This window comes from Aegilops tauschii, chromosome 2 (assembly GCF_002575655.3).
Source record: "Aegilops tauschii subsp. strangulata cultivar AL8/78 chromosome 2, Aet v6.0, whole genome shotgun sequence".
Taxonomy (NCBI): Eukaryota; Viridiplantae; Streptophyta; class Magnoliopsida; order Poales; family Poaceae; genus Aegilops; species Aegilops tauschii.
In genome coordinates, this window is record NC_053036.3 from 93871524 (window position 1) to 94015702 (window position 144179).

A 144179-nucleotide genomic window follows, 5' to 3' on the forward strand; every position below is an offset into this window, starting at 1 on the left:
CACAACGTATTGAACGGGCTATCAACATAGTAGGCTTATCTACATGAAAAAGATGACATCACACTCAATGAACAATCATCGGTTTATGAAATGCCCGCTTCTGACCGCCCTGGCCCACCAAAGGTTCCTTTGCTGTGCGCTGCCTGCGTTGGGTCACTGAGCAGGCCATGCACCCAAAGAGCCCACACGTCAGTGGAAGAACGGCGCGGTGTCCTAGGTCAGAGTCGAGGGTGCCACTCGCGGCACGCCAGGCTGAACACGCCTCCGTGCCGCATTCAAACGCCTCCATGAAACCCGCCCGTGTGGAAGCCGAGAAACCCACTCAGGACACATGTCCGTTCATGACCGGGCCGGCGTTAAACGCAACGTCGGCCGAGCTCCTCCCGTCCGCCGTCTATTTAATCTCCTATTTAAACGAGGCCAAACGCCGGCCAAGAATCCCACACCTCCGCCGCTCCCCTATCTCCTCCACCATTTTGTCCACTCTTACAATGGCTTACGAAGAGTAGTTATTCCGCATCCAAGCCGGCTGGGTAGCCCGCCGGATACGAGCTATGCAGCTCACTGATCCACCTCCCTCCCCTCGCCCGACGGAGCCAGTTCCCGCCCCAAGCCGGCGCGCGGTTCAGCAACTTGCCGCTCCAGGCCAGCTCGACAAGGAGCGGCGCACGGGCGTCGTTGCTGCCGTCCACGCCGCCGCCTCGTACCGCGTCTCCCGTTTTTGTGGCCGAGACTCCCATGCCGGCGGCCGCGCCATGCAAGCAGCGACAGAAGCCGGGTGCGCGGAGAGCGACGAGTCGGTGGCTAGCGCCTCTGCGTCCGCCGCCATCATCGAGGAGAAGTAGAACACGGGAGGCCGCCGCCGCTTGGGTCCCATGAAGGCCACCACGGAGGCGACGCCGGCGTACACAGCAGGTGTCTTGCCAGATCCGTTTGTTGCGAGGACCTTCGTCGACCCCGCATGGGCTCCACGGAAGAGGGGAATGTTAGGATGAACTCGAGCCGGTGCCGGCCATGGCGAAGTAGTGGCCGGTGATGAACTCAAACCGGTGCCGGCCACCATCATCTTCGGCACCAGCCAATGATATCGGTTGGGCAGTGGGGAAGCGAGCCGTCCTTTGCGCTGAAGCATATACCTCCGGGGCTCCCGGCAGTCCGGTGATCGTGCTGCCGGACATGAGGAACACAAATCGATCGGCGGACGACCATTTAGGCTAGGTATTATATACCTGTGCTGTCCAGAACTAGCACCGCGTAATTCATTTGAATGTAATGAAATCCGTCATGTTTGTATGAAAATCCGGTATTTTATATGATTTCCATCGTTGTTTATATGAAATATCAGTTTGTCTACGTGTTTGCGTGAATTTCGTCCGGTTGGTTGAGTTGCTGTCATAATGTGTGCGGCTACGGTTGGATGGCGTAATTTGCGGGTCGCCGGTCGGTCTGCGGGCGGCGTTGTGGGACAAAAAAACACAGCTCGTGCGAGCTCGTCTCCAACATGCGCGCTGGAGGATGCATGACAGCATGAGCACCCGAGCCATTCCTCGTTCATCGGTGGCAAAGGCACCGGTGGACAAAAGGGTCGCCAATATTTTGGCTACCCCGGGCAAGATCCAAATAGCCCCTCCCAACAGATTCAAATCCCTCGTTCGCCGTGGAATTTTGCCATGTGTTGTTTTCATGGACTAGCAAGATGCCCGTGCATTGCACGGAACATCAAGATGCATTTTTTTACAAACTCCCGCATGCATGCAAGGGATAATTAATGTCCTCCTTTGCTAGTACCACAAGGCAAACACCATTAATATTGCATCGATTAGTGTTAGTGGCCTTGTATATCTGCAAATTGTAATTTTGATAGTGGCCCCTTGTATATAAAAATGGAGGGAGAAAGATGAGAGATAAGGTGAGGAGGAGTGGGGCGTGGTGGTGACTGGTGGTCGGACTGGGCGGAGGCATGGGGATGGACGGCGCATTATGTCTAGGTTTGTATCTCTCTCACACACACCCACGTAGGTGGGGGACATGCACGAAGAGAAGAGGTGCACGCACGGCGCACGTACTCCCGTCTCTTTCCCAACCACACCCGCGCGGGTACACGGTGGAGCTCATTTCTGTACGAAAAAGGCAGCCCACGTGGTAATTTGGCACGTGTACTGGTTGTCCACTTGGTGGAGGGAGGATCGTCTACCACGGGTGAACAAACAAATTGCGACTTGACGCATTATGTTAAATTAAAAAAAGAGGCAAACCATGTGGGGCCTACCTTAGAGGCAAGGCTCTATACACTGGAGTACTTTTGATGTGTCCCGTCAACTCGCACAACGAGGAGAAGCTTGCTTAGTACGCCGTCTCCCCCGCCCACGGGCGTGGTGGCTCGCAGGATGAGGTGAAGCTTGCTTACGAGTAGTAGTAGTAGTAGTAGTAGTAGTAGTAGTAGTAGTAGTACTACTACTACTACTACTACTACTGTACGCCTTTACGCCCGCTCCCTCGCCCACGCGCGCGGTGGCTCGCAGCACAAGGAGAAAATTTTACTACTCCCTCCGTTTACTCCTTGTCCCTACTACGTACTTTGGTTAGTACTCCCTCCATTTACTTATACAAGGCCACTATAAAAAAAATACATTTTGCATCTATACAAGGCCACAAATAGTAATCGAGACAAAAGTTACTACTCCCTCCTTTCCAGTTTATGGCTCAATTTCAAAATCTCTCCAACCAAGGTAGACGGTGAGTGGTCGAATTAATTTCGTAGTTTGCACAAGTAATTAGTATGCTCGTTTTTCTCAAGAAGTTATGTTTACCGAGCCATTAATTAGAACGAATGCATGAATGACCACTAAATTTCCATGAACTTGTACATGCATTGGTTAGTTTCCTCTTGACACTGCTTGCGTCGGGTGATCTAACGCACCTCGAAATCCAACATGTAATGGTACTACTACTAGTATAGTAGAACTGAGACTTATCAAACGGAAAAACGAATGTTTTTTAGATGAGCCCTATAAACCCTAGTGGGTACGTACTCCGTAAAAACAGATTTTTCCAAAACTAAGTCGCTCCCTTTCATGAATTCTGTAGTATACTCCTCCATCGACGCTCCCTTTCATGAATTCTGTACTTCCTGTCGCCGACATGTGGGACATATAGCAACCGGGTCGACGTGTCAAGCACCAAATAATAGTGCAGAACAGCAGGGGGATGCACCCCACTCGTACCGGCCCAGTAGTAGTAATGAGCAATGAGACGTCAAATCACAATGCCGCACCTTCCCAGACGGACGAAGCAACCATTATTTCACACTTCGGTTCGCCATCATCTCAAACCACGTAGTATTGCTTCTGCCTCAAGAGGGACACGCGCATCGCCTTGGTACATCATGACACGTGGGACCACATGGCAGGCCATGCTCCCCCGCTGATCGCTCGGTAAAATCACCTCATTTTTACTATACTTCCTCCGTATCGGTTTACTACATGGCATGCACGTCGTTCTAGGTTGAGAATTTAACTGGCTATATATGTGATGAACAGTACTCTAGCCTTTTAAAAATGTACACTTTTGTACAGTAGTACTATCGATGGATTGCGCCATGGAGCAAAAATTGAAATTAAAAAAAAGGTGGTACATATAGAGAGCGCTCGTCGCCAAATTATGCATATAGTACTATTAAAAAAGCTAGTACGTGCTTAATTGGGGTGCTAAATTCTATTAAAGAAATACTAGTAGTATGCACATACTGAAGAGTTAAAGTAACGAGAAGAAACATAACATAGTTCTGCTGGGGGCTCAGCACAACACACCCCTGAAATTAAACTATGCAACTAATCCGGTAGACACTGCATTAGAAGTTTAGAACCACCATGAGCAACGACACTGCCACCTTACTCGGAGTCCTCGTCCACGTCCTCGACTTCGTCCTTGTCCCTCTTCCTCTTGGCCGATACTTCTTTGCTTGAACCGCACACTTGGCTGTTGCTCTTCATCCAACCCTTGTAGATATTGAAACAAAGGTAGCCATCCATTGCAGCGTAGTGGATGTGGTCTATATCTAGTACATTCCGCTGCCATGCATGACGATGAAACGTGTAATGAGGTTTCTCCAGTTTACGGTACGAAGGATGAACCATGGCTCCTGCCAGGGTCAGCATTGAAGGCTGGCGAGAGGGCACCAGCCGATTCTTCTGGAGGTCGAAGGGGTTGCCTACAACGAGGCCTATCCGACCCAGGACTTCTTTGTCGTTCTTAAAGTCTACAGTAACGAATTTCACTGTTTTGTCCTTGAGGAAGTTCTTAAAATCCTGGCACTCAACATCGGCATGGCATATGTGGTAGACCAAGCAAACGTTATGTACGCAAACCTGGATCACGGCGGGCTTCTTCCTCTCTTCGTCCTTTAGATCCTTCTCTCGTCCCAGGACTGTGGTGTACTCAACATCTAGCCCAGCGACCCACTCATCATCTGAGTTTTCGAACATGCGTCTGAAGCAAGAAAGGCATCCTTTCATCGTCGCGGAAGAACGGGTGTAGATGACGTCGAACTCATCGCCGGTGGTGGTTCTAACCTTGTACTCACCGCCGATCGTGGAGATTTGGGACGCCATGGATTTGGGAGGAGGGTTAGGATTAGTGGAATTGCCGTAATGTGAATGGACGGGACGACTAGGAGCGAACCGCCGTAGTATTGAAGGACGTGCGGAGACGAGTAGGAGCGAACTGCCAGCGTGCGAACGGCAGGGTAGTGGCTTTCCATTCTCCCATGATACGGGCTTCCGAGAGCCCTTGGATCTGAGATCGAACGGTTGCATGGCGTGATTCTAGACCTATGGGTGAATATCCTATCCTGGAGGGTTATTCTACAAATTTTCAGCAACTTAGCATGCGACCGTTTGATCTCAGATCCAAGGGCTGCCAGCAGCCCATATCATGGTCGCGCCTACCACGACCGTCGTGTCGCTCGCGCGGTCGCGCCCTTGGAGATTTAACACGGTGCGTTAGGCTATCTGATGTTGGCATGTCATACATAGTCATCACTTAGTCACTCATACTACAACAAGGTTGGCTATAAGGTTGGCTATAAGTGTAATTTTTTTTACTCCTCTCTATCTCTTTCTTCGTACTCCCTCCGTCCCATAATATAAGAACGTTTTTGACACTAGTGTAGTGCTAAAAACGTTCTTATATTATGGGACACAGGGAGTACTAGTATTTATTGCATTTGCCAAGGAGTGACCTCTTCCAATGAAATGGTGTTGCTAAGTTTGCTTCATTTAATTAGCTATAGACTCAAAATTGTCTTTTCACCTAGGTACACGCGCTTAGCACTGTTTCTTCCTTGGGTCACCAAACTAGTCTCTCTCTTCTTGATTAACTTGCCACATCAGACTATATGCCTATGTGGCAAGCTTAAGCACCTGTAGGAGCAAGTAAAAGTAAGTACAATAGTGCGCTTTACATGGCATTTTTGCATATGTGGAGGAAAGAGAGGCAAGGAAAAAGTGGAGAAGTGGGCTCTCATGCAAGAGCCAGCCTCTACTACATGGTGGAGCGTTGGGAGAGGCACCTGTATGGAGGTGGTCAGGAATCGGGAGACTCACGCCGGTCGTAGCGCCGCAGTTAAAATGATAATGGCAAGTCAAATCACGGGGCCCCACCTGTCCAGCAGTAACTCGCTGTCAAACCACACAGCCCTACGTTTGCAGCAGCCTACTCCCTCGTCTTCTCGCGTCTCTGTCGAACCGACTAGGCGGAACTGCCCCGCCTACCGCGCAGGAAAAGCCCCGCCCTCGACTTTTAAATACAACTACATCCGCTTAAGAATCCAATGATATACTTTTTGTGACATAGTAACTCATATTTAGTTAGTCAAATGGATGACCTAGAACTACGTGCAGGCCCTATAAACTGAGACGCCTAAAAATAAAAAAACCGAGACGGAGAGGGTAGTTCAGCACGTATCTTTTTAGATCAATATAGTTGGGATTCACTAAGGAGCAAAACCAAGTGGTAGGCTGCTCCTGTCGTGTTGGCGTAGCAACTCAAGCAGGGTCAGTCCGCACACGAAATGGCGACACACTTAACAGGACCCCTTTGGCCGACATGTGGCTCATCCACCGTCTTGTTCCACGTGCGATGCACTAAATTACAGTTCGGAGCAGCGGTTGGAATTGGAGGCACCCCGGTCGTAGCGCCGCAGTAGTAGAAAATGAGCGATGAGGGGTCAAATCACAAAGCCCCACCTTTCCCGCATTAAGTTGGACGGACGAAGCAACCATCATTTCACTCTAGGGCGCAAGAGCATAAAGAAAAGAGAAAACAATGATGCGTGCGGCAGCTACCTAGGGCACCCTAGGGTAGGGGTCTCCACTACAGATCCTTTTTTTTAAAGCGCCTCCACTACAAATCGGCTTCTCCCTCGTCCTCTTGAAGAAAACCGATGATGAGTGCGGCGGTAGGGTTTGTAGGAGTACTACGGCATGCGGGGCCACGTCGTAGTAAACGGGTTCGAGTCGACGCCTTAAATATGTGTGGGCCACTTGGTTTTACGGGAACGAGGCAGCATTTTGGGTTCGGGGACCAGTGGAGATATAGTACGTACAAAAAATTGTGGACGTAGGTTCGACCGAAAGGCAATGATGCATGGGCCCTGCATTTTGATATACCCGGGGCCGCGTGAAATTTGCTACTCTACTCAAAACTAGTAAGGTACACATGTATTGAACGCATGAGATTTCGAAACCAAATTACGAATAAATACACACTATAGCATGTAAAGCTTTGAGTCATATATGCATGATGTAGATGTTCGTTTAGTTCTTATAGGTCATCTCATTCAAAATCAATTAGTTTTATAAAAATGTTAAGATTCATGGGGTTGTGCATTGTAAATCATAAAGTAAAAAACAAATAATGGCAATTCATTTAGAAAAAAAATAATCAATTATGATACAGAAGATTCTAGAACAAAGGAGAAGTGCTTGTGTTTTGAGGTTTGTGCATTATGCTTAAGTTCAACCATGGAGTCTTCTAAATTGTACATGTGGCAGATCTGGTGGAATGTTGATGATATCCAACGGCCAGTAGTGCTCGGATTTGCCTATCTCTGCACTGTCGGGTTAGCTTCATCCAGCGACCATCTTTCAAAGTTATTGGCACACTATATAGTTCTTGTGCCATAGTTGCATGTTTCGGAAAAAAAGCTACTAGTGGGTTCTACTATCTATTTAGGAATAGAAGATGTATACATGGAAGTTGTAGGGAAAGAGATGACATGGAGCATCTCAATTCCTATGAGTAGGGATTGGAAAAGAGATGTCATTTGGTTCACATCATAGGAACTTTTCTATTGAATCTAGAGATGACATGTATCTCAATTCCTATGAGGAGGGATTAGAAAAGAGATGTAATTTGGTTCATATCATAGGAACTTGTCTATTGAATATACGCTAATGTTTATTTTCCTTTGAAATTAAGGGAGTATAGGAATCCATTCATATGAACCAAGTGGCTCTAAAGCTATAGAAATGATATCATGTTTATTTCCTTTGAAATGTCGAGTATATGAATCTATTCCTATGAACCAATTGGCTCTAAAGGAAAAAAATCCTATAAAAATCATATCATATAGAGTTCCTATGATATTCCTCGACACTAAAGGATGCTTGAAATTGCTGCGGGTGATACGATGGTCTTTCTTTGTAGACTCCTCACCCATCTTTATAGTTACCTCTCGAAGATGAATGAAATGATATATACATGGTATTCTACATGTGCAATTTGGTACACGAAAACTCGGTAAATGTTTGCGAGGTTCAAATTTTCAATAAAGCTATATGCACTGCATTTCGGAACGGAGGGAGCATACGGCAGTTGCTAACACTCACGTGGAAGATTTATGTGTAGGAGGAGTGGCTGTTCTGTTAAATGACATGGCAAAACTGACACTGTCGGATGATAATCTAACGGTTCGTACGGCGTTCGTCAGGAAAAGGCTTGTGGCGAACGTTTGTCGGATAATGATTTACGGACACATGCATTGCATTGATACGTGTCCCCCTCTCTCTCACGCACACGCACCCTCACGAGTCACGACTCTCCCGAGTTCTCTCGCAGACTCGCACGTCGCACCCACCGTCTATCTGCAGGTAGACGTCAAGCACATATGTGCTCTTCACACCCTACCCTCAGAACTTCTAAAAAACAAAAGACGGCGCGCACATTTTATTTTAGCTCACACGTCATACACTTATACTATTACTCTTGCGGCGAACGTTCTTTGGGCATAGTATATTGTACTCTCACGAAGAGAAGCGGTGCACGCACGCACTAGTTCTCTCACACCCACTCGCGGGTACATGTAGGAGCGCATTTTTTTGAAGCTGGTACAACAAAATCACTCCACTATATATAAAAGCAGGAGCCTTAGCGCTTGATTTACTAGGGTTCCTCTCGTTCACTCTCTCATGCTCTCCAGATCTAAGCAACACATAGGCGGCCACACTCTCTCTCAGCTCACGGCTGGTCACAAATCCGGCCGGACAACCTCGACCGGGGCAGGGGTGTAGGTGCATCGTTCACGCTGTCGTCGGCGGCGAGGGAGGAGACCAACGGCTGCCCGCGCGTTCCGATCGGCGGCAGTGCCGTTCTCTCCAAGAGAGCGCCGGCTCGGGAGGGCCTCCGACCCCTTCTTCCTCCCTGCGGTATTGTGGCTAAGATGCGGCCTCCCGACGCCATCTTTGCCACATGCCGACGACCCTCAGGTATATATTCCTTCGAAACTTGCCTTGCTCTACTGCCCCAGCTCACTTCGTGTGGATCCTTTTCTACTTCCGTCCGCTGTTCCAAAGCCACCTAGACTTCTACTATTATTAGAAGTAAAGCTAGTTCATACAGTCGACTCAAAGCGTTGGTTCAAACAGGGAAGAAAGTGGGAAAGCTGTAGCATGAATCTAGGACTTGGTTCTAAGAGGAAACGGGGGAAAGTAGTAATATCTGTCACTGTTTAAATAACCGTATTTCGTATTTGCGCAAACAGGGATGTCTGTCTCCGTATCGTTTTCTATCCGCGCAATCAAAAGCACACACCTCAGTTTTAGTACAACTGCGCAAAATGAGATGACTATCCCTCGTTGCCATCGTCTAACCTCCCGTCTTCAAGGTATCCCTACATTGGTACTAGTAACTAAGGTAGAATGACCAACGCAATCTAAAAGAAGCTGATTCGTACGTTTTACTTCCTGATTGCAGTGCAGGGACGAGCAAAAACAACTGCATCCTAGTCCGGAATGCACTTTCTACCAGTTCATCCATGGACCGAGGACTAGCTGGCACGGCTGCACGACGGTTTTTTGGACAGGTGCGCGGACAGGAGGCATTGTGGTCTGCTTATTTCTGCAAATAGCGGTGCTTAAATTTAGTGGAATGCACAAGCATTTCAGCCGGTCAGTACACTGCATGGTTCAGTTCAGCATTCCAGCTGAGACCACAATTATAATTGGTTATTCTGGAATGAGAGAACCTAACCCTGAATGGTGGCAACAAGAAAAAACCAGAGTGAACTCCAGGAAATTTAAGCCAGCCGGGAGGCCCTTTGCTCAGAGAAGCCTTGCTTGTTTTTTCCTGATTTGTAAACCTTCTCACAACTTTGTCTTTTGCTGTGAACTAGTATATGTTTGTTATGTTCTATGAATCATTGAGATGTATAAAATTGCTTAACTTATGCTTTTCAAGTTTTTTATGAAGACGAGTTTAATGTGAGTGTTCCACATGAGCGCTGGACTAGCGTGTGAACGTTTGGAATTTATTACATTGTGGCCTCAATTAACTGCATGAACCACTGTAACAAGATACATAGTTGATTATATGTCAGACAGCAGATTGTTGATTGTTAGCTGGTCGATAGCCTAGTGTTGAAGCGAGCTGAGCAAATGTGTCATGTTTTGCACAACTGCTTACAAGTGGGGTAGCACCAACAGTGTTTACAAGTACTTATGTATACGTCGGCGCACGGTTCTCGAACGAGTGCTCTATTTCATCAAAACACACACTGCTCGTATGATAAACCGTGACAACTTATGTCTTACCATGCCATATTCATGAAAAAACTAGTGAGGACGCATCTATTTCGGCAACAATTACGATGGTTCTCACATGATTCACGGGCACACAAAAGTAGCAGCAGTTCCCATAGACGGATTCAAACAGAGTACTAGCCCCAGAGGGGTCGATAACATGCAAGGTTCGGATAATTAGACACAATCCAAACTACTATTAAACACTAGCTGGGGCAACTATTTCATGCCTCGATCTAATTTGGGCTGGACACAAGACGGACCTTGCCATGAACATCATCGAGGACGTCCCGCAGCAGCTCAATCCTGTGAACCTTCATGAAGACAACCTTGTGGCCTTGCCACTGATAAACTTTTTTGTGGAGGCATGCCACGTCATCTTCCTACGTAAGTTTGACAAGAACAGTATGCCTCACAAACGAAGGAGTAGCTTTGAACTTCTTGTGCTTCAGTACACCCTGGACAACACGCCTGACAACAGTGAGGCTGGAATACAACTCTTCATTGGTATAACCGCAAATGGCTTCCATGATCCAACAGCCTAAGAACTATGTTTTCCCAGTGCGTATATTCAGGTCGTCCGCCTCATAGCGAGTGACATGTACAACCACACAATCCTTGTCTGCATCAGGGCTCTAATTGAAACAGAAACAAATTCTGAATTACTTTTCAGTATAAGAAACACAAGTTATTTAAACCACTATGTATAGCATGGCATCGAAGCTAATAAAATTTTGCATTATTAATCACCACATACTTCCTTTTCTAAAAAAATCACCACATACTTAGATGAAAAACCACAATCGAGATCGGCAAAGAAGGAAATCACCTTGGGCAGCTCAGCGGGGGGGACACATCCTCGAAGGGGGAAAACTGCTCCTGCAGTGCCACGGGGGTTGTAACCTCAAACAGGACGTTGACCATCTCAGTAGTGGCTGTGAGCGTATCTGGGGTCAGCTCGGTGGTTGCCTCCATCTTCTTGGAGCTCTCTGTCTTGTGGGGATCAGCCTCCCGCGTCTGCTCCAATATCGGCAGATCTTTGCCTGGTTCTCCTTGGTCCATCATGAAACTGACGAATACTAGGAGACCACTGAAAGGAAAACACAATCGCAATGACAATGAAACAAAAAAGAGAGTGAGGATCGGTTACTGCTTTGCAAAAGTTCTTCTTTTTCTCTAAACGAAAATATACCAACATCACGGATCCGCTTACCTTCCCTTCGTTCGGAGAGAAGAACAGTGGCAGATGCGAGTGTTGCCTTTCTTGAAGACGGTGAGGGAGAAGGATAGTCCAAGGGAGAAGGGGATTCAGCGAAGAGTGAAATGATGGTTGCTTCGTCCGTCAAACTTAGACTGCGGGGAGGTGGGGTTTTGTGATACGACGGCTCGTTACTGCCGCGCTACGACCGGGGTGACTCTCTGCCTGCATACTGCCTTCTAATTTGGTGGATGGCATTTGGGCCCGCGCGCTGCATGGCCCGCATGTCGGTGAACAAAAGTATAACGGCATTCAGTAGAGGGAGACGTTTCAATGACCTAGGAGGAGCCAGAAGCGGTAGAGTGTCTCCACTGTACTAGTAGTAATTGTTTCTCTGGGCCCAAGACAAAACAGCCCATCCACACTAGTAAATAGTAAAATCAATTCAAAAGCCCATCCACACTGGGTGCTCTTCTTCCTCCTCACTCCCACCCACCTCACGTCAGCTCGCTCCACTCGTACCCCCAAATTCCTCACCTCACTCCTATAGAAAACCCCAGCTCCCCTTCTTCCTCACTCCTACAGAAAACCCCCAGCTCCCCTTCTTCTTCGCTCGCACTACAACTAGGCTCATCATTCGTTACTCTGCTCAAATCCGTGAGCGCGACGCACACCCTCGAGGAAAATGGAGTCGGCTGACCCCAGCGCCAAGAAGATGAGGCTCCCGCCAGCGGCTACGCCTGCTGTAGATCCCGCACCCGGCAGCGCGGGGAGAAGCGGCGACCCCGCCCCCACCGGATCCCAGGAACCCGTAGAATCTCGGGTGGACCGCATCAGCGATCTCCCGGACGCCGTCCTTGGGGAGATCATCTCGCTTCTCCCCACCAAGGATTGCTGCCGCACCCAAGTCCTCTCAATTCGGTGGCGCCCTCTATGGTGCGCCGTGCCCCTTAATCTCGACTGTCGTCAGCTATCTCTCTTCAATAAATTTGAAATCCCCAGAGCCATCATCTCCTCCCACCAGGGCTCCGTTCAAAGCCTCTGCATCCCGTCATGCTACCTGAGCAAGCATACCATGCCCTGCACGGTGGACGCCTGGCTGAAATCCCCTGAATTCACAGAACTACAGCTGTTTGAGTTCTACTATTCCCCTGGAAATCACATACCACATACCGAACGCCATGAACTTGTGCCCTCAGCACCGATGTCCATCTCGCGGTTTTCGTCCTCTCTCCACACCGCCACCTTTGCACTGTGCTACCTACCAGACAATCTGGTACTAAACCTTCAACTCCCATTTCTCAAGAAACTTTCACTTGTGCGGGTTCGTATATCAGAGGCCTCATTGCACAGCATCATCCACTCCAGTTGCCCTGCGCTGGAGTGCTTGGTGCTTGTTTTCACAGTTAGAATCGGTTGTCTCCAAATAAAGTCGCCTAACCTTGTAAGAATTGGAATTTCTTTTGACAGAAGGCAACTCATCATCCAAGATGCCCCTTCACTTCAAAGGTTGATCCTTGATTCTAGTTATTCACCGTTGCAAATAACCGTCCTCTCTGCACCTAAACTGGAGACCTTGGGTGTAATACATGATCTCTGTGCTCATTTCAATATGGTGTTTGGCTCCACAGTTCTTCAGGTACTTTATATTATCATCTACACTTGTAACCATAAGCTGCATTTTAAATTTCTGCGCATAATTTATATATCATCTTGGAGTACACATTTTGTACTAATATTATGTTCTATGCTCAATGAAGAGTTTCTCCATGGATGGCCTATCAATGGTGCTGGATTCTGTCAAGATCTTATATATCCAAATGAATAGTTTTGATCTGAACAAGATTATTGGCTTGCTGCAATTCTTTCCATGTCTGGAGAAGTTGTATATAAAGGTGATAATTTCACGCACATTGGAAGCCCGCATATAGTGTACTAGAATTAACCGTTCAGCTGTTGCTCTTTCGACACTCTTCTTTTAGACCTTAACTGTTTTCAATCTTCATGTCTATTTAGGCAACAGGACGGGGTAACAAAGTTATAACCAATCGGTGGATTCATAAGCATCGGGATTTTCTCACTTCTCATGAGATTCGATTGAAGACAATAACGCTAGAACGATATGTAGCCAACCGTGCAAACACAAGATTTGTCACATTCTTCCTGCTGAATGCGAGGTTACTATTGTCCATCAGGCTTAAGTTTATCAGCGGCATGGTTTTGACGGATGGGTATGTCGAAGAGCAAAAAAAGGAGTTTCAGGTGGGCAAAAGAGCTTCTGAACGTGCCGGGCTTCTATTTACAACATATTGTGGTCATAATCTAGTAAATTTTACGACCCAGGATGTTCATTCTATGGACCTGACCGATCCATTTGACTGTGACTGCCGAAAACAGTGCTGGAGTTAGATGTTGTTACCCTTTTCAATCTGGTTTTTTTTGTAAACCTGATGAACAATTAACCCTCGTGCTTTTGTACAGTTTGTAAGCTGGAGTTAGATGTTCCTGCCCTTTTCAACACGGCTGTGACTGTCATATTTTCTTTGAAACAAGGCAAATGGCTTGCCATTCATTTAATTTAGAGTGAAATATTGTAACAAATCCCAACCAAGGGAAATAACATCACTCTCGCCGGCTGCTTGAGCTCACTGTGCATTACAGAAGCCAAGTGATTAGCCCCCACCAGCACCCACAAACTTATTTCGAACTAGCACATCAAATGGGCTGTAATTTTTCATAGGAAAGGTTGCATGACCGTGACAGATTTGGATTCTGACATTTGGGACCCGCGAGGAAATAGCCTATCCAAGGTGGTGTCGACTTACTAGCCAGTCAACAAACGATTCTGCCTACCAGCCGTTGGTTGACATCCAACATCTGTCGTGTATCTTCTATCTCTTGTCTTCTTCTTCCTCCAGCCGCCCAAACCAAACCACCCCGTCGGCTTCGCCTGCTCCTGCCTCCCATGGCTGGCTGCGCCTCCGCCGCCCTACTGTACGTACCCTCCAACGTTGGCCAGTCCCTCCCTCTATTCCCCCACACATCCTGTTATTCTCCGCCGACGTCAGCCCCAACATGCACCCGCGCCTGAACCAGTCAACCCTCATACTCCCCTCCGCCTGCGACTGGACCGGCGCATCTTCAACGGCTCCTATTCGTTCCGTCCGAGGCCTCGCCGTCGTCCTTCGCCTTGCGGCCTTGGTTCGCTCGCCGTGCGCGGTGCACCGCCCTCTTGCGTTGTCAACGTCGTCAACAACCGAGAGGAACAAGGAGATGACTGTACGTGGAGAGGATGACAGTAGGGACCCACCAGCGTCATTGCAGTACGCAAGCAAGTGCCTCTATAGTACAAGCCCAAAAATATGGTTCCTCCTAATGGTTGGACATCTGGGGCTCACGCCATTGTCAACGTAGTCAATAAACGAGAGAATTACACTACGAGCGGCTGACACCAAGGACCCAGCAAGTCGCGCAGTTTTTTTTGAGGAACAAGCAGTTGTTATTTATACTAGTTTTAGTGACGGATCAGGATAACAACGGGGCTGTGCGGGGACTGTGGCCCATCTAGCCAGGGTTTTATTTATGTTTACCACATCATGAGCCCAGTTGTGTTTTTTTCTTGCTGAAAATGGCTAGCCCAGTTCTATTTTTTTTAAGAAATACCCAAACAAGGCCTACTTGCTTTATCGGCTCTGCTAGGCTGTAAATCTTTCAAGACGAGGAGAGTTTCATTCGGTTTGCCCAGAAATGGGCTGTACATTTTTAAAACACATCAAACCGGGAATTAGTTTCAATTTTTTTTCATTACAAGATCTTAAATTCCATTGATTTTTATGCGTGGACAATTATTTGGATTTTATATTTATATAAATTATTTTTCAAAATAGTTTGAATGTGAATCGATATTTCTGGATTAAAAACAGTTGACCGCACTGAAATATGCAAAATTTCGTATACTTTTTAACCGTGGCCACAATATGGGGTGTAATGCTAACAAAAAGAAGATGGGCTCCAAAAAAATTCTTAAGAATTAGCAAATGGGCTGTACATTATTAGAAATAATGGCAGATGGGTTGTATGCTGTTTTCCACAGATTTGAGGCTGACTTGTGCGCCTACTACAGGTTGACGCGTATGCTTTCATAAAAAAAGGTTGACGCACACGCAACGCCCTGTCAACTTAGTCAACACACGAGAGCAGTGACTGTTGGATGTCCATCCAATGGCTGTCGTGCTTCTTCAATCTTTGCTCTTCATGCTCCAGCCGCTCAAACAAGCGCTGGCGGGACTGCCTGCTCCCTCCTCCCGCGGCCGACTATGCTGCCGCGCAGGCCTCACGGCCCCACCGTACTCCCATCGCTGGCCTAGCCATCCCTCTACTCACCCACACATGCTGTTATTCTCCGGCGACGGCAGACGAACTAGTAAACCCTCGTACTCCTCAGTGTGGGAAACAACTGCCGAGTATTCCCTGGCTCCGTGTCGTTCCCTTCCTAGGCCTCGCCGTCGTCCACCGCCCTGGTGCTCTCGGCGCGGCCTGGTCAACGTGATCAATGAACGACATCCATCGGAAGTGGACTGTACGTGGAGAGGCTGACAGCTGGGTCCACGGCTGCACGCAAGGAAATGCCTCCTTATTACGCACAAAATAATGATTCCTCCACCTGACAGCTAGGACCCACAGGAAGGGCCTCTGTATTTCGCGAAAAAAATGTTCCCCCCGCTGACAGGTCGGACCCATCAGCTATATCTTCGCACGTAAGGAAGTGCCTCCTTATTACGCCCAAAAAAATGAATACCCCCCTGCTAGCTGGGACCCACCATATTGTTGGGCTGACTTGTGGGCCTACTAAGTTGACGGGGACGGAGGGCTTTGTCAACTTAGTCAATACTCCAGTGACCGTATGATGTCCATCCAACGGCCATAGTGCTTCTTCAACCTCTGGTCTTCTTGCTCCAGCCGCCCAAAGCAGCGCCGGTCGTGCCGCCTGCTCCTGCCTCCCGTGGCCGGCTGTGCTACCGCGGAGGCCTCACCGCCCCCATACTACTCCCACCACTGGCCAGGCCATCCCTCCACTCACCCACACCCCCTGTTGTTCTGCGGCGACGACAGCCTCACACCGCAGCCGAACCAGTGAACGCTCGTACTCCTCTCCGCGTGGGCATCCACTGCCGCGTCTTGCCCGGCTCCGCGTCGTCCCCTTCCTAGGCCTCGCCATCGTCCACCGCCGTGGTGCTCTCAGCGCGGCGTCGTCAATGTGGTCAACGACCGACTTCCATCGGAAGAGTACTGTACGTGGAGAGGCTGACGGCTGGGTCCACGGCAGCCGCAAGGAAGTGCCTCCTTATTACGCGGAAAATAATTATTCCTCCACCTGACAGCGGGGACCCACCAGACGGGCCACCAGTATTTTGCAAAAAAAAACCGTTTCCCCTGACTGTTGGGACCCACCGGACGGGCCACCGTATTTCGCGAAAAAACGTTCCCCCCGCTGTCAGCTCGGACCCACCGGAAGTGCCTCCTTATTACGCACAAAAAAATGAATACTCCCCCGGCTAGCTGGGACCCACCTTGGTGGGAGGCTGACTTGTGGGCCTACTAAGTTGACGGGGACGAAGGGCTTTATCAACTTAGTCAATATGAACGATTCTAGCTCCAGTGACCGTACGATGTCCATCCAACGGCCGTAGTGCTTCTTCAACCTCTGGTCTTCTTGCTCCAGCCGCCCAAAGCAGCGCCGGTCGTGCCGCATGCTCCTGCCTCCCGTGGCCGGCTGTGCTGCCGCAGAGGCCTCACCGCCCCCTACTATTCCCACCGCTAGCCAGGCCCTGCGGCGACGGCAGCCTCACACCGCAGCCGAACCAGTGAACCCTCGTACTCCTCTCCGCGCGGGCTTCCACTGTCGCGTCTTCCCCGGCTCCGCGTAGTCCCCTTCCCTCGTTGTCGTCCACCGCCGTGGTGCTCTCCGCGCGGCGTGGTCAACGTGGTCAAGGAATGACTTCCATCGGAAGAGTACTGACAGCTGGGTCCACGGCCACAGCCCAGTTTTTTTGTGATTTGCCAAGTAAGTCGCTTTGTCAGGCCTGTTGGGCTGCAAATCTTTCAAGACGAGGAGAGCTTTCATTCGGCTGGCCGAGAAAATGGCCCATCAGTAATGAGAAATGGGTTGTACATTTTTAAAACACATCGAACCGGCAATTAGTTTCAAATATATTTTTTTCATTTCAAGATTTTAAATTACATTAATTTTTATGCGTGGAGAATTTGTTGGATTTTATATTGATATACATTTATTTTTAAAATCAGTTTGAATGTGAGTCGAAATTTCGGGATTAAAACAGTTCGGACCGCACCGAAATATGCAAAACTTCGTATAATTTTTTAACCGTGGCCACAATATGGGCTGTAATGCTAACAAAAAGAATATGGGCTCCAAAAAAACCTTAAGAATTAGCAAATGGGCTGTAAATTATTAGAAATAATGGCAGATGGGCTGTATGCTGTTTTCCACAGATTTGAGGCTTTCCTAAAAAAAGGTTGACGCACAAGCACTGACTGTTGGATGTCCATCCAACGGCCGTCGTGCTTCTTCAATCTCTGCTCTTCCTGCTCCAGCCGATCAAACAAGCGTCGGCGGGACTGCCTGCTCCCTCCTCCTCGCGGCCGGCTGTGCTGCCGCGCAGGCCTCACCGCCCCACCGTACTCCCATCGCTGGCCTAGCCATCCCTCTACTCACCCACACCTGCTGTTATTCTCCGGCGACGGCAGACGAACCAGTAAACCCTCGTACAGTCGTACTCCCCGCCGCGTGGGAAACAACCGTCGAGTCTTCCCTGCCTCCGTGTCGTCCCCTTCCTAGGCCTCGCCGTCGTCCACCACCGTGGTGCTCTCGGCGCGGCGTGGTCAATGTGGTCAACGACCGACTTCCATCAGAAGAGTATTGTGCGTGGAGACGCTGACAGCTGGGTCCACGGCCGCAACAAGGAAGTGCCTCCTTATTACGCGCAAAATAATTATTCCTCCACCTGACAGCGGGGACCCATCGGACGGGCCACCGTATTTCGCGAAAAAAAACGTTTTCCCCTGACTACTGGGACCCACCAGCTACACCTTCGCACGCAAGGAAGTGCGTCCGGGTAAGAAAACAAAACGATTCGCCCCCCTGACTGCTGGGACCCACCAGCTACATCTTCGCACGCAAGGAAGTGCCTGATAGTCGGGACCCACCTGGTCGAAGCGTACGTAGCGTTGTCATTCTGGTCGCGAACGTGTACGTACATATATACTGGTGGATGTAGAGGCGCGCACATGTCGTAGTAGAGGCGCGCACATGTCGTACTAGAGGCGCGCACGTAGCATGTACACATACATACAGCGGCCAGGGTGCAAGAAAGAAAATACGGCCACGTATGTGTACATACGGGCGGGGTCTCGAACGCCTACTCGCGCATATGTACGGCGAGGGCTCGTCGACATGACTGGGTCGGAACGAAGAAACAGCGTCGTCGTCGTGTTCATGGGGAGGCAACGGAATGCGTCATGTTCATCGGGAGGCAACGGAACGCGTGGGAGCCAACCGGCTGGGTCGGAACAGAATGCGTGGTCGTGTTCATCGGGAGGGCTTGGACGGAACAGGCAATGGAAACGAGGCCTGGCGTACCGCAGAACGGAGGAAACGGCCTTGTGTTTGACCGGCCACGTTCGAAACGGGATCCTGTTCATCGGGAGGGGTCTGGCGTACCGCAAAACAGACGAAACGGACCTCCTACGGTCGAAACGGGGGTCCTGTTGATCGGGAGGGGTGTGGCGTACCGCAAAACGGACGAAACAGACCTCCTACGGTCGAAACGGGGGTCCTGTTGATCGGGAGGGGTGTGGCGTACCGCAAAACGGACGAAACGGACCTCCTACGGTCGAAACAGGGGTCCTGTTCATTGGGAGGGGTGTGGCGTACCGCAAAACGGGACTCCACGGGATACTGTTCATCTCCACCGTCGACCTCCTCCAGCCTCCACGGGCTACCGTCGACCTCCTCCAGCCTCCACGGGCTCCTGTTCATCCAGCCTCCACCGCGCGCTACTCCACCGGCTACTGTTCAACCACCCCTCCACGGGCACCCCTCCACCGTCTACTGTTCATCCAGCCCTCCACACCACGGGGTCCTGTTCAACCACCCCTCCACGGGCACCCCTCCACCGTCTACTGTTCATCCAGCCCTCCACACCACGGGGTCCTGTTCAACCACCACTCCACGGGCACCCCTCCACCGTCTACTGTTCATCCAGCCCTCCACACCACGGGGTCCTGTTCATCCAGAGGCAACGCCACCGCTCACTGTTCATCCAACCCCCCTCCTCCCGCAACGCTCACTGTTCATCCAATCGATCGGCTTCAGTTAGCAGCAGTAGCGAAGGAATCGCTCGATCGGGTTCAGTTAACAGCGATCGATCGATCGCTCAGGTTCAATAACGCGTAGCCTGCAGTGCAATCGCTCGGGTTTAGTTAGAGCCCAACGCCTCGCTCGGGTTCAGTTAGAGCCAACGCCTCGCACACACGCGTGTACGTGTACGAGAGAAACGCGCATCGCTCGGCCCCCGACCTCCCACCGTAACCGGGAACTCCCCGAAATTTTCCTCCCCCTCGCTTCTACCATGGTTTTTTTCATCATGGACGGCCCAAAGAATGTCATGCAGCTGCGTCTCCGGCCCGCCCAGGATGAAAAGCCCATTTTCTGTCATGATTTTTTGTCATAGAAGTAGGAGCCCACCACATCTATGATGATACCGGGTTTTGTAACAATTATCGTCGTAGAAGTGTCATATGTATGACAGAAAAAATTCGTTCGGCCCAAAATGTCATGGATGTGTCTTTTTTTTGTAGTGCAATGAGTATATACCTTGACAAGATTTTGAAGTAGTTCAAAATAGAACAGTCAAAGAAGTAGTTCTTGCCTGTATTGCAAAGTATAAAGTTGAGTAAAGACTCAAAACCCGACCACGGCAGAAAATAGAAAAAAAGAATGAAAGTCTTTCCCTATGCCTTAGTCATAGGTTCTATAAAGTATGCTATGCTGTGTACCAGACGTATTGTGAACCTCACCATGAGTTTGACAAGAGGGTACAATAGTGATCTAGGAGTAGATCACTGAACAGCGGTCAAAATTATCCTTAGTGGAATAAGGATATATTTCTCGGTTATGGAGGTGATAAAGAGTTCGTCGTAAATAGTTATGTCGATGCAAGCTTTTACACCGATCTGGATGACTCTAAGTCTCGATCTAGATACATATTGAAAGTGGGAGCTATTAGCTAGAGTAGCTCTGTGCAGAGCATTATAGACATAGAAATTTGCAAAATACTTACGGATCTGAATGTGACAGACCCGTTGACTAAAATTATCTCACAAGCAAAACATGATCACACCTTAGTACTCTTTGGGTGTTAATCACATAGCGATGTGAACTAGATTATTGACTCTAGTAAACCCTTTGGGTGTTGGTCACATGACGATGTGAACTATGGGTGTTAATCACATGGTGATGTGAACTATTGATGTTAAATCACATGGCGATGTGATCTAGATTATTGACTCTAGTGCAAGTGGGAGACTGAAGCAAATATGCCCTAGAGGCGATAATAAAGTTATTATTTATTTCCTTATTTCAAGATAAATATTTATTATTCATGCTAGAATTGTATTAACCGGAAACATAATACATGTATGAATACATAGACAAACAGAGTGTCACTAGTATGCCTCTACTTGACTAGCTCGTTGATCAAAGATGGTTAAGTTTCCTAGCCATAGACATGAGTTGTCATTTGATTAACGGGATCACATCATTGGGAGAATGATGTGATTGACTTGACCCATTCCGTTAGCTTAGCACACGATCGTTTAGTATTCTGCTATTGCTTTCTTCATGACTTATACATGTTCCTATGACTATGAGATTATGCAACTCCCGTTTACCGGAGGAACACTTTGTGTGCTACCAAACGTCACAACGTAACTGGGTGATTATAAAGGTGCTCTACAGGTGTCTCCGAAGGTGCTTGTTGGGTTGGCGTATTTCGAGATTAGGATTTGTCACTCCGATTGTCGGAGAGGTTTCTCTGGGGCCCACTCGGTAATGCGCATCACTATAAGCCTTGCAAGCATTGCAACTAATGAGTTAGTTGCAGGATGATGTATTACGGAACGAGTAAAGCGACTTGCCGGTAACGAGATTGAACTAGGTATTGAGATACCGATGATCGAATCTCGGGCAAGTAACATACCGATGACAAAGGGAACAACGTATGTTGTTATGAGGTCTGACCGATAAAGATCTTCGTAGAATATGTGGGAGCCAATATGAGCATCCAGGTTCCGCTATTGGTTATTGACCGGAGACGTGTCTCGGTCATGTCTACATAGTTCTCGAACCCGTAGGGTCCGCACGCTTAAAGTTTGATGACGGTTATATTATGAGTTTATATGTTTTGATGTACCGAAGATAGTTCGGAGTCCCGGATGTGATCACGGACATGACGAGGAGTCTCGAAATGGTCGAGACATAAATATTGATATATTGGAAGCCTATATTTGGATATCGGAAGTGTTTCGGGTGAAATCGGGATTTTACCGGAGTACCGGGGGTTACCAGAACCCCCCGGGGGTTTAATGGGCCTACATGGGCCTTAGTGGAGAAGAGGAGGGGCGGCCAGGGCAGGCCACACGCCCCCTCCCCCTCTAGTCCGAATTGGACAAGGAGGGGGGGCGGCGCCCCCCTTTCCTTCCTCTCTCCCTCCTCCTTCCCCCTTCTCCTACTCCAACTAGGAAAGGAGGGAGTCCTACTCCCGGTGGGAGTAGGACTCCTCCTGGCGCACAGCCGGTCGCCTCTCCCTCCCTTGCTCCTTTATATACAGGGGCAGGGGCACCCCATAGAGAACAATTGATCTCTTGATCTCTTAGCCATGTGTGGTGCCCCCTCCACCATAATCCACCTCGATAATATCGTACCGGTGCTTAGGCGAAGCCCTGCGTCGGTAGAACATCATCATCGTCACCACTCCGTCGTGCTGACGAAACTCTCCCTCAAAGCTCGGCTGGATCGGAGTTCGAGGGACGTCATCGAGCTGAACGTGTGCTGAACTCGGAGGTGCCGTGCGTTCGGTACTTGATCGGTTGGACCATGAAGACGTACGACTACATCAACCGCGTTGTGCTAACGCTTCCGCTTTCGGTCTACGAGGGTACGTGGACAACACTCTCCCCTCTCGTTGCTATGCATCACCATGATCCTGTGTGTGCGTAGGAATTTTTTTGAAATTACTACGTTCCCCAACAACGGAGCCCATAGAGTTTTCCTTTGATGCACCAACCTGGAGTCTAGGAAAGAGCATGGCAGCCCACATCGCCATGGGACGCATCGGCGAAGTTTACCACAAGGATCTCAAGGATACTATCTACCAAATATGTGGACGCCGAGACGAGCAATGGGAGATGATCAGCACCAGGAAGGACAGATCCATTGCAGCATTCATCCAGGAGCTAAACCAGCACATTCGACGCCAGGAGAACCAGATGTGCGCAAGCATGATAGATTTGAAGAAGGCAATGACTAGGATCACCGAGCTTGAAGAGGAACTCAAGTCTACACGCGATGGATATGAGGAGGAAATCGCGATACTATTGGAGAAGAATGACGACCTGATAAAGAAGATTGGAGTTTTTATGGGAGACCCCGCGCCTGGAGGAGAAGACGACGATTCCACTTGCCCGGAGAACTACATCATCATCGACGACACCGACTCCGACCCCGACGATAGTGATGATGATTTTAAAGACCAAGCTGGAGCGGACATCATGGAGTCTTCCACCGATCAAAATTTCTAGATGACCACCATATGATTAGTAGTCTTTTCCCATGTATATAGTAGTAGTCTGAGCACTGTAACGTTAGTTCTAGACCAATTGTATGCCCTTGCTTGATTGATTGAGTGATATGATTGTGTTTGTCTCATGTGCATATGGGTAGTCCTTTCTCACTAGACCTCATTCTATTCTAATCTCTCCCCTCTAAACCATCAGATGCCTCCAAGACGTGACACCGGATTTGTCTTCCCACCTGAGATCACCCAGTTGATCCAGCAGCAGAATGCCTTGATGTAGATATTAGTCCAGAACCAAGGCAACAACAACAACTCTCCGCCACCACCACCAGTTGACAACTTAGCCCGTTTTCTGAGGCTGCAGCCGCCGGTGTTTTCCAGTAGCACCGAGGCAATAGTTGCTGATGACTGGCTACGCAAGATTGGAAGGGAGTTGACCACCGCAGGATGCACAGATGCTGAAAAGGTGCGTTTTGCCGCACACCAATTGGATGGACCCGCAGCATCATGGTGGGAGAATTACACAGCCACCTTCCCTATAGCCAATATCACTTGGGATCAGTTTCAGCAAGCATTCCACACAGCCCATGTCTCAACTGGAGCTATGAGCATGAAGAAGCGTGAGTTTCGCAACTTGCGCCAGGGAAATCGTACTGTGGCTCAGTACGTAGAGGAGTTTAGTAAGCTATCCCGTTATGCCCCTGATGATGTGGCCACAGATGCCGCGAAGCAGGAGAAGTTTATGGAAGGGCTGAATGACGAGATGAGCATGCAGTTGATGGTGGCAACATTTGCTAACTACCAGGAGTTGGTAGACAAGGATCTTATGATGGAAGGAAAGCAGCAGCAGATTGAGAGCCGCAAGAGGAAGTATGGGCAAGGAAGGTACAACTCAGGAGCTCAGCAGAAGCCTCGTTTAACCCCGAACTTGGGAGGATTTACCCATAACCATGGAGGCCACACTCACAATGGAGGAAGTTCGCATAACCACAGTGGCCCCAAGAATGGGAATGGGAACGGAGCAAGAAACAATCAGAACCGCTCCAATCTAGCCACACCCGCCAAGAGAGACCTAAGTCACATTACTTGCTTCAAGTGCGGGAAGACTGGACACTATGCCACAGAGTGCCCTGAAGCGAAGAATGGTAATGGTAATGGGAGTGCTGGGAAGAAGCCCAATCCATTCAACAAAGGACAAGTGAACCACGTTAGCGTGGAGGAGGTTGAAGAGCAGCCAGACGCAGTTATCGGTAAGTTTTTGGTTAAGTCTTTTACCGCTCTTGTTCTTTTCGATACTGGTGCATCGCATTCATACATATCAAGGGGATTTGTGGACAAGTTTAAGTTGCCAACCCAAGCCCTTAGGACACCCATGTTAGTAAGTTCACCTGGAGCAGAGTATATGGCTAGCCGATGGTGCGACCGGATACCCTTAACCATTGGTAGCCATGTTTTCCCATCAGACCTAATAATTTTGGAGTCACAAGGATTGGATGTGATATTAGGCATGGACTGGATGTCGAAGTATGGAGGAAGCATTGATTGTGCTAGTAAGTCAATTCTACTCACCACCCCGGAGGGAAAAAGGATCAAGTATGTATCTAGGCATGCGCCTAGGGGGACTCAAGTAAATTCTCTCACGGGAGTTGTTCAGGAGGAAGTGCCTGTTGTGAAGGATTACCCGGACGTGTTTCTAGAGGAATTACCAGGCATGCCACCGGATCGAGACATTGAGTTCTTGATAGAACTGTTGCCAGGCACCGGACCGATATCGAAGAGACCATGCCGGATGCCCGCAAATGATCTGGAGGAGATCAAGAAGCAGATTAAGGAGTTGTTGGAGAAAGGTTACATCCGACGAAGTTCATCACCATGGGGAGCCCCAGTGCTCTTGGTTGAGAAGAAGGATGGATCCTTAAGAATGGTTGTTGATTATCGCGCATTGAATGAAGTGACGATCAAGAACAAGTACCCACTGCCAATGATCAATGATTTGTTTGACCAGCTGCAAGGAGCTAAAGTGTTTTTGAAGATCGATTTGTGATCAGGATACCACCAGCTGAAGATTCGAGAAAAGGATATACCTAAAACAGCATTCACCACAAGGTACGGGTTATATGAGTATACAGTCATGTCATTTGGACTGACTAATGCCGTGCCTATTTCATGAGTATGATGAATAAGGTGTTCATGGAATTCTTGGATAAGTTTGTGCTGGTGTTCATTGATGATATAATGGTATACTCGAAGAATGAAGAGGAGCACAAGGAGCATTTGTGTTTAGTTCTCGAGAAACTCAGGGAACATGAGTTGTATGCCAAGTTTAGCAAATGTGAATTTTGGTTGAAGGAAGTTGGATTCCTTGGACATGTTATATCAGGAGAAGGCATAGCAGTAGAGCCCACCAAGGTTCAGTCAGTCACTGAGTGATTGGCACCCACCTCAGTTAGCGAGATCCGCAGTTTTCTTGGACTCGCGGGATACTATCGGAGATTCATTGAGAATTTTTCCAAGATTGCGAAGCCCATGACGGAATTATTGAAGAAGGATACCAAATTCAAATGGACGGAAGACTGTGAGGCAGGTTTTCAGTAGTTGAAGAAATGTTTGACTACAGCCCCCGTGCTGATTCTGCCGGATATACGTAAGGACTTCCAAGTGTATTGCGATGATTCACGCTTAGGACTTGGAGGTGTACTTATGCAAGACGGAAGAGCTGTTTCGTATGCATCTCGATAGCTTCGACCGCATGAGTTGAATTATGCTACGCATGATTTGGAGTTAGCAGTCGTAGTGCATGCACTCAAGACTTGGAGACATTACCTTATCGAAAACCGGTGTGATGTGTACACGGATCATAAGAGTTTGAAGTACATTTTCACACAGAAGGAGCTAAATCTCAGGCAGAGGAGATGGTTGGAACTTATAAAGGATTATGACATGAAGCTGCACTATCATCCAGGAAAAGCCAATGTCGTAGCAGACGCTTTGAGCCGGAAGAGTTATGCTAATACCCTCGTAAGCGGAGGGATGCCAAAGGAGTTAGCCGAGGATCTCAGGGAACTTCGTTTGGAGATAGTCCCTAGAGGTTTTGTTGCAGCATTGGAAGTTCAGTCTACATTGTTGGGAAAGATTCGAGAAGCTCAGAAGGATGACAAAGAGATTGCAGAGATAAAGGAGAGAATGAGCAAAGGAAAGGCCAAAGGTTTTTGTGAGGATGAACACGACACTTTATGGTTTGAGGACCGTGTTTATGTGCCCAACAACGCAGAGCTCGGGAAGTTGATACTTCAGGAAGCTCATGACTCGCCATACTCGATACACCCCAGAAACACCAAGATGTATTTGGATTTGAAGGACCGTTTCTGGTGGACTAGTATGAAGAAGGATATTGCCGAGTATGTAGCTATATGTGATGTATGTCAGAGAGTAAAGGCAGAACATCAGAAGCCAGCAGGATTATTGCAGCCTATGCCGATACCCGAATGGAAGTGGGACAAGCTTGGCATGGATTTTATCACCGGATTACCCAGGACCTGATCGGGATATGATTCTATCTGGGTAGTAGTGGATCGGTTGACCAAAGTAGCTCAATTTATCCCAATAAAAACCACATATACAAGTGCGAAGTTGGCCAAGATATATATGACCAGGATCGTAGGTCTGCACGGAGTTCCGAGGACCATCGTATCAGATAGAGGAACACAGTTTACTTCAAAGTTTTGGCATCAGCTGCACCAGACTTTGGGAACTAGGCTGGAGTTCAGTACAGCTTTTCACCCGCAGACAGATGGACAGACCGAGAGAGTCAATCAGATTCTGGAGGACACGTTGAGAGCTTGTGCCCTAGATTATGGATCTAGTTGGGACGACAATTTGCCGTACGCGGAGTTCTCATACAACAACAGCTATCAGGCCAGTTTGAAGATGGCACCGTTTGAAGCCCTGTATGGAAGAAGGTGCAGAACACCGTTGATAGGGGATGAGGTTGGAGACCGTCAGTTGTTTGGACCAGATTTGATCAAGGAGTCTGAAGAGAAGGTTAAGTTGATTCGAGACAGACTGAAGGTAGCTCGGTCCAGGCAGAAGAGTTATGCAGATTCGAAACGCAAGGAGGTAACCTATGAAGTCGGAGACCGAGCATATCTTCGCGTATCACCGCTCCAAGGAGTTAAACGTTTTGGAGTTAAGGGAAAGTTAGCCCCGAGATTTGTGGGACCGTACCGTGTTTTGGAGCGTATGGGAGAGGTAGCCTACAAGTTGGAGTTACCTGAAGGACTGTCAGGAGTTCATGATGTGTTTCACGTATCTCAGTTCAAGAAGTGCCATGCAGAGATGGCCGATATACCGCTAAGAGATACAGTGCCCCTGGAAGCAATTCAGTTGGACAGTGATCTGACCTATGAGGAGAAATCAGTCAAGATTCTCCAGTTTACTAGCCGAGTTACACGCAGCAAGGTTATCAAGTTTTGCAAAGTTCAGTGGAGCCACCATACCGAGGATGAAGCCACTTGGAAACGAGAGGATGATTTACGGAAAGACCGCCCACACCTATTTTCTAGCCAACCCGAATCTCGAGGGCAAGATTCATCTTAAGGGGGGTAGGTTTGTAACATCCCAAATTTTCAATTTGGAATGTCATACATAGGTCATACCTGCATATCATATTTTATTGCATTTCGTCTCGCGATCATCGAAATTCTAAGCAACTCAAGGACCCTCGGAGAGAGTTGGGGGATTTCACCGTTTTCATATTTGAATTTTATCAAATATTGGAACAAGGGTCATTAGTTTTAATTATGTTTTCTCTCCGAAAATATTTCATACCAAAATATATGAGAGGGGATAATATGACTTCCCCAAAATAATGAAATATTGGAGAAAAAATATGTAAAACAAATAAACATTTTATTGGATTTTATTGCTATTTTATTTGAATTAGGAAAAATATGCGTTTTTCAAAATTGCATTAGAGTCCTAAATAAATGTTCACCTTGTCTGGTAGATTTTTAGAGGACGAGGAATATTTATTTCAGGATTTTTGGAGTCCGTCTAGTATTTCTTTTCTTCATTTTTCTGCGACACGTTTAAAAAAGAAGAAGAATGTGAACCGCCTTACCGGGCCGTGTCCGGCTAGGACACTTAGCCCGGCCGGCTTTATAAGCCAAGTCCGCGACCCCCGAGGCCCAGCCGCCCGCCCCCGAAACCCTAGCGCCGCCGCCAGTAGCCGCCACCGCCGCGTCCGCGCCGCCGCCTCGCCGCCCCGCCGCGCCGCGCCGCCTCGCCCGCCCGCCGCCGCCGCCGGCCTCGCCGAGGTAGCCGCCGCCGCGCCGTTCGTCGTTTTTTTCTAGAAAACCGTTCGGTTTATTTCGAACCCTAGATATGTTTTTTTAGATCGGTTCGTTAGGTTTTTTCGGTTTAGTTATTTTGCGGACGTTCATCCATACGTTCGTTTTAACGAACGCCATTCACCCGTTAGTCACAGACAGCGAACGTTTTTCGTCAGTTTTTCTTTTTCCAGGGTTTTCCGCGATTATTTTCGATCGCGATTTCTGCCCTAATCTTCGTTCTAGTATAACTTTTCGCTCGTTTATCGGAATCAGGCGATTCAAGCGCCTAGATCTTTGTCTCGAAGTTCTCTTTCTGTTTAACCAACTTGAACAAGATTTTGGTACTGTAAAATTTGACTTTAGTCCAGATTAGTGATCGGATCTTGTTTCATCCGCAGTTTGAGTTTTGTTGCTCCGTTTGATTTGATTCTTTTTGCAAATCGGAGTTCTTAAGTTGAACTTTCTGGTTAGATCTTCTTATTTGAGTTTTACCCGTGCATCTTTGCTTGATTGCTTATGTATGCTATTGTTAATTTGCGATAGAATTCCCGGAGTGCGAAGCGTGCTACTACGAGTCTCTAGGTTTTGCGGATCGTCAGCAAGGCAAGTAACACTTTGATCATATCCCTTTATACCCAGTTTTTATGCATTAGTTACAATCCTCAAACACTGCATGATTAGGATGTGATTAACTTGTGGGTATTGGGAAGTAGTTAATGAGGTAGAACCTATTGCCCTGTTTATTATCAAACCCTTGGGAGTTACTTCTACGTTATGCTTATACTGCTATGCTATGCTCGTAGACGTGATTTGGGTGAGTGAATCCATGACAGATGTGAGATGATTATTTAATGGTTCAACTTAAGGTGGCAACTTTAATACACATCTGGGTGGATTGCTTGTTTGGGCACCTGGAGAATCCAGTGTTGTCCTAGGATATCCCGGAGTACCCGTGTGATAATCCTACGGTCCGCCACCTAGGCTCAAAGGGATCTGAGATATTTCAGGCTAGAAACTTCCGTGTGCAGCCACAAGCTATTATGGGCTCTAGCATAGTGGAGTAAGTTGCATGAACTCTTCCAGTGGTAGGCTAGCAGATGTAGAGGGATGTAGGTTGGTACTGTCTACCCGGGGTTAGAGTTAATGCTTCTGAAAGACTGTGTCTCGGCCATCTGTTTCTCAAACATCATGAAGTGCGAGAAATCTAACGGAGGAGATCGAGTCTTGTGGGGAAAAGTGCGCAAACCTCTACAGAGTGTACAAACTAATCATGGTTAGCCGTGTCCCCGGTTATGGACATCTTGAGTATCTAGTACTTGGATTATCATATGTATCTCATCACTCTAATTTAATTGGTTGGGTTAATGATTACTTTAATTGGGATTGAGTTGGAGGAACCTTCTCAATGATGTTTCAACTACCATGATAGTTAAATAAAATATATTCCTTTATTGTAGGGAAAAATTGGCTTTTCGCAAAACAATATAACCATAGAGCCTTACCACCAGCCAAATATGCATGTAGTGATAGCCTTTATTTATGCATTGCTCTACTGTGTTATATTGCCAGCATATTCCATGTGCTGACCTGTTTTCGGGCTGCAACGTATTATGTTGCAGACTTTTCAGACGACGAGTAAAGGTGCGATAGGTCGTTGTTGTGCATCTCAGGTATGCCGTTGGAGTTGATGGACTCACTTATCTTCCAAGCCTTTCGTTGTTATCATTTTAGATGGCCTTAAGCCATATTTATTGTAATAAGTTCTCTTTTGAGACATTCGATGTAATAAGTGTGTGATTGCTACTCTGTTATAAATCCTTCGAGTACTGTGTGTGTCAGCATTACCGATCCAGGGATGACACGGAAGCACAGAGACTTGACCGTTTGAGGTCGGGTCGCTACAGCTACATCCTGTTACTTTGTTAATCAGCAATATATAGGTAGTTCCATTTTTGCGCGTTGTATGGTGTATTAGTGAATGATAATGTACTCGCCTCTAACACAGTGCTGAGCTTTGGTTCACCATGGAGTCCGCCGGCGAGCAGGCAGCTGCCCTCTGCATCGTTTCGTCATCAGGGAGGACGTCGTCTAGCAGCTTCATCCTCGAGGTACGTCCTGGCGATGTCGACTCGGCTCTCTCCTGCACCTTCTCCTTCCCTGTTTCTCTTACCGCTGCTGTGCTCTTGACATTGTTGTTCCCAACTTAAGCTTCTGCCACTTGGTTCTCAGCATGAGAGGCACAACCTCCGCCACACCAACGAGAAGGACGATGGCATCCATGGGAGATTTGTCGAAGTGACTACTGATGACCTACAGGTCTCAATCTTGATTTCCTTGTAGACTAAAAGCTGAGATGCCATGTCTTTGTGAGATGCCAATGCGATGATAATTTGATGCCTGTAGCAGTTTTTTATTTTCATTGAAATGATTTTATAGATTCTATAGTACCAATTTTCCTTGATTCTGTAGTACCAATTTTCCTAGATAGAGTGTTTTCTGTATGGTTTCAGAAACCCGTCCAGGCCAAAGCATCTGATCATTTTTTTATCAATTCTTTGATTTTTAGCATTTCATTATACATATTTCAGCTTATAGGTTCCCCTTCTCCCTCTTTTTGCATGAGTCTGTTGTATCCATTATAATGTCCTGTTCTAATTTATTCACAATATATTGAAAATGCTAATCTGAAGGCACAACCTTAGTTAAGCTTGAACTTGTTTGCTGAGTATATTGTAAAGCTTTGTCGCACATTCTCTAAATGAATGGTTCCATGCAGCTTCTGGGCGCTCTCGGGTTTGGGGACATCGATGGTGAAATTAGATGGCTATGAAGCTTCTGGCAAATGACAAGTCATGCCTGCTACTGCAGTTCATCGCAGCCTGGCACTAACTCATAAAGGTCGTCGAGTAGGAAGACAGGATGATGCCCATCGACAACAAGTCCATTAAGCTCCATATCTGGAAATGGTATTTACTCTGGTCTGATCTACTATAACAATTACTACCAGCTGCATATGGAATGATGTGGCGCTTGAAATTACTTTGTGGAATGTGAATTTTGAGTCATATAAGGTTTGTCCTGTGATAGACCGTAGTGTCGCATTCAATATTTCTTTATTTCCTATGAAAAAAGTTACATCATAAATGTAACCAAGTATAACAATAAGGAGAGAAATGGGGGCTCTGCTGCCATGTCTTAGAAGTCAGTATCCGCAATCTCTATAATTGGAAGATATACTCTCAGATATAGGCAGTGCCGTCCGCACAAAGAAACATACGCATGGTCTAGGAATATCAAATAAATAATGATAATTAGATCCATGTCTTGGGATGATTTAAACTCTATTTCTTTGATCCCGCGTAGGTAGATTTCTTTAGAAAGACCAAGCATTATACAAATTAGCTTTCTGTCTTTCCACATTATACAATCGTAACAGCCATGCCATCTGAGCTACTCTTACTATGATTAGAGACTTAGCATCTCTTATTTATCACTAAGATTGTTTTTTTTAATTCCTCTCCTGTATTGTTTTCTCAATTGCTTTAAGCAGTTCTCGCTGACCTTACATTTTGTGTTCTTGGGTACTATAGGAAAACCAACGAGTGTTCAGGATTCCGCACAGAACAATTCTTGACGGTCTGCTAGCACACCTTGGGTTATCACAAGCCGAGTATGAGCGTGTTGTTCATGAGGACGACACGATCCGTGTGACCGTCTCTTTCAACACATCTACTATTAACCTTGGGGGCCAATCAGCGACATTTTCTGTGCCAGGGCTTTATTGCACCGACGATGAGGTTGCCGAGGATACCGTTGTGATAAAGGCTATCAGATACATAGAGGATATGACTAACATGGTTGTCAGAGACTTGAACTTTGCTTCGTCCAAACGACATCAGGGTCGTGCCGAGCGCTTCCGGGAGCAGTTAAAGGAGTCAAGGACCAATAACATGATGCTTGCTAGAGGTTGGCTTCATGCCGTGAGATACATGCATTACTTTCTTGTGCACATTAGAAATGCTGGCCGTGGACTACTCTGTTGGAGGTCTTCCTCGCACTATAGAAGACACAAGCATTTTGATAAAAGGTCGTGCTATTAGATGGCGCCTCTTCAAATTCACAACTGCTCCTATACCTATCAAGTTGATTTCGTCTTGCCGTACATATATTGCACATTCAAGATGCTTGGGTGGAGTACTCAATGTGTTCTATGTATCTCACAATTTGTTTGTATCAAGTTCGTGTGAGGAGGTCACTGTGAAGTAAATCGATAAGGCACATGAATTACGCCACTTCTTAGTATGCTTAGTGATTATGGCTTTGTAGTTGACTCTTCTTATGTATCTCGCTTTTGGTACCGAACTTCGTGTTCAATGCCCGTCTTTTGTGGTCGGATGAACGCACCGAGCTTGAGCTTGATCATGTCTTCTAATCTGATGTTGATCTTGAGATCCATTGTGTTTTACTTCTGACGCAATTGAATGCTTCTTTACTTAATTATCATCATGTATAAGTACAAGTGCTATATTTAGGTTCCTACTTACATGTTGTTAGAGCAACTATAGCAGACCCCGCAAAAATACGACCCGCAAAATGCGTTTGCGGGTTCATGAAAATCGCCTTTGCGGGTCAAAAACATACGCGGCCGAGCAGAACCCGTATCTAAACCTGCATAATTTGAAAAAATACTTTCGCGGGAGAAATTGCACAAACATAGTTCATCACATACTGCATTGTTCATCGCATACTACATAGTTCATCAGAAACTACAAGCATAGTTATACTACATACTACGTTAAACTAGCACTAGGGGGTCGGATCTGACGGCCGCGAGGTCGCGGCAAATGGACGACGCCGTGGAGGAGCCGAACGCTCAATCCTCCTCGCTGGAGCTGCAGAGATCGACGTACTTCTCCGACTGCTCCACGCGGATGCGGTGTTGGGGAACGTAGTAATTTCAAAAAAATTCCTACGCACACACAGGATCATGGTGATGCATAGCAACGAGAGGGGAGAGTGTTATCCACGTACCCTCGTAGACCGAAAGCGGAAGCGTTAACACAACGCGGTTGATGTAGTCGTACGTCTTCACGATCTGACCGATCAAGTACCGAACGCACGGCACCTCCGAGTTCAGCACACGTTCCGCTCGATGACGTCACTCGAACTCTGATCCAGCCGAGCTTTGAGGGAGAGTTCCGTCAGCACGACGGCGTGGTGACGATGATGATGTTCTACCGACGCAGGGCTTCGCCTAAGCACCGCTACGATATTATCGAGGTGGATTATGGTGGAGGGGGGCACCGCACACGGCTAAGAGATCAAGAGATCAATTGTTATGTCTAGGGTGCCCCCTGCCCCCGTATATAAAGGAGCAACGGAGGAGGTGCGGCCGGCCAGGAGGAGGCGCGCCACGAGGAGTCCTACTCCCACCGGGAGTAGGACTCCCTCCCTTCCTTGTTGGACTAGGAGAGGAGAGGGAAGGATAGAGGGGGAAAGGAAAGGGGGGCGCCGCCCCCCTCCTTGTCCAATTCGGACTTGGGGGGAGGGGCGCGCGGCTGCCCCTTGGCCGCCTCTCCTCTTCCACCAATTGGGCCCATGAGGCCCAATAGCCTCCGGGGGGTTCCAGTAACCCCCCGGTACTCCGGTATATATCCGATAACCCCCGGAACCATTCCAGTGTCCGAATATAGTCATCCAATATATCAATCTTCATGTCTCGACCATTTCGAGACTCCTCGTCATGTCCGTGATCACATCCGGGACTCCGATTAACCTTCGGTACATCAAAACATATAAACTCATAATATAACTGTCATCGAAACGTTAAGCGTGCGGACCCTACGGGTTCGAGAACTATGTAGACATGACCGAGACACGTCTCCGGTCAATAACCAATAGCGGAACCTGGATGCTCATATTGGCTCCCACATATTCTATGAAGATCTTTATCGGTCAGACCGCATAACAACATACGTTGTTCCCTTTGTCATCGGTATGTTACTTGCCCGAGATTCGATCGTCGGTATCTCAATACCTAGTTCAATCTCGTTACTGGCAAGTCTCTTTACTCGTTCCATAATACATCATCCCACAACTAACTCATTAGTTGCAATGCTTGCAAGGCTTAAGTGATGTGCATTACCGAGAGGGCCCAGAGATACCTCTCCGACAATCGGTGTGACAAATCCTAATCTCGAAATACGCCAACCCAACAAGTACCTTTGGAGACACCTGTAGATCACCTTTATAATCACCCAGTTACGTTGTGACGTTTGGTAGCACACAAAGTGTTCCTCCGGTAAACGGGAGTTGCATAATCTCATAGTCATAGGAACATGTATAAGTCATGAAGAAAGCAATAGCAACATACTAAACGATCGAGTGCTAAGCTAGCGGAATGGGTCAAGTCAATCACATCATTCTCCTAATGATGTGATCCCGTTAATCAAATGACAACTCATGTCTATGGCTAGGAAACATAACCATCTTTGATCAATGAGCTAGTCAAGTAGAGGCATACTAGTGGCACTCTGTTTGTCTATGTATTCACACAAGTATTATGTTTCCGGTTAATACAACTCTAGCATGAATAATAAACATTTATCATGATATAAGGAAATAAATAATAACTTTATTATTGCCTCTAGGGCATATTTCCTTCGGTCTCCCACTTGCACTAGAGTCAATAATCTAGATTACACAGTAATGATTCTAACAACCATGGAGCCTTGGTGCTGATCATGTTTTGCTCGTGAAAGAGGCTTAGTCAACGGGTCTGCAACATTCAGATCCGTATGTATCTTGCAAATTTCTATGTCTCCCACCTGGACTAAATCCCGGATGGAATTGAAGCGTCTCTTGATGTGCTTGGTTCTCTTGTGAAATCTGGATTCCTTCGCCAAGGCAATTGCACCAGTATTGTCACAAAAGATTTTCATTGGACCCGATGCACTAGGTATGACACCTAGATCGGATATGAACTCCTTCATCCAGACTCCTTCATTTGCTGCTTCCGAAGCAGCTATGTACTCCGCTTCACATGTAGATCCTTGCCACGACGCTTTGTTTAGAACTGCACCAACTGACAGCTCCACTGTTCAATGTAAACACGTATCCGGTTTGCGATTTAGAATCGTCCGGATCAGTGTCAAAGCTTGCATCAACGTAACCATTTACGATGAGCTCTTTGTCACCTCCATAAACGAGAAACATATCCTTAGTCCTTTTCAGGTATTTCAGGATGTTCTTGACCGCTGTCCAGTGATCCATTCCTGGATTACTTTGGTACCTCCCTGCTAAACTTATAGCAAGGCACACATCAGGTCTGGTACACAACATTGCATACATGATAGAGCCTATGGCTGAAGCATAGGGAACATCTTTCATCTTCTCTCTATCTTCTACAGTGGTCGGGTATTGAGTCTTACTCAACTTCACACCTTGTAACACAGGCAAGAACCCTTTCTTTGCTTGATCAATTTTGAACTTCTTCAAAACTTTGTCAAGGTATGTGCTTTGTGAAAGTCCAATTAAGCGTCTTGATCTATCTCTATAGATCTTGATGCCCAATATATACGCAGCTTCACTGATGTCTTTCATTGAAAAACTCTTATTCAAGTATCCCTTTATGTTATTCAGAAATTCTATATCATTTCCAATCAGCAATATGTCATCCACATATAATATTAGAAATGCTACAGAGCTCCCACTCACTTTCTTGTAAATACAGGCTTCTCCAAAAGTCTGTACAAAACCAAATGCTTTGATCACACTATCAAAGCGTTTATTCCAACTCCGAGAGGCTTGCATCAGTCCATAGATGGATCGCTGGAGCTTGCATATTTTGTTAGCACTTTTAGGATTGACAAAACCTTCTGGTTGCATCATATACAACTCTTCTTTAATAATTCCATTAAAAAATGCAGTTTTGTTTATCCATTTGCCAGATTTCATAAAATGCGGCAATTGCTAACATGATTCGGACAGACTTAAGCATAGATACGAGTGAGAAACTCTCATCGTAGTCAACACCTTGAACTTGTCGAAAACCTTTTGCGACAATTCTAGCTTTGTAGATAGTAACACTACTATCAGCGTCCGTCTTCCTCTTGAAGATCTATTTAATCTCAATGGCTCGCCGATCATTGGGCAAGTCAATCAAAGTCCATACTTTGTTCTCATACATGGATCCCATCTCAGATTTCATGGCCTCAAGCCATTTTGCGGAATCTGGGCTCATCATCGCTTCCTCATAGTTCGTAGGTTCGTCATGGTCAAGTAACATGACCTCCAGAACAGGATTACCGTACCACTCTGGTGCGAATCTTACTCTGGTTGACCTACGAGGTTCGGTAGTAACTTGATCTGAAGTTTCATGATCATCATCATTAGCTTCCTCATTAATTGGTGTAGGTGTCACAGGAACCGATTTATGTGATGAACTACTTTCCAATAAGGGAGCAAGTACAGTTACCTCATCAAGTTCTACTTTCCTCCCACTCACTTCTTTCGAGAGAAACTCCTTCTCTAGAAAGGATCCATTTTCAGCAACGAATATCTTGCCTTCGGATCTGTGATAGAAGGTGTACCCAACATTTTCTTTTTGGTATCCTATGAAGACGCATTTCTCCGATTTGGGTTTGAGCTTATCAGGTTGAAACTTTTTCACATAAGCATTGCAACCTCAAACTTTAAGAAACGACAGCTTAGGTTTCTTGCCAAACCATAGTTCATACGGTGTCGTCTCAACGGATTTAGATGGTGCCCTATTTAACGTGAATGTAGCTGTCTCTAATGCATAACCCTAAAACGATAGTGGTAGATCGGTAAGAGACATCATAGATCGCACCATATCTAATAAAGTACGGTTACGACGTTCGGACACACCATTACATTGTGGTGTTCCAGGTGGCGTGAGTAGTGAAACTATTTCACATTGTTTTAACTGAAGGCCAAACTCGTAACTCAAATATTTTACCTCTGCGATCATATCGTAGAAACTTTTATTTTTGTTACGATGATTCTCCACTTCACTCTGAAATTCTTTGAACATTTCAAATGTTTCAGACTTGTGTTTCATCAAGTAGATATACCCATATCTGCTCAAATCATCTGTGAATGTCAGAAAATAATGATACCCGCCGCAAGCCTTAATATTCATCGGACCACATACATCAGTATGTATGATTTCCAACAAATCTGTTGTTTGCTCCATTGTTCCGGAGAACGGCGTTTTAGTGATCTTGCCCAAGAGGCATGGTTCGCAAGCATCAAGTGATTCATAATCAAGTGATTCCAAAATCCCATCAGCATGGAGTTTCTTCATGCGCTTTACACCAATATGACCTAAACGGCAGTGCCACAAATAAGTTGCACTATCATTATTAACTTTGCATCTTTTGGCTTCATTATTATGAATATGTGTATCACTACGATCGAGATCCAACAAACCATTTTATTGGGTGTATGACCATAGAAGGTTTTATTCATGTAAACAGAACAACAATTATTCTCTAATTTAAATGAATAATCGTATTGCAACAAACATGATCAAATCATATTCATGCTCAACGCAAACACCAAATAACACTTATTTAGTTTCAACACTAATCCCGAAAGTATAGGGAGTGTGCGATGATGATCATATCAATCATGGAACTACTTCCAACACACATCGTCACCTCGCCTTTTACTAGTTTCTATTTATTCTGCAACTCCCGTTTCGAGTTACTACTCTTAGCAACTGAACCAGTATCAAATGCCGAGGGGTTGCTATAAACACTAGTAAAGTACACATCAATAACATGTATATCCAATATACCTTTGTTCACTTTGCCATCCTTCTTATCCACCAAATACTTGGGGTAGTTCCGCTTCCAGTGACCAGTCCCTTTGCAGTAGAAGCACTTAGTCTCAGGCTTAGGACCAGACTTGGGCTTCTTCACTTGAGCAGCAACTTGCTTGCCGTTCTTCTTGAAGTTCCCCTTCTTCCCTTTGCCCTTTTCTTGAAACCAGTGGTCTCGTCAACCATCAACACTTGATGTTTTTCTTGATTTCTACCTTCGTCGATTTCAGCATCACGAAGAGCTTGGGAATTGTTTCTGTTATCCCTTGCATATTATAGTTCATCACGAAGTTCTACTAACTTGGTGATGGTGACTAGAGAATTCTGTCAATCACTATCTTATCTGGAAGATTAACTCCCACTTTATTCAAGCGATTGTAGTACCCGGACAATCTGAGCACATGCTCACTGCTTGAGCTATTCTCCTCCATCTTTTAGCTGTAGAACTTGTTGGAGACTTCATATCTCTCAACTCGGGTATTTGCTTGAAATATTAACTTCAACTCCTGGAACATCTCATATGCTCCATGACGTTCAAAACGTCATTGAAGTCCCGATTCTAAGCCGTAAAGCATGGCACATTGAACTATCGAGTAGTCATCAGCTTTGCTCTGCCAGACGTTCTTAACGTCGTCAGTTGCATCGGCAGCAGGCCTGGCACCCAGCGGTGCTTCCAGGACGTAATTCTTCTGTGCAGCAATGAGGATAATCCTCAAGTTACGGACCCAGTCCGTGTAATTGCTACCATCATCTTTCAACTTTGCTTTCTCAAGGAACACATTAAAATTCAATGGAACAACAGCACGGGCTATCTATCTACAATCAACATAGACAAGCAAGATACTATCAGGTACTAAGTTCATGATAAATTTAAGTTCAATTAATCATATTACTTAAGAACTCCCACTTAGATAGACATCCCTCTAATCCTCTAAGTGATCACGTGATCCATATCAACTAAACCATGTCCGATCATCACGTGAGATGGAGTAGTTTCAATGGTGAACATCACTATGTTGATCATATCTACTATATGATTCACGCTCGACCTTTCGGTCTCCGTGTTCCGAGGCCATATCTGTTATATGCTAGGCTCGTCAAGCTTAACCTGAGTATTCCGCGTGTGCAACTGTTTTGCACCTGTTGTATTTGAACGTAGAGCCTATCACACCCAATCATCACGTGGTGTCTCAGCACGAAGAACTTTCGCAACAGTGCATACTCAGGGAGAACACTTATACTTTGATAATTTAGTGAGGGATCATCTTATAATGCTACCGTCAATCAAAGCAAGATAAGATGCATAAAAGATAAACATCACATGCAATCAATATAAGTGATATGATATGGCCATCATCATCTTGTGCTTGTGATCTCCATCTCCGAAGCACCGTCATGATCACCATCGTCACCGGCGCGACACCTTGATCTTCATCGTAGCATCGTTGTCGTCTCGCCAATCTTATGCTTCTACGACTATCACTACCGCTTAGTGATAAAGTAAAGCATTACAGGGCGATTGCATTGCATACAATAAAGCGACAACCATATGGCTCCTGCCAGTTGCCGATAACTCGGTTACAAAACATGATCATCTCATACAATAGAATTTAGCATCATGTCTTGACCATATCACATCACAACATGCTCTGCAAAAACAAGTTAGACGTCCTCTACTTTGTTGTTGCAAATTTTACGTGGCTGCTACGGGCTTAGCAAGAACCGTTCTTACCTACGCATCAAAACCACAACGATAGTTTGTCAAGTTGGTGTTGTTTTAACCTTCGCAAGGACCGAGCGTAGCCACACTCGGTTCAACTAAAGTTGGAGAAACTGACACCCGCCAGCCACCTGTGTGCAAAGCACGTCGGTAGAACCAGTCTCGCGTAAGCGTACGCGTAATGTCGGTCCGGGCCGCTTCATCCAACAATACCGTCGAACAAAGTATGACATGCTGGTAAGCGGTATGACTTATATCGCCCACAACTCACTTGTGTTCTACTCGTGCATATAACATCAACGCATAAAACCAGGCTCTGATGCCACTGTTGGGGAACATAGTAATTTCAAAAAATTTCCTACGCACACACAGGATCATGGTGATGCATAGCAACGAGAGGGAAGAGTGTTGTCCACGTACCCTCGTAGACCGAAAGCGGAAGCGTTAGCACAACGCGGTTGATGTAGTCGTACGTCTTCACGATCCGACCGGTCAAGTACCGAACGCACGGCACCTCCGAGTTCAGCACACGTTCAGCTTGATGACGTCCCTCGAACTCCGATCCAGCCGAGCTTTGAGGGAGAGTTCCGTCAGCATGACGGCGTGGTGACGATGATGATGTTCTACCGACGCAAGGCTTCGCCTAAGCACCGCTACGATATTATCGAGGTGGATTATGGTGGAGGGGGGCATCGCACACGACTAAGAGATCAAGAGATCAATTGTTATGTCTAGGGTGCCCCCTGCCCCCGTATATAAAGGAGCAAGGGGGGAGGTGCGGCCGGCCAGGAGGAGGCGCGCCAGGAGGATTCCTACTCCCACCGGGAGTAGGACTCCCTCCCTTCCTTGTTGGACTAGGAGAGGAGAGGGAAGGAAAGAGGGGGAAAGGAAAGGGGGGGCAACGCCCCCCCTCCTTGTCCAATTCAGACCTGGGGGGAGGGGTGCGCGGCTGCCCCTTGGCCGCCTTTCCTCTTCTACCAATTGGGCCCATGAGGCCCAATAGCCTCCGGGGGGGTTCCGGTAACCCCCCGGTACTCCGGTATATATCCGATAACCCCCGGAACCATTCCGGTGCCCGAATATAGTCATCCAATATATCAATCTTCATGTCTTGACCATTTCGAGACTCCTCGTCATGTCCGTGATCACATCCGGGACTCCGAACAACCTTCGGTACATCGAAACATATAAACTCATAATATAACTGTCATCGAAACATTAAGCGTGCGGACCCTACGGGTTCGAGAACTATGTAGACATGACCGAGACACGTCTCCGGTCAATAACCAATAGCGGAACCTGGATGCTCATATTGGCTCCCACATATTCTACGAAGATCTTTATCGGTCAGACCGCATAACAACATACGTTGTTCCCTTTGTCATCGGTATGTTACTTGCCCGAGATTCGATCGTTGGTATCTCAATACCTAGTTCAATCTCGTTACCGGCAAGTCTCTTTACTCGTTCCGTAATACATCATCCCACAACTAACTCATTAGTTGCAATGCTTACATGGCTTAAGTGATGTGCATTACCGAGAGGGCCCAGAGATACCTCTCTGACAATCGGAGTGACAAATCCTAATCTCGAAATACGCCAACCCAACAAGTACCTTTGAAGACACCTGTAGATCACCTTTATAATCACCCAGTTACGTTGTGACGTTTGGTAGCACACAAAGTGTTCCTCCGGTAAACGGGAGTTGCATAATCTCATAGTCATAGGAACATGTATAAGTCATGAAGAAAGCAATAGCAACATACTAAACGATCGAGTGCTAAGCTAACGGAATGGGTCAAGTCAATCACATCATTCTCCTAATGATGTGATCCCGTTAATCAAATGACAACTCATGTCTATGGCTAGGAAACATAATCATCTTTGATCAACGAGCTAGTCAAGTAGAGGCATACTAGTGACACTCTGTTTGTCTATGTATTCACACAAGTATTATGTTTCCGGTTAATACAATTCTAGCATGAATAATAAACATTTATCATGATATAAGGAAATAAATAATAACTTTATTATTGCCTCTAGGGCATATTTCCTTCATGCGGCGCCACTCGTCAGCCTTCTCTTGACGACGACGTTCTCGGCGACCGCCTGCCGCCACTCGAGGGCTTCGAGCTCCTCGGCGTGGCGCCGACGCTCCTCCTCCTCGCGCACGCTCCGCTCGGCGTTGGCGGCGGCGACGGCGTCGAACTCTGCGACGTAGTCCTCGGGCCCGACGACTCCGCGGCGGCCGAGCGGAGCGGGCTCTTCGGGCTCCTCCACCGGCCGAGCGAACGGCGCCGGCGGCTCCGGCTCCTCCTCCTCGTCCGACCACTCCCTCTTCACGGGGAGGAAGCCTGCGGCGGCGGAGGAGGAGGATCCGGCGTACGAAGAACGCGCGGAGGAGAACGACGCGCGCCGACGGTCGTACTCCACCGTCTCGCGGCGGTCGAAGCTCGCCGGCGGCGAAAGCCCGCAATTGGTCCACTTCCGCGCACCGCGCTTCCTCGCCCCGTCGGACCGGACGCGCCGCTCGCGCTCCGGGTCCCTCTCACGGCCGGATCTGCTGCCGGAGCCGTGTCCGGAGCTCCACATTCGCCCCCACATGGGGCTGGAGGCGGGGCGGAGGGTCGCCGACGACGAGAAATTGGGAGAGGAGAAAGGGGAATCGGGTGGCTCGCGGCGGCGGGGGATAGGGTTTGGACCCGCAAAAGGGTCGCGGAACCGCATTTATAGTGCTCGGGGCGTGCGGTTTGCGGGCTGCGGCAAAAATTTTTGCGGGCCGGGCGAGTATGCGGGCTCTGTTCTAGCCACAAAATTGGCCCAAGCCCGCATACTCGCCGGAATTTTTGCGGGCCGGACGTTTTGCAGGGTCTGCTAGAGTTACTCTTACATGCTTCGGTAAAATGTTGAGACCGGCACCCTTGCACCCGCGAACCCGATCTAGATGAATACTAGACAAATGCAGAATGAGAGAACTGCAGAACTTCAGAGTTCCTTCTTTTGGAGGGGGCGTTGACCGGCTTCCTTCTTTCCGAAGCCACGAGCCCGACCGAACCAGCGGGACCGAACCCAAGCCAACCCACCCGAGCCCCAAACGCAAGACCACCCTTCCCTAATTAAAACCATCGCTCTCTCCCTTCGTCCCCATCTCTCTCCCCTCCCTCCCCCCTCCCTCAAACCCTCAGCTTGCCCGCGAGCGCGAGGTCAGCTCTGAAACGGGAGGCGCGACTCGCCCCGTGCCGGAAAGATCGAACGCGCATCCTCCTCCGCCGTTCCCCACCCTCCCCGCCCATCCGTCGGCGGCGGCGTCCCCCTCCGGGCGGCGCAGATCTCCAAAACCCTAAGCCCTGGCGCGGTAGGGTTTGTGGCCCGCGCGTCCTCCGAGCGGGGCTGGGGCCGCCATGGCGCCCATCAATAGCTCCAACATGGAGATGCACTCGCAGAAGCTCTTCGAGCCCGACCTACGTACGCCCCCGCGTTCCCCTCCCCCCATGCCCTGGTTATCTGTTTTTTTTTTTCGTATATGCGCCGGCCGCCGCGTCAATTTTGCAGCCGTGCTTGCGGGACGCGCTCGCTATTTCGCCCGGGTGCGGTGGATCGTCTGTAGTTTACCCGCCCATTGTTTCTTCGCTACCTTTTTTGTTTGTCTGCAGTTAGACTGTCGCTCTTGCAGTCCTGTTTACCTTACTGAATCTCCGCATTCCCCTTCTGTTGTATTAAGTCTGTATCTTCTTTACACGGTGTGGATTAATTAGAGGTATATTGCTCCCCAATGTACAATTTTGTAGTGTCAGGTTTCCGCTGCCTGGAACCGAACCATGTTTTTTTAATTAATCTAGCATGTAGTTCTCCATCGTAGAATTTTGTCAAACGGCCTGCTCTCCAGTTTCCTGTCGAAATTCACCATAAAGGAGTAAAGGACACTTTTTGTTCAATCCCAAGTTGCAAATTTTGAAAGCCATAATACTTTCACTGGAGTTGGTGACTCTTTTGGCTCAATGGTCCGATGCCTAATCATCCGTTTGACTATTTTGCAGCTGTGCAAGTCCGGCTGCAGCTCGTGATGGAAGTTCGGGACAGCCTGGAGATGACACATACTCCGGATTACCTCAACTTCCTTCGTTGCTACTTCAGGGCCTTCTCAGCCATCCTGAGCACCTACACCTCACCACAGGCCACCGAAAATGCTGAGCACAAGCTGCGCAATGTGGTGATCGAGATCCTCAACCGGCTTCCGCACAGTGAGGTGCTGCGACCCTTTGTGCAGGATCTTCTCAAGCTCTCTCTCCGTGTGCTAACACAGGACAATGAGGACAATGCCCTTCTTGCCATTAGAATCGTATTTGACCTTCTCCGCAACTTCCGCCCTACTGTTGAGGCGGAGGTCCAGCCATTTCTTGATTTTGTTGTTGCAATATACCGCAACTTCAAATTTACCGTCAAGCATTTCTTCGATAACCCCAATGCCAGTGCCAATGTCGTTCCTCCCGTGTCCAATCAGCATTTGGACCCCACTGCCGATGGCCCAGGCATGTTGGCAGTGCCAAGTGGTGGACAACTCAATCCAAGCGCACAGTCTTTCAAGATAGTTACCGAGAGCCCTCTTGTGGTGATGTTCCTCTTTCAGTTGTATGCTAAGCTGGTGCAGACAAATATCCCGTTCTTATTGCCACTCATGGTGGAAGCAATTGCTGAGAACGGGCCAGACAAGGTGCCGCCTCACCTGAAGACGCCCTTTGTTGAGTTAAAGGGTGCACAAGTCAAGGTAGGGCTTAGTTCACTATACTTCTGTTGCCTTGCCTGCGGAGTTCTTAACTGATTGATGGTTTGTGCTGCAGACATTGTCGTTCCTGACGTACCTGCTAAAAAGCAACGCAGATTATATAAAGCCATATGAGAACAGTATATGCAGCAGTATTGTGAAATTGCTTGTTACATGCCCCGCAGACTCAGTCTCCATAAGAAAGGTTACTATGCTTTGCAAACTCCCTTAGTTAGGTGCTGCATCATGCATTATTTTAAAACACTTCCATTTATGTAATTCCAGGAGCTGCTAGTTGGGCTGAAGCAAGTTCTCAACACTGAATACAGGCGTGGGCTGTTTCCCTTGATTGACACACTTCTTGATGAAAGGTACATAAACCATTTCACTTCTTGAATGCTCACTACCATATTTTGTTCCATGATTTTTAAATGCGGAGGCAAGATGGTTTACCATGCGGTGTGCTAGCTAGCTATTGATCTGATGTCATAACTCATGACCACCTGTTTCTTTCGCTGTTTCTTTCGAAGTTACATTTAGAGGGCTGAATATTTCTAGATATAGTCCAAATAAACAAGGTCACATAAACTCCTTTTCATTGAAGACAAGGATAATTCAAAGCAGTTGGAAACTAAGGAATTATAAAAAATCATCCCTCTCCTTGATTTGGATTGGTTTGAACTCCTCAATTTTAGTTTGTAGACAATCGCTGTAAAACTGTAAGCAGAGCAATACCATATCCACTGAGCTGTCAATGAGGCACTACGTGTTACGCTGACCTTATCCTTCTTTTCTTACGGTTGCTGTGTTATAACTCAACTGGGTACATGGTGATCTTATGCCATTTATGCCCTGTTATGGATATTGGAGCACTTGATTGCTTGCTTTTTTGCGTGTCATGCTTTATTCTTAGTTTCAGACAAGTTTTAACTCTTGATTGCTTGTCTTCCAGGGTTTTGGTTGGCACAGGGCGAGTTTGTATCGAGACATTAAGGCCGCTTGCTTATACCCTTCTTGCAGAGTTGGTGCATTATGTTCGAGGAGACCTTTCCCTTCCGCTGGTTGATCTTATTCTTTAACTCTAGCATGTCAATCTTGTTATGTTAAAATATTTATTTATTTCACAAGATCACAAATTTGGCACTGCTCAGTCAGAGGGTATGTCCGGCTTATGTCCAAAACATGCGTTACCTACTTTTTGGGTATGGCCTAATTTTTGGTCATTGTTTGGATGCTTACCAATATTTTGACATGCCTTGCTCCTTTGCCTATTTTAGTTTATTTTTCTTGCTGACATTGGCCAAATCATGGGCATGAGAAACCATGGCCAAAATTTTGGCCAGGTAGAATTTGGTTTGGTAGACTTGGGCTTAAAATCAAACACACCCATAATTTCTGCAGTTCCATAGATTTTAGAGGGAGAACACTATCTTATTTGCTCATTGTAAACACCATCAATATAAAGGCTTAGGCAGCTAGTTGTTTGATTGATTAGGTGCTTTGTCAGATGTTTCTTTTGCTAGCTGTAACACTGATACTGTAATTTTCCTTATTCAGCAAAGATTATGCAAGTATCTACGAGAGCAGACTTTTGCTTTGTTCTACTATATTCATGACCGAGTTTTGGGGATGTTTATACTAAAGCAGTAACTTCACTTTTGTGCAGTTGTCACGGATCATCTATTTGTTCTCTCGGAATATGCATGATTCTTCGTTAACTCTCGTAATTCATACGACGTCTGCCCGCCTAATGCTTAATCTGGTATGCTTACTATTCTTCCTTTCTTTAGTACAAAAAATGACATTTACCAAGGATTTCAAATCATATTGGCTGCTGGAGGCAGGCGTCAGTGGGCTTAATCAGGCCAGCTGGACTTAGGTGGGTGTTTGGAAGGAGTGGAAAGGAGGGGATAAGAGGGGGATAGGGGAGGAAGCGAGTGAAGTCACTGCCACCGTCACATCCGTTCCACGATAGCAGATCTTTAAAAAAATCCTTGAACATAGACCTTTAACTTGAGCTCGATCTCGATCTCGATCATGGCTTTGCTGGCCTATGATGATGATGATGTCAGGATACGATGGTTGCCTGCCAACGATCATCTCTATCATCGAGTCTCCTCTCTACCTATGGTTCTGTGTTCTGTGGCGGTGGCCTGCTGGGAGGGAAAATGCATACGTAAAAAATCAAGAGCTATCCCTAACATCGCCAGATGGTCCAAGCAATCACTCCTGCTACATTTTTGTGTTATTGCTTTTCCCATTCCTTTTTCTTTTCTCTTCTCTTCTCCAAATATGCTTATCCTATATTATGTACCTTACATTTTACATTAGGTAACCTTGGATGCTATGTCTCCTAACTTCCTACCAAAATGGTATATTTATTAAATAAAGTACTTGGTATCATTTATTGTTTGTATTTGCACTGTCTAACTCTCGCCGAAGATGACCCTATGCACTTAGTTGTCCTGGTGCCCTGGGGTCGCCGTGATTTTCCAGAGTGCCGAGATAATTCTAGTGATTTGTACATTACTTTTGTTGTTGAGTTTTTCCTTCTGTAATTCAATATTCATTCATAACCATAAAGCTAAACAGTAGTTTTAGTGAAAATAGCGTTTGTAAACCGCTAATTTTTCTGGTACCACTCTAGGTGGAGCCCATATATGAAAAAGGTGTTGACCAGCAAAGCATGGATGAAGCACGAGTATTGTTGGTAAGAATTGTTTGTTCATAATGTACACATGAAAGATTACTTTTTCTTTAACAAATACTCCTGATTGGCCAATTACCAGGGGCGCATATTGGATGCATTTGTTGGGAAATTTAGGACACTGAAGCGCACGATTCCTCAGGTATATGGAAACTTCAGAATCTTTCTTCAATCCATTGGCACATTATACACACATGGCCACATTGGTTAGATATTGCAATAATTCAAACTGCAGAACTACAGTACACAGCTATAAAACATAGGCAATATTTTCTAATGCTTCTATGTTCCAAAACAATGTGGCAGTTCTGCTCAGCTGAATCCCTGCAGGGTCTGTATGGAATGTAGTACGAGCTAGCTGTGTGAATTTCTAATGCAAATGTGTGTAGGATTGCGTTGGTAGTCTTGGTCCCTCTAATTTTTTGGTATGCATTTGTTCCATCCCATATCAACTGTCGCTCAAACGAATGTATCTAGCACTGAAATATGGGACGGCGGTTGCATAAGTATACGACTATATACACAACAGAAGATTCATATTATCAGTGTTTTTCAGTCTTATTCTAGCAGAAATCTACTATCCATTCGGAATTTCCAAGGCCAAAGTGCAGGCCTTGGTGTGTTGCAGTAAAGTAGCTAGCATAAGATCTCCCCCAACTATCCTTATGCCTTCCCCTGCTAGTTACCGGCATGATATATTCTCCCTGCCGTCATTGCCTATCCACACGATACGTTTCTGTTTGGCGGCATGCTTTACTTTGCCTGTTAAATATCCACAAAAGCAGGTGATGAGGTAGGAAAAGCATGGGGAATAATGTTGTTAGTACTCCTAATTGTTAAGGCCCAATCATCAACTGTAGGGTTGACCTAAGGGTCTGCTCACTCTGGCTAAGAAGATAAGGTTTCTTTTAAGTGTCATGTAGCTTTGTGTGATTGGCTGGGTGCCCTGTCTCTTTTGTATATACATGTTTTACATATTTCCATCTTGTCCTGCAACAGAACATATCAGTTCTTAAGATTTCTAGTATGAACAACAATGAAAGGTAGCTATCATTTACTTCAATTTCAGCTTCTTTATACATGAGAACTGAAAATGTAATGGTAGATTCATGTTGTGCTTACTAATATGCGTATCTCATGATCTACTTTTGAGCCATAGTACATAAATTGGCTTTCAAGCACCCATTATTACTGCGTCATTTCCATTTAGTGTTTTATATTATGTTACCTTTCTCTTGTTCTCTGTAGTTGCTTGAAGAAGTTGAGGAAGGGAAGGAACGTCCAAATTTGAGAATGAAGCTCGAAGTCCCATTGCAGGTGTGTTTTATGTGATGCAGCTGAATCTGACCAAGCACCATGAAACATAATTAGGGATCCATGCCTAAATCTGATACAGCTGCTGCTTTTTTGTTGTTGTTTATTAAACCATTTTGACATCTATTGCAGACTGTGTTGAATTTGCAACCACCCTTGGAATATACGAAGGAGGTTAATGATTACAAAAGTCTGATAAGGACACTCGTAATGGGTATGCATTTTGATATACAGTATTCACACCATTCAAAGTTTTTAAGCGATGACATGCATCTTGTGGCTACACGTCTGAACTATGAATTTTCATATTGAACACACCAGGAATGAAGACAATAATTTGGAGTATAACCCATGCTCATTGGCCACGCCCACAGGTATTATGGACTCTCTGAATTGCTAAATACTCCCTCCGTCCCAAAATGTAAGAAGTGTCAAAAATGGTCTTACATTTTGGGACGGAGGGAGTAGTAAATTTGTCCGCTTGTCACTTTCTTTGTGCTCTAGTCCTTGAGTTCTTATATCCTATCATGTGTTGTGCAGCAACAGAATCAGCAATCTGCTAATTTGTCAGTTCAACCCTTCAGGGGACTGCGGGAGGATGAGGTACATCACTCTGTCCGAGCCTTTTCTCCTCTTGGTTTGATTCGAGTTTTTGTAATAAATCTTGACCATCTATTCTAGGTGCGGAAGACTTCAGGTGTTCTAAAATCTGGTGTTCACTGTTTAGCTCTATTTAAGGAGAAAGATGAGGAGAGGGACATACTGCAATGTTTTTCACAAATGCTAGCTATAATGGAAGCTCGTGATATCATGGATATGTTTTCCTTCTGCATGCCGGACCTCTTTGATTGCATGATAACCAACAACCAGCTTTTACACATATTTTCTTCCCTTCTGCAAGCTCCAAAGGTTCTTCGGCCCTTCACAGATGTATTGATTAATTTCCTTGTTAGCTCGAAGCTTGATGCTCTGAAACAACCAGATTCACCTGCAGCAAAGCTTGTCTTGCAACTCTTTCGCTTCTTGTTTATTGCTGCCGCAAAGGCTCCAGAAAGCTGCGAACGCACTCTTCAGCCACATGTGCCAGTAATAATGGAAGTTTGCATGAAGAGTGCCACTGAAGTTGAGAAACCTCTTGGTTACATGCACCTTCTCCGTAGCATGTTCCGTGCATTGAACAGTGCTAAATTTGATTCGTTGATGCGTGATCTTATTCCATCTCTTCAACCTTGCCTCAATTTGTTACTCTCGATGCTTGACGGGCCAACAACTGCAGATATGCGGGACTTGATTCTGGAGCTTTGCCTGATATTACCTGCCCGTTTGAGTTCGTTGCTACCTCACATTCCTCGTTTGATGAAACCTCTTGTTCTTGCTCTGAAAGGGAATGATGATCTTGTGAGCTTAGCTCTTTGTACACTTGAATTTTGGATTGATAGCCTAAATCCTGATTTTCTGGAACCTAGCATGGCCAGTTTAATGTCTGAGGTCATTCTTGCTTTATGGTCTCACTTAAGGCCCCTTCCCTACAAATGGGGTACAAAGTCCTTGGAACTTTTAGGTAAGCTAGGCGGTCGAAACAGGCGATTTCTGAAGGAGCCCCTAGCACTTGAATGCAAAGAAAATCCGGAACATGGACTTCGTTTAGTTCTGACTTTTGAGCCTGCAACACCATTTTTAGTTCCTCTGGACAGATGCATACATTTTGCTGTTGGTGCTGTTATGCAAGGTAATGGTATGGAAGCTTTCTACAGGAAACAGGCTCTTCAGTTTATTCGAGTATGCTTGAACTCTTTGTTAAATTTGAGGGAAAATGTACCTGCGGAGGGTGTGAGCTCTGGCGTTCTTGGGCATCTGCTCATTTCTTCATTAGATCCCTCAAGGCGTCGCAACGATGCTTCAGATATGAAGGTTGGTATACTATTTAAGACTCCCCTCAAGACATCCTGTGTATACTATTGAGCACTAGCATTAAATATTGTTATGTACTCCCCCCTTTCTCCTTTTGATGTCCTTTAGAATGCATGAGTCTACATCTTAAAATTCTGACCCTAAGATGCACACAAGTATTTGGATCTACCATATGCCAATATTGTTGTGACACGTGTCATAAATGATACCCTCAGTTCATTATATTAAGGACTGGATCAGTATCGAGCACAAGTTAAAGAGAATGGGTTGAAGTGTTGTTTAATCAGACCTTTTTTCTCTTACGGAATATGATATCCTTATTTGTACATTCCCCATGGTTACCTGTTACCAAAGTTGCTAAAATGTATAGTCAGGTTTATTTTGACTTGGTGTTCATTTGGAGTTACTTGATATATCTTTGCAGATGATTGTTTGTTTGTGGAACTAACAGTTGGCTTTTATTTACCTGGTAACCTCTTTGTAAATGAAAGCCAATGTGGTACTACTCCCTCTATCCCATATTAATTGTCCCTCAAATGGTTGTATCTAGAAGTATTTCAATGCTAGATACATCCGTTTGAGCGACAATTAATATGGGAAGGAGGGACTACTAAACTAAAAGCCACTATTAATAATTATCATTTTGAATTAGTAATTTCTACTAAACTAACCATCTTCAGTCTTTGGATTATACTGGGCCTTTATCATTGCCAAGTTGGCACACGTGATTTTTGGGTTGCATGCAATATCTGCACTTCTGATTGTAGCTAACTGCAACTAGGTGTTTAATCAGGTGTCGTCACACTTGCAATTCTATGCATATAGATCTTTTAGATTCTTATTTGCAGATCTGTTGATCAGTTAGCCCTTAAGTTTTAGTGATCCATGTCCAAAGCAAAATGATTTCATAGATTAGTGGTAATTGATTCTGGACTTGGAACCATAGTTTTTTTCTTGGCCTCTGTGTTCTAGCAATCTTATTGTTTCGTACTGATGCTTCCCTTTATTTTATCTGTATTTAGGGAGATTTAGGTGTCAAGACAAAGACACAATTATTGGCAGAAAAATCTGTTTTCAAGGTTTTGCTTGTAGCTATCATCGCCGCTAAAGCTGATACCAGTCTTCAAGATGAGAAGGATGACTTTGTTGTTGATATATGCCGGCATTTTGCTATACTTTTCCATGTTGATTCGTCATCCTCCAATCAATCTGGATTTGGGCAGCCTATTGGTTCGTCCCTGTCATCTAGCATCACCATGGGGTCTAGACCAAGAAGCACCACATCATCTAATCTCCGGGAGTTGGACCCTTTAATATTTTTGGATGCATTAGTTGAAGTTCTATCTAGTGAAAACCGTCAACATGCAAAAGCTGCTCTATTTGCTTTGAATACTTTTGCTGAGACACTAATCTTTCTCGCACGGATGAAACACACTGGTGTGCTAAGAGGAGGCCCAAGCACTCCTATGCTCGTTTCTAGTCCATCTTTGAATCCAGTATATTCTCCTCCCCCGAGTGTGCGGGTTGCCGTGTTTGAGGAACTATTGCCCCGTTTATTGCACTGTTGTTATGGTAGCACGTGGCAAGCTCAGATGGGTGGTGTAATAGGCCTTGGAGCATTGGTTGGTAAAGTGTCTGTGGAAACCCTATGTATCTTTCAGGTCAGAGTTGTACGTGGACTTATATATGTTCTTAAGAGGCTTCCAGTGCATGCAAACAAAGAGCAGGAGGAGACAAACCATGTCCTAACACAAGTGTTACGGGTAGTAAACAACGCAGATGAAGCAAACAGTGAACCCCGCAGACAAAGTTTCCAGGGAGTTGTTGAGTTTCTTGCTTTCGAGCTGTTTAACCCCAATGCTTCAATTGTTGTGAGAAAGAATGTGCAGGCATGCTTATCACTGCTTGCAAGTAGGACTGGCAGTGAAGTCTCTGAATTGCTTGAGCCTTTGTATCTACCATTGCTTCAACCTCTGATTTCACGACCTCTGCGTTCAAAGAACGTTGAGCAACAGGTTTCCTTGGATTCCTAACCTTTTACTCACCCAGACTAAACTTTTGACAATATCAGTTGATAGATTTCTTTTCTTTTCTTTTTGTCACAGGTGGGTACTGTTACAGCCCTGAACTTCTGTCTAGCACTAAGACCACCTCTTCTGAAGTTGTCGCCTGAGCTCGTCAATTTTTTGCAAGAAGCACTGCAAATTGCGGAGGCTGATGAAACAGTATGGGTCACCAAGCTGATGAATGCCAAAATAGTCATGACATGGAATAAACTAAGAACTGCATGCATTGAACTGCTCTGTACTGCGATGGCTTGGGGAGATCTGAAAGCTCCAATTCACAGTGAATTGCGGGCAAAGATCATCTCAATGTTTTTCAAGTCTCTGACATGTAGGACAACTGAAATTGTCAATGTTGCCAAGGAGGGACTTCGTCAGGTAATGTTTATCTGCACTTATGTTTTGTTATATTGACACTTTGCGATGGAAATTAGAATATTTGCTAATTGTTACCCTTTTGTTTGTTAATCTCTGCTTTACTAATAACTATTTCAACATAAAAAAAAAGTTTTCCATGTGTTATGTTCTCACTTGTAATTGCATTTACAGGTTGTTCAGCAACAGAGGATGCCAAAAGATCTTTTACAGAGTAGCTTAAGGCCCATCTTAGTTAACTTAGCACAGACAAGGAGTCTCACCATGCCGTTACTCCAAGGATTGGCCCGTCTGCTTGAATTACTGTCAAATTGGTTCAATGTAACTTTGGGTGCAAAGTTATTGGATCACTTGAAAAAATGGCTGGAGCCAGAGAAGCTTGCCCAGAGTCAAAAATCTTGGAAAACTGGAGATGAACCAAAAATAGCTGCAGGTGACATATTTTGCTATTCATCATGTATTCTATTTCTCTCAAATAGGATATTGTGTGTGGGAAGGGATTACATGCCACTCTACATTTATAAACCAAGACTTCACTAACTTTGTTAGTTGTGACATATTTTACATGAACCTACTTAGACATAGATGATTATAATCTTCATTGGGAAATATATGATTCATTTAAAAATAGTGATCCAATGTGAAGCCATCCTTGTATTGTCTGGCAAAATCATGTTGTCCTCATTTCTAACTTTCTTTTGCTTGGTAGTTGTATATGGTCTTACGTAATGTTTTTTCTTTGCTTGGGCAGCTATGATTGAGCTTTTTCACCTTCTCCCCGCGGCAGCGAGCAAGTTCTTGGATGACCTTGTCACCTTGGTAATAGATTTGGAGAGCGCACTTCCTGAAGACCAATTTTATAGTGAAATCAACAGCCCTTACCGTGCTCCACTCTCCAAGTTTTTGAACCGCTATGCTGTGGAGGCTGTGGACTATTTTCTTGCTCGGTTAAGTCATCAGAAGTATTTCAGAAGGTAGACACTTTACCAGATCATGCGTTTATCGATGATGTATGAATAGTACTACTTTGTGCAATAATGGGAAGCTTCAAAAGCACAGTTTAGTACTGAATGCAGTTTGTGGTTATATGCTACTCCCTCCGTCCCATAATATAAGATGTTTTTTGACACTACACTAGAGTCAAAAAGCGTCTTACATTATGGGACGGAGGGAGTACTACTCTACCAAACTTGGGTAGATTATAGTTAACTTAAAGGACTTTTAGCTGGCTTAATCCAGAAGCGATTTTTTGGGTTATTATGGATTCATTTTTACACGTGTTTTCAAAACTGTACTTTACCACTGTACCTTCATAATCCAGAGGGAATTACTTTAGGCATTCTGCAAGTGCAATGCACATTTTTTGCAACACATCTCTGAAATTAGACACCGACCAGGTGATTGAAATAATAGGTTGGTAAAAAATAGCATCCCCAGAATCATTCTTCCATTAGATTGTCGTTATCTGCTGACATCTTATTTTCCCCTTCAAAGTTATATTGTGAGATATACATATGTGAACAGCCTTTGGTCCTGTGGCTTTATCCTCTTTGAAATGCACCTCTTGCTCCTATGATTAACATAGGGGTAATTATATTTATCACGTCCAAAAATTGATTAATTCTTCCTTTTTGAAAATACAGGTTTATGTACATAATCTGCTCTGATACTGGGGAATTACGGGATGAACTTGCGAAGTCACCTCAAAAGATACTTGCTAGTGCCTTTTCACAGTTTAACTCTCAGACTGAAGCAGGTGCTGCTCAACTACCATCTTCGGGACCTGGTAATCAGTTGTTGTCCTCGGTAAAGGATGAAGGAGCTGGAGCCACAACCAATAGTTTTACTGTCCAATCTTCATCAAACATGGTTATTGGTTCAGATAGTTATTTCAATGGATTAGAACTTATCTCGACCCTTGTGAAATTGATGCCCGAGTGGCTCCGTGACAACAGGGATGTCTTCGACACATTGTTGCTTGCTTGGAAATCACCTGCAAGAATTGCTCGCCTGCAGAATGAGCAGGAATTAAGTTTACCCCAGGTAGGTGTTTTCTCTTTCCACTTACTCCTGATGCCTTTATACACTGGTCATGTACAACATCTTTGATATTTTGACCGCTGCCTTTCCTGTTTTAACCTTTCTTAATTTTCTGTTTTGTGCATTACTTATATTTCATTTCCTGCATTTTGCTTTGCTTGTGTCAGCTTTCTGTGTATCAGACCATATTTGGCTATCAAGTTGGACTCTTTTTTCGATTTTTTTTTTGTTTTCAGATGTTCGTTACTTCAGTTTTGGCCTCTCTTTTTGCAACATCAATTTATGGCACAAGAAAAAAAATCTGTCGGACTCTAAAGGTTTTAATAACGCTTCAAACTTCTGGCAATTTTTGTGCTCCACAGATCCTTCTGAAATTCTACTTTAGTACCCTACCAGTGGCGCAGTTTGACAATCCTAACTTCCTAAGCAATTAGTACTATCACATGGATATTTTTTTCTGGTTTCTGCATTATCTGAATACTCTGCTGCACTGCAGAAATCCATTTTGGCTCTAGGGAGCACATGCTCCTGCGTGCCAAAAATGGATTTTACAAATGTCATTTTTTTTTTGAAAAAAAAAGATGTGTTCATTGTCGCGCCCAAATGGTACGTGCAAATTTCCAGGGGAAAAACTTAAGCATTTTGACCTGTGAAAGAAAAAACAAGTTGAACGCCAAATGTTACACGTATTTTTGTTTTTTTCACCGACGAAGCACTGCTATCCCATATGGCATGAAAATTGTCAAGCACACTTGCTACACTAATATGAACATCTACAAAAAAATTCAGAATTTTTGAAATTTATTTACTATTTATTTTGATTTTACTGTTCATTAGGGAGCATATGCTCCCCAGAGCCAAAAAATCGCGCACTGAGCTTATTCACTCCGATGCACATACTTCCTCTTGCACTGAGTGCTTATTCACTCCTATGCACATACTTGCTCATAATTGAAGTTTGGTACTTGAGTTCCTGTTGCAAGACAAAATTTACTCTTTTGCAACTTATTAATGCTGTGGTAAATATTGTGAGTTACTTTGATCCCTTAGCATATTGCAGATTTCCACATTCTATCCAGATCTTGTTTTTTTTAAATATATTTGCTTTCTGACCAGGTGATGGAAAGCAAACGGCTCATAAAATGCTTCCTGAATTACTTAAGGCACGATCGTACTGAAGTTAGTGCACTCTTTGATATGCTATCAATATTCTTGTACCGAAGCCGAATAGATTATAGCTTTCTGAAGGAATTTTATGTCATAGAGGTAACCCCATTTCTTGTTTCTAATTCGTGCAAGTTGTTCGCTTGTATTTTCTGAGTGCTTACCATTTCTTACACATTTACATGTTGCATTTAGGTTGCTGAAGGATATGCTCCAAATTTGAAGAAAACTATTCTGACTCACTTTCTGAACATATTCCAACTAAAACAGTATGGGCAAGATCATTTGGTTGTTGCTATGCAGATACTCATTCTTCCAATGCTAGCTCATTCTTTCCAAAACGGACAAAGTTGGGAAGTTGTTGATCCTTCTATAGTTAAAATTATTGTTGACAAGCTTCTTGATCCTCCGGAAGAGGTGAACTATAGTCCACTCCTTAATACATGCCTGGTCTTTTTCTCTTCATGAGGGTAATGGGATTTTTTTTCATGTGTCTAGGTCAGTGCTGAATATGACGAGCCTTTAAGAATAGAACTCCTTCAGCTTGCCACATTACTTCTGAAGTATCTTCAGAATGACCTTGTTCACCATCGAAAGGAACTCATAAAGTTTGGCTGGAACCATCTTAAACGTGAAGACAATTCCAGCAAACAGTGGGCCTTTGTGAACGTGTGCCATTTCTTAGAGGCATATCAAGCCCCTGAAAAGATAATTCTACAGGTAGGTTAACATAAATTTCTCCTGTAACAACTGTGCATTGTTACCAGCTTATCCAGCAAGCCAGTCTGACCTGTTATATTGCCCAGGTTTTTATTGCTCTATTACGGACATGCCAACCAGAAAATAAGTTGCTAGTGAAGCAAGCTCTTGATATCCTTATGCCTGCTCTGCCTAGAAGACTCCCTCCTGGGGATACTCGCATGCCAATATGGATCAGATACACGAAGAAAATCCTTGTGGAGGAAGGCCATTCTATTCCCAACATGATTCACATATTCCAGCTAATTGTTCGCCATGCAGAACTGTTCTATAGTTGCAGAGCACATTTTGTTCCCCAGATGGTTAACTCTCTTAGCCGTCTTGGATTACCATACAACACAACTGCTGAAAACCGACGTCTTGCAATCGAACTTGCTGGATTGGTAGTGGCGTGGGAGAGACAGAGGCAGAGTGAAATGAAAGTTGTGCAGGAAAGTGAGAGCCAGAATCAGATCGTTGATATGCTTAGCCCTACTGTTATTGGTGGTGATCCAAAACGCTCTTCAGATGTTCCCATGTTTGCTGATGATCTGAGTAAGAGGGTAAAGGTTGAGCCAGGCTTACAACCTCTTCCTGTGATGTCACCTGGTGGGGCATCCATACCTAATATTGAAACACCAGGATCTTCTGGGCAACCGGATGAGGAATATAAACCCAATGCTGCAATGGAAGAGATGATTATTACTTTCCTTATAAGGGTAATTATCTTTTTTAGTTTTACGCCTTTTGTTTTAAATAACACACTGCATCAGTAGATTGTGTGCGTTAAAATAATATTTTTCTTTCAAAATACATGCATGTTTCTAAGGTATACCTCTTGTTTTGTGGTGTTGTATACTTGCGGCGTATATCACAACTTGATAACCTGTGCTTTCTCCCCTTAAGGGGAGCTGTGGATTAGCTGGCTCATTGCTCTTTTGTCATATAGCACTCTCCTAAACAATCAGCATGTCCACGTCGCATTTTATATTTGGTTTGAAGTAGTGGATACTCATATAAATTCATTGATTTGGAGAATAGGTGTCACTGGTGATTGAACCCAAGGAAAAAGAATCTAGTTCAATGTACAAGCAAGCTCTTGATTTGCTGACACAAGCTTTGGAAGTCTGGCCCAATGCCAATGTTAAATTCAATTATCTCGAGAAGCTGCTTGGGAATCTGACACCCTCCCAGTCAAAGGACCCTGCAACGGCGCTTGCACAGGGTCTTGATGTTATGAACAAAGTCCTGGAAAAACAACCCCGCCTCTTCATTCGGAATAACATCAATCATATTTCTCAAGTAAGTTACTCCAGAATTATGTCTCCTCTCTTGACAAGGTCTTCCTTAGATTCCTATTTTTGAGGGGGTCTACACAGATGTTTCTAATCTTTGATATGTTCTGTGAACTCTTGTGCTTAGATACTGGAACCTTGCTTCAATAACAAAATGCTGGATGCTGGAAAGTCCCTTTGTTCCTTGCTAAAGATGGTATTCAGCGCTTTTCCACTTGAAGCGGCTACGACACCGCAGGATATAAAAATGTTGTATCAAAGGGTTCAAGATCTCATTCAGAAGCATCTTGCTGCTGTGACAACTCCACAGATAACACTCGAAGCTAGCAATGCTAACTCTATAATAAGCTTTGCACTGTTCGTCCTCAATGCACTTGCAGAAGTACAAAAGAATTTCATTGATCCATTTATTGTGCTGCTTCTTCGTGTCCTGCAACGTCTTGCACGGGATATGGGATCTTCTGCTGGCAACCATGCCCGACAAGTATGTTGACTTAATTTTGTTATGTTTTTTAACTTACCTTAATGCACTAATACGCTAACATATTTTGGTGCAAGCAATCTGCATTTTTGATCTCTTATCCTTGGATCTCACTTATCTTTTACTTGTATGGCTGTAGCAAACCTTATTATTGATTAATTATATTTGGTGAACTGAATAAACAGTGACATCAAGATAACTTATCCAGGGTGAAACACAGGTCACTTTAAATTAGTTGTCCAGCAAACTTTGTCGCATCGTGTACCCATGTACTACCTCCGTCCGGGTTTATTGCCCCCCTTAGTATTTTGTGCCCAATTTTGACCGTAGATTTGACTAACAGAAACAAAATATACGTTGTATGTCACAAAGCGCACGTTGTATGTCACAAAGCGCACGTTGTATGTCACAAAGTTTGACCCAAAAATACAAGGGGGAGTAAGAAACCCAGGCGGAGCTTAGTACATGATTGACTAGTTGTCACTCTACCCTTAAATGTCAACGCTATAGTCCGTTTCAGTCTCAGCTTCCACTTTGTCCCTTAGTTTTCTTTTGGTTATTTTTTTCCTATGACCTACAACTTTTTACGTCAGAATTAGAATTAGGATTACCCATTTAATGACCAAACCTGCTATTTGTTATTATTGTTTAACTATGTTGTATGGTTCCTATTCCATGCACAATTTTTCTGATAAGACTCAGTGAACACTTGCTTGATTCACCTTGGCAATTGACATTGCAATACTTTTAGGGACAGAGGCCTGAAATGGATTCAGCAGTTAGCTCGCGCCCTACTGTGGATTCTACTGTCATATGCAACATGAAGACTGTCCTAAAGCTCATAAGTGAGAGGGTGATGGGCTCTTCTGAGTACAGACGAAATATGGGACAAATACTTCAAACACTTCTTTCAGAGAGAGGCACTGATTCCAGTGTTCTTCTATGCATACTAGACATGATAAAAGCTTGGATTGAGGATGACTACAGACTTGTTTCATCAGCTGGCTCTGTTAGTTCTCTTAACCCAAAAGATATAGTAACTTATCTTCAGAAGTTATCAGTGGTTGACAGGAAAAGTTTCTCCTCATCCGCACAAGAAGAATGGGATGCAAAGTATCTGCAGCTTCTTTATTCACTTTGTGGTGATTCTACCAAGTAAGAACATCTCTATGCAGCAAGTTTTTATTAGTAGTTTTTGGTTTCTATTTGATATTTATTTGTTTGTGCAGATATCCATTGGCTTCCAGGCAAGAGTATTTTCATAAGGTTGAGAGACAATACATGCTTGGATTTAGGGCTAAAGATCCAGAAATGAGGAAGCGGTTCTTCAGGCTTTACCATGACTACGTGGGAAAGACGTTATTTGCTAGATTGCAATTTATAATACAGACTCAGGACTGGGAAGCAGTGAGTGATGTTTTCTGGTTGAAGCAAGGCTTGGATCTCATTTTAGCTATATTAGTTGAAAATGAACCAATTTCTCTTGCCTCAAATTCTGCTCGACTTACCCCGCTTACGATAGTGGGTCCAGTTCCAGATCGCATTATCATGCCACAGCAGGTTCCTGACGCTCATGAAAGCTTGGATGGCACTTCCCTGTCATTTGATTCTCTTACGACGAGGCATTCTCAGTTCTTAAATGAAGCAAGCAAGCTTGTGGTAAATACCATTCTAAACTTTCATAGAGGCAGGCTAATCTGGATGGGGCTATATTTTTATTTAACCCTTTTGCCAGTTTCGCTTGCAAGAAATCTTTGTCTTGAATGTAATCCATGTTAAGAACTAATTCCTTTGTTATCTGTAATTTATGCAGGTGGCAGATGTCATGGCTCCATTGAAAGAACTTGCTTTTGCTGATCCCAATGTTGCGTATCATTTGTGGGTTCTTGTCTTCCCAATTGTTTGGGTTACTTTACAGAAAGATGAACAAGTTGCGCTAGCCAAGCCAATAATTGCACTTCTCTCAAAAGACTACCATAAGAGGCAGCAGGGATGCAGGCCTAATGTAGCCCAAGCACTTCTTGAAGGTCTTCATTTGAGCCACCCTCAACCACGCATGCCGAGCGAGCTTATCAAATATATTGGAAAAACTTGCAATGCCTGGCACACTTCAATCGCATTACTTGAGAGTCACATGCTGCTTATGAATGAGGCTAAATGCTCCGAGTCACTGGCCGAGTTATACAGGCTTCTGAATGAAGATGACATGAGGTATGGATTATGGAAGAGAAGATCAATCACTGCAGAAACTAGAGCTGGGCTATCACTTGTCCAGCATGGATATTGGCAGCAGGCGCAAACCCTCTTTTACCAGGCAATGATCAAAGCAACTCAGGGCACATACAATAATACTGTCCCAAAAGCTGAAATGTGTCTGTGGGAAGAACAGTGGTTGTCTTGTGCAACTCAGTTAGGCCAGTGGGAAGTATTGGCTGATTTTGGAAAAGGTGTGGAGAATTATGAGATTCTTTTGGATTGCCTCTGGAAGGCGCCTGACTGGACATATATGAAGGAGCATGTAATTCCGAAAGCTCAAGTAGAAGAGACACCAAAGTTACGTCTGATTCAAGCATTTTTCACTCTTCATGACAAAGGTACTAATGGTGTTGGAGAAGCTGAGAACCTCGTTAGCAAAGGTGTTGAACTCGCACTAGAACAGTGGTGGCAGTTGCCTGAGATGTCTGTGCAGTCCCGAATGCCTCTGCTGCAGCAGTTTCAGCAGTTGGTTGAAGTGAAAGAATCCTCTAAAATACTTCTTGACATTGCAAATGGGAATAAACCAGCTTCGGGGAACTCCGGTGCCAGTTCAAATCACCAGAATTCATTTGCTGATCTCAAGGATATCCTTGAGACATGGAGACTTAGGACTCCTAATGATTGGGACAATACGACTATTTGGTATGACCTGCTCCAATGGAGGAATGAAATGTACAATTCGGTAATAGATGCGTTCAAGGATTTTGGCCAAACAAATCCTCAACTTCATCATCTTGGTTACCGAGACAAGGCTTGGAATGTGAACAAGCTTGCTCACATCACTCGCAAGCATGGTCTTCCTGATGTTTGTGTTACTATACTTGATAAGATGTATGGGCATGCTACAATGGAAGTCCAGGTGACTGTCTCTACCATTAAAAATTTGTATTACTGCACACTCATCCAATGTCTATTTTACTAGTTTGCGTTCTGATCTGCTTGCAGGAAGCATTTGTGAAGATATGCGAACAAGCTAAGGCATACTTAGATATGAAAGGCGAACTAGTCAGTGGTCTTAACTTGATCAATAATACCAATTTGGAATTTTTCCCTGTGAAAAATAAAGCAGAAATATTTCGTCTGAAAGGCGACTTCATGTTGAAAATGAATGACTGCGAGAATGCAAATGTTGCGTATTCAAATGCAATCACCCTTTTTAAGCATTTGCCAAAAGGGTGGATTAGCTGGGGAAATTATTGTGACATGGTATGGCTATGATCCTCTTTGTTAACAATGCCCGTCCAGATTTATTGAGTAATTATGATTGTTTGCCTTTATGCAGATTTTCAAAGAAACACAAGAAGAGGTTTGGCTTGAGTATGCCGCAAGTTGTTTTTTCCAAGGCGTTAAATATGGAGTTTCGAACTCAAGGAGCCATCTAGCTCGAATTCTCTATCTTCTCAGCTTTGATACGCAAAATGAACCAGTCGGAAGGGCTTTAGATAAATATCTTGAGCAGCTGCCCCATTGGGTTTGGCTTTCTTGGATCCCCCAATTGTTGCTATCATTACAGAGAAATGAAGCTCAACACTGCAAATTGGTTTTGCTGAAGATAGCTCAAGTTTATCCACAGGTAAAATCAATGCTTTAACTTTCTTGTTATTGAACTTCTTGGACTAAAAAAATGCATATTCTTGCCTCTGGATGACATCTGAAAGTTGTTCATGCAGGCCTTGTATTATTGGCTTCGTACATACTTGATGGAGCGGCGTGATGTTGCTACTAAAACTGAAATGGGAAGAAATATGTTGGCTCAGCAGCGTATGCAACAAGCCATGTTGGCAAACAATGCTGCAAATAACAGCAGTGCGGGTGGTAATTTGACTTCTGACAACCAGGTTCATCAGGCCGCCCAGTCAGGTGGTGCTACAGGTTCTCATGAGGGGGGCAACCTCCAAGGACAAGAGGTGGACAGATCTACGGTTGAAGGTGGTACAAGTACCAGTCATGATCAAGGTCAACAGAGCTCAACAGGTGCAGAGGGTTCACAAAATGCACTAAGACGTAACAATGGACTTGGTTGGGTCACTTCCGCAGCAAGTGCCTTTGATGCTGCAAAGGATATCATGGAAGCTCTTAGGAGCAAGCATACCAATCTAGCCAACGAACTTGAGGTAAGAACTAATGTACATATCTCAAAAGCGTGGTAGAGGTGATATATTATTTCTAAACCACCAACTGCTCTATAATTGTAGAGTAAATAGTTTTAGGCTGTTTGCACATTTTTAAGGAAATTTGTTAAACAATGGCACCCTTTAAAATCGGCAGAAAGCTGTGATGCTTATGTACAATATAGTTCGTCTATAATGAAGGTTTATAATATAATGTTATTTCATGCTTGTTTCAGCTTTTACTGTCTGAAATTGGATCAAGATTTGTTACTCTTCCTGAGGAAAGACTTCTTGCTGTGGTTAATGCACTGCTTCATCGCTGCTACAAGTATCCAACTGCAACCACAGGCGAGGTTCCGCAATCTCTCAAGAAGGAGCTTTCTGGTGTGTGCAGGGCTTGCTTTTCACAAGATGCTGTTAACAAACATGTTGATTTTGTCAAGGAGTACAAGCAAGATTTTGAGCGTGACCTTGACCCAGATAGTGCTACTACATTTCCATCAACCCTTGCTGAACTTACTGAGAGATTGAAGCACTGGAAGAATATTCTGCAGAGTAATGTTGAGGACAGATTTCCTGCTGTATTAAAGCTAGAGGAAGAAAGTAAAGTACTTAGGGATTTTCATGTTGTTGACGTAGAACTCCCGGGGCAGTATTTTACAGATCAGGTCGGTCCTTATTCTTTTGAACTATTTCACTCATGATCGGTGTCAGATGAAGATAATGCTCCACATTCTTTTGAAAGTTTTATGCTACCCACCAGTTCTTGACTGTGTACTACTCGCCACACTGGTTATTGTTTGTATTATCTCACTTTGCATTTCTTTTGCAGGAGGTTGCACCTGACCACACTGTCAAGTTGGACAGAGTTGGACCTGATATACCAATTGTCCGGAGACATGGTAGTAGCTTTCGGCGCCTGACACTTATTGGTTCTGATGGTTCACAGCGCCATTTTATTGTTCAGACATCATTGACTCCGAATGCTCGGAGTGATGAAAGAATGCTGCAGCTTTTCCGTGTGCTAAACAAAATGTTTGACAAACACAAGGAGTCTAGACGTCGCCATCTTGCTATCCATACCCCGATAATTATTCCTGTTTGGTCTCAGGTGAACTAACCCCCTGGTTCTGCCCTATTCTTTACCTGATAATAGTCTGTTATCCTGAACTTTTAGGTTCAAGGTAGTATGTAATGAACATGTCTTGACATTGCAATTTTTATTATTCAGGTTCGGATGGTAGAGGATGATTTGATGTACAGCACTTTCCTTGAGGTTTATGAAATCAACTGTGCACGGCATAACAGAGAAGCTGATTCACCTATAACAATTTTTAAAGAGCAGCTAAATCAAGCCATCTCAGGGCAGGTTTCTCCTGAACAAGTGGTGGAACTGCGTTTGCAAGCATACAATGAAATTACTAAAAGTATTGTAAATGATAATATCTTCTCCCAGTACATGCACAAGATTCTGCCAACTGGCAACCACCTTTGGACTTTCAAGAAACAGTTTGCAATCCAAGTGGCTCTGTCCTGCTTCATGTCATACATGTTGCAGATTGGTGGCAGGGCTCCTAATAAAATTCTGTTTGCGAAAAATACCGGGAAGATCTTCCAGACTGACTTCCATCCAGGTATTCTTCTTGATGATCATTAATCCTTCTTTTTGAGGGTCAATAATCAATCTATGTAAATATGGCATGTGGAACTTGATGATCACTCACATTTGATTTTTTTTTTGCAGCTTATGATCCAAATGGATTGATCGAGTTCAGTGAGCTAGTTCCATTTAGGCTGACACGCAACATGCAAGCTTTCTTCTCAAATTTTGGCGTTGAAGGTCTCATCGTTTCTGCCATGTGTTCTGCTGCCCAGTCTGTGGTTTCACCTAAAGTGAGTATTTCCACCCAGCATAGGTGATTCTTGTAGGATATATTCTCTAAGACTAAGATAGGATCTTATCTTGGTACCGATTCTGCTTGAAGATTCATTATAGGGTGCATCTATTTAGTTTTATTGCATGCGCCACATGTTGAAATTGCTGCTATTATGATTTTCAGCAAACCCAACACATATGGCATCATTTGGCTATGTTTTTCCGCGACGAGCTGTTATCTTGGTCATGGAGAAGGCCGCTTGGCATTCCGTCTGTTCCAGTTGCCGCTGGAATGATCAATCCATTGGATTTCCAGCAAAAGGTTATACACAATGTGGATCACGTCATCAACCGTATCAAATCCATATCACCACATTATCTTGCTGATGAGGTATGCAGTTTCTTGAAGATGATGTTTGCGTGGCGCTTGATCTTTTGCAGATAGCATTTAAGTTGTGCGATCTCTGACCATTCTCTTGATTTTTCAGGAGGAGAGCACAACAGAACCGCCCCAGTCTGTCCAAAGAGGCGTTACAGAACTGGTGGAATCGGCGCTATCTTCGAGGAACCTGTGCATGATGGATCCGACGTGGCACCCGTGGTTCTGAGGGATGCGAATCACATTTTGTAGACTAATGAGCAAGTAGTGTCTCCCTAGTTAATATCTCCTGTGAATATAACCTTATGTAGCAGAACGGGTCCGCTAGCTTGTATCGTGTTCGTGTAGATAAAGTAGGAAGCTGGGGTTGCAGCTCTGTTTTCCTGCCGGTATTGACATAGTCTGATTTTGTTGGTTTAGCTGGGCAGCATGAATGAACCAACGGTAACATGTCCAATTTCGAAACCGAGACATGACTCCTAGAGAATGAGATTCAACAAATAATTGTTGTGACTTTCGTCATAATTGTGGCAGACGAATCCTGTCTCTTGGATGTTGCACCATGTATTTTCTTTCTTGAAGACTGCCTTTAAAAACTTGCGCTGTGCTCCCTTCGCCCGCGTTTGATCCTTTCGTTTTGAGAGAAAGTTTGACCATTCATACATGTAACATATAAAATATAACTATATGTCACAAAGGTGGATGGCTTGCACGCGGTGTCCCGGCTGGGCGGTTCATGATGGGTGGAGGTTGCACCCGGGGTCACCGTCATTGGGCGGGGTCTGTACGCCCAGTAGCGCCCTGTTGCATGCTGCTCCGCGTGTGATCCGCCTATCGGCGTATAATCTGTACTAGATGACCCTGGGCCGCCTTATATTGCCCCCCCCCCCCCCCCCCCTTCTTCACGCCTGCCTCTTGCACGTTGCCGTGCTCCACGCCAAGGCGCCTTTGACCAGTGCTGCACGCCAAGGCGCCTTTGACCAGCCCCGGTCGTCGGTCACGCCACCAGCGTGGCACCGGCCTGACGCGCCACATTGTAAAGCGTCACACCTATTAGAATATCTGAATTGCTTGTAATGGCCAGAACCGTCATCTCAGTACATCCACGTTCCAGCTCAGATGTTCTTATGTAAGGATGAAACGCCTAAGTGGTGGGCGTCTGCTTATGAATATGAATACGTCAACCAATATGGTGTGTCCAGTCCATGACGCCTTCCTTTTTTGCGTCTGGACGTTGTAAGTACGCCCTTGTGTATGGTGTGGCATAACACCACCACCCTCGCCTTTTAACTTGACGTTATAGTGCCATGAACCGCCCATGAACTTGGCATGTTAGGCTGTTTATGATGCCGCCTTAGAGTTAGGCATGTCATGTCAGATAGGCTGGTCATGCCACATGCTGTCGGGTGATGTGTCCTTTTTAGGACTCCTTTGAATTTGTCCATTTGAGCTCCGCTCGGCCCACCCACCTCCCCCTCGAAACCAAGTCATCCCCTCCATAGAGCCACACTCGCGGTTCACCCAACCTCGTCGGCTTCTCCGGGTGTTCCCCACGGAAGCGGCGGCCCATTGGGAGCTTGCTGCCGGCGGCAGGCCCCTCTTCTCTTAAGGCCCAGAGAGACATGAGCACACACGAGTTTAGAGATTTGACAGGCGCTGACCTAGCAGTTGTGACGGAGGAAGATATGTATGATACGGAGGAAGTGGCGGTGCCAAGGCCTCAGACATTGGAAGAAGAGAAGATAAATCCAAGGTCCAAGCCTTTAATATATCCAGGGCTGGTGTTCAGCTCAATGCTAGACATGAAGATATGGCCGCAGGAGTATGCAGTGCGACACTATCAGCCTTACATAGTCCGGAAGTCAGACAAAAAAAGCGATCCGTGGTGTGGTGTGAGAACAGGGAGCAAGGCTGTCCCTGGAAGGTGTGTGCCAGGAAGCGCAACCCGGACGTTCGATGAAAGATCGTTAGCTGCGTAGGATCGCACAAATGCGGGAGAGACCGCATAGAAGGTCATCACCGGCAGCTGACGTCCAGCTTCATCCGCCAGCGTTTGAAACATGCCATCGCCAAGCAGCCGACGCAGTCCGCGTCATAGCTTCAGGATTACATAAGCATGATATTTGAGTACAATGTCAACTATGGAAAGGCCTGGAGGGCTAAGCAGCTGGCTCTAAAGATGGTATACGGTGACTGGGAGGAGTCGTACGGTCTGCTCCTGAAACAACTTCAGGCGATGAAAGCCCGCAATCCAAGAATGGTGTACGAGGTGGAGGGATACCCAGACAAGACCCCGGAGGTGTGGGACATGAGATGTTTAGGAGGTCATTCTGGGCCTTCGGGGCGTCCATAGAGGCGTACCGTCACTGCAAGCCAGTTCTTTCTGTTGACCGAACATTTCTGTCCGGCAAGGTCCGAGGCGTGCTTCTGGTGACACCGACGCTCTGTCAACAGAAACGTTCAGTGCTTTCTGACGCCGACAATCAGCTCGTGCCCCTTGCTTTCGGTCTCGTCAAACGGGAAGACAATTCCAACTGGGAATGGTTTCCGACTCTTCTCCAGGTGCACGTTCTGGGTGCTGACAGGTCACCATGCATCATATCTGACCGACACCCTGGTATCATCAACGCTGTGCGCGTGCAGTTAGAAGGTTATCCAGATGTGATTCACAGATGGTGCATGAGGCATTTCATACAGAACTTCTACTCCAGGATAAAGAACAAAGACTGCACTGATGCATTGAAGCTCGTGTGCAGTGAATTTGAGCCTTTCATGTTCCAGCAAAGGCTGAATCACCTCTTGAAGTTTGTGTTCAATGAGAGTTATTTACCCAAAACCACCACACTTGGGGCTAGGGTAACAGGTCAGTACCACATTTGAGCCATGTCACAAAAAACCACCAACTCTGGGACTAATTGGTAACGCGGAGCACTGACGGGCCGTTTTAGCCGCGGAAACAGCGAATCCGACAGGTCGGGCCCACCTGTCAGGTCGACGTGGCGCGGGCTGACGGACGACGTTAGACGGGGGTTGACGGCCGTTTCTGCGCACGTGTATTAGGCGCCGCGCGGGCGTTTCGTCCTCCAATCCCCGATTAAGTTTCCCTCCCGCGCGTTCCTCCCGCTCTGCTCATGGCGACCACCTCTGGTGGCGGCGATGGCGGAGAAGGTCTCGACGGCTCCGGCGGCGGTGGTCGTTCTTCCGGTGGCCGCCGGCCGCAATGCGACCCCGTTGGCAAGTTGGGCCCCAACCCCGATGGCGATTCGCACTCGACGGCGGATTGGGGAAAAGTTGTCCTGCCGCCGCCGTCGCAGTATGCGGAGGAGGCAGAGAAGGCTGCTGCGGACGGAAAGAAGGCGTCGGCGGCGGCTGATTCGTTGGGGGAGGAAGTACCCCTCGGGCATCCATCTCCACCCAGGTAAATCTCAGTGCAAAAAACCTAGGGTTAGGGTTCTAGCAATACTGCTTAGTTAGAGTACTCGCTTAGTTAGGATACCTAGGGTTACTTGTAGCAATACTGCTTCGTTCGGGGAGGAAGCTCCTATGCCTAGATGAAAATGAAGTTTTTTCTTTGTTTTTTTTTCTGAATTACTAAATGTAGCATAGTTTATTATGCATTTGTTGGCTCTTGTGGCATAGATCTTATTGCTGTTACTTTGTTTTATATGTGAATATGTCATAGTTTTTATCGTGGCACTCAAAATGTCATGGTCCTGAATTTTATTTGTGTTCTATAGGCCTGAAAATGTTACTGCAAATGTCATGGTCATTAATATGTTTTAATATGTTTTGTGTTCTGTAGGCCTGAGGAGCCATGGTCATTATATTTTCAGTTTCCTTCTAAAGATGCTGCCAAAAAATATGCCCTTGTGAAGATGTATGAGAGAGACATCACTTATGGCAGTTTGCTTAATGTGATGGTCAGAAATGGATATGGAAGTGATGACAGTATTTGCTACTTGAGGAAGGATGGCACAGGGCTGCAAGGGATTACTTTCATCAGAAACAACACTGAAGTGGATGAGATGATAAAGCATTTTAAAAGCAGTCAGACACTGTGTTTGTATGTTAAAGAGGGGAAATTAGATATAAAGCAAGCACCAGTTTACAAAAGTGCAGAAGATGAAGAAGTGGACCCAGATGAAACAATTGAAGATTTAACAGTGGACCCACCAGTTGTATTTGCTGTTAATGAGTCAGGTGTTGTGCATAAAACAACAGATGATTATGTTGGTACACAAGAAAGTGTGAACTATATGCCAATAAAATCAGTTCCTCCACCATGCCAGTTACTGCTTGGGACACAAGATCACCCAATTGAGCCAGAGATGCTAGATGCAGATGAGGAAAATAATGCATTGCAGCAGGTTAACACTCAAGTTAGTGTTAATTATGCAAATTTCCAGTTTGATACAGATGAGGAGGAGCATGCAGGAAATGAGGACACATCTGATGAAGATGATGACTCGGTATTTGATGAAGACTTTGTAGCTCATGAAGACCTCCCAGATGCAGATTCAGATTCAGATTCCATGGACTATGAAGAAGAAGATAATGTAGCTAGAGAAGAAGAACAGAGGAGGAAAGTGGACAGTGATCTGAAAGACACAATTGCTGACATTAAGAGGAAGAGAGCTCAATACATGAGCAGTACACACTGTGAAGGGGACACAGACCCTGAAGATTTGTATGACATAGAAATGGAGGAAGAGGATGATGAGTGTCAAGAGATACCTGTTCCTAAGCCTGTTGAGAAGAAGATAAAGAGGGGGCTTACTAGTAGGTCCCACTCTAGTGCTAACAGAAGCATGACTGAGGACTGGTATCCATCTTCAGAAGAGGATGATACAGCCTTTGAAGCTGATGATGATGGCAATGAACCAATGTCCTTCATAATCCCCTCTGGAAGAATGAGCAGAGCTAAGAAAAGACCACCCAGGGTCTGGTACGATGAGAACAGGCTGCATCCAGAGCAGCAATTCCAGCTCAGGCTCTGTTTCAGAGATGTGTACCAATTTAGAGAGGCTCTTGTAAATTTGCATGTGAAACAACTTAGAAGATACAAATATCACAGAAACTGCAGTGACAGGGTGATAGTGTGCTGTGATGGAGAGGGTTGTCAGTTCCACATGGTTGCAGCAAAGATCAGTAATGAGCCCATTTTCTGCATTAAGAAGATGTTATTGGAGCACACATGTCCCACCCAATCTGAGAAGACAAGGATCAGCTCAAAGTGGCTTGGCAACAAAATGCTTGAAACTATCAGATCAGACCCCAACACTACTGTACCTGCTATAGTTGACAAGGTAAAGAGGCAGTTTGGTGTTGAGGTGCCCAAGATGATGGCATGGAGAGCAAAGAGGAAAGCAAAGGAGATTGTGCTTGGAGATCACAAGAGGCAATACAAGAGGCTGAGAGATTATTTGGAGACTGTGAAAGCTACAAATCCTGGATCAAGATGCATTGTTGCTACTGTGAGTGGAAAAACAAGAGAAAATCCTACTGCAGGACCAAGGTTTCATGGTCTTTTTTTTCTGTTTGAATGCATGTGTTGAGGGATTTCTGAATGGATGCAGGCCATTCATAGGCCTAGATGGTTGTTTCATTAAGTTGACTAGTGGGGCACAAATACTAGCTCCTACTGGAAGGGATGCAAACAACAATATGTACCCCATAGCATTTGGAGTGGTCGGAGTTGAAGACACACCAAACTGGTCTTGGTTTTTGACTCAACTGAAGTATGCCCTAGGAGGGACTGAAGAGGGAAAATTTGGGAAGTATACATTCATGTCTGATAGACAGAAGGTGAGTTTATTTTGCACTTAGTTATCTTAGTCATTATTTTGTTGTGCATTTAGTTAATTTAGTTCATTATTTTGTTGTGCATTAAGTTAATTTAGTTCATTATTTTGTTGTGCATTAAGTTAATTTAGTTCATTATTTTGTGTCAACCTAGGGTCAACCTAGCCAAGAACAACCCCATCCACCCTAGATGGTATTTAATAGTACAACAACTAAATTGAGTAGTAGAACAACTAAATTGAATAGTAGAACAACTAAATTGAATTAAAATCAATTTAATAGTAAAACAATTTAATTTAAAATGTTTTTATAATGTAAAATTAATTGAAATTCCTTTGCAGGGTCTGTTGAATGCAGTCACAGCAGTCTTTCCAAGCTGCCCTCATAGGTACTGCTTGAGGCACATTTATGCCAACTTTCAGAGAGCAGGATTCAGAGGAGAAGACTTGAAGAAATGCATGGATGAAGCTGCATATGCTTACACTGAACATGACTTTCAGTTGGCAATGGAGAGCATGAAGGCTGAGTGCAAGGAAGCTTGGGAGTGGATGTCAAGGATTCCTGCAAAAGCTTGGTCAAGACATGCAATGGATACTAACTGCAAAACTGATCTGGTGGTCAATAACTTAAGTGAAGTTTTTAATAAGTACATACTTGATGTAAGGAACAAGCCAATTGTCACCATGATCAATGGGATCAAGGACAAACTTCTGGTAAGGTATCAGCAAAAGAGAGAGGGTGGACTAGTTGCAAGATGGGAAATTGCACCAACTTATGTTGAGAAGTTAGAGATGAACAAGAGATTTGCAAGGGACTGCAAATCATTGATAGCTGGACCAGGTCTTTTCCAAGTGAGTAGTGGGGACAAGACCTACTCTGTTGACACTAACCTGAAAACATGTGGCTGTAAGAAGTGGGACATCTCTGGAATTCCTTGCAACCATGGTTGTTCTGCCATCTACAGGTCCAAAAAACTACCAGAGGACCATGTAAATGTGTTCTTCAAAAAGGCTATGTACTTGGAGTCATACAAGCCTATAATTTACCCAGTTCCTGGTCCTGATTGTTGGGTGAAAACTGCAACTCCTGACATTGACCCACCTCAGTTCAAAGAAAACAAGAAGGGACCAGCAGAAGGAAAAAGGAAGAAAGGCAGGTTTGAGCCTCCTCAAGCAAAGCAGACATCAAGGATGGCTACAATAACTTGTAGTAACTGCAAGTTGCAGGGCCACAAATACACAAGCTGTGCAAAGCCATTGAGGCCAGATCTGCAAATCAGGAAGAACAAACACATGGTATGTTCTTTTTGACTTCCTTCTCTCTCTCATCATTCATTAAGTATCACTCAAATTTATCCAACAAAAATAATTGCAGGAAAACAGGACAGCCCCTGCATGGCAGCAAGGTGGAAGCTCAACATCTGGTACAACAACTCCTAGGGGTGCAAGCTATGCATCTGCTTCAAGGGGTTCTTCTTCTGCTGCTTCAAGGGGCAAATCTGGTAGAGCTGCTGCTACATCTGCTAGAGCTGCTGCTACAGGCACTAGAGCTGCTGGTTCATCTGCTAGAGCTGCAAATTCTTCTCCTTCTGGTGCTGGTACTGCTGCTGCAAGGAGAGGTGCAAAAACAGGTGCAAGAAGCTTCAATCCTCCAAGAACTACTGTAGAAGCTTCAACTAGCCAGCCAACAGGAAATAGGTCCAAAAGGACAAGATACATGAGCAAAAGGATGGAGGGGTACTTCTATGCCAGTGGGAACTACTGAGAGTTCTTGTTTGACTATGTATCCAAGTGCATTTGTGCTCCATCAGGCACTAGAGCACTTTATCTATGCCAAGACTAAATTTGAACTTATGTAATACTATGTTGAACCTATGTGTGGCACTAAGAACTACTGCTGTGTAATGCTATGTTGAACCTATGTGTGGCACTTTATCTATAATTCTGTGCTTGCACTGCTATATTTACTTTGTCCTGCTATGTTGATTGCACTCCCTGATCATCACATTCTATGCATAATAATAATGCCAGAAAGTTCCTGCTATACTCATGCCATAAGTTACTAGTATTTTAAATTTTTCTGTGCACAAAAATTTGACTATCACACCAGTTTCACCTGGAGTGAGGTAAATATAATAGAGTACTCAATATAATACAAGAGATAGTACTGCAAATTAAGTTCAAATTCATGCCATAAGTTCAAATTCTAGACTTGCATATAAACTGCATAATTCGGTACAAATTTAACCATTACAATACCAGTACAATACCACATTACAAACTTGTAGTTAGGTCTGATTATTCAGTGCAACAGAGCACAACTACACCAGTACAATACCACATTACATAATTAAAATTCATCACAGATCTCCTTCAACTTCTTGATCTTGTCCTTGTAGCCATGCTTCTGTTTCAGCAAATCAGAGATGATGTACTCCAGCTTTTTCTTCTCTTCCTTTAGTTGGTCTCTCTCAGTCAGCACTTGGTCTCTCTCTACCACAAGCTTGTCCCTCTCCTTCTCTGCCTTTGCCCTGAGTAACTGATGTAGGTTTGTGCAACCATGGTCTGCCAGCTTCTTCTTCTCCATCTCCTCTTTCAGATCATTGAGAGCCAACCTAGTATTGCCCAGCTCAGTAATAGCATCCTCCTTGTCAGCCACCATTTTTGCAAAATCAAGTTTGAAAAATCTCAGCTCTTCTTCCATCTTCCTCTTTTCTCCAACTACTTTGTAATTGTGTTCAACAAGCTGAACATTGTCTCTCAGCCTGTCCTTATTTTCTTTGTCATACATGCTCCACAATTCAGTTAGGCAGAACTGCAAAGCCAGTGACCACTCAGGGTCTACCCACTCCAGATAGTTGCACTTTAGTTCAGCCTATAATTCAGAAAAAATATTGTCAATCATACTACACAAGAAATTGTGTTCATTGAAATCCACAAACAATTAAGAAAGCCTATGAAATTAATATGTGTTGTCAATAAGAATTTTTTTGGAGCAAATTACTACTGTCACTAACAATTTCCACCAAATTATTTAATATACCATAATTTCCTACTGGCACTAACAATGTTGTACACTACTGTGGGCAGTGACAGAGCATAATTTCCACCAAATTACACTGTCAGAGCATAATTATATCCAACTGTGGGCAGTGACAATTCTTCACACTAATAAGCAGAGCAAAATTTCCTTCTGGCATTTGAATGGAGCAAAAACTAACAAAGATTAACTAAAGACAGTACTAACCAACATACCTTCTCCTCAGCACAAGCAAGAAAGCGTCGGCCAGTGTCCGTAGAGTCAAATGCTACTAGCCTGAGGCAAGGCTCGCGATGCAGACAGCGAGAGGAGAGCTCATGAGCATTGCCACTCCATTCATAGCATGGGATGGTCCTAGGAAGCTTAAAACCAAAGAGATTGAACAAATCAGCGAGTTGGTAAGAAATCCCCAACTCAAGAACCCTAACCCTAACCCTAAATGCTAGAATCCCCAAATGAACGTACCTGGCTAGTCACTGACTCCTCGTCCGAAGAAGAAGAGCTTGACCCCTCGCTCCAGGAAACCATGGCGGACCGGCGGACGGCGGCGGCGGTCGTCGAGGTCGAGACAGAGTGGTCGTATGTGGATGAGTGCTCTGGTGCGGTCTGGTCGGACCAGCGACCCGCGCGACGCCTAATACACGTGCGCGGAAACGGCCGTCGACCCCCGTCTAACGTCGTCCGTCAGCCCGCGCCACGTCGACCCAACAGGTGGGCCCGACCTGTCGGATTCACTGTTTCCGCGGCTAAAACGGCCCGTCAGTGCTCCGCGTTACCAATTAGTCCCAGAGTTGGTGGTTTTTTGTGACATGGCTCAAATGTGGTACTGACCTGTTACCCTAGCCCCAAGTGTGGTGGTTTTGGGTAAATAACTCGTTCAATGATGGCTCGGAGTTCATACAGACACACCTTCCTTTGAAGGAGAAGTGGGCTCGCGCCTTCGACGTAGGGGGTGTTAGGTACGGCCACATGACGAGCAACATGACTAATCGTGACCGTGCTCGTCCGCTCCTAGCCGTTGGAATTGCGACTAATGCTCATATTAGTCCCGGGTCCAAACCTGACCGGGACTAGTGCTCCGGATGAAAGATCAGTTTTCTACTAGTGCGCTAGCTTCATACCATTTCTTCAGTGCCAAAGCTTCTGTTGCAGCGGCATCTTCTGTTGCAGCGGCATCAAGCACATGTTGTTGACCCAGCAAAAGCCTCACCCAAGTGGTTTCAAAGAAGCGCCGTGGTGGCTCCGCTTCCATCTCTCATGAAGCATGCATCCACGTTCATTTTACAAAGATAATTACAGTACTTGTATACCAGATGGTTTGAAATAGACTCGAATCCTCTTATTTCAACTGGACGGTTTGAAATAGACTCGAACTCTCAAAATATGGGATGGACTTGGTAGGGAGAAAAGGAGGAAGCAACACCGACGCCCTGATGTTGAGCTGTCCGCCTGTCCCGGCGTCGGTCCGGTGGTACCAACTCCATGGAAAACCCGCGATGCGCCGCTTTCTTAATTCGTTTGCTTCGCGTAATCAATCTGCCACTGCCGCGCACGTTGCCGGGCGCCTTTTATTAGTAGCACACCGACAGTGTTAGTTAGGGATCTTTTTTCTTAACAAGAAAGCGACGGCAGGTAAACCATTTTAACACCGGCAGAAGAACACTTTGTTAACAACAGCGCCGCTTTTACCTTTTAGGACAGAGGAGTAAGCAAGTGAAGTGGCAGTGGTTGGCCGCAGACAGCAGCAGCTCGCCTCCTTCCTTCCTTCCTCCTCACTCCCCCCTATATACCTGCTACCCTACCCGTCGGAGGGTGCGCGCAGCGGTGGAGCTCGGTGGATTGTCGGGGCAAATGGATTCCAGGGCCGCCCTCTTCTGCTTCCTGGCCGTCGCCTCCTCCCTCCTGCACCCCGCCAGATCTGACGGTAAGAGCAGGCGCTGCTCTTCTTTTCTTTCGCTCGCTGCTGCATTTGTGATTCGGTTCAGCTCTTCGGCCGGATCTGATCCGCGCGGTGTGGATTTGGAGGTTGGTTCTTGTAATCTAACCGCTTAGGATGATGAGCATAGTGTAGGCGTATGGCCTAGGAACCTGCTCCAGGCGAGGATGTTCGTCTGAATTTCATTTTCAGTGGTACATAGCATCCTAATTCCTGAATTCTACTTAGCTTGCCGTTGCCTACGGATGTGCCGAGTTCTTGGATGTCACTAAGCGGTTTCAGTGGGTTGGTGAGAGATCTGGTCTTCCAAGATCTCTTGCTATTTTTTACCTTCATTTGGGACATGATAATTACTCCAACTGTTCCAGCGCACACAAGATTCAGCATGCATGATCTGATGGTCAGGTCTCGTTGGTCAACAATTGCAGTGTTCTGTTCGCTCCAGCTGGTAGCTGGTACTCTGCTCATGTTCTGTTGCAGGGCACGGTCGTGGCGACAAATGAACGGGTCGCTGTTCAAGTGTACTAGGCACAAGACACACAGCTTAATTAGTACTATGATCAACTTATACTGGAAGATTTAGCAATAAAAACTTGGGAGTGCTTTTGCCTCGTAGAATTCTGGTACTCACTCACAGCATAGTTGCACTGCATGTTTAGACAGGAAATGAAGAGAACTCTGCATCCGTTGTTTTGATGCTGCAGCCTATTACCTTGTTGCCCGCACGATCCTTTGAGTGTGCGCGTTGGTGTTGGCTGTGTGCATCTTAGTACTGCAGAGGAGGACGGGGGTGTGTGTTAATTGTGTTTGTATCCCCTTGATGCTTCATTATGAGTTAATTAAACCACCCTTGATCGGGAAAAAAATCACCTTTGTAAACTGCTTGCTTGATACTGGTTACTGTTTTCAGGGGACGACAACCAGCTCCTCAAGGGGATCAACAGCTACAGAGCTTCGCTCAAGGTCCCGGCGCTCACCGAGAACAGCAATGCCGACTGCCTGGCCGAGCAGCTAGCAAAGAAGTTCAAGGGCCAGGAGTGCACCAACACCACCGGAGCCAACACCGTGCCCGGCACCGAGCCGCAGTTCCCCGACTACCCCCAGTTTCTCGACCGCTGCCACCTCAATGCGTCGGTGACCGAGGACGGGCAGGTGATGCCGGCATGCGTGCCCGGCCTTGTGGCCGACATTGTGCTGACCAACTACACCAAGTCCCAGTACAACCGGTTCCTCAACGACACCAAGTACTCCGGCATCGGGATCGCCAACGAGGGGGACTGGGTGGTCGTCGTCCTCAGCACCAGCACCGACTCCGGCGACTACTCCCCTGCTCCCCCGGGCTCCAACTGGGCTCCGTCGGTCCAGCCGTTCAGCTGGATGATTGTTTCGCTGGTAGGGTTCGTAGTTTTGCTGATGAAGTGAGAAGATCGGTGTTGTGTTGTTCATCTCGCGTGCTACACCGCTGCAAATGAGTGTGTTGATCTTATGCCCGTGCCAATCATTTCTGTATTATTCAGATTTCATTTCTACTTGATCCAGTTGACACCACAGTACAGTAGCATATGCATGCCACGAGGTTTGGGATCAAAACTTTTTCTCTCGCTATTTGCCTTTGACCACAATTGGCAATGGCTTTATGCATATTGTGGTCAGGTGATGTGCAGTATTGAACCACATCTTTCATCTTTCAACATTTAGCTAAAGCCAGAACTTCAACTTTGTTGGGTGTTGGCACTGTGCACTCAATTTCTTTTAACATCTGTACTGCACATCTTTCAACTTTGATGTATGGCGTTTACTGTGCTGAGCTCACGTTTTTTGAGTCTCCGTATGAGCGAGAGGTTACTGATGAGATCCCGAACATGACTTCGGGGATTGTTAAGGTCGCCAGAGGGGAGGTCTCTGAGACGCAGATCGTGCAGAGGCTTCGGGAGCTTGTCCCTGGGGACTTCCAGTGGGACCTCGTCAGTCTCGATGATAAGATGTTCAGAGTTGAGTTTCCTTCGGTTGAGGACCTGCAGAGGTTGCTGAGTTTTGGGATGTGTAATGTACCGGGAACTGATGGCATCCTTGAGTTCCACGAATGGAAGCTGGTGGAGCCTCAGGGTGCGCCGCTTACTCAGGCGTGGTTGCGTTTTTCCGGGGCCCCATCCAAGCCTTTGCAGGATGCTCGCGCTGTGGCCAGCTTGGGTATTTTGATTGGGAAGCCTGAGCGAGTGGATATGGCGTTCACCAGAGCTCATGGGATTGCTCGGGTTCTGGTTAGTATTCTGAATGTTGAGTATGTGCCGGAAGTGGTTAAGTGGGCTTACCAAGGCAGGATCTATGATTTGGTTATTGAGTTTGAGGATGAGAGCCTTTTGGTTGCGGCGACTCATGGGTCCGATGTGGATATGCACGAGGGTGACGGCAGCGCAGGAGCGAGGGAGCCGCCGGTCGAGGATTCTGGACGACAAATGTCCAAGGGACCGGGGCCCGACACTGCGATGACCGAGAAGGGAGCGGAGCCACCCTCCTCGCTGCCTGTGACATCATTGAGATTTGGGTCTTTTGAGCCCGCTTCTGCACCCCCGAGGCTTTGGAGTGATCGGGTCGAGTCCGACGAGGCTTTTGAGCTTGCGTTGCCTGCTTTGGGGTTTGAGGATACTGTCTGTTCTCTGCCTGTGGTTACTGAGGTGTCGTCGATCTCGGGCAGCGGAGGGGTAGAGGTGAGTCGGCAGGTGGCCACTCTCTCTCCTGCTCAGCACGGTGTCCATTCTCAGGGCGTGACGCCAGTGGTCGTGGATGGGTTGTCGGGAGGGACCCCGGGGCAGGCGGCCTCCGGTCGCTCTTCTCCGGCTGAGGTAGGGGACTCGGGGCAGGTGGCTCCCGTGTCCCTCTCTGCGTTGGGAGGGGATCTGAGGTAGGTGGCCACGGATACCTCCTCTCCCGTCGCCTGCTCCTCTATGCTGATGGCGTCGGTGCCTTTGGGGGGGGGGGCTCGGGGCAGGTGGCCTCGGGGCCTCCTTCTCCTAAGGCGCCCATGTTGGTGGCTTCTGCGGTCATGGGGGGGGGGTTAGGGCAGGCGGCCCTGGCACTCTCGTCCCCCTGTTCGCCACCGGTGCAGTCCCGTGGGGAGAGCCAGTCCGTCCAGACGGACCGGCCTGGCGGTTGGGGTGGGGCAGGAGGCCTTACTCCGACCATGATTTCTCGGGAGGAGGTGATTGCGTTCGGTGGGATACCGGATCCGATGTCTGAGGGACGACGGGTGAGTGCCCGTCTCCAGACACAGCCGCAAGTGGACGACATTCAGCAGCGATGTGCCATGAGGGTGGCTAAGCTTCAGGATGCTGCAATCTCTACTGGTATGTCCGTCAACATATCTAACTCTTTATTGCATTTTTCTAATGAGGAGATTATAAATAATGCAAACCAATTGGGAGTTTCTCTCGGGGCTACAGATAGTGAGATTTCCAGTTCGGTGAATGATTTGTTAGATTTGGAGACGGAGCGTGCCTTAGAAACTATTCGTAATCTTGCAGCGGTTAAACCCATGAATGACAATGAAATTGATGCATTAGGGGTTAGCGTGCTCAACAATATGTGTGTGGATTTAGCACCATCCAATCATGAGTCAGAGGACGATGATATGCCCATAGAGAATGCAGTTGTTTGTTTCGCTGAGCCCGGTTATGAGGATTGGGAGTCAGGAGCTAGCAAACCCAAGCGTAAGTGGAAACGGAAAATTTACCCCGATTCTGCAGTTCGTAGGAGTGCTAGGATTCGGACTACTAAAAAATTTCATGATGAGTGATGAAAGGAATCTTTTGGAATAGCAGAGGTCTGAAAGACTTGGCTAAAAGAAGGTTTCTTGCTGAGGCATCTCTGGAGCATCGTTTAGATTTTATTGCTCTATCGGAAACTGGTAGAGATAACTTTGCGCCCCAGTTCCTTTCCTCTCTTGCGGGTGGTGTTGATTTTGATTGGCATTGCCTCCCTCCGCGAGGAAGATCGGGTGGTATCTTGCTGGGTGTGAGATGCGATTCGCTTGAAGTCCGGAGTGTAGTCATGGGCGACTTCGCGGTTAAGTTTCGAGTCAGGTCTAAGGTTGATGGTTTCAACTGGGCGTTGGTGGCGGTTTATGGTGCCGCACAGCCCGAGCTTAAACCGGATTTTTTAGCGGATCTTGTTCGGATTTGTGGGTCCGAGCAGCTTCCAATCTTAGTTGGGGGAGATTTCAACATCATTAGGAGGAGAGAGGAGAAGAATAATGATAACTTTGACGGCAGATGGTCGTTCATGTTCAATACTATTATTGAAAGCCTGGATCTGAGGGAGATACAGCTTTCTGGTAGAAAGTTCACCTGGGCTAACTCTTTGCCCAACCCGACGTACGAAAAGCTTGATCGCGTTCTTGCGAGTGTGGAGTGGGAACAGAAGTTCCCGCTTGTGACGGTTCAAGCTCTTTCCCGGGGTTTTTCCGATCACACACCCCTGTTCGTTGACTCAGGGGAGCCGAACCACGTGGGAAATAAAAACACCTTTTCTTTTGAGATGGCCTGGTTCGAACGCGAAGGGTTCCTAGACCTGATCGCTCGGGAATGGGCGAAGGGTGTAGGCGGTAGGACCGCGGTCGAGCGTTGGCAAAATAAGATTAGGAGTTTGAGAAGCTTCTTACGGGGTTGGGCTAAGCACCTTAGTGGGGTATATAAGATTGAGAAGGACATGCTTCTCTCTCTTATACAGAATCTGGACGTCAAGGCCGAATCCACGATTTTGATGCCTGCTGAGCTCCAGGTTAAAACTGAAGCAGAGAAGAGGTTGAAAGAACTTCTCCGTGAAGAAGAATTGAAGTGGGCTTTGCGGGCTAAGGTTCGCAAAGTGGTCCAAGGGGACGCAAATACTCAATTCTTTCATCTGATTGCTAATGGTAAGCACATAAAGAAGAGAATATTCCAACTTGAACAAGATGAGGGCACTATTTTAGGACAGGATAACCTAAAAACATATATAACCGAATATTATAGGCAGTTATTTGGACCTCCGGAGGATAGTTGTGTATCTCTCGATGAGTCCAGAACTGAGGATGTGCCTCAACTTTCGGCTGCTGAAAATGATATTCTGGTTGCCCCATTTTCGGAGAAGGAGGTGTTTGATGCTATAGCACAGTTGAAAAATAATAAGGCTCCCGGACCGGATGGATTTCCGGTGGAGTTCTACAAGAAGTGCTGGCATATTATTAAGGGGGATTTGCTACCTATGTTTCAGGATCTGTTCTCTGGACAGCTTCAATTATTTCACTTGAATTTTGGAACTATCACACTGCTTCCTAAGAAGACGGATGCTGTGAGAATTGAGCAGTTCAGGCTGATCTGCCTACTCAATGTTAGTTTTAAAATATTCACCAAGGTCGGGACTAATAGGCTCACACAGATTGCGCATTCTGTGGTGCAGCACTCCCAAACTGCCTTCATGCCGGACAGAAACATCCTTGAAGGGGTGGTCGTCCTTCATGAAACGCTCCATGAAATCCACTCCAAGAAGTTAGATGGTGTCATTTTTAAGGTGGATTTCGAGAAAGCGTATGATAAGGTTAAATGGCCATTTCTCCAGCAGGCATTGCGTATGAAAGGTTTGACGCCAGGTTGAATCATTTACGCAAAAAGGGAGTGTGGGAATTAAAGTGAATGACGATATTGGTCATTACTTCCAGACACATAAAGGCCTTAGACAAGGAGATCCGATGTCCCCTATCTTGTTTAACATTGTGGTTGATATGTTAGCCATCTTGATAGGAAGGGCTAAGGAGAATGGTCAAGTGGGTGGCTTGGTACCTCATCTGGTTGATGGAGGTGTATCCATCCTTCAGTACGCTGATGATACAATCATCTTTATCGAGCATGACCTGGCCAAGGCGAGAAATATGAAGCTGGTGTTATGCCTCTTCGAACAATTGACCGGGTTAAAAATTAACTTTCATAAGAGCGAGCTGTTCTGCTTTGGTAGAGCCAAAGACGAACAGGAGGCTTATAGGCAATTGTTTGGGTGCGACTTGGGGGAATTACCTTTCTCTTACCTAGGTATTCCAATCCACCATAGAAAGCTGACCAATAGAGAATGGAAGTGCATCGAAGACCGGTTTGAGAAGAAACTGAGTTGCTGGAAGGGCAAGCTCATGTCATATGGAGGCCGATTAATTCTGATTAATTCGGTGCTCACGAGTATGCCTATGTTTCTCTTATCGTTCTTTCAAGTCCCAGTAGGTGTTAGGAAAAGACTGGACTTTTATCGATCGCGTTTCTTCTGGCAGGGTGATGATCTAAAAAGAAAATACAGACTTGCAAAATGGGATATCATCTGTAGACCGAAAGACCAAGGGGGTCTTGGTATTGAGAATCTTGAAGTTAAGAACAGATGTCTTCTTAGCAAGTGGCTGTGGAAGCTTTCTTTTGAGACTGATGCCATGTGGGCACAAATCCTTCGCAACAAGTACCTACAGACAAAGTCCTTGTCCCAGGTCACAGTCAGGCCAACTGACTCGCCTTTCTGAAAAGGCCTGATGAAAGTCAAACAATCTTTGTTTAATAGGACAAAGGTTGTCATTGGCAACGGCGCTAGTACACGCTTCTGGGAGGATACTTGGCTCGGCGAGACACCCTTGGCCATTCAATATCCGTCTTTATATCGCATTGTTCAACGACGTGAGGTGTTCGTTGTTACGGTGTTTCAATCCATCCCCCTTAATATTCAGTTCAGACGGTCGTTAGTGGGCAATCGTTGGGAAGATTGGCTCCGTCTAGTTCGGAGACTAATGGATGTCCATCTTTCTCAACAACCCGATGAATTACGCTGGAAACTGACTAGGTCTGGAGTATTCACGGTTAAATCAATGTATGTTGATGTAATTAATTCGAGCTCCATTCCTACCTCCAAACATGTTTGGGCTGTCAAAGTTCCCTTGAAGATAAAAGTGTTTATGTGGTTTGTCCATAAACAGGTTATTTTAACCAAGGATAACTTGATTAAGCGTAATTGGACAGGACCTACGAGGTGTAGCTTCTATGATCGGGACGAGATGATCAAGCATCTCTTTTTTGATTGCCCGTTTGCCAGAGTACTTTGGCGGACGGTTCACATTGCTTTTAATATTACTCCACCGAATTCTGTCACTACGTTATTTGGGACATGGCTCACTGGGATTGAGCCTGAATTAGCGAGACATATTCGTGTTGGAGTTTGCGCTTTGTTGTGGACTATCTGGACTTGCAGAAATGATTTGGTTTTTAACAGAACATCACGTATTCACTTTTTGCAGGTTATTTTCCGAGCCACTGCCGTGATCCGTTCATGGTCGCTACTCACTCCGATGGAGGCCAGGGAGCATTTGGTTACTGGATCTATCCGCTGGGAGATGGTAGCTCGGGATATCTTCAGCCGGTTTGGATGGCGGTCATGTAATAGGATATGCAATTAGTTTACCTATCTATCTTTAGCCAGCCGGTTGTGGCGTCTTATCTTGGCTAGTCTGTGTGTCCAGCCTCTTTAGCTCTGTGTGAGCTGTCTTTTTATTACTTTTCAGTCGGAGACTTTGGAACCTTGTTGGAACCTTTTATTTCATTAATAAGATGGCCGTATGCATCACTCTGATGCAGAGGCCGGGGAGATCCCCCTTTTCGAAAAAGAAAAAAAAACTGCGCATTTAGTTTGTTACTGTTAGAGTATATTTGTGAAGCTGAGATGACTTGCGTTTTTTCTTCTTTGCTAGGAGATAACTTGTCTGTTTGTAGCTCAGATTTTTTTCTTTCAAAAAGGAGGAATACCCCCGGCCGGCCTCTGCATCTCTTGATGCACATAGTTATATGATTAAACGTCCAAGTTCAAAACAAGGTCTCAAAGAGTCTTACGGACCTCAAAGAAAGGAAAAAATGATATGCCACAACCGGCGAGGCGAGGCGAAAATAGGTAAAGATGACTAAACAACTATCCTATTGTTGGACCGTCATCCAAACCGGTTGTATGTATCTCGTGCAACCATCTTTCATCAATTGCAACCCAATATTCATAAGCTCCATGTGATCCACATGGCTGAATAAGGACCATGTAGGTATCCAAGCTGACGCCCTGAAGATAACTTGCAAATTTTTGTGATGGTTTGCCTGTTAAAGGCAACATCATTCCGACAATTTCAAATGGCTCAAAGTAATGCACACACTCATACTCAAATATGTGCCACAGTTTTAGGCTCAATCCCGGTTAACCAAGTCCCAAATAAATGTGTATCCGAGACGGGCGGAGCAACGTTAAAGGATACATGAATGGTACGCCATAGTAACTTTGCAAGTGGGCAAAGGAGAAACATATGTTCTATTGTTTCGTCGTGATCACAAAAGCAACAACGTCTACTACCTTCCCAACTACGCTTTGCAGTTTATCCTTCGTCAAAATGACTCTTATTCACAAACCACATAGATAACCAGTAGATTTTCAATTAGAGGGGAGAGGCCGCACACCTCCTCAAAGGGACCTTGTAATGTAAGAGCATCTACAACCAGGCTCCTCAAATGCCCCCCGATACGTCCAGACGAATGGTCTGGTCAATGACCGGTCATAAAATTACAAATCAGCCGATATCCTCAAACCATCCCTATATGTCCAAACTGACCAACACTCCCATATCCAGCCCATATCTAGACCAAATATGGGAGGTCCAGGCTGACCAGCACTCCCATATCCAGCCATATCTAGGGCAAATATGGGAAGGCCTGGACACATCCACCACGTCAGATCTGACAGACAGGGCCCACCAAAAATTTCATCAAATTCTTCTCCTCCCCCAACCTAGTCGGACGGTCCTTTTCCTCCCCTCTCTTCTTCCTCGTCCGTGCTGGCCCTCTCCTAGCTCCACTGCCATCCCGACCACTCAGTGCCGCCCCCACAACCATAAAACTCCTTCCCATCAGTGTCGCCGCCACGCTACATCCGACTCTTCTCATAGTACGCCTTGTCCCCTATGTGTGTAGAAAATTGTTCGAGAAGTTTTTTTGATTGTTTTGTAGGCGAACCGATGGATTTGGAGGGTTTGTCAGATGAAGAGTATCAACACAAGGAGCTTGATGAATTAATTCAAAAGGAGTTCTTTGATTCTTTAGATTCGGACGACGAAGATGATAAGATGATGATGAGCATCCAGGGGGAAATGGAGCAGATTTTGAACTTCAAGGGTTCGATCAAAGGGATGAGAGTTTACAACCGGGATAGGATCACTAGCGCAAAGCTACTTTACAAGGACTATTTTCACCCCGTACCAACATTCGCTGAAACATTTTTTCATCGATGCTACCCTATGCGCGAACCATTATTCTTGCGCGTGACAGAGAGAGTGGAGGCACATGATCCCTACTTCAGTATCAAGAAGGATTGTTCCGGAAAACTCTCATTCCCTCCTTTGCAGAAATGCATGGCTACACTGAGGATGCTTGTTGTAGGTACCACCATTGATACTGTCGTGAAGATAGTCCGGATGGGGGAGAGCACATGACTTGATACCACTGTGAGATTTGACCGCATCGTGGTGCAAGTGTTTGGAGCAGAGTATCTGAGAGAACCAACTATGCAATATAGAGGAAGGTTGATGGCTATTTGAGCAGCAAGATGTTTTCCATGTATATTTGGTTCAATTGATTGCATGCAGTGGAGCTGTTGCTTCACAGTAAATAGTCAAAAAAATTGTTGGCATGCATTGGCAATGGAAGATCTGCCCCAAAGATTTACACATGATGTACCAATGTCACACCAAAGAGGCGACCACCATACTAGAAGCAATGGTATCAAGGGACTTGTGGATTTTGAAGGAAATATGCCCTAGAGGCAATAATAAAGTTGTTATTTTATATTTCCTTATATCATGATAAATGTTTATTATTCATGCTAGAATTGTATTAACCGGAAACTTGATACATGTGTGGATACATAGACAAAACACCGTGTCCCTAGTAAGCCTCTACTAGACTAGCTCGTTAATCAAAGATGGTTAAGTTTCCTAACCATAGACATGTGTTGTCATTTGATGAAAGGGATCACATCATTAGGAGAATGATGTGATGGACAAGACCCATCCGTTAGCTTAGCATATTGATCGTTCAGTTTTATTGCTATTGATTTCTTCATGTCAAATACATATTCCTTCGACTACGAGATTATGCAACTCCCGGATACCGGAGGAATGACTTGTGTGCTATAAAACGTCACAACGTAACTGGGTGATTATAAAGATGCTCTACAGGTATCTCCGAAGGTGTTTGTTGGGTTGGCATAGATCGAGATTAGGATTTGTCACTCCGAGTATCGGAGATGTATCTCTGGGCCCTCTCGATAATACACATCATAAGAAGCCTTGCAAGCAAAGTGACTAATGAGTTAGTTACAAGATGATGTATTACGGAACGAGTAAAGAGACTTGCCGGTAATGAGATTGAACTAGGTATGTGGATACCGACGATCGAATCTCGGGTAAGTAACATACCGATGACAAAGGGAATAACGTATGTTGTCATAACGGTTCGACCGATAAAGATCTTCGTAGAATATGTAGGAGCCAATATGAGCATCCAGGTTCCGCTATTGGTTATTGACCGGAGAGGTGTCTCGGTCATGCCTACATAGTTCTCGAACCCGTAGGGTCCGCACGCTTAACGTTTGATGACAATATAATATTATATGAGTTATGTGATTTGGTGACCGAATGTTGTTCGGAGTCCCGGATGAGATCACGTACACGACGAGGAGTCTCGAAATGGTCGAGAGGTAAATATTGATACATAGGACGATGGTATTCGGACACCGGAAGTGTTCTGGAGGGTATCGGGTACTTATCGGGTCACTGGAAGGTGTTTCGGGTACCCCCGACAATCCTATGGGCCATATGGGCCTTGTGAAGGAACACACCAGCCCACAAGGGGTTGGTGCGCCCTATAAGGCTATAGGAGGAGGAGAAGGAAAGGGGGGAAGGGAAAGGAAAGTGAGGATTAGGATTCCACTTCCTTCCCTCACCCCCCTCTTTCCTTCCCCTTCATGCATACATGGAAAGGGGGGGGGGGCGCAGGGCAAGACAGGGCCCCTAGGGGGCGGCGGCCAACCCTAGGGCGTCCCTTGGCTGCCTCCCCTCTCCCCCACCTATATATATGTGGGGGGCGCCTCTAGCACACCCCAGACTATTGCATAGCCGTGTGCGGCGCCCCCTTCCACCGTTTACTCCCACGGTCATATCTTCGTAGTGCTTAGGCGAAGCCCTGCATGGATCACTTCACCATCATCGTCACCACGTCGTCGTGCTGATGGAACTCATCTACTACCTCGACACTTTGCTGGATCAAGAGTTCGAGGGACGTCATCGAGCTGAACGTGTGCAGAACTCGGAGGTGGCGTACGTTTGGTACTTGATCGGTCGGAACGAGAAGAAGTTCGACTACATCAACCGCGTTGTCAAATGCTTCCGCTTTCTACGAGGGTAGACACACTCTCCCCCTCTCGTTGCTATGCATCTCCTAGATAGATCTTGCTGTTGGGGAACGTAGTAGAAATTTAAAATTTTCTACGTATCACCAAGATCAATCTATGGAGTCATCTAGCAATGAGAGAGAGGGGAGTGCATCTACATACCCTTGTAGATCGCGCGCGGAAGCGTTCAAGAGAACGGGGTTGATGGAGTCGTACTCGTCGTGATCCAAATCACCGATGATCCTAGCGCCGAACGGACGGCACCTCCGCGTTCAACACACGTATGGAGCGGGGACGTCTCCTCCTTCTTGATCCAGCAAGGGGGGAGGAGAAGTTGATGGAGATCCAGCAGCACGACGGCGTGGTGGTGGAAGTAGCGGGATCCCGGCAGGGCTTCGCCAAGCGCAAGCAGGGAGGAAGAGGTGTCACGGGAGGGAGGGAGGCACCAGGGCTTGGGGTGCTGCTCCCATGCGCCTCCCCACTATATATAGGGGTGGAGGGGGCTGGTTTCTTGCCCTCCAAGTCCATTGGGGCGTTGGCAAAGGTGGGGGAAAGAAATCCCATCATTTCCCTTCCCCACCGATTGTTATCCCCCTTTTTTAGGGATCTTGATCTTATCCCTTCGGGATATGATCTTATTCCATCTAAGGTGGGATCTTGGTGCGCCTTGACCAGGGGTGTGGGGCCTTGCCCCCACTACCCACGTTCATGTGGGTCCCCCCATGCAGGTGGGCCCCACTTCGGAACCTTCTAGAACCTTCCCGGTACAATACCGAAAAATCCCGAACATTTTCCGGTGGCCAAAATAGGACTTCCCATATATAAATCTTTACCTCCGGACCATTCCAGAACTCCTCGTGACATCCGGGATCTCATCCGGGACTCCGAACGACTTTCGGATTTCCGCATACTAATATCTCTACAACCCTAGCGTCACCGAACCTTAAGTGTGTAGACCCTACGGGTTCGGGAGACATGCAGACATGACCCAGACGACTCTCCGGTCAATAACCAACAGCGGGATCTGGATACCCATGTTGGCTCCCACATGTTCCACGATGATCTCATCGGATGAACCACGATGTCGAGGATTCAATCAATCCCGTATACAATTCCCTTTGTCAATCGGTACGTTACTTGCCCGAGATTCGATCGTCGGTATCCCAATACCTTGTTCAATCTCGTTACCGGTAAGTCACTTTACTCGTACCGTAACGCATGATCCCGTGGCTAACTCCTTAGTCACATTGAGCTCATTATGATGATGCATTACCGAGTGGGCCCAGAGATACCTCTCCGTCATACGGAGTGACAAATCCCAGTGTCGATTCGTGCCAACCCAACAGACACTTTCGGAGATACCTGTAGTGCACCTTTATAGCCACCCAGTTACGTTGTGACCTTTGGTACACCCAAAGCATTCCTACGGTATCCGGGAGTTGCACAATCTCATGGTCTAAGGAAATGATACTTGACATTAGAAAAGCTCTAGCAAACGAACTACACGATCTTGTGCTATGCTTAGGATTGGGTCTTGTCCATCACATCATTCTCCTAATGATGTGATCCCGTTATCAATGACATCCAATGCCATGGTCAGGAAACCATAACCATCTATTGATCAACGAGCTAGTCAACTAGAGGCTTACTAGGGACATGTTGTGGTCTATGTATTCACACATGTATTATGGTTTCCAGTTAAAGCAATTATAGCATGAACAACAGACAATTATCATGAACAAGGAAATACAATAATAACCATTTTATTATTGCCTCTAGGGCATATTTCCAACAGTCTCCCACTTGCACTAGAGTCAATAATCTAGTTCACATCACCATGTGATTAACACTCAAAGTTCACATCGCCATGTGACTAATACCCAAGAGTTTACTAGAGTCAATAATCTAGTTCACATCACCATGTGATTAACACTCAATGAGTTCTAGGGTTTGATCATGTTATGCTTACGAGAGAGGTTTTAGTCAACGGGTCTGCAACATTCAGATCCGTGTGTGCTTTACAAATCTCTATGTCATCTTGTAGATGCAGCTACCACGCGCTACTTGGAGCTATTCCAAATAACTGCTCTACTATACGAATCCGGTTCACTACTCAGAGTCATCCGGATTAGTGTCAAAGTTTGCATCGACGTAACCCTTTACGACGAACCCCCTTTCCACCTCCATAATCGAGAAAATTCCTTAGTCCACTAGATACTAAGGATAAGTTCGACCGCTGTCATGTGATCCCTTCCTGGATCACTATTGTACCCCTTGACTAACTCATGGCAAGGCACACTTCAGGTGCGGTACACAGCATAGAATATTGTAGAGCCTACGTCTAAAGCATAGGGGACGACCTTCGTCCTTTCTCTTTCTTCTGCCGTGGTCAGGTCTTGAGTCTTACTCAATACTTACACCTTGTAACACAGCCAAGAACTCCTTCTTTGCTGATCTATTTTGAACTCCTTCAAAATCTTGTCACGGTATGTATTCATTTGAAAGTACTATTAAGCGTTTTTGATCTATCCTTATAGATCTTGATGCTCAATGTTCAAGTAGCTTAATCCAGGTTTTCCATTAAAAACACTTTTCAAATAACCCTGGATGCTTTCTAGAAATTCTACATCATTTCTGATCAACAATATGTTAACAACATATACTCATCAAAAATTCTATAGTGCTCCCACTCACTTCTTTGGAAATACAAGTTTCTCATGAACTTTGTATAAACCCAAAATCTTTGATCATCTCATCAAAGCGTTCATTCCAACTCCGAGATGCTTACTCCAATCCTTAGAAGGATTGCTGGAGCTTTGCATACTTGTTAGCATCTTTCAGGATTGACAAAACCTTCTGGTTGTATCACATACAACCTTTCCTCAAGAAAATCGTCGAGCAAACAATGTTTTGACATCCTATCTGCAAGATTTCATAAATAATGCAGTAACTGCTAATATAATTCTAACAGACTCTTAGCATCGCTACGAGTGAGAAAGTCTCATCGCAGTCAACTCCTTGAACTTGCCGGAAAACATCTTAACGACAAGTCGAGCTTTCTTAATGGTGACACTTACCATCATTGTCTGTCTTCCCTTTAAAATCCATCTGTACCCAACAGCCTTACGACCATCAAGTAGTTCTTTCAAAGTCTATACTTTGTTTTCATACATGGATCCTCTCGGATTTTATGGCCTCGAGCCATTCGTCGGAATCCGGGCCCACCATCGCTTCTCCATAGCTCGTAGGTTCATTGTTGTCTAGCAACATGACCTCCAAGACAGGATTACGTACCACTCTGAAGTAGTACACATCCTTGTCATCCTATGAGGTTTGGTAGTGACTTGATCTGAAGTTTCATGATCACTATCATAAGCTTCCACTTCAATTGGTGTAGGTGCCACATGAACAACTTCCTGTGCCCTGCTACACATTAGTTGAAGTGACGGTTCAATGACCTCATCAAGTCTCCACCATCCTCCCACTCAATTCTTTCGAGAGAAACTTTTCCTCGAGAAAGGACCTGTTTCTAGAAACAATCACTTTTGCTTCCAGATCTGAAATAGGAGGTATACCCAACTGTTTTGGGTATTCTATGAAGATGCATTTATCCGCTTTGGGTTCGAGCTTATCAGCCTGAAAAAAACTTCTTCACATAAGCGTCGCAGCCCCAAACTTTTAAGAAACGACAGCTTAGGTTTCTCTAAACCATAGTTCATACGGTGTCGTCTCAACGGAATTGCGTGGTGCCCTATTTAAAGTGAATGCGGTTGTCTCTAATGCCTAACCCATAAACGATAGTTGTAATTCGATAAGAGACATCATGGTATGCACCATATCCAATAGGGTGCAGTTATGATGTTCGGACACACCATCACAATATGGTGTTCCAGGCGGTATTAGTCGTGAAACAATTTCCACAATTTCTTAATTGTGTGCCAAACTCGTAACTCAGATATTCATCTCTATGATCATATCACAGACATTTGATCCTCTTGTCACGACGATCTTCAACTTCACTCTGAAATTACTTGAACCTTTCAATAATTCAGACTTGTGTTTCATCAAGTAAATCTACTCAAATCATCTGTGAAGTAAGAACATAACGATATCCACTGCGTGCGTCAGCACTCATTGGACTGCACACATCAAATGTATTACTTCCAACAAGTTGTTCTCTTGTTCCATCTTACTGAAAACGAGGCCTTTCAGTCATCTTGCCCATGTGGTATGATTTGCATGTCTCAAGTGATTCAAAATCAAGTGAGTCCAAATGATCCATCTGTATGGACTTTCTTCATGCATATATACTAATAGACATGGTTCGCATGTCTCAATCTTTTCAAAAACGATTGAGTCCAAAGATCCATCAACATGGAGCTTCTTCATGCGTTTTATACCAATATGACTCAAGTGGCAGTGCCACAAGTATGTGGTACTATCATTACTATCTTATATCTTTTGGCATGAACATGTGTATCACTACGATCGAGATTCAATAAACCATTCATTTTAGGTGCAAGACCATTGAAGGTATTATTCAAATAGACAGAGTAACCATTATTCTCCTTTAATGAATAACCGTATTGCGATAAACATAATCCAATCATGTCTATGCTCAACGCAAACACCAAATAATAATTATACAGGTTTAACCCCAATCTCGATGGTAGAGGGAGCATGCGATGCTTGATCACATCAACCTTGGAAACACTTCCAACACATATCGTCATCTCACCTTTAGCTAGTCTCCGTTTATTCTGCAGCTTTTATTTCGAGTTACTAACACTTAGCAACCGAACCGGTATCTAATACCCTGGTGCTACTAGGAGTACTAGTAAAGTACACATTAATATAATGTATATCCAATATACTTCTGTCGACCTTGCCAGCCTTCTCATCTACGAAGTATCTAGGGTAGTTCTGCTTCAGTGACCGTTCCCCTCATTTCAGAAGCACTTAGTCTCGGGTTTGGGTTCAACCTTGGGTTTCTTCACTAGAGCAGCAAGTGATTTGCCGTTTCATGAAGTATCCCTTCTTGCCCTTGCCCTTCTAGAAACTAGTGGTTTTACTAACCATCAACAATTGATGCTCCTTCTTGATTTCTACTTTCGCGGTGTCAAACATCGCGAGTTGCTCAAGGATCATCATGTCTATCCCTGATATGTTATAGTTCATCACGAAGCTCTAATAGCTTGGTGGCAGTGACTATGGAGAACCATCACTATCTCATCTGGAAGATTAACTCCCACTCGATTCAAGTGATTGTAGTACTCAGACAATCTGAGCACATGCTCAACGATTGAGCTTTTCTCCCTTAGTTTGCAGGCTTAAGAAACTTGTCAGAGGTCTCATACCTCTTGACGTGGGCATTAGTCTGAAATCCCAATTTCAGTCTTTGGAACATCTCATATGTTCCGCGACATTTCAAAACCGTCTTTGGTGCCACAATTTTAAACCGTTAGCATCACACACTGAACTATCACGTAGTCATCAAAACGTGTATGTCAGATGTTTCGTAACATCTACAGACGACGCTCGAGGTTCAGCACACCGAGCGGTGCATTAAGGACATAAGCCTTCTGTGCAGCAATGAGGACAATCCTCAGTTTACGGACCCAGTCCGCATAATTGCTACTATCAACTTTCAACTAAATTTTCTCTAGGAACATATCTTAGTAGAACTAAAGCGTAAGCTACGACATTATTTGCAAAGACCTTTTGACTATGTTCATGATAATTAAGTTCATCTGATTATTTAATGAACTCCCACTTAGATAGACATCCCTCTAGTCATCTAAGTGATACATGATCCGAATCGACTAGGCCGTGTCCGATCATCACGTGAGACGGACTAGTCATCATCGATGAACATCTCCATGTTGATCGTATCTACTATACGACTCATGTTCGACCTTTCGGTCTCTTGTGTTCCGAGGCCATGTCTGTACATGCTAGGCTCGTCAAGTCAACCTAAGTGTTTTGCTTGTGTTCCGAGGCCATGTCTGTACATGCTAGGCTCGTCAACACCCGTTGTATGCGAACGTTAGAATCTATCACACCCGATCATCACGTGGTGCTTCGAAACAACGAACCTTCGCAACGGTGCACAGTTAGGGGGAACACATCTCTTGAAATTTTAGTGAGGGATCATCTTATTTATGCTACCGTCGTTCTAAGCAAATAAGATGTAAACATGATAAACATCACATGCAAATCATAAAGTGACATGATATGGCCAATATCATCTTGCGCCTTTTGATCTCCATCTTCGAGGCGCGGCATGATCACCTTCGTCACCGGCATGACACCATGATCTCCATCATCATGATCTCCATCATCGTGTCTTCATGAAGTTGTCTCGCCAACTATTACTTCTACTACTATGGCTAACGGTTAGCAATAAAGTAAAGTAATTACATGGCGTTTTTCATTGACACACAGGTCATACAATAAATTAAGACAACTCCTATGGCTCCTGCCGGTTGTCATACTCATCGACATGCAAGTCGTGATTCCTATTACAAGAACATGATCAATCTCATACATCACATATATCATTCATCACATCCTTTTGGCCATATCACATCACATAGCATACCCTGCAAAAACAAGTTAGACGTCCTCTAATTGTTGTTGCATGTTTTACGTGGCTGCTATGGGTTTCTAGCAAGAACGTTTCTTACCTACGCAAAAGCCACAACGGTAATATGCCAATTGCTATTTACCCTTCATAAGGACCCTTTTCATCGAATCCGATCTGACTAAAGTGGGAGAGACAGACACCCGCTAGCCACCTTATGCATCAAGTGCATGTCAGTCGGTGGAACCTGTCTCACGTAAGAGTACGTGTAAGGTCGGTCCGGGCCGCTTCATCCCACAATGCCGCCGAATCAAGATAAGACTAGTAACGGCAAGCAAATTGAACAAATCGTCGCCCACAACTACTTTGTGTTCTACTCGTGCATAGAATCTACGCATAAACCTGGCTCATGATGCCACTGTTGGGGAACGTAGCAGAAATTTAAAATTTTCTACGTTTCACCAAGATCAATCTATGGAGTCATCTAGCAACGAGAGAGAGGGGAGTGCATCTACATACCCTTGTAGATCGTGCGCGGAAGCGTTCAAGAGAACGGGGTTGATGGAGTCGTACTCGTCGTGATCCAAATCACCGATGATCCTAGCGCCGAACGGACGGCACCTCCGCGTTCAACACACGTACGGAGCGGGGACGTCTCCTCCTTCTTGATCCAGCAAGGGGGAAGGAGAAGTTGATGGAGATCCAGCAGCACGACGACGTGGTGGTGGAAGTATCGGGATCCCGGCAGGGCTTCGCCAAGCGCAAGCGGGGAGGAAGAGGTGTCACGGGAGGGAGGGAGGCGCCAGGGCTTGGGGTGCTGCTCCCATGCGCCTCCCCACTATATATAGGGGTGGAGGGGGCTGGTTTCTTGCCCTCCAAGTCCATTGGGGCGTTGGCAAAGGTGGGGGAAAGAAATCCCATCATTTCCCTTCCCCACCGATTGTTATCCCCCTTTTTTAGGGATCTTGATCTTATCCCTTCGGGATATGATCTTATTCCTTCTAAGGTGGGATCTTGGTGCGCCTTGACCAGGGGTGTGGGGCCTTGCCCCCACTACCCACATTCATGTGGGTCCCCCCATGCAGGTGGGCCCCACTTCGGAACCTTCTAGAACCTTCCCGGTACAATACCGAAAAATCCCGAACATTTTCCGATGGCCAAAATAGGACTTCCCATATATAAATCTTTACCTCCGGACCATTCTGGAACTCCTCGTGACATCCGGGATCTCATCCGGGACTCCGAACAACTTTCAAAAGTTTATACCCTGGAGGGGTGTCCCAACTTAGCCCATTATAAGCTCTCACGGTCAACGAAGGATATTCCTTCTCCCGGGAAGACCCGATCAGTCTCGGAATCCCGGTTACAAGACATTTCGACAATGGTAAAACAAGACCAGCAAAGCCGCCCGATGTGCTGACAATCCCGAGAGGAGTTGCACATATCTCGTTCTCAGGGCAACACCGGATGAGATATCCTACGAGTAAAACCATACCTCGAGTTTCCACGAGGGGGCCCCGCAGTCTACTCAGTTCGGACCAACACTTAGAGAAGCATTGGCCCGGGGGGGTTAAAATAAAGATGATCCTCGGGATGCGCGACTCCCAAGGGAAAAAGCTAGGTGAGGCAAATGTAAAACCAAGGTTGGGCCTTGCTAGAAGAGTTTTATTCAAAGCGAACCGTCAAGGGGTCCCATAAATCACCCAACCGCGTAAGGGACGCAAAATCAAGGAACATAACACCGGTATGACGGAAACTAGGGCGGCAAGAGTGGAACAGAACGCCAGGCATAAGGCCGAGCCTTCCACCCTTTACCAAGTATATAGATGCATTAATTAAATAAGAGATATTGTGATATCCCAACATAACATAATCCAACAAGGAGCAATCTTCATCTTCACCTGCAACTAGCAACGCTATAAGAGGGGCTGAGCAAAGTGGTAACATAGCCAAACAATGGTTTGCTAGGAAGGGTGACAAAGGTTAGAGGTTCATGGCAATTTGGGAGGCTTGAAGAGCAAGTGAATAGGTAGCACAGCAAAGCGATAGAACGAAGCAACTAGCTTAGCAATGATAGTAATGAGATCCAAGGTGACGGTCATCTTACCTAAAATCCCGCTAGGAAGAAGAACGAGTCCATGAAGAAGATTAAGCCACGAAGACGAACCAAGCGTAGACGAACGAATCCTCATGATCGCAACGAAACGGGAACTATCGAGAAGAAGCACACAACATGGTAAACACACCACACATGAACAAGGCATGATGCTCAACCAAGTATGATGCATGACAAGGCTACATGAGGCTACTCATGGCATGAGATGATGCATACAAGAACAACACATCAAAGCAAGTTTAAATGAGGCCGGAAACAACATATGACAATTCCGGTAAGTCCCCATATGCAAATTTCGAAATTGGTCCAGATCTGAATAAACTTTATGTTCAAGTTGTTAAACAGCAAGTTAAGGTGCACCAAAACAATCTACACGAAATTCTAGTCAAGTTACATATAAAGTTCATTAGATTCGGAGCTACGGCCTAGAAGATATGAGCAAAACAAGTTAAACATGGCATTGATGCAAAATGCATTCAAACATCAAGCAAACACACTCAAAACATGGATGCAACAAGGTAACATGAAACTACATGTAAAACTAAGCAAGTTTCATATAGAGCATGCTCAAAACGGAGCAACGGTGCAACACATACACTCCAAACGAGATATAACAACAATCTGTCCAAAACAGCAACTAGGCATCTTGCAAGCATCAAAATAATATGCTACAGCACCCCAAAATGAAAACAAAAGGCATGGACGTGATGTAAAGGTAAAGCATTACAAAACATGAACAATAAGCTATCTCCAGAAATCACTAGAACATGCTCAAAAGGGCATGGAAAGATTGCAAATAATAACAGTTCACAGACTTAACAGAAAATCACTGGACATGGCAGAAATAACATCAGGTTGCAAAGTTTAGAGCTATCAAACAACATGCTACAGGAACTTATCATGGCAACCAAAGGCATGGCATGAGTCTACTAATTGCATAGAACAAAAGTCCCTTACTGAACATGAGCCAAAAAGGCACATAAGATACGATGGCACCCATGTAAACATAGCAAGTTACATAAACAGATTCAGACTTAGTGAAAATAACAGTACATGGCAGAAACAACGATAAGTAGACCATAGAGCATTTCATGGCATGTGAAGTCAACCAACAGTAAGATGGCATAATTATGAAGCTAAACATGGCAAGAGCAAATTCATAGGGTGCATGGATCACTAGCAACAACCATGGCAAAGTTGATTAACATGTAAACAATCTGCCAGGAACTTTTATAGCAAAAGTAGAGCAAGATTAAGACATGTTAGAGCACTCCATAAATGCAAACATGGGCATGGATGTATAGAGCATAACATGATCAACAAAACATCCTTAGTGAACATCTCCAGGTCATGCATAGAATGACTTGTAGCAGCAGGTTTATATGGCATCACAACATAACACACTCAGACTTAGCAGAAATGACCAAGTCACAGAAATCAGCAACATCATGGAGGCTACTTTGCATGCTTGTGCTAGTCACCACATAGATCACAAAAATACAATATAAGCACCCCTGTAAATATGGCATTATGTAGTTCAAAACTCATGTAGACATCAAGCTCATAGGATATGCACACAAAATGCAATGAAAAAGACAAATCACCAAGTTCTGATAACAGACAGCAGTTAACATCATATAGCACTCTTGCAACGATGATTAGGGAATCAAGATGAACTCTAATGAACATGATCCAGTGTAACGAAATTAAAAGCATCTCACAATGAACATTCTGACATATCATGCACGCAAAACGGAGCAGTACACACAAAGTTATGGCAGGTCAAAGTATGCAACATGCTGATAAAAAACCTGGGACTTGGAGAAAATTATACCCCGCGGAGAACGTGGACGGGACGGTGCGGGACGGAGGGATCCGGGCGCGGGACGACGCGTTTGGTTCCGGGACGGGTGGATCTCATCCCACCGTCCGGATCCGGCGACGGGGCAGCCGGCGACGGCGGCGGAGGCGCGGCGAGGGGCGGCGCCGGCGGCGGAGCGCGGAGGCGGACGGCGCGGGGTCCGGCGGCGGTCGGCCAAGCGGCGCGCGGACGGCCGGCGAGGTCCGGCATGCGCAGGGCGGCGGAGGCCGGACCGGGCGGCGGCGCGGGAGACCGGGCGGCGGGGCGAGGTGCGCCGGCGGCTCGGGCGCCAGGGCGCGGCGGGGGGTTGCGGGCGCGGTCGGGCCCGGCGCGGCCCGGCCGTGGGCTCCGCGGGCCGTGGAGTGGTGGGGAGGCGGAGGGGCGATGTGGCGGACAGGGAGTGGCTGAGGAAGCGGCGGCGGACATGTCCGGTGGTGGGGAGAGGTGTCCGGCGGCATGGAGGGAAGAAGGTTAGGGTTTATCTGCGAGAATTTCGGGGAAGGGGACCTATTTATAGGTAGAGGGAGCTAGGAGAGTCCAAATGAGGTGCGCTTTTCGCCCACACGATCGTGATCGAACGACCGAGAGCATGGAGAGGGGTTAGATGGGCTAGGTGGGTTGTGTGAGGAGGTGCTGGGCTGCAAAGAGAAGGGGGGTTTCGGGCTACGCGGTTAACCGTTGGGGCATCAAACGACCTCCAAATGGAACGAAATTTGATGGGCGGTCTACCGGTGCTATACCAAGGCCACTCGGCAAATCTCGGCCCATTCCGAGAACGTTTTTCTCCCGCTCACGAAACAAGGTCTGAGAGGGGCGACGGGCACGTGTGGGAGTGTCGGATCGCGAAACGGACAACGGGGAAAAAGACCGGATGCATGTTTCGGAAAACATGATGATGCAATGCAGATGATGACATGGCAAAATGCAACACACAAGCAAATGACATGGCAACGACGGCGAATAACTGGGAGACACCTGGCACATCGAATCCGGGGCGTTACAGTTGTGGGCGGTGATAGTCATACTGCTTACCACCAATGTCTTATTTTGATTCGGCGGTATTGCTGGATGAAGCGGCCCGGACCAACCTTACATGACCACGTTCATGAGACCAGTTCCACCGATAGACATGCAAATAGTTTTGCATAAAGGTGGCTGGCGAGTGTCTGTTTGTCCAACTTCAGTTGAATCGAATTTGACTGTGGCCGGTTCTTGTTGAAGGTTAAAACAACAAACTTGATAAATCACCGTTGTGGTTTTAATGCGTAGGTAAGAACGGGTCTTACTAGAAGCCCGTAGCAGCCACGTAAAACTTGCAACAACAAAGTAGAGGACGTCTAACTTGTTTTTTTGCAGGGCATGTTGTGATGTGATATGGTCAAGACATGATGTGATATACGTTATTGTATGAGATGATCATGTTTTGTAAAAGTTATCGGCAACTGGCAGGAGCCTTATGGTTGTCACTTTATTGTATGAAATACAAACGCCATGTAATTGCTTTACTTTATCACTATGCGTTAGCGACAGTTATAGAAGCAATAGTTGGCAAGACGACCACACCGCTACGATGGAGATCAAGGTGTCAAGCCGGTGACGATGGAGATCATGACGGTGCTTTGGAGATGGAGATCAAAAGCACAAGATGATGATGGCCATATCATGTCACATATTTTGATTGCATGTGATGTTTATCTTTTATGCATCTTATTTTGCTTAGTACGGCAGTAGCATTATAAGATGATCCCTCAACTAAAAATTTCAAGTTATAAGTGTTCTCCCTAAGTATGCACCGTTGCGACAGTTCGTCGTGCTGAGACACCACATGATGATCGGGTGTGATAGGATCTACGTTCACATAGAATGGGTGCAAGACAGTTTTGCACATGCGGAATACTCGGGTTAAACTTGACGAGCCTGGCATGTATAGACATGGCCTCGGAACACTGGAGACCGAAAGGTCGAACGTGAACCATATAGTAGATATGATCAACATCGAGATGTTCACCATTGATGACTACTCCATCTCACGTGATGATCGGACATGGTTTGGTTGATTTGGATCACGTATCATTTGGATGACTTGAGGGATGTCTATCTAAGTGGGAGTTCTTGAGTAGTTTGATTAATTGAACTTAATTTATCATGAACTTAGTCCTGATAGTTTTTGCAAATTATGTTGTAGATCAATAGCTCGTGATGTAGCTCCCCCGTTTATTCTTTATATGTTCCTAGAGAAAAATAAGTTGAAAGATGATAGTAGCAATGATGCGGACTGGGTCCATGATCTGATGATTATCCTCATTGCTGCACAGAAGAATTATGTCCTTGATGCATCGCTAGGTAACAGAACTATTGCAGGAGCAGATGCAGACGTTATGAACGTTTTGGCAAGCTCGATATGATGACTACTTGATAGTTTAGTGCGCCATGCTTTATGGCTTAGAACCGGGACTTCAAAAACGTTTTGAACACCACGAAGCATATGAGTGTTCCAAGAGCTGAAATTGGTATTTCAGACTCATGCCCGTGTCGAGAGGTATATAAGAGCTTTGACAAATACTTTGCCTACAAGATGGAGGAGAATAGCTCAGCCAGTGAGCATGTACTCAGAATGTCTGAGCACCACAATCACTTGAATCAAGTGGGAGTTAATGTTCCAGATAAGATAGTGATTGATAGAGTTCTCTAGTCACTATCACCAAGCTACTAGAACTTCGTGATGAACTATAATATGCAAGGGATGACGAAAACAATTCCCGAGCTCTTTGCGATGCTGAAGTCGACGAAGGTAGAAATCAAGAAAGAGCATCAAGTGTTGATGGTTAACAATAGCACTAGTTTCAAGAAAAGGGCAAAGGGAAAGAAAGGGAACTTCAAGAAGAATGGCAAGCAAGTTGCCACTCCCATAAAAAAAGCCCAAAGCTAGACCGAAGCCTGAAACTGAGTGCTTCTACTGCAAAGGAAATGGCCACCGGAAGCGGAAGTTCCCCGAATACTTGGCGGATAAGAAGGATGGCAAAGTGAACAAAGGTATATTTGATATACAGATTATTTATGTGTACTTTACTAGTGTTTGTAGCAACCACTGGGTATTTGATACCGGTTCAGTTGCTAAGATTAGTAACCCGAAACAGGAGTTGCAGAATGAACAGAGACTAGTTAAAGATGGGGTGACGATGTGTGTTGGAGATAATTCCAAGGTTGATAAGATTGCCATCGCACACTCCCTCTACCTTCGGGATTAGTGTTGAAACTAAATAAATGTTATTTGGTGTTTACGTTGAGCATGAATATGATTAGATCATGTTTGATGCAATATGGTTATTCATTTAAAATCAAAGAATAATTGTTGTTCTGTTTACATGAATAAAACCTTCTATGATCATACACCCAATGTAAAGGGTTTATTGAATCTCGATCGTAGTAATACACATATTCATAATATTGATGCCAAAAGATGCAAAGTTGATAATGATAGTGCAACATACTTGTGGCACTGTTGTTTAGTTCATATTGGTGTAAAGCACATGAAGAAACTCCATGCAGATGGACTTTTTGAATCACTTGATTATGAATCATTTGATACTTGCGAACCATGCCTCATGGGCAAGATGACTAAAACTCCGTTCTCCAAAACAATGGAGCGAGCTAATGACTTATTGGATATAATACATACCGATGTATGCGGTCCGATGAGTGTTGAAGCTCGCGGCGGGTATCGTTGTTTTCTGACCTTCACAGATGATTTGAGCAAATATGGGTATATCTACTTGATGAAACACAAGTATGGAACATTTGAAAAGTTCATAGAATTTCAGAATGAATTGGAGAATCATCGTAACAAGAAAATAAAGTCTCTACGATCTGATCGCGGAGGCGAATATTTGAGTTACGAGTTTGGCCTTCATTTAAAACAATGTGGAATAGTTTCACAACTCACGCCACCTGGAACACCACAGCGTAATGGTGTGTACAAACGTCGTAACCGTACTTTATTAGATAGGGTGCGATCTATGATGTCTCTTACCGATTTACCACTATCATTTTGGGGTTATGCATTAGAGACAACTGCATTCACGTTAAATAGGGCACCGTCTAAATCTGTTGAGATGACACCGTATGAACTGTGGTTTGGCAAGAAACCTAAGCCGTCGTTTCTTAAAAGTTTGGGGTTGTGACACTTATGTCAAAAGGCTTCAGCCTGATAAGCTCGAACCCAAATCGGAGAAGTGCATCTTCATAGGATACCCTAAGGAAACTATTGGGTACACCTTCTACCACATACCCGAAAGGCAATATCTTTGTTGCTAAGGGCCTGTTCTGGAACTCTCCCACTCTGAGCTTCCCAAACTCCACGTGAAAAACGAAGCAGAATGCATTAGCTCCGAGAAGCTGAAATAGCAAAGCTGGGATGGGCCGTAGTGCATTTTTGCGGAGCGAGGAAAACCCAGCTTCACGAATCAACAAAATCTGGAGTTCCTTGTATTTACAGCGCTTTGCCACCGCCCAGGAAAACGATTGGCGCGCACACCCTCCTTGCACGGCTCGCGTGCAGAACAAAGAAGCCCAGACTCGAACCGTTCTCGCTCCTCTGCTCCCTCCTCGAACCCTCGCCGCTGCCAGTCGCGCCGCCAGACCCGCTGCCCCCGTCGCCGGCCGAATCCCCTCCTGCGCGTACAGATCCGGCCACCCCGGCCTCTTTCCCGCCGGATCCCCTGCTCAGCGGCGCTCGTCCCGGCACCAGGTTGGAGCAGCGAGCCCTTGACAATGGCGAACTCAGCAGGTCGCCATTGACGCCGGAGCCAGGAGCAGCAGCCCGGAGGCCGAGCCCCCTCGCCCAAACCACAAGGTGAGCTCCTATGTTAGACTTGGTGCCCCTGAACTATTAACGGAAACTGAAATTTTGAGCTCCTATGTCAGACTTGGTGCCCCTGTACTGTTAATGGAAACTGAATTTTTGTGCAGTGTTGTATGTGTACTGCTAAGATATATACAGTATGAACTAGTGCCTGCCTAATTGGTTGAATGTAATTTGTGAAGTGTACTACTGGTAGCATATTAACAGTTTGAATTGTGTAGTGCTAAGATATTAGCTGTACTGCTAAGATATTAGTTGCTTTGTGAAGTGTTGTTCAGATATGACATGATTTTGGCTTTGCAAAAAACTTCTGTTTACATATTATGCTAGTACATGTGAGGACCAATGTGACATGCATTTTCGTAGATAAGTGTCAAGCATGAATGCTGAATGGAGTGTTGAAAACACTCGGATTGTGTGCGAGTTGTTCGCCGAGCAAGTGGACGCTGGAAATAGGCCAGGCAATTATTTGACCCCAAATGCATTTGATGAGGTGACAAGACAATTTAAGATGAGAACCGGGCTTGACTACACACATACCCAATTGAAAAACAAATGGGACAAGCTTAAAGTTGATTTCACCTTGTTTAAGAAACTCAAGTTTTGGGAGACCGGAGCCGGATGGGACTATGTGAACAACACCGTGTCACAAGATGATGAGTGGTGGAAGAAGGCTAAAATTGTGAGTTCTTTTGCTGTTATATCATGTATCTTAATTTAGCCATATCTCTTTATTTACTAATAATGTGTTTCACTTGTTGCATTACAGGATATTAAAGGTTGTGGTAAGTTCAAGAAGAAAGGACTTGCTAATGAAGAAAAGTTGCGGGTTATTTTTGGAGATATCACAACTGATGGTACAGACCATTGGAATCCCTCTTCTGGCATACCTCCCCCTCTAGTGCGGCAGTGAAAGAATCCATCAATGTTGACGAGATCGAGGACCTTGATCTGGATGATATGGAAGAACAAGCATCTCAGGCAACACCTACTTCATCTAAAGTGAGGCTTGGAATCATCATTCCAGAAAAGAACAAGAAACCCTATAAGAAATCATGTTCATGACTTTCTATGCGTGACCATATTGATTTGCAAACTTATTGGCAAATGAAGCTTTTGTGGCATCAACAAGTTTTTCTGCTAAATTATGACCTATGTTAGCTCTGAAAATTTGGGATCTTTCGAATATTACATGATTGCTGTATATTTGTTGCTCCATGTACCAAACGGCGATCTCTCTGTACATGTTCCTGTACAGCAAAAGTAGCTGCAGTAGCTACTGTATTAACAAGAACTTTGCATGCTATAAGCCCAAGGCACCACGTACAGCCCCGCCCAGCCATATGTGTATCCTTTTTTAACACGCCAAATGTGTGTATCACCACGTACAGCCTAGCTAGCCCAAGGCATGACAACTGTGAAAAAAACTCTACTGCACATCTGGGCGGCCTCCAGCCAGCCCAATGGGGAGCCTAACAGGCTTTTTGCCTCCCAGCTGGGCTGCAGCGAAGGGAGAAGCCAGCATCCCTCCAGAACGTTTTTTGATCGCTGGGTGAAGTGAGGAGCTCGCTCCAGAAGCTGAAATCGTGGATTCGGTGGAGCTGGGAGAGTTCCAGAACAGGCCCTAAGAATGGATCCTTTCTAGAGAAGGAGTTTCTCTCAAAAGAAGTGAGTGGAAGGAAAGTAGAACTTGATGAGGTATTTATACCTTCTCTCAATTTGGAAGGTAGCACATCAGAGAAATCCGTTCTCGTGATGCCTACACCAACTAGAGAGGAAACTAATGATGATGATCATGAAACTTCAAGATCAAGTTACTACTAAAACTCGTAGGTCAACCAGAGCACGATCCACACCAGAGTGGTACGGTGTAGCGACCCGACCTCAGACGGTCAAGTCTCTGTGCTTAAGTGTCATCCCTGGATCGGTATGCTGACACACACAGTACTCGAGGATTTATAACAGAGGTAAATCACATGTAAAAAGTAACGTAAATACCATTACCTCAATCCATATAGCGGAAGTAACAAAGGTTGTGGATTCCCATCAACACCAACGGCAAAGTTGAGTGTAGAAATCGTAACCCTAACGTATCACTTACTCGTCGTAAGATTCCTGCAACATGAGACATTGCAGCCACAAAGGGTCAGTACATTGAATGTACTGGCAAATTTACACCATAGGATAATGATGAATAATAACTATCACTATATGCATATTTGGCTGGTGGAAAAGCTCTATGGTTAACATGTTTTTGCGAAAAGCCAATTTTCCCTACAACAAAGGAATAAATTTTATTTAACTATCATGGTGGTTGTTAAACATTGAGAAGGTACCTCCAACTCAACCCCAATTAAGAACGTGATTAACCCAATCAAAATTAAATTAAGTAACATGATGATGAGATTCACATGATAATCCAAGAACTAGATACTCAAGATGTCCATAACTGGGGACACGGCTAATCATGATTAGTTTGTACACTCTGCAGAGGTTTGCACACTTTTCCCCACAAGACTCGATCTCCTCCGTTTGATTTCTCGCACTACATGGTGTTTGAGAAATGGATGACCGAGACACAGTCTTTCAGAAACAATAACTCTTTACTCTGGGTGGACAGTTACACCTACTTTCCCCTACATCTGCTAGCCCACCTCTTCAAGAGGTCATGTAACCTACTCAACTATGCTAGAGCCCATAATAGCTTGTGGCTGCACACAAAAGTTTCTAGCATGAATAATCTCATGATCCCTTTGAGCCTGGGTGGCGGTCCATAGGATAATATCACGGGTACTCCGGGATATCCAAAAATACAGACAACACTGGGTTCCCCAGGTGCCTCAATCCACCCAGATGTGAATTAAAGTAACCACCTTAAGTTGAACCTTTAATTAACATCCTCACATCTGTCATGGAAATTCACTCAAACCCAATCCACATCTACGAGCATAGCATAGCAATAAGCAAACATAGAAGTAACTCCCAACGGTTTGATAATAAACAGGGCAATAGGTACTACCTCATCTACTTTCCCAAAACCCACAATTTAATTCAGATCCTAACCATGCAATTGTTTGATGATTGATCTAATGCAATAAAACTGGGTAGTAAGAGGTATGATCAAAGTGTTACTTGCCTGTACTGTTGATGAAGATGATTCGCACTCAAAAATCTTGATAGTTCTACTTGTCACACTCCGGTCAATCTATCGTAAGCAAACAATAGTAACCACACATAAGCAATCACTCAAAAGATCAGAAAGATCGAACAAAACAATTCAGAAAGCTTCAAAACCAAGCAAATACCTCTTGCAACATAAAACAATTTCTAACAGTACCAAAATTATATGAATTTGGCCTTATTAGAAAGTTTAGGTCAAGAGCTTCGAAAAGCAAAAAGAATCAACTAAAACGGAGTTATAAAACTCAAGTTATGATCAAACGAAGTTTGAATACAAATCTGTTTGAATTCAAATTTTAATACTTACAAAAACATGTTTAAGTTGTTTTACTGGATAAAGGAGTTTATAACGAAGAAATGGGCGTTGGTTTCGTTGAATTTGGATAAACGGGTAAAAAGATGTGGTCGTTTGAAACAGAAGGACTAATCTGTAAAAGAAATACTACAAATAGGTCCGTGGACAGAAAGTAAAAATAAAAAGAAAAACCTATAGAACGAACGTTCACTACGGGAAGCTAAAGAACGAAAACCGTTCGCTCCAGAACCTAAAATAGCAAACGTTCACTAATTAAATTAACCTAGAAAATAAACCGATCTAATAAGTAAAAACCAACCTAATAATTAAAACCGGTCGGGTTAACGGTTTTGCACCGGTTCAAGGAAATAAACCGGCGGCAGCGGTTTTGGATCGGCGGCTCGCGAGGGCGGCGTGCTCCGGCGCGGCGGGCAACGGCGAGCGGCGGCTATGGCGGCGCGGGCGGCGGGGTGGTGCGGCAGCAGCAACGGGGAGTGGCGGCTTGCGGCGGCGGCAACGACAGCTAGCGGGGCGGCGGCGGCAATCTGCGGCGCGGGGGCGCAAAGCGTGAGGCGGCAGCGGCGCGAGAAGAGGAGGGGCGCAGCTATTTATGGAGGGAGGGTGGCGCGGTGGCGTGCTGGAGGGGGCAGAGAGAGGCGGCAACGGCGCGGTGTCCGCGAAGGTCATGGCGGCGGCAGCGCTGTCGTGAGGGCGCTGGAGTCGCGGACGAAAGCGGTGGCGGCTGGGCTGGGCCGGCCCAGTCGGGGATTTTTTTGAAAAACAATAATTTTGCAGACAGAAGAAATAAAATAAATGCAAATAAAATAAAATATAACATAGGCATATTATATATCAAAATTTTCAGAAAAAGATTTCCTACAACGTGAACATTTTTCTAGCGTCAAATAAAATCCACAAAAAATCAAATAATTCAAAGAGTGCTATTGCCCTACTAAAATCCAATAAAAATCATTTTAAAAATAACAAAATGATTTCAGATTTATTTATCTCCAATTTTTTGATGTAGGGAATCATGTTACCCTATTTTCCATGTATTTTATTTTTGAAGAAAAATAATTGGAATAAAACCCAAATAACTCCAAATTAAAAATAATTTGCAAAAGGACTTTAAATTTGATCCTTTTAAACTCCCAACTCATATTTCATATGTTTTGAAGAAGTCATTTTATCTTCTCTCATGAAAATCATTGAGTTGCATAAAGTTTCAGAATTGGAAATATTCTCCAATGAAATTCAAATATTTTCGACACCCCTTGTCATTTAAATAAATGGAAGAAGTCATGTCATCTTCTCTCCAGGGTTTTTGTGGTGAAAAGAATTTGAATTCACGGAGATCATAAAAGCAAAAATGAAAGTTTGGGAAAGTCCTTTTATTCCCTCTCATTTAACTTTCAAAAATTTCGAATTCACTCACTTTCAGTCAATCAATCAAACAATCAATCAAAACCATCTATTTATTATAACATTCCAAAATTTAGAATTTTGGGATGTTACATACGGTAATCCTGTTCTGAAAGTCATGTTACTAGACCATGACGAACCTACGAACTATGAAGAAGCTATGACGAGCCCAGGTTCCAATAAATGGCTTGAGGCCATGAAATCCGAGATAGGATCCATATATAAGAACAAAGTGTGGACTTTGATGGACTTGCCCGATGATCGGCAAGCCATTGAGAATAAATGGATCTTCAAGAGGAAGACGGATGCTGATGGTAGTGTTACTATCTACAAAGCTCGAATTGTCGCAAAAAGTTTTTTGACAAGTTCAAGGTGTTGACTACGATGAGATTTTATCACTTGTATCGATGCTTAAGTCTGTCCGAATCATGTTAGCAATTGCCGCATTTTATGAAATCTGGCAAATGGATATCAAAACTGCATTCCTTAATGGATTTATTAAAGAAGAGTTGTATATGATGCAACCAGAAGGTTTTGTCAATCCTAAAGGTGCTAACAAAATGTGCAAGCTCCAGCGATCCATCTATGGACTGGTGCAATCATCTCGGAGTTGGAATATACACTTTGATGAGTTGATCAAAGAATATAGTTTTATACAGACTTGAGGTGAAGCCTGTATTTACAAGAAAGTGAGTGGGAGCACTACAACCTTTCTGATAAGTATATGTGAATGACATATTGTTGATCAGAAATGATGTAGAATTTTCTAGAAAGCATAAATGAGTGTTTGAAAGGAGTTTTTCAAAGAAAGACCTCGGTGAAGCTACTTACATATTGGGCATCAAGATCTATAGAGATAGATTAAGACGCTTGATAAGACTTTCGATGAGTACATACCTTGATAAGATTTTGAAGGAGTTCAAAATGGATCAGTCAAAGAAGGAGTTCTTGCCTGAGTTGTAAGGTATGAAGTTGAGTAAGACTCAAAACCCGGCCACGGCAGAAGATAGAGAGAGAATGAAAGTCATTCCCTATGCCTCAGCCATAGGTTCTATAAAGTATGCCATGCTGTATACCAGACCTATTATGTACCTTGCCATGAGTTTGGCAAGGGGGTACAATAGTGATCCAGGAGTAGATCACTGGACAACGGTCAAAATTATCCTTAGGTACCTAAAGAGGACTAAGGAAATGTTTCTCGGTTATGGAGGTGACAAAGAGTTCGTCATAAAGGGTTATGTCGATGCAAGCTTTGACACTGATCCGGATGACTCCGAGCCTCAATCTGGATACGTATTAAAAGTGGGAGCAATTAGCTAGAGTAGCTCCGTGCAGAGCATTGTAGACATATAAATGCAAAATACATACAGATCTGAATGTGGCAGACCCGTTGACTAAACCTCTCTCACAAGAAAAACATGATCACACCTTAGTAATCTTTGGGAGTTAATCACATAGCGATGTGAACTAGATTATTTACTCTAGTAAACTCTTTGGGTATTGGTCACATAGCGATGTGAACTATCAGTGTTAATCATATAAAGATGTGAACTATTGGTGTTAAATCACATGGCGATGTGAACTGGATTATTGACTCTAGTGCAAGTGGGAGACTGAAGGAAATATCAATGTGCACACAGGCAATGGAAGATCTGCCCCAAAGATTTACACATGATGTACCAATGTCACACCAAAGAGGCGACCACCATACTAGAAGCAATGGTATCAAGGGACTTGTGGATTTTGAAGGAAATATGCCCTAGAGGCAATAATAAAGTTGTTATTTTATATTTCCTTATATCATGATAAATGTTTATTATTCATGCTAGAATTGTATTAACCGAAAACTTGATACATGTGTGGATACATAGACAAAACACCATGTCCCTAGTAAGCCTCTACTAGACTAGCTCGTTAATCCAAGATGGTTAAGTTTCCTAACCATAGACATGTGTTGTCATTTGATGAACGGGATCACATCATTAGGAGAATGATGTGATGAAAAGACCCATCCGTTAGCTTAGCATATTGATCGTTTAGTTTTATTGCTATTACTTTCTTCATGTCAAATACATATTCCTTCGACTATGAGATTATGCAACTCCCGGATACCGGAGGAATGCCTTGTGTGCTATCAAACATCACAACGTAACTGGGTGATTATAAAGATGTTCTACAGGTATCTTCGAAGGTGTTTGTTGGGTTGGCATAGATCGAGATTAGGATTTGTCACTCCGAGTATCGGAGAGGTATCTCTGGGCCCTCTCAGTAATACACATCATAAGAATCCTTGCAAGCAAAGTGACTAATGATTTAGTTACAAGATGATGTATTACGAAACGAGTAAAGAGACTTGGCGGTAACGAGATTGAACTAGGTATGTGGATACCGGCGGTCGAATCTCGGGCAAGTAACATACCGATGACAAATGGAATAACGTATGTTGTCATAACGGTCCGGCCGATAAAGATCTTCGTATAATATGTAGGAGCCAATATGAGCATCCAGGTTCCACTATTGGTTATTTACCGGAGAGGTGTCTCGGTCATGTCTACATAGGTCTCGAACCCATAGGGTCCGCACGCTTAACGTTCGATGACGATATAGTATTATATGAGTTATGTGATTTGGTGACCGAATGTTGTTCAAAGTCCCGGATGAGATCACGGACACGACGAGGAGTCTGGAAATGGTCGAGAGGTAAAGATTGATATATAGGACGATGGTATTCGGACACCTCTTGAGCTTGCGTTGGTTTTTGCCTTGAAGAGGAAAGACTGATCAACAAAGTAGAGTAAGTATTTCGCTCAGCTTTCGAGAACCAAGGTATCAATCCAGTAGGAGACAACGCACAAGCCACCGAATACCTGCACAAACAAACACCAACTTGCACCCAATGCGATAAAGGGGTTGTCAATCCCTTCATGGTTATTTGCAAAGTGAGATCTGATATAGATAGATATACGGTAAAGTAATACTTTTGGTATTTTTGGTTTATGGAACGGAAAGTAAAATATTGCAAAGAAAGTAAATAGGAAACTAAAATTGTAGATCGGAAACTTATATGATGGAAAGTAGACTCGGGGGCCATAGGTTTCACTAGAGGCTTCTCTCAAGATAGAAAATATTATGGTGGGTGACCAAATTACTGCCGAGCAATTGATAGAAAAGCGCTAAGTTATGATGATATCTAAGGCAATGATCATGAATATAGGCATCACGTCCGTGTCAAGTAGACCGAAACGATTCTGCATCTACTACTATTACTCCTCACATCGACCGCTATCCAGCATGCATCTAGAGTATTAAGTTCATAAAGAACGGAGTAATGCATTAAGAAAGATGACATGATGTAGAGGAACTAACTCAAACAATATGATGAAAACCCCATCTTTTTATCCTCGATGGCAACAATACAATACATGTCGGTTCCCCTTCTGTCACTAGGATCGAGCACCGCAAGATTGAGCCCAAAGCTAAGCACTTCTCCCATTGCAAGAAAAACCAATCTAGTTGGCCAAACCAAATCGAATAGTTCGAAGAGAGTTGCAAATATATCAAATCATGTATATAAGAATTGAGAGGAGATTCAAATAATATTCATAGATAAGCTGATCATAAATCCACAATTCATCGGATCTCGGCAAACACACCGCAAAAGAGTATTACATTGAATAGATCTCCAAGAACGTCGAGGAGAACTTTGTATTGAGAATCAAAGAGAGAGATGAAGCCATCTAGCTACTAGCTATGGACCCGTAGGTCTGTGGTAAACTACTCACGCTTCATCGGAGAGGCAATGGTGTTGATGTATAAGCCCTCCGTGATCGAACCCCCCTCTGGCAGGACGCCGGAAAAGGCCCCTAGATGGGATCTCACGGGTACAGAAGGTTGCGGTGGTGGAAAAGTGGTTTCATGGTTCTCCTGGAAGGTTTTGGGATATTTGAGAATATATAGGCGGAAGAAATAGATCGGTGGAGTCACGAGGGGCCCACAAGGGTGGGGGGCGCGCCCTACCCCCTGGGCGCGCCTCCCGACCATGTGGCCGCCTCGTGGCTTTCCTGACATGCACTCCAAGCCCTCTGGATGTCTTCTGGTCCAAGAAAAATCATCTCGAAAGTTTCATTCCGTTTGGACTCCGTTTGGTATTCCTTTTCTGCGAAACTCTAAAACAAGGAAAAAACAGGAACTGGCACTAGGCTCTAGGTTAATAGGTTAGTCCCAAAAATCATATAAAATATCATATTAATGCATATAAAACATCCAAAACAGATAATATAATAGCATGGAACAATAAAAAATTATAGATACGTTAAAGACGTATCAGGCATGCTTGGTTCTCACAAGGACATCAATGTGCTTCTGTGATCCTCGTTGTTCAAGAGACTTTGTCATGGGGAAGCGCTTCCATGCAGCTACTCAATGATCTTGTTGAGCATATGTGGATCCACAATGGAAACCAAGAAACTTAATGTTTAAATTGTGCCCTTACAATAAATTTTATGTTTGAACTATGTATTTCTCAACGTGTGCTATTCATGTGTATGATCGACGTGTATGAATTTGCATGTATTTGAGGTTTTCATATGAGGAGTGTGGTTGTACATCAGGACATTTGAGGGGATGTCCGATGTTGTCTAAGGTCGTGTCCAGATGCGTTCGCAAACTTTTAGCGGGACGGATTTGCCAAGTCCGCATGTAGATGCTCTAGGGACTTGGGTTGGGTCTCGGGATGTGAGAGCAACAAAAACATGGTACACGAAAACGGACACCATCAAATGTCCACAGACATGTCTGGAAGTGTTCGCAGACAGGAATAGGGGCAGAGGCCATCCAACGACAGATGTCAAATACAAATCATGTGTTATAGCTAGCAGTGGGCCAGATGGATTGGGAGTTAGGGCATGGCCAATGGTATGCTTCAGAACTGATGCCTCGTAGCTAACTAGGCTCGGATGCCAGCATGGAGCATGTTTAGTATCCTTGCAATGTGTCAGAGTAGCTTGCAGAAGAGATCGTGCTGCCCCATGAGAAAGAGAAGAAAAAGAGAAGAGAGAGAAGAAAAGCACATGGAGAGATGGCGTTGCGTGCCTTGTTGAAAGCAGGAAGATGACGATGTTGGGGCCCATATGATCGCTTCATTCATAGGCGTTGGGTGAATATAATTTAACGGATGCCTCATTTTTCTCTATCTAGCTGGAGGGGTTGGGGAAGCACCTTGGTGCTGCCTTCATTGTACATGCACTTAAATCCGCCGCTCTTGCCCTCTTGCCCAGATAGAAGATCCGCCACACCTGCCGTCCACGTCGGGGCTGCGTGTCATGACCATGCCATCCTAGAATGAAGGAGAGACATCCTCTGACTCTGACACCAACTTCGATGATTCAATGAGGAAAAAGGTAAGTCTTGTTTTCACGGCTTGAGTCAGGGTAGGGTTTGACCGATTTGGGGGTTTCTTATTTGAGATATATTGAATCGATTTAGTTGGTGCTTTAGATGCCATACACAATTGCCCACAAGGATTGAACCGAACTAGCAGAAGATTACTCTGCAACATATTTCCATAAGTTCCCATGCGAAAAGCTGTTAGCTTTTGAATCAGTTCACACCAGGAGGAAATTTCTCGGATGTTCTTAACTCATTTGTAGCTGTTTTAGTAACTCAGATTGCATTGTTTTAGTAAGTGTAATCTAGTTGTCCTTGGTAACTGCAATCTAGTGATTTAGTAAAGAGTGAAATCCGCCTTTAATCTGTTCAAACGGAATTCACGCTTTAGGAGAACAACTCATACATTGATCGATTTAGGCCATAAACTTTGTTAATTTGATCAAACAAGGCCAAAACTGGTTCGGGAAAAAATAATCATGTGGTTGCCACGATCAGCGTACCTTTGAGCACTCACAAATTGACTAACTTTTAGAGGGGTCTTTTGTCAATAGCACCAACGTGATCTGATATAGGAAAATAAAAATAAAAATGTTGCATGGGAATTGAACCCACAACCCGTGGGACATATGAAGTGGCTTGCTAATCACTAAAACATTAAAAATGTTGTGCACAAAAATGCGACGAGAAATATATATATGAGAACCGAAAGATACAATTAATTGTTTTAAAACTGTATTTTAAAAATAATATAACCCCCCAGTGCATTCAGTGGGACTTGAACCCGCGCCCTAATGAAAAGTGTAGGAACGAAGTATGTCTACCAGGGGGGGGGGGGGTGAATGGGAGTTTTAAAATTTCATTCAAAAATCTCAAACCTCTCGGAACCTAGCAGCAGAGCGAACAAAAATAGGGTATAGTGAGCGAATACGAACTACCGAATGGAAACTAAAACATGCATCGAGGTAAATCACATGATTGAACACAGTACGAATGTAAAGATGGAATAGAGTTAACCAGTGATGCTCGATGGCGACAAGGTATTTGTTTCACCAGTTCCTCCTTCTGCACAAGGACTACGTCTGGTTGTAGGGGTTGTGATTTAACACAGAAGATAAACTCTCTTCGTCCTATTCTCCTCGACAATTTGTTCGTCAACCAATGCCGATAACTCATGGTAGATACTTGAGGTGATCTTCGAACCTATACCGACTTCTTACTAGAGAACCACAATCACTCTTGGTCTCTGAAGAAATTGACACCTAACCGTCTAGAGAGTTTGCAGCTCTCAAGAGTAATAGTCGAAGCGTACTGAACTTAGATTCGAGTGATCCTGAACCACTATCTAATTTTTCGGCTCTAGGGGTTTTCTCTCGGTGGATTTTAAACTCCAATCACTCGGAGAGGGAGTTGCTCAACAATCTTCTCAGAATCAAACGGAGCAGCCGCTAGACAAAGTCAGCGCGGGGTGGATATTTACAGCCGCAGCCTTCCCGGATGGGAAATGACCATTTTGGACACGCGGTCCAGCCAATGGTCAACCGACACGTTCACAATGGGCGGATTTTAGAGCAACGGTAAAATTACTTGCGGAACAAGTAATGCTAACTCCTCGTTCTGAGACAAATCTCTCCCAGCGAAGAAGATCACAGTCTCTTGCTGGCAAGTATTTGCTCGGAACACAAAGAGATTTCTCTCGCAACTTTCATATGATTTGGGTTTAGCATCAGAGAATCAAAGTTTCGAACGCTACACCCCTCTTAATAGTACGGTGGTCCTATGACTCAATAAAGAGAAGATAAACAACGAAATAAAAGCTACGTCTTCACTTCGTCTTCAAACTTCTCGAACGTAGTCAATTCCTTCGGACAGTCACCAAACCAATTGCTTCTTGTCAGCAATTTTTTTGGGGGGTCACTCTTGTCATCATAATCTTCGGTGATAACCTTCACTGCTGTGCAGGGGATTATCTTCGTCGTTTGAATCAAACTCCTCTTGATTCTAGGGACCTGTTACTCTGTGTGCACTAGCAAACCACATAAGTCCCATACTGTTTATGTCAACAATCTCCAAAATATAAGGAGGCAGGTCATTGCACCAAGAATCTCCCCCTTTTTGGATGATTGTTGACAAAACAGATAATCATCAAAGTGAAGATAGATAAGTGAAAAGGAATCTGAATAAGAGTGACTAAGTGTTACTTTTCTCTAAGATGAAATAGACTCCCCCTAAATGTATTCAGGGTTAAAGATATGAGTTTAATTCTCCTGCAAATGTTAAAGTATACAGAGGAAATTTCAATCATTCGAGTCAATGATTCGCACTGATGATATATAATCCATAAAGATCATAGTGCAATGATTCATAACTTTTGATAATAATTCCACCCGCAAAACAAATGCTTCGAGAGAAATAGTGCAGCAGGAGGGTTATTAACATTACATCACGAAAGTATTACATCCAAAAGTTTCAACCTCACACAGAACCAAACCAAAGAAACGCAGAAAGCAAGTCTATCGGAACTCGATGTAATTCTGCCCCCTTTTGTCAACTAGTGTAAAAAAGGTGACGAATAACATGAGTGCAAAAGACTAGAACTTGGTTCACTCAGAGGCATTGATATGTCTCCAACGTATCTATAATTTGTGATTGCTCCATGCTATTATATATTCTGTTTTGGATGTTCAATGTGCTTATTTATACACTTTTATATTATTTTTGGGACTAACCTATTAACCCAAGGCCCAGTGCAAATTGCTATTTTTTTGCCTATTTCAGTGTTTCACAGAAAAAGAATATCAAACGGAGTCCAAACGAAATGAAACCTTCGGGAGCGTGATTTTTGGAACAAACGTGATCCAGAGGACTTGGAGTGGACGTCAAGCAATCAATGAGGAGGCCACGAGGCAGGGGGCGCGCCTACCCCCTGGGCGCGCCCTCCACCCTCGTGGGCCCCTCGTAGCTCCACCGACCTACTTCTTCGTCCTATATATACCTACGTACCCCCAAACCATCGAGGAGCACCACGAAAACCTAATTCCACCACCGCAACCTTCTATACCCGTGAGATCCCATCTTGGGGCCTTTTCCGGCGCTCCATCGGAGGGGCATCGATCACAGAGGGCTTCTACATCAACACCATAGCCTCTCCGATGATGTGTGAGTAGTTTACCACAGACCTTCGGGTCCATAGTTATTAGCTAGATGGCTTCTTCTCTCTCTTTGGATCTCAATACAAAGTTCTCCTCGATCTTCTTGGAGATCTATTTGATGTAACTCTTTTTGCGGTGTGTTTGTCAAGATCCGATGAATTGTGGGTTTATGATCAAGATTATCTATGAACAATATTTGAATCTTCTCTGAATTCTTTTATGTATGATTGGTTATCTTTGCAAGTCTCTTTGAATTATCAGTTTGGTTTGGCCTACTAGATTGACCTTTCTTGCAATGGGAGAAGTGCTTAGCTTTGGGTTCAATCATGTGGTGCTCGATCCCAGTGATAGTAGGGGAAACGACACGTATTGTCTTGTTGCCATCGAGGATAAAAAGATGGGTTTATATCATATTGCATGAGTTTATCCCTCTACATCATGTCATCTTACCTAATGCGTTACTCTGTTCTTATGAACTTAATACTCTAGATGCATGCTGGATAGCGGTCGATGTGTGGAGTAATAGTAGTAGATGCAGGCAGGAGTCGGTCTACTTGTCGCGGTCGTGATGCCTATATACATGATCATGCCTAGATATTCTCATAATTATGCACTTTTCTATCAATTGCTCGATAGTAATTTGTTCACCCACCGTAATACTTATGCTATCTTGAGAGAAGCTACTAGTGAAACCTATGGCCTCCGGGTCTATTTTCCATCATATTAATCTCCCGTCAACGAGCTATTTCTGGCACCGTTTATTTTGCTTTCTTTACTTTTAGTCTTTATCATAAAAATACCAAAAATATTATCTTATCATCTCTATCAGATCTCACTTTTTCAAGTGGCTGTGAAGGGATTGACAACCCCTTTATCGCGTTGGTTGCATGGTTCTTATTTGTTTGTGTAGGTACGAGGGACTTGCGTGTGGCCCCCTACTGGATTGATACCTTGGTTCTCAAAAACTGAGAGAAATACTTACGCTACTTTGCTGCATCACCCTTTCCTCTTCAAGGGAAAACCAACGCAATGCTCAAGAGGTAGCAAGAAAGATTTCTGGCGCCGTTGCCGGGGAGTCTACGCACAAGTCAAGACATACCAAGTACCCATCACAAACTCTTATCCCTCGCATTATATTATTTGCCATTTGCCTCTCATTTTCCTCTCCCCCACTTCACCCTTGCCGTTTTATTCACCCTCTCTTTCCATTCGCCTCTTTTTCGCTTGCTTCTTGTTTGCTTGTGTGTGGGATTGCTTGCTTGTCACGATGGCTCAAGATAATACTAAATTGTGTGACTTTGCCAATACCAACAACAACGATTTTCTTAGCACTCCGATTGCTCCTCTTACGATGCTGAATCTTGTGAAATTAATGCTGCTTTGCTGAATCTTGTCATGAAAGATCAATTCGCCGGCCTTCCTAGTGAAGATGCCGCTACCCATCTAAATAGCTTTGTTGTTTTGTGTGATATGCAAAAGAAGAAAGATGGGGACAATGATATTGTTAAATTGAAGCTATTTCCTTTTTCGCTTAGAGATCGTGCTAAAACTTGGTTTTCATCTTTGCCTAAAAATAGTATTGATTCTTGGAATAAGTGCAAAGATGCTTTTATCTCTAAGTATTTTCCTCCCGCTAAGATCATCTCTCTTAGAAACCATATTATGAACTTTAAGCAACTTGATCATGAACATGTTGCACAAGCTTGGGAGAGAATGAAATTAATGATACGTAATTGCCCTACACATGGTTTGAATTTATGGATGATTATACAAAATTTCTATGCCGGATTGAATTTTGCTTCTAGAAATCTTTTAGATTTGGCCGCGGGAGGCACTTTTATGGAAATCACTTTGGGAGAAGCTACTAAACTCCTAGATAAAATTATGGTTAATTATTCTCAATGGCACACTGAAAAATCTACTAGTAAAAAGGTGCATGCAATTGAAGAAATTAATGTTTTGAGTGGAAAGATGGATGAACTTATGATTCTTTTGCTAATAAGAGTGTTTCTTCTAATCCCAATGATATGCCTTTGTCTACTTTGATTGAGAATAATAATGAATCTATGGATGTGAATTTTGTTGGTAGGAACAATTTTGGTAACAACGCTTATAGAGGAAACTTTAATCCTAGGCCGTATCCTAGTAATTCCTCTAATAATTATGGTAATTCCTACAACAAATCTTATGGGAATTTTAATAAGATACCCTCTGATTTTGAGACTAGTAAGAATTCATGATTTCTCAAAAGAATTTCAATGCTTTGCTTGAAGAAAAACTGCCTAAGATTGATGAATTGGCTAGGAACGTGGATATAATTTCTCTTGATGTTGATTATTTGAAACTTAGATCTATTTCACCTAAGCATGATATCAATGAGTCTCTCAAAGCCATGAGAATTTCCATTGATGAGTGCGAAGAAAGAAACGCTAGGATGCGTGCTAAGAAAGATTGCTTTGTAAAAGCGTGTTCTGCTAGTTTTCATGATAATAAGGATGAAGATCTAAAATTAATTGATGTGTCCCCTATTAAATCTCTTTTTCGCAATATGAATCTTGATAATGATGGGACTGGAGATGAGTTAACCTTAGTTGAATGGCGTCCCAATGATTTAGAGTTTTTAGATCTTGATGCAAAATTTGGTAAAAGTGGGATTGAAGAGGTCAAAACTTTAGATAGCAATGAACCCACTATCTTGGATTTCAAGGAATTTAATTATGATAATTGTTCTTTAATAGATTGTATTTCCTTGTTGCAATCCGTGCTAAATTCTCCGCATGCTTATAGTCAAAATAAGGCTTTTACTAAACATATCGTTGATGCTTTAATGCAATCTTATGAAGAAAAGCTTGAATTGGAAGTTTATATCCCTAGAAAACTTTATGATGAGTGGGAACCTACTATTAAAATTAAAATTAAAGATCATGAATGCTATGCTTTATGTGATTTGGGTGCTAGTGTTTCCATGATTCCAAAAACTTTGTGTGATATGTTGGGTTTCCGTGAATTTGATGATTGTTCTTTAAACTTGCACCTTGCGGATTCCACCATTAAGAAACCTATGGGAAGAATTAGTGATGTTCTTATTTTTGCAAATAGGAATTATGTGCCCGTAGATTTCATTGTTCTTGATATAGATTGCAATCCTTCATGTCCTATTATTCTTGGTAGACCTTTCCTTAGAACGATTGGTGCAATTATTGATATGAAGGAAGGAAATATTAGATTCCAATTTCCGTTAAGGAAAGGCATGTAACACTTTCCTAGAAAGAAAATAAAATTACCTTATGAATCTATCATGAGAGCCACCTATGGATTGCATCCCAAAGATGGCAATACCTAGATCTATCCTTGCCTTTATGCCTAGCTAGGGGCGTTAAACGATAGCGCTTGTTGGTTGGCAACCCAATGTTATTTTAATTTTTTGCTTTTTGGTTCTGTTTAGGAATAAATAATACATCTAGCTTCTGTTTAGATGTGGTTTTGTGTTTTAATTAGTGTTTGTGCCAAGTAGAACCTTTGGTAAGACTTGGGGAAAGTCTTTGCGATCTTGCTGTAAAAAACAGAAACTTTAGCGCTCACGAGATTAGCTACAACTTTTTACTGGAGAGTGCTATTTAGTTGATTCTTTTTGCAGATGATTAATAGATAAATTACTCACATCCAGAAATTTATTTAGAATTTTTGGAGTTCCAGAAGTTTTCGTTAGTTACAGATTACTACAGACTGTTCTGTTTTTGACAGATTCTGTTTTTCGCGTGTTGTTTGCTTATTTTGATGAATCTATGGCTAGTAATGGAGTTTATGAACCATAGAAAAGTTTGAATACAGTAGGTTTAACACCAATATAAATAAAGAATGAGTTCATTACAGTACCTTGAAGTGGTGTTTTGTTTTCTTTCGCTAACGGAGCTCACGAGATTTTCTGTTAAGTTTTGTGTTGTGAAGTTTTCAAGTTTTGGGTAAAGATTTGATGGATTATGGAACAAGTAGTGGCAAGAGCCTAAGCTTGGGGATTCCCAAGGCACCCCAAGGTAAAATATAAGGACACCAAAAAGCGTAAGCTTGGGGATGCCCCGGAAGGCATCCCCTCTTTTGTCTTCGTCCATCGGTAACTTTACTTGGAGCTATATTTTTATTCACCACATGATATGTGTTTTGCTTGGAGCGTCTTGTATGATTCGAGTCTTTGCTTGTTAGTTCTCCACAATTATCCTTGCTGTACACACCTTTTGAGAGAGACACACATTATTCAGAAATTATTAGAATACTCTATGTGCTTCACTTATATCTTTGAGTTAAGCAATTTTGCTCTAGTGCTTCACTTATATCTTTTAGAGCACGGTGGTGGTTATATTTTCTAGAAATTATTGATCTCTCATGCTTCACTTATATTATTTTGAGAGTCCTTTAGAACAACATGGTAATTTGCTTTGGTTATAAAATTAGTCCTAAGATGATAGGCATCCAAGATAAAAACTTTTAAGTGCATTGAATACTAAGAGAAGTTTGATACTTGATAGTTGTTTTGAGATATAAAGGTGGTAATATTAAAGTTGTGCTAGTTGAGTAGTTGTGAATTTGAGAAATACTTGTGTTGAAGTTTGGAAGTCCCGTAGCATGCACGTATGGTAAACGTTATGTGACAAATTTGAAACATGAGGTGTTCTTTGATTCTCATCCTTATGAGTGGCGGTCGGGGACGAGTGATGGTCTTTTCCTACCAATCTATTCCCCTAGGAGCATGTGCGTAGTGCTTGGTTTTTGATGATTTGTAGATTTTTGCAATAAGTATGTGAGTTCTTTATGACTAATGTTGAGTCCATGGATTATACGCACTCTCAACCTTCCATCATTGCTAGCCTCTTTGGTACCGTGCATTACCCTTTCTCACCTTGAGAGTTGGTGCAAACTTTGCCGGTGCATCCAAACCCCGTGATACGATACGCTCTATCACACATAAACCTCCTTATATCTTCCTCAAAACAGCCACCATACCTACCTATTATGTCATTTCCATAGCCATTCCGAGATATATTGCCATGCAACTTTCCACCGTTCCGTTTATTATGACACACTTCATCATTGTCATATTGCCTTGCATGATCATGTAGTTGACATCGTATTTGTGGCAAAGCCACCATGCATATTATTTCATACATGTCACTCTTGATTCATTGCCCTTCCCGGTACACCGCCGGAGGCATTCATATAGAGTCATATTTTGTTCTAAGTATCGAGTTGTAATCATTGAGTTGTAAATAAATAGAAGTGTAATGATCATCATTAATAGAGCATTGTCCCAAAAAAACAGAAAGGCCAAATAGAAAAAAGAGAGGCCCAAAAAAAGAGAAATAAAAAGGGACAATGCTACTATCCTTTTTCCACACTTGTGCTTCAAAGTAGCACCATGATCTTTATGATAGAGAGTCTCTTGTTTTGTCACTTTCATATACTAGTGGGAATTTTTCATTATAGAACTTGGCTTGTATATTCCAACGATGGGCTTCCTCAAATGCCCTAGGTCTTCGTGAGCAAGCAAGTTGGATGCACACCCACTTAGTTTCTTTTGTTGAGCTTTCATACATTTATAGCTCTAGTGCATCCGTTGCATGGCAATCCCTACTCCTTGCATTGACATCAATTGATGGGCATCTCCCTAGCCCGTTGATTAGCCACGTCAATGTGAGACTTTATCCTTTTTTGTCTTCTTCACACAACCCCCATCATCATATTCTATTCCACTCATAGTGCTATGTCCATGGCTCACGCTCATGTATTGCGTGAAAGTTGAAAAAAGTTTGAGATTACTAAAGTATGAAACAATTGCTTGGCTTGTCATCGAGGTTGTGCAAGATGAGAGCATCTTGTGTGACGAAAATGAAGCATGACCAAACTATATGATTTTGTAGGGATGAACTTTCTTTGGCCATGTTATTTTGAGAAGACATAATTGCTTTGTTAGTATGCTTGAAGTATTATTATTTTTATGTCAATATTAAACTTTTATCTTGAATCTTTCGGATCTGAACATTCATGCCACAATAAAGAGAAATACATTGAAGAATACGCTAAGTAGCATTCCACATCAAAAATTCTGTTTTTATCATTTACCTACTCGAGGACGAGCAGGAATTAAGCTTGTGGATGCTTGATACGTCTCCAACGTATCTATAATTTTTGAATGCTCCATGCTATTATATATTCTGTTTTGGATGTTTAATGGGCTTATTTATACACTTTTATATTATTTTTGGGACTAACCTATTAACCCAATGCCCAGTGCAAATTGATGTTTTTTTGCCTATTTCAGTGTTTCGCAGAAAAAGAATACCAAACGGAGTCCAAACGGAATGAAACCTTCGGGAGCGTGATTTTTGGAACAAACGTGATCCAGAGGACTTGGAGTGGACGTCAAGCAATCAACGAGGAGGCCACGAGGCAGGGGGGCGCGCCTACCCCCTGGGCACGCCCTCCACCCTCATGGGCCCCTCGTAGCTCCACCGACCTACTTCTTCCTCCTATATATACCTACGTACCCCAAAACCATCGAGGAGCACCACGAAAACCTAATTCCATCACCGCAACCTTCTGTACCCGTGAGATCCCATCTTGGGGCCTTTTCCGGCACTCCGCCGGAGGGGGCATCGATCACGGAGGGCTTCTACATCAACACCATAGCCTCTCCGATGATGTGTGAGTAGTTTACCACAGACCTTCGGGTCCATAGTTATTAGCTAGATGGCTTCTTCTCTCTCTTTGGATCTCAATACAAAGTTCTCCTCGATCTTCTTGGAGATCTATTTGATGTAACTCTTTTTGCGGTGTGTTTGTCGAGATCCGATGAATTGTGGGTTTATGATCAAGATTATCTATGAACAATATTTGAATCTTCTCTGAATTCTTTTATGTATGATTGGTTATCTTTGCAAGTCTCTTCGAATTATCAGTTTGGTTTGGCCTACTAGATTGATCTTTCTTGCAATGGGAGAAGTGCTTAGCTTTGGGTTCAATCATGCGGTGCTCGATCCCAGTGACAGTAGGGGAAACGACACGTATTGTATTGTTGCCATCGAGGATAAAAAGATGGGGTTTATATCATATTGCATGAGTTTATCCCTCTACATCATGTCATCTTACCTAATGCGTTACTCTGTTCTTATGAACTTAATACTCTAGATGCATGCTGGATAGCGGTCGATGTGTGGAGTAATAGTAGTAGATGCAGGCAGGAGTCGGTCTACTTGTCGCGGACGTGATGCCTATATACATGATCATGCCTAGATATTCTCATAATTATGCACTTTTCTATCAATTGCTCGATAGTAATTTGTTCACCCACCGTAATACTTATGCTATCTTGAGAGAAGCTACTAGTGAAACCTATGGCCTCCGGGTCTATTTTCCATCATATTAATCTCCCGTCAACGAGCTATTTCTGGCACCGGGTGGTTCTCGCCTCCCCGTGCCCAAAGCGGGGTGGGCGACAGCGCTGCGGTTCTTTTCTTTATCGATCGGGTAGATCCATATGTTCTGAGGGGGGGACGAGGTGTCAATTCTTTCGAAGGGATCCTTTTCCTCGTTCGAGAGTCTCCGCCCTTCTTCCACTCCGTCCCGAAGACTAACTAAGACCAATTGAGTCACGTTTATTTTGCTTTCTTTACTTTTAGTCTTTATCATAAAAATACCAAAAATATTATCTTATCATCTCTATCAGATCTCACTTTTGCAAGTGGTCGTGAAGGGATTGACAACCCCTTTATCGCGTTGGTTGCAAGGTTCTTATTTGTTTGTGTAGGTACGAGGGACTTGCATGTGGCCTCCTACTGGATTGATACCTTGGTTCTCAAAAACTGAGAAAATACTTATGCTACTTTGCTGCATCACCCTTTCCTCTTCAAGGGAAAACCAACGCAGTGCTCAAGAGGTAGTAGGCATCTCTAGAAGAACTGTCTGAAGAGAGTGTTGCTTCGTATGTGACGAGAGTGGCTTCGGCTTTAGCAGTAGGAGTTTGTCCTTCAGGGATAGCTTGGTGCTGAGAAGACGAGGGCATATCTGGAGCAACCACTTGAGGAACACGAGATAGCAGATTTCCTTCGGCAGGTTTCTCTGTCGGTGAGGTAGCTTTAGATTCATGGAGTAGTTTGTGAAGATTTAAATGAAGAGGATCAGTAGTTGGCTCTCGAGCAGGCAGAGAAGGAGTATGCCTATCTTGGAAATCTTCGATAGAAAAGCCTTTGTCAATGTAATCATAAAGCTCTTTGAGATTGACATTGAGAAGTTGTTTCTCGGAGAAGAACTTTCGGAGGAATTTCCAGAGCCGTTTCTTGTTCTCATCCATAATCATATGCACAATTTTGGTTCAATTGTTGATTGCATTCAGCTCGGAGGTGAGATGTTCTTTCTCGCGTCTATCCTCAGCAATGTGCTGCAACATCAGTTGTTGTGTGCGTAGACTGACTTCTAGATGCGATGGAGGTTGATGCATTATCATTCGGTCACACCGAGGGAGTCGTGGTCTAGCAAAGTGCTTGTGATGTCTTGAGGGCTTTACACGGGTGATTTTCCCGAAGAAATATCTTGCATGATCTTCAAGGTGTCGTAAACTGGAGGTATGAAACTTTTGTGACTTTGCTTCGCCAGATATTATGTGCGCATGGCGTAATCAATCACTTTCTGGATCCATGGAGCATAAACTTTGAGGCAATGCGGATGTTGAGCAGAGTCCTTCAAGATGCACAAAAACATGTCCTCAACATCGAAGATGTATCGCTCAGAGATTGCATATATGGCATTTCGAAGAATATCTGAGATGGAGTTGTCTGGGTTCATCCCGGCCAGAGGGCAAATAGTGTATGCGAGCAAATGATAAAGAGTCTGATTCTCGAATGTCAAATGCTCAGGCAAGGAAGGACCAGTATAATCACAAATCTTATCTTCCATAGTGCACCAAAAGTTTCATCAGAAATAACATCAATATTGTGTACCGAATTTCATTTGTTCCATGCTCAAAATGAGGGAAATGAAAGTGCAAGACAAATCGGTTGAAGAGCACTTGATGCGTTTCCTTTTGTCATCCATTCCATGATCCATTTTGTGCTGTCAGATTCATCATTAGAGATGTATAGAGTGGCATAAAATTGCAGAATAATCTCTCGGCTCCATGGATGTTCGAATGCAAACACATTGGTAAAGAAGAAGTCTTCCAGATCTTGTAGCAAGTGAGTGAAGCAGCCAATATTCTTCATAGCTGGAATGTCTAGAAATTCATGCAGAAAAATCTTCTTGCTGTCATAAAGAACCCGAGAGTAATATATAGCCTATTCTTTAGTCCACAAATGAGGCGATTCAGATGTGAGCGGCCCCTTATACGGGTTGTCTTGAAAGAAAGTGGGATGCGTATTCCGATTGAAAAGCGGGCCTTTGGCGCCAACACCTGTTGAGAACAAAGGCAGTGCTTCATGAGGATAAGGATAGTTTAGTTCGTCTTCCACTGAGATCACTTCATCACCATACACAACCGAGTTAGTATGACGAGCAGAGATAGATTTATGCTCGGAGGTACCAATGTCTGGTATTCTTTGTGCTGTGTCAATAGACAACTTCATTTGAGAAGCAGCAGGTTCCTTTTCTTTAGACACTGAGGCAGAATTCAGCATGGGAGCCTGGGGCTTAGGTTGGGAGCCTGATACGAGGACACTTCGGTTGGGCCAAGGGGTAAGGCCCATGGGGCTTTAGGTCGGTGCAAAAGGAAGTTTTGTGGAGGTCGGGGACCAGACGCCAGGGACCCTGGTGTCTAGGCCAGACACTAAGGACCGTGGCGTCTGGTGCTGGAATCCGAGAAGGAATCTTCCTTACATTCCAAACCTATTTTGGGGAGGCCCTCTCCCCAAGTAACGACCCCGGGGCTCAACATATAAATAGAGGAGCAGGGCTAGCCCCTAGAACACAAGTTTTTGAGCCTTCTCTAGTTGGTCCTAGTTGACTAATTAGAGCTAGCCCTACCTACCTCTAATCCTTATAATTAGAAGCCTAGTGTGGTTCTAATCTCCTCCCTCTAATTCATCCTCCGCTCTAAATCCGTTGTGCTTGGCGAAGCCCTGCGGAAATAGTTTCCCCACCACCATCACCACGCCGTCGTGCTGCCGGAACTCATCTACTACTTCGCCCCTCTTACTGGATCAAGAAGGCGAGGACGTCATCGAGATGAACATGTGCTGAACGCGGAGGTGTCGTACATTCGGTGCTTGATCGGAACAGATCGTGAAGGTGTATGACTACATCAACCACGTTGATAAACGCTTCCGCTTAGCGATCTACAAGGGTATGTAGATGCTCTCCCACTCTCGTAGCTATGCATCTCCATGGATAGATCTTGCGTGTGCGTAGAAACAAATTTGTTTTCCATGCAACATTTTCCAACAACTATAATAACAAAGCTCATGGCACATCAAGATCGTGCCAAATCAAGAACGCGGGAGAGAGAGAGATTAAACACATATCTACTGGTACATACCCTCAGCCTCTAGGGTGAACTACTCCCTCCTCGTCATGGAGACCGCCCGGATGATGAAGATGGCCTCCGGTGACGATTTTTCCCCTCCGGCAGGGTGCCGGAAAGGGCTCTGGATGAGATCACTTCGGAATAGAGGCTTGCAGCGGTGGAGTGGAAGTTCTTGGTTTCTTTCTGGGATTTTCTATATTTATAGAATTTTTTGGCGTCGGTCTCACGTCAAGGGGGCCCATGAGGAAGTGACAAGCTCGGCTGCCCCTCCCCGAAGGGAGGGCGCCCCGTTTGAGCTTGTCGTGTACTTGTAGGTCTTCTGGTCATCCCACGAAGCTTCGGGGGTCTCATATGTTCCAAAAAAATCACCAAAAAGTTTCAGTCCAATCCAGGAACTTTTATTTCTGCACAAAAATAACACCATGGTATTTATGCTGAAAACAGCGTCAGTCCGGGTTAGTTCCATTTAAACCATATAAAAGTGAACCAAAACCATATAAAATTATAGTAAACATGTCATGAATACTTTATAAATTATAGATACGTTGGAGACGTATCAACTATCTCCTTCTCGGCGAAGCAAGTGAGCCACCCACTGGAGTGAATGCCTCCACATTGAGCATTGGAGGCGGTTTTGCTTTGCACGTGACATAGGAGTGCGCGACCAGCGGTGGTAGATGACTCGGCGTCATCCCAGCATGACCTCCACGTTGTCGACCATGCTAGTAGGGCGGCCTGGAGGAGGAGGCGACAGTTTTGCGAGCGTCAAATCCAAATCCGCGTTGGCGTGTTCATGTTGCAACAATGATGCCCAGGCAGGGAAGCCCCAGGGCAGGGTCGACGCGGCAGTGCAAGCCAGCGAGGTGAGGAGCCGGGGTAGGTTGGGGAGGAAGGTGGGCAGCGGCAGCGATGGCAAAAAGGCAGAAATTGGGGTGGAGAGCGATGGGGTGGAAGATGAGAGGAGAAAGAGTGATTTTGCCGCAGAAATAGTGCGGGGGTGGTGGAAGAGGAGAGGAGAAAGAGTGATTTTGCCGCAGAAACGGTGCAGTCAGCTCCAAATGTGCGGGCTCCGCCTTAGTTTTGGATGGGCTGGTGGTGTTGGAGTTCTACGTGGCTGGTGTCTGGACTCCTGCAAAGCCCCCTGTTTTGGACCTGATTTACGGGAAGACGGAAGTGCATACTGGTCTGCGGACGGATGCGGAAGTTCGTTGGATGACTCGAGAGATCCGGACTGCTCGGTATGGACGGATGATGGAGGTTTGAGGTCCGCGTTAGAGATGCCCTTGAGATTTTTTTTATAACAACGCCCGACCCGAACACAGCACCGGACCCATGTATTCTCTGTTCGAGTCTGGTCAAACTGGGTCAAGGGTTTCGTCTTCCAGTCGCTCCACTCATGATCCTCCTCCTCTTATGTCGATCACGCTCTAGGGAGGCGCCGCCGCCACCGCCGGCAAACCTCTGCGATTGATCGCATCCGCTAACACCGACATCACATTGCCCCGTCCACCATCGTCCTCTGACCCCCCCCTCGTCTAGGGCTGCGGAAGCAGCGACCACCGCGGGCGCTGCGAAGCACCCTCTCCCCCGCTTCCTCGTCGGCCCTACCCTCTCCAACGACGATCTGCACACATCGGACTGGGAAACCCCATCCACCCCCGTTTCATCCACAGTTGCGGTAGCGGCCGCCGCCGCGGCCGCTTGTGCCATGACCGGCTGCCACATGCCACGGCATTGGAGATTTTTTAGATTTCTATCTCTTCGATGAACGGCGCATGAGGGGCGACCGCGGAGGCGACCGCGGGGACGACTGCGGGGGGCATGCCGCGGCGGCGACCCGGACGACCTCGTCCTCTCAGCGCTGTGGCAGTCGGTTCTGGGCCCTCGCCGACTGATAATCCCCAAGTGCAAGGAATCATCGTAGCAATTTCCAAAGGTGGAAGTGATAAGTATGGAGTGTCGAAGCCACAAGGAGCTAAAGGTAAGATCAATATTCTCTCAAGACCTATCTGCCACTGATACGACTCTACGTACACCGAACGTTTGCTTCCAACTAGCAACGAGAAATAAAACTATGTTGTGGGTATGAAGAAGATAACTTTGTATGATATCGGAGAGCTAAAATATAAAAGTAGGTGCCGTTATCATGAAGTTAGAATATATTACTAAATATTATAAATAGCGAGTGTGGAATAATGGTGGATCGGTGTGTGAAATTGTCCTAGGCAATCGTCAACAAGACCGGTAATCACTATTGCAGTTTCATATGAGGGAGAGGCATAAGCTAACATACTTTCTCTACTTGGATCATATGCACTTATGATTGGAACTCAAGTGTGACGCCCCCGATTCAATCATACACTAATCATACACACAAACGTGTACGATCAAGATCAGGGACTCATGGGAAGATATCACAACACAACTCTAAAAATAAAATAAGCATACAAGCATCATAATACAAGCCAGGGGCCTCGAGGGCTCAAATACAATTGCTCGATCATCGACGAGTCAGCGGAAGCAACAATATCTAAGTACAGACATAAGTTAAACAAGTTTTCCTTAAGAAGGCTAGCACAAACTGGGATACAGATCGAAAGAGGCGCAGGCCTCCTGCCTGGGATCCTCCTAAACTACTCCTGGTCGTCGTCAATGGCCTGCACGTAGTAGTAGGCACCTCCGGTGTAGTAGGAGTCGTCGTCGACGGTGGCGTCTGGCTCCTGGGCTCCAGCATCTGGTTACGACAACCAGGAAGAAAGGAAAGGGGGGAAAGGGGGAGAAAAGCAACCGTGAGTACTCATCCAAAGTACTCGCAAGCAAGGATCTACACTACTTATGCATGGGTATCCGTGTAACGGGGCAATATCGGTGGACTGAACTGCAGAATGCCAGAATAAGAGGGGGATAGCTAATCCTGTCGAAGACTATGCGTCTGGCAGCCTCCATCTTGCAGCATGTAGAAGAGAGTAGACGGTAAGTTCACCAAGTAGCATCGCATAGCATAATCCTACCCTGCGATCCTCCCCTCGTCGCCCTATGTGAGAGAGATCACCGGGTTATATCTGGCACTTGGAAGGGTGTGTTTTATTAAGTATCCGGTTCTAGTTGTCATAAGGTCAAGGTACAACTCCGGGTCATTCTTTTACCGAGAGACACGGCTATTCGAATAGATAAACTTCCCTGCAGGGGTGCACCTCCCGAAGTGATCACGGCCCAGTAGTATAGCATGGCAGACGGACAAGAGTGTAGGGCCACTGATGGAACACTAGCATCCTATACTAAGCATTAGGATAGCAGGTAAGGGTAACAACTGTAGCAACAATGACATGCTATGCAGCAGAATAGGATTAACCGACAGCAGTAACATGCTACACTACTCTAATGCAAGCAGTAGAGAGAAGGAATAGGCGATATCTGGTGATCAGGGGGGCTTGCCTAGAAGCTTTGTTGTACAAGAAGAAGCGTCATCGGTGACGTAGTCATACTCGGTGGCATCAGCGCCGGTCTCGGGGTCTACCGGGGAAGAAGAGGGGGAAAGAAACAGTAAATACAGAGCAAACAAAGCATCACAAAACATAACAAGGCAATACGCGGTGCTAGGTATACCCTAACGTGGTAGGAGGTGATACCGACGAAGGGGGGAAACATCCGGGAAAGTATCCCCGATGTTTCGCGTTTTCGAACAGATGAATCGGAGGGGAAAAGTTGCATATTTGCTATGCTAGGGATGTGTGGCGGACGAACGGGCTGCGCATCCGGATTCGTCTCGTCGTTCTGAGCAACTTTCATGTTCAAAGTATTTTCATCTGAGCTACAGTTTATTTTATATGATTTTTCTAAAGTCTTAAATCATTTTAGAATTTATTTAATTAATTTAATTTATCATTATCCAGAATAGTATTTGCTGACGTCATCATGACGTCAGCAGTCAACAGAGGTGTTGACTGGGTCGCTGACGTGTGGGTCCCACTGGTCATTGACTTAGTTAACTAAACAGGTTTAGTTAAATTAATTAAAGTGATTAGGTTAATTAATTAGGCTTAATTTAGATTTAACATGATTAATTAAGTTAATTAATTAGCTTAATTAATTAGTCATATTATTATTATTTATTTTATTTAACTTTTTTATTAAACCGTTCTGGGCGTGGGCCCCGTTCGTCATAGGCCCTAGGGGCTTAACGGGGCGGGCGTGGGTTAACGGGCGTAGCCGACGACATGCGCCAGCCCGCCCCTGTCAGGGCACTGCGGGGCAAGGAACCCACCAGGGCAGCGGCGAGGCGCGCGCAGCCACCGGCGAGTGGCGGTGGGGCGCTGCAGAGTAGCAGGGCGGCCCCGTGGAGGACGGCGCCGCGGGGAGGGAGAAGAGGCCGGGGCGGCACGACAGTAGCGGAGCGGGGGCCACGGCGGCGTGCGGGTGGCGGAGCAAGGCGGCTGCGGGGGCGGAGCAGAGCTGCGGCAGAGCAGGGGCGATGGGAGGCGGTGACGGGCAGGGGCTCGACGACGGGGTCGGTGGTCGGCGGGACCGCGCGCCGATCAGCAGTGGGAGGCGCGGCTGGCGGCTCGTAGCGGCTGCGAGGCAGCAGGGGCGAGGCGCGGAGCACGGGGCAGGCGCGCGCGCGCTTCGGCGCTGCCAGGAGGGGGCTGGCCACGGCGCGGGCGCACGAGGCGCGCACAGCGCGCGGGGGGCACGGGTGGTCGGCGCGGTGAGCAGGGGAGGAGGCGAGGCCTGCGCGACGGCAGCGGAGCAACAGCTCGAGCAGCAGTCGCGGCAGGAGAGCAGCGGCGGGGGTCCTCACCGTGAGCTTGTAGGGCAAAGGCAGCGGGGTTCGAGGTGGGGGATGGGGACGACGTGCATAGGGGGAGGCAGGTCGGCGGGGTAGACGACGAGGTGGCTCCGACGAGGCCCGTGGAGCTCCGGGCGGCGGCGAGGTCGCTGGGCGACCGGGGCTCGAGCGGCGGGGTCGGCGATTCGTTCCCCCGATCCAGATCTGGATCGGGGACAAGGAGGGAGTGCGAGGGAGTGGGGGGAAGTGGGTGCGGTAGCAGTTAGGGTTCGGGATGTGGGGGGATAAGGGAGGCGGGGTGGGCCGATCGGTTGTGGCCTGGTGGGCAGCTGGGCCACGGCCCAGCAGGGGGGTTTTGTTTCTCTTTCTTCTTTCTTCTTTTTTTAATCTTATCTGTTTTTATTTTATTTTCACTTTTCTGTTTTCTATTATAGTTTTAATAGCTTTTAGTTTTGTAAAATTATAAGACCAGTACCTAAATGGAGGTTGCAAATTAGCCCACTGCCACAATATATTTTGGTATTTAAAATATTTAGTTCGTATTTTTATAAATTTCAAAAGGGCATTTATAATAGGTTTAGCTGCTGTTTTATTTATTTTAGTGCATTTGAATACTTTACAGAAGTGTGGTTTCTTCTCCATAATTACCTACGCATTATTTGGCACAGCCCGAACATTTTAGTTTTAAAGTTTGAAAACTTTTGTTCGTTGCCTTTTATTCAATTTTGAATTTGAATTGGTTTTTGAACTAACGCGGGATTAACTACAGTGACAGAGGTGACGTGGCATCAATAGCAGGGAATTACTGTAGTCTAATTATCCGGGCGTCACAATTCTCCTCCACTACAAGAAATCTCGTCCCGAGATTTAAGAGGGGAGTAAGGGGGAAAGTTCTGGTTACGATATTCTAATGGATCTTCTCGAAGAAGTTAATCCCTTTCGTTGATGTCTTCAATTCTTTATTCCAATGCATCATGATAAAGTTGTCGTCCTTTCTTTGGGAAGTCCATCGTACTTACGAAAGGATAAGGGGCAGCTCAACTACGACAGAATGCTTTTGAGGGAAACAATCTGGGGTTAACCCATGAATGAGCATTAGATTATCTCTCGAGTTGAACATATAAAATACATCGAGAGTAAGGTACGAAGGTACAATAAGAGGTTCCAAGCGGATAGATAGTTGCTCGAAGTCTGAACCAAAGTGAGAAAGGGGTTCATAGTAGTGAGAATAAGTATTGCGTCTGATAAGAGAATAGAGCACTAGGAAGGTGGCCCGTGAATTAAATACGAAGCCGAGCGTGGGGAATAAGCATTAGAAACAGGGTTGTTGTACAGGAGAGTCTGGTTTCGATCCTGGGACCTATGGGTTATGGGACCACCATGTGGGTTAAAAGTATGAAGGGTGGAGACGTCTTGCGTGATCATGCAAGCAAGGCATGTCAGAGGGTAGCCTATCGGTTATGTCGGCAACAACGTCAGTACCAAGGGCGAGGGATGAAGAGAACCATTTTCCTGCTCGTTGAACGAGGCGGACCAATAGGCAAAGTTCTCGTCCATCGGTGGCTACCGGAATGTCATCAACAATAGTAACAGGGTCTTGCTGACAGAATTGTACATCGAGATGTTTACATAAGCAGGAGAATATTACTGCTTAGATCATATAGATCACAAGCAACGTTAAACCAACCAATGGAAAGGAAAATATGATTATCAGATTAAACAGGACAATGGAAAGGAAAATGTGTTTAAACACATATTTCAAGGGTATATCCTTCCCAAGGACAAGCAGAGCATGATATCCATGACAGGATATAATGTAGAAAACTCTTTAGGTAGGGGAGAGAAATTTCATGACATTACCCTTACAGCGGTGTTTGGATAATTGAGCAATAAATTTTTTAGTATTGTGCTTCCAATGTTCTTATTGAAGATCAGAGTAACACAAACATGCTTTGAGATAGCATTGACATGGTCTTCAAGCAAAGGTCGGACTTGGATATACAAAGGATTCATCAGGAACAACTTACAGAATAAGTCTTACAATTTCCTCACGGAAGAATGACCAACCTTGCCAAAAAGGAAACTATAACAATAGGTCCTCCGGCTAGGTGTGCTAGGCATGACATCACCTTACTGGGCCATATAAAGACCAACGTTATAACTCTTGGAATTATGTTCCACCCATCATATCTGACTGAGATTTAGATCTGATTGGTGACAGGATACCTCAGACCCAGGATGCCTAAGAAGAAAAGGTGCAACACAATTGACGAGGTGACATCATAAAATTCTTAGGAAATGAACTATGGCAGCAAGTTCTGAATCATGAGTTCATCATTTAACCAAGGAAAGGATGAGGAGATGGCTGATGGACTCAGCGACAATTCATCGAGAATTCCCAAAAGATGGATTTCCACAATTATGTGAACAAGGAGATAACATTTGTCAAATCAAATGATATAATGAGGTATGCTCGAGGAAAACATAGACAGTTAAACATTGGTTGAAAGGTGTACCCAAAATATGGGCTGGGTTGCACGACCAACGTCGGAATGGTGATTGAGCAACCAACACACTAAATTGGAATTATTGTCCATTAACTCTGAAGCAATAGGGTAGCTAGAGACAATAAATTCGCACAACAGAGTTCACTCAACACGGGGACTAAGAAAAGAATGGTGATGGCGAGAAGCATCACTGTACCAAGAATTTTTAAGAGGTGGTGAAATTCTCACCACATTCTTGACATAAAAGATGGTAATATTCCAAGGTAATTAAGAACAAATGCTGGATAGCAAGGAACTCAAGGTATAACACAGAACACAAACAAGTTTGTGTTGGAGGGGAGGAATTAAAGTGGTCGATGACAACACAAATCATCGAGGGCAAGGATGGTATTTCTCATCATGAATTCAATTGATATCCAGGAAGGAGTCAAGATGTTGATGATGATCACGACAAATTTTGTCGAGAGGCTCCATGAAGATGTAATAGATCGGCGATGACATCAAGTCAAAGGAATGATGAAGCGAAAGGTTAATGGAACCAAGGGTACGACACAAACTCCAAAGCAAGCTTGCTGTCCAAAGCGAAATGATATGATGAGGAAAGATCGACGTAAGCTTAGCTCATCGTCAAAAAATTGTGCTCTGGGAAGAAGGACCAGGTAGCACAGTTAAAATCGGCACGACAAGGATATAGCCAAACAGGCTAGGAATGACATGATTGAGTTCAAACTCGTAAGTAATGAAGGTTACCAAGAGTTGCTTAATCGCGATGCGGACTCGAGTCAGTTATCGGTGTCTTTGAGTGTTTAATAACTCAGAGCCCGTGAAAAATTGGAATCAATGAGAATGTAGCACTTGATGAAGAACTCATAAGAAGTTATGCAGTTCCGTGATAATTTTGAGATACCAGGGGGGTAATACTCGACGACAAATCAAAGTAGAGGTTGGACTGGGGTATTACTCTGCAGAAGACAAGTGCTTAAACTTGCACGAGAAATGGTATTTAAAGGAGAACATGGTCGGAAACCACGATCATGAATGATCGAACCACGGATACAAGATGAACTTATAACAAGGGGGTAATTATTTTTACGAGCAGCTTCCATGATAAGTTATACATCGTGTCCATGGGCATGAACGCAAGGTTCAAGGTCGACTCCCACTTCTTCAATGTGTAACCTTCCATTCACTTCTCGCTTTGATAAAGGCATTAGTGTTGAAAGTTTTACCTGGTGAAATACCAGATGAGTATGACTCGTGAAAACTTCCGAGTTCACACATATTAAGGAAGGCATAGGTTCAACCCATCAGGGTATCGTGGAAACATATACCACAAGCTTCAATAGTAAATACCACCAGCTCGAAAACAGAGCATGGTTGAGAAAACAGAGGATACAATTTACCCAAGGCTTTATATATCCGTGGAAAGACTCACAAGGTTATTTGAATATGAAGGACACTGTCGGATAATAATCCAACAAGAGGTCCGGTGGTCTACAACGGAACTGATGTGAGTATCGGTACTCTATCAAAGGAAGAAGGAATGGAAGTGCATCAAAGCTTAAATGCAAAGGAATTATGAATTCCAAGACAAGGGATCAGAAGCAATGCTCTCGTTAGGGATGGATAAGTTGAATAGATTTAGGGATACAACCGATCAAGGTTTGATAGACTGAATACCAGCTCATATCTAGATTCACGTCTGAGCCGGAAAGATAATTTATAAGGGTCAACTAAGAATTGCGTGCATTCGCACAAAATGAATCATTAGGCTCAAAATGGCAATGACAAGAGATGTCAACAAAGACTACTAGACATATGGAATTAACCATAATGCAAGCAGGCAAGAATTTCAAGAGCAATAGGCTGCTCAAGATTTTCGGAAGACCGAATGGTATTTCGAAGACTTTTTGTGAAACACATGAACAACTGGGAATGAGCAGATTCTCCGTAAGTGCGAGGAATTTTCCGTAGGGGTATTTAATGTGGCAAAGAACTGCAAGGCAGTAGGCACAAAGTATTCTCGGAACAATAGAGAGGATTTCGGGGTATCTTGTAGTAACAGGATCAACTGAGAACAAAAGTAAGGACGACAAGTGTATGTATTTATCCATAGGAATATTCAGTGGTAGGGAATTGCAAAAGCAATGGGCACAAAGTCTCGAAAGAATATCGAAGAGTAACTTCGAAATCTTCTGGTGCAGCCAGCGATCATCTGTGATCAGGGGCTCTCCGGGAGAAAGTTGTTACGAGAACCTAATGTTAGAGTTTAGCAAGTTCATTTAACCCGAATAGAAGAGAGATCAGAGTCCCAGAGTATAGGTCGAGGAATAGAAGATCCTATACCACCCAATGGCGACGTGGGCCCGTAAGCCACACAGCCATGTTAGTAAAAGTTTTGCAATGTCTAGACTTGACTTCGGCCAAGGAGTTTGGAAGGGGGATTCCTACAGGCAGTCGGCTCTGATACCAACTTGTGACGCCCCCGATTCAATCGTACACTAATCATACACGCAAACATGTACGATCAAGATCAGGGACTCACGAGAAGATATCACAACACAACCCTAAAAATAAAATAAGTCATACAAGCATCATAATACAAGCCAGGGGCCTCGAGGGCTCGAATACAATTGCTCGATCATCGACGAGTCAGCGGAAGCAACAATATCTGAGTACAGACATAAGTTAAACAAGTTTTCCTTAAGAAGGCTAGCACAAACTGGGATACAGATCGAAAGAGGCGCAGGCCTCCTGCCTGGGATCCTCCTAAACTACTCCTGGTCGTCGTCAACGGCCTGCACGTAGTAGTAGGCACCTCCGGTGTAGTAGGAGTCGTCGTCGACGGTGGCGTCTGGCTCCTGGGCTCCAGCATCTGGTTACGACAACCAGGAAGAAAGGAAAGGGGGGAAAGGGGGAGAAAAGCAACCGTGAGTACTCATCCAAAGTACTCGCAAGCAAGGATCTACACTACTTATGCATGGGTATCCGTGTAACGGGGCAATATCGGTGGACTGAACTGCAGAATGCCAGAATAAGAGGGGGATAGCTAATCCTGTCGAAGACTACGCGTCTGGCAGCCTCCATCTTGCAGCATGTAGAAGAGAGTAGACGGTAAGTTCACCAAGTAGCATCGCATAGCATAATCCTACCCGGCGATCCTCCCCTCGTCGCCCTGTGTGAGAGAGATCACCGGGTTATATCTGGCACTTGGAAGGGTGTGTTTTATTAAGTATCCGGTTCTAGTTGTCATAAGGTCAAGGTACAACTCCGGGTCATCCTTTTACTGAGAGACACGGCTATTCGAATAGATAAACTTCCCTGCAGGGGTGCACCACATTACCCGACACGCTCGATCCCTCTGGCCGAGCACACTTCCCTGGGTCATGTCCGGCCTCGGGAGATCAACACGTCGCAACCCCACCTAGGCACAACAGAGAGGTCAGCACGCCGGTCTAAATCCTATGGCGCAGGGGTCTGGGCCCATTGCCCATTGCACACCTGCACGTTGCGAGGGCGGCCGTAAGCAGACCTAGCCCCCTTAATACAAGCGCGGGCTTACGGTCCAATCTGGCGCGCGCCGCTCAGTCGCTGATGTCACGAAGGCTTCGGCTGATACCACGACGTCGAGTGCCCATAACTGTTCCCGCGTAGTTGGTTAGTGCGTATAGGCCAGTGGCCAGACTCAGATCAAATACCAAGATCTCGTTAAGCATGTTATTTTGATGTAACCGCGGACGCCGACCAGGGTCAGGCCCACCTCTCTCCTAGGTGGTCTCAACCTGCCCTGTCGCTCCGCCACAAAGTAACAGTCCGGGCCGTCGGGAACCCAGGCCCACCTCTACCGGGATGGAGCCGCCTGCCCCTTCAGCCCCCATCTCCGAACATTATCATAAGTAATGTAACAGTATAAAGTATATAGCATATGCCCGTGATCACCTCCCGAAGTGATCACGGCCCAGTAGTATAGCATGGCAGACGGACAAGAGTGTAGGGCCACTGATGGAACACTAGCATCCTATACTAAGCATTAGGATAGCAGGTAAGGGTAACAACTGTAGCAACAATGACAGGCTATGCAGCAGAATAGGATTAATCGAAAGCAGTAACATGCTACACTACTCTAATGCAAGTAGTAGAGAGAAGGAATAGGCGATATCTGGTGATCAAGGGGGGGGCTTGCCTGGAAGCTTTGTTGTACAGGAAGAAGGGTCATCGGTGACGTAGTCGTACTCGATGGCATCAGCGCCGGTCTCGGGGTCTACCGGGGAAGAAGAGGGGGAAAGAAACAGTAAATACGGAGCAAACAAAGCATCACAAAACATAACAAGGCAATACGCGGTGCTAGGTATACCCTAACGCGGTAGGAGGTGATAACGACGAAGGGGGGAAACATTCGAGAAAGTATCCCCGGTGTTTCGCATTTTTGGACAGATGAACCGGAGGGGGAAAGTTGTGTGTTTGCTATGCTAGGGATGTGTGGCGCACGAACGGGCTGCGTATCCGGATTCGTCTCGTCGTTCTGAGCAACTTTCATGTTCAAAGTATTTTCGTCTGAGCTACGGTTTATTTTATATGATTTTCTAAAGTTTTAAATCATTTTAGAATTTATTTAATTAATTTAATTCAAGATTATCCAGAATAGTATTTGCTGACGTCATCATGATGTCAGCATGACATCAGCAGTCAACAGAGGTGTTGACTGGGTCGCTGACGTGTGGGTCCCACTGGTCATTGACTTAGTTAACTAAACATGTTTAGTTAAATTAATTAAAGTGATTAGGTTAATTAATTAGGCTTAATTTAGATTAATTAACAGAATTAATTAAGTTAATTAATTATCTTAATTAATCATATTATTACTATTTTTTTATTTAATTCTTTTTTTATTAAACCGTTCTGGGCGTGGGCCCCGTTCGTCATAGGCCCTAGGGGCTTAACGGGGCGAGCGTGCGTTAACGGGCGTAGCCGGCGACAGGCGCTAGCCCGCCCCCGTCAGGGCGCTGCGGGGCAAGGCACCCACCGGGGCAGCGGCGAGGCGCGCGCAGCCACCGGCGAGTGGCGGTGGGGCGCTGCAGAGTAGCAGGGCGGCCCCGTGGAGGATGGCGCTGTGGGAGGGAGAAGAGGCCGGGGCGGCACGGCAGCAGCAGAGAGGGGGCCGCGGCGGCGTGCGGGTGGCGGAGCAAGGCGGCTGCGGGGGCGGAGCAGAGCCGCGGCGGAGCAGGGGCGATGGGAGGCGGTGACGGGCAGGGGCTCGACGACGGGGTCGGTGGTCGGCGGGACCGTGCGGCGAGCAGAAGTGGGAATCACGGCTGGGAGGCAGCAGGGGCGAGGCATGGAGCACGGGGCAGGCGCGCGCGCGCTTCGGCGCGGCCAGGAGGGGGCCGGCCACGGCGCGGGCGCACGGGGCGCGCGCAGCGCGCGGGCGGCACGGGTGGTCGGCGCGGTGTGCGGGGGAGGAGGCGAGGCCTGCGCGACGGCAGCGGAGCAACAGCTCGAGCAGAAGTCGCGGCAGGAGAGCAGCCGCGGGGGTCCTCACCGTGAGCTTGTAGGGCAAAGGCAGCGGGGTTCGAGGTGGGGGATGGGGACGACGTGCATAGGGGGAGGCAGGCCGGCGGGGTAGACGACGAGGTGGCTCCGGCGAGGCCCGTGGAGCTCCGGGCGGCGGCGAGGTGGCCGGGCGACCAGGGCGTCGAGCGGCGGGGTCGGCGATTCGTTCCCCCGATCCAGATCTAGATCGGGGACAAGGAGGGAGTGCGAGGGATTGGGGGGAAGTGGGTGCGGCAGCAGTTAGGGTTCGGGATGTGGGGGGATAAGGGAGGCGGGGTGGGCCGGTCGGTTGTGGCCTGGTGGGGAGCTGGGCCACGGCCCAACAGGGGTTTTTGTTTCTCTTTCTTCTTTCTTCTTTTTTTAATCTTATCTGTTTTTATTTTATTTTCACTTTTTTGTTTTCTATTATAGTTTTAATAGCTTTTAGTTTTGTAAAATTATAAGACCAGTACCTAAATGGAGGTTGCAAATTAGCCCACCGCCACAATATATTTTGGTATTTAAAATATTTAGTTCGCATTTTTATAAATTTCAAAAGGGCATTTATAATAGGTTTAGCTGCTGTTTTATTTATTTTAGTGCATTTGAATACTTTACAGAAGTGTGGTTTCTTCTCCATAATTACCTACGCATTATTTGTCACAACCCGAACATTTTAGTGTTAAAGTTTGAAAACTTTTGTTGTTTGCCTTTTATTCAATTTTGAATTTGAATTGGTTTTTGAACTAACGCGGGACTAACTGCAGTGACAGAGGTGTTGTGGCATCAATAGCAGGGAATTACTGTAGTCTAATTATCCGGGCATCACATCTAGCAAGCATCCGCAACTACTAAAGATCATTAAGGTAAAACTCAACCATAGCATTAAAGCATCAAGTCGTCTTTATTCCCATACGCAACAACCCCCTTACTCAGGTTTGTGTTTTAGTCACTCACGCAACCCACTATAAGCGAATCATAAACTTATTGCAACACCCTACAGCGGGGATCCCTCACGCTTGCGCGACACGGAGGGCACCTTAGGACAGCACCAAAGTAAAACATACAACTCATACCAATCTAGATCATTAATCAACCCAAAGACAAAAGATATCTACTCAAAACATCATAGGATGGCAACACATCATTGGATCATAATATGTGCCATAAAGCACCATGTTCAAGTAGGGATTACAGCGGGGTGCGGGAGAGTGGACCGCGTAAAAGAGATGAGGATGGTGATGTTGATGGTGATGTTGATGAAGACGATCACCGCGGCGATGATTCCCCTCTCGATGGCACTCTGGTGCCACCAAGAGAGAGGAGGAGAGGTTCTCCCCCTTGTGCTTCCTCCTCCATGGCCTCCCCCTTGGATGGGGAAAGGTTCTCCCTCTGGTCCTTGGCCTTCATGGCGATGATGGCCTCTCCGGGATACTCCTCCATGGCCACCGATGATGATGGCCCCCTCCGGCAGGGTGCCAGAGAGGGCCTAGATTGATTTCTCGTGGCTAGGGAGGCTTGCGGCGGCGGAACTTCCGATCTAGGTTAATTTTCCGGTGTTTGTGTATTTATAGGAATTTTTGGCGTCGGTCTCATGTCAAGGAGGTGCCCGAGGCGTCCACGAGGCAGGCCCACGCGCCTGGGGGTGGGGGGAGGCGCCCCCCACTCTCGTGGACGCCCCGGGACTCTCCTGGCCTAACTCTTTTACTCCGGGGTCTTCTTTTGGTCCATAAAAAATCATCAAAAATTGGCACGTCAATTGGACTCCGCTTGATATTCCTTTTCTGTAAAACTCAAAAACAAGGGAAAAAGAGAAACTGGCACTGGGCACTAGGTTAATAGGTTAGTCCCAAAAATCATATAAAATAGCATATAAATGCATATAAAACATCCAAGGTTGATAATATAATAGCATGAATACTTCATAAATTATAGATACGTTGGAGACGTATCAGCATCCCCAAGCTTAATTCCTGCTCGTCCTCGAGTAGGTAAATGATAAAAGAAATAATTTATGAAGTGTGAATGCTAGCAAGTGCATAAGTTTCATCAATGATAGTTTCAATCACTTTTCTAGCATCATTATATATCATAATAGTAGCTCATCTTCATAAAACTTTTCATGATCAAGTAACAAGCTATTTACATGTTAAAGTATAGATCATAAACTTTCTTGAAACTAACAAACTATATTCTCTGTCATCAAACAATTGCAATTCATCTTATTTTCGGGAAGGGTCTATGTTAGAGCTTTGATTTAGCAAACTCCACATACTCAACTATCATTTAGTCTTTCACAATTGCTAACACTCACGTGATATTTATGGGTTCAAAGTTTTAATCGGACACAGAGAAAGATAGGGGCTTATAGATTCGCCTCCCAACCTTTTACCTCAAGGGTAATGTCAACAATAATAGTTCATGAAACTTACATCCAATTGGATATATATATCAGGATCTTTCCAACACAATGTGCTTGCCAAAGGATAAAATGTGAAAAGGAAAGGTGAAGATCACCATGACTCTTGCATAAGGATAAAAGTAAAAGATAGGCCCTTCGCAGAGGGAAGCAGAGGTTGTCATGCGCTTTTATGGTTGAATGCACAAAATCTTAATGCAAAAGAACGTCACTTTATATTGCCACTTGTGATATGGACCTTTATTATGCAGGCCGTCGCTTTTATTTCTTCCACATCACAAGATCGTATAAAGCTTATTTTCTCCACATTAATAGATCATACATATTTAGAGGGCAATTTTTATTGCATGCACCGATGACAACTTACTTGATGGATCTTACTCAATCCATAGGTAGGTATGGTGGACTCTCATGGCAAGACTGGTTTAAGGAATGTTTGGAAGCACAAGTAGTATCTCTACTTGGTGCAAAGAATTTGGCTAGCATGAGGGGGAGAAAGCAAGCTCAACATGTTGGATGATCCAAGACAATATACTTTATTTCGGATATAAGAAAACATAACCCATTACGTTGTCTTCCTTGTCCGAAATCAACCTTTTAGCATGTCATATTTTAATGAGTTCTCACAATTACAAAAGATGTCCAAGATAGTATATTTATATGTGAAATCTCTCTTCCTTCAATATTCTTTCATGAATTGTTCAAGTGACCAATTCTACGTTTGCTAACTTTCAATAAGTTTACTACCTATACTTATTCTATGTGAAGTCATTACTCCCCATGGTATAAGCATATGAAACATATATAAATTCAGATTTATGATATTCAATTATTCAACCATTTACTCGTAGGATATACGTGAAGCACGTGAGTAAATGACAAACTACTCCAAAAGATAATGGTGAAGGACACTGAGTAGTCAAATAATTAACTAGCCAAGGGAGGATTCTTTTTCATTCAAGATTTCAGATCCAATGATTTTATTCAAACAGCAAGTAAAATTGAAAATACGCTCCAAGCAAAACACATATCATGTGACGAATAAAAATATAGCTCCGAGTAAGGTATACCGATAGTTTTGAAGACGAAAGAGGGGATGCCTTCCGGGGCATCCCCTAGCTTAGGCGCTTGAGTCTTCCTTGAATATTACCTTGGGGTGCCTTGGGCATCCCCAAGCTTAGGGTCTTTCCACTCCTTATTCTCCTCATATCGATATCTCACCCAAAGCTTGAAAACTTCAATCACACAAAACTTAACAAAACTACGTGAGATAGGTTAGTATGATAAAGAGTAAACGATTCACTTTGGTACTGTCAAAGACAAGGTTCATAATTCTTCTCACACAATGTCTACTGTACCATATCAATTCTACAATTTATATTGAGAAATATAAGCCATAGAAACTAGAAAACAAGCAAACTATGCAATGAAAACAGAATCTGTCAGAAACAGAACAGTCTGTAATGATCTGAACATAAACCATACTTCTGCTACTCCAAAAATTATGAAATAAATTGGTGGACGTGAGGAATTTGTCTATTAATCTTCTTCAAAAAGAATCAACTCAAAATCACTCTTCTGTAAAAATAGTAGCTAATCTCGTGAGTGCAAAGTTTCTGTTTTTTACAGCAAGATCTCATTAACTTTCACCCAAGCCTTCCCAAAGGTCTTACTTGGCACTTTATTGAAACAAAAGCTATAAAACATGATTACTACAGTAGCTTAATCATGTAAACACACACAAACAGTAAGGGTAAATATTGGGTTGTCTCCCAACAAGAGCTTTTCTTTTATGCCTTTTAGCTAGGA

At 45.0% G+C, this 144179-nt stretch overlaps 2 protein-coding genes and 1 non-coding gene across 3 annotated transcripts; all 3 read left to right on the forward strand.

Annotated features, from left to right (window-relative positions):
- Positions 1-43219: 43219 nt before the first annotated feature.
- LOC109733533 (uncharacterized) lies at positions 43220-66043 on the forward strand. Its single transcript, XM_073508084.1, has 36 exons — positions 43220-43511; positions 44084-44811; positions 44885-45013; positions 45094-45179; positions 45761-45869; positions 46475-46570; positions 47456-47518; positions 47598-47657; positions 48764-48832; positions 48962-49043; positions 49151-49203; positions 49370-49432; positions 49511-50740; positions 51763-52755; positions 52846-53181; positions 53353-53611; positions 53930-54152; positions 54822-55221; positions 56335-56484; positions 56578-56799; positions 56881-57102; positions 57189-57839; positions 58162-58422; positions 58543-58899; positions 59648-60051; positions 60126-60555; positions 60710-62011; positions 62098-62358; positions 62435-62725; positions 62823-63266; positions 63500-63931; positions 64096-64374; positions 64495-64897; positions 65008-65156; positions 65324-65530; positions 65628-66043. Exons 1-36 carry the CDS (start codon positions 43448-43450, stop codon positions 65745-65747), a joined length of 11628 nt encoding a protein of 3875 aa, XP_073364185.1. The 5' UTR covers positions 43220-43447; the 3' UTR covers positions 65748-66043.
- Positions 66044-76002: 9959 nt separating this feature from the next.
- Positions 76003-78014, forward strand: LOC109733622 (uncharacterized GPI-anchored protein At3g06035). Its single transcript, XM_020292875.2, has 2 exons — positions 76003-76283; positions 77206-78014. The coding sequence occupies exons 1-2, from the start codon at positions 76211-76213 to the stop codon at positions 77715-77717; spliced, it is 585 nt and encodes a 194-aa protein (XP_020148464.1). The 5' UTR covers positions 76003-76210; the 3' UTR covers positions 77718-78014.
- Positions 78015-102868: 24854 nt separating this feature from the next.
- LOC109734359 (uncharacterized) lies at positions 102869-104230 on the forward strand. Its single transcript, XR_012203738.1, has 3 exons — positions 102869-103182; positions 103558-103873; positions 103961-104230. It is a non-coding gene; the product is annotated as an uncharacterized protein (transcript).
- The last annotated feature ends 39949 nt before the right edge of the window (positions 104231-144179 follow it).

Bases quoted from the DNA above. Each gene is read 5' to 3' on its own strand.
- LOC109733533 (XM_073508084.1), top strand. From the start codon at position 43,448: ATGGCGCCCATCAATAGCTCCAACATGGAGATGCACTCGCAGAAGCTC. The intron at 47,519-47,597 runs GTAAGAATTGTT...GCCAATTACCAG, and splicing joins ATGAAGCACGAGTATTGTTG to GGGCGCATATTGGATGCATT. The intron at 62,359-62,434 runs GTATGGCTATGA...GCCTTTATGCAG, and splicing joins GGGGAAATTATTGTGACATG to ATTTTCAAAGAAACACAAGA.
- LOC109733622 (XM_020292875.2), top strand. From the start codon at position 76,211: ATGGATTCCAGGGCCGCCCTCTTCTGCTTCCTGGCCGTCGCCTCCTCC. The intron at 76,284-77,205 runs GTAAGAGCAGGC...TACTGTTTTCAG, and splicing joins GCACCCCGCCAGATCTGACG to GGGACGACAACCAGCTCCTC.